This window comes from Oreochromis niloticus, linkage group LG15, assembly GCF_001858045.2.
Source record: "Oreochromis niloticus isolate F11D_XX linkage group LG15, O_niloticus_UMD_NMBU, whole genome shotgun sequence".
NCBI lineage: Eukaryota > Metazoa > Chordata > Actinopteri > Cichliformes > Cichlidae > Oreochromis > Oreochromis niloticus.
Window position 1 is genome coordinate 26,225,507 of NC_031980.2, and position 144,179 is coordinate 26,369,685.

The following is a 144,179-nucleotide window of genomic DNA, read 5'->3' on the forward strand; positions in this document are numbered from 1 at the left end:
TTGACCAGTGACTATAAGGTATCTGCCATATGGGTCAGCGATCACAGACTCTGAACAAAATGAAACATTCTTTTTAAAGAGAATCGCAACACCTCTGGCCTTACTGGTAAAAGGAGCTTGATACACTGCAGATATCCACTTTGCTCTTAATGTTCGTTGGTTGTTAATATTTATATGAGTTACATCTGCTTTAAGTGATTTAAGATGTGAGAAAACTTTACCTCTTTTAATTATATGTCCAAGACCTTTTACATTCCAAGAAACTATTTTTACATCGTTTCCCTCAATGCACGACTCCTTGTTTAACCCAAACATCATGTATCAACTCGATCAGATATCGACTTCCATCGCCATCCGCGTACAAACACACACATACATAAAAAAATACCAAAAAAAACACCCCCCCCCCCCCCAAAAAAGACCAACAAAAAAACAAAACCCCATAGGCACTCCCACTCCCCATCCACCCCCACCCCCGCATAAAGCACTTCTAAACTGAAGTACTGGCGTCCCTCTCGGCTCAAGGCCACTGGGCACACGGCCTTCAACACATTCCTCCACAGAGTATTCAATTCAATCAGAGAAAAGAAAACACTACGCTTAACTCCGTGCTCAAACAAACTGTTAAATAGGAAAAAAAAAAAATCAATATACTGGTCTCTCAGAACATTAAAGAATCTTTAACAGAAGAAGCTTAACTCATACAGCTCAATTACACACTATTCAGCTCAGAGTTTATAAACACAGACACCTCACCCGGTGTAGCAAAGACCTTCAGATGTCCATTGTATTTCACATGAAGTTTAGCTGGATACCGAAGACTGTGTTCCATTTTTTTCTCCCGCAATGTCTTCAACACCTCGCTGAACTCACGTCGTTGCTTCCTCACCTCCGGTGTGTAATCCGGAAAGATGAGCACCTTGTGGCCCTGGTATTCCAACGCTCGGTCTCTTCGCAGCCGCAGAATGAGTTCTTTATCCCAATAAAAGTGGATTCGTGCGATAAATGGTCTTGGTGCTGCGCCCGCCGCTGGTGGAGGTCTCAACGAGCGGTGTGCTCGGTCAACAATAACCAGGGATTTAAATCATTTGTAACCTTCACTAAAGCTGTTTCTGTGCTGTGATGAGCTATGAAACCTGACTGAAACTCTTCAAATAAGCCATTCCTCTGCAGATGATCTGTTAGCTGTTTGACAACTGCTGTTTCAAGAATTTTTGATATGAAAGGAAGGTTGGAGATTGGCCTATAATTAGCTAAGAGGGTTGGGTCTAGAGATGGCTTTTTAAGTAAAGGTTTAACTACTGCCAGCTTGAAGGCCTGTGGTATATAGCTGATTATTAGAGATAGGTTGATCATATTTAAGCTTGAAGCATTAATTAATGGCAGGACTTCTTTGAGCAGTTTTGTAGGAATACGGTCTAAAAGACACTTTGATGGTATGGAGGAAGTAATTATTGAGGTTAACTTAGAAAGATCAACTGGAGAAAAAGAGTCTAAATGAATATCAATGGTACTGAAAGTAGCTGTAGATAATATTACATCTGTGAGATAATTATTGGTAATTTTTTCTCTAATGATTTAAATTTTATTTGTGAAGAAGTTCATGAAGTCATTACTAGTTAACGTTAAAGGGATGGTTGGCTCAACAGTACTCTGACTTTTTGTCAGCCTGGCTACAGTGCTGAAGAGAAACCTAGGATTGTTCTTGTTTTCTTCAATCAATGTTGAATAGTAAGATGTTCTGGATTTGCGGAGGGCTTTCTTATAAAGCAACAAACTATTTCTCCAGGCTAAATGATGATCTTCTAAATTTGTGACACGCCATTTCCTCTCCAGCTTACGAGTTATCTGCTTTAGGCTACGTGTTTGAGAATTATACCACGGAGCAGTAGCGGTTTTTGATACGGGTGACACGGCCGGTTGCCCGGGGCAGCATCATGGTGGGGGCGGCATCACGAGCATCGGCAAAAAAAAAAAAAAAAAAAATTGCTCGTACTCATGCTGCCCCGACGTCATGCCAGCGCATATTGGGAATGGCATAGGCACCGATCGGTTTTCTATCGCCCATTTGCTGGGAGTAAGGGTGCCCTCCGTTTGCGAGCTGTGCCTGCTGCTTGCGGCACAGGGAGGAGAGGGCGGGGCAGCGGGGGATTCTCTGGTTGGCTGGAGCGGCATCTAATAACCAACTCGCAAAATAAAACAAAATAAAAACAAACCAACAAACACGAAAACACCAGACATTATGATACAGACTTATAATTTCCACCGATGTTTTTTCAAAATTCTATACGCGAAAAGTGAGCGTGAGAGCCCTCGGTGCGCCTGCTTGCTGCTGAAGTCAAAGTAAACTTTATTGTCATCTCCGCTATATACAGTACAGTAGACGAGAGACGACGAGGCTCCAGTTACAGCAGTGCAAGTAAACAAACAATATATATAAGAAGAGTAAGAAAATAAATATACACTTTAGGACTAGGGGTAAAGGGATCAATACCAATTTAAAATTTATAATTTACAGTTTGATGATTTAAAGTTTCACACACAACCCGTCGACAGGGCAGGGGGCCGGCTGCTTCTAAATAGAGCACATTTCATTCATAATGTTGTAAATCCAAGCCCATTATGTATTCATGATTTGAATCCTGGGTTGTGCAAAATCCCAGAAATACACCCTAGACAAAGCGAATCTGTGAACTAAGATGTAGGTCTATTAGGTTATGTTGTGGTGATCCTCGGGTTGGGGGATGGGTGTTCATACTGGAGTGCAAAATTAACAATGGAAGATGGACAAGAAAAGTTTAAAGCCATCAGGTCCTCAGTTTAGAAAAAAGAGAAAAGAAGAAGAGGAGAAACGAGCAAAAGATACAGGTAAGCAGATGTGTCATTGGATAATGGCAGGTTATGTATCCTGAAACAATCAGAATCAGAATACTTTATTAATCCCTAAGGAAATTATGTGGGTTACAGTTGCTCTAAGAAGAAATGGTAAAAATAGTAACAGTAACAGACTAAACTCCAAACAATACATTATGTTACAGATTTTAAAATTAAGTAGTCATTGTCACTTGTTGATTTGTCCTGTTCTCATTGAGGAGAGGGGGGGGGGGGGGGGGGGGGCGCAGAGAGAGTGTTCACCCAGGGCGCCAAACAGGCTAGGACTGCCACTGCCACGGAGTCAGGTACTTCTGGTTTGCGGCCTTATTTTTCACAGGAGATACAGTATCCAGAGTCGCACGTAGTGAAGATCGTTTTAAGGTTTTGAAAAAGACTGTTTGAGTTTTTCTGAACAGTGTTTGAGTTTCGGCCAAATGAGTGTTTGGTTGGAAAAATAAGTTTAGACCGCTGAGAATTTGGTTTAGAGGAAGTTTAGTGTTTCCACGGTTCAGAAATACTATAATATTGAGGACCTTCGGCGCTTCACCGCTGGAGGCCTCCGTAAACACTCCAGCAACAACAAAAGCCGCCGCTCTATGGGCTCAAAATGTGGTCATAAATATTTTGTACTTGTAAATCAGGATTTGTATGTGTAAAAAGAATTTGTGTGTGTGTAAAAAAGATTTGTATGTGTAAAAAGAATTTGTGTGTGCGTAAAAAAGATTTGTGTGTGGACTTAGCCAACAAAAAACCTGCAAGTTACAAGTACGAAATTTGATCCTATTTTTCTTCCTTTCATCTGATTGGTCAATGTCATGTCAATCACAAATGTAACAATCCAATCAAAGAACAGATGGGTTTGGCTGTCGGAGGGGCACTTTTTTGAACTGCAGGTCTTTGAAGGGTAATACAGTTTGAAGCTGGAGGATCTATAGCAGCTAGGTCCCCTAACTTTCAGCAGCTGTTGAAAGGATAAAGTTGTGGTATGTCAGTGGTTAGAAATACCATTATTACTTTAGGATTAGTTTAACACAAAGTCAGGGCTGACCCGGGACCATTGCTGTGAGTCACAGTGCGCAGCACAAAAGTCCTTTCACATCGGACGCAGGATGTGCTGCTAATGCTAACTAAAAGCCAAGGATCCAGAATTTGCTGCGCTGGCTGCTGAGCTCTGTGGGTTTTTGCAGCAGCTCTACCTGTACTAGATGCACCTGCTCCTTGTCGTTTCTATCTCTGACTTTATGTCCTCTACAAGAGTTTCTGTTTTTTTTGCTAGTTCTTCAAATGTTCAATAAAAACATGTATGCTAATTCATAACGAAGAAAGCTTTGTAATGAAGACTGTCATTTCAAAAACACTGCTCCCCCCCCCGCGGTCCGCAGCGCTTTTGAAAAGGCTGTAGACCTGTATTAAACCCGTAGACCTGTGACACAAAAATCACCAGACTGTTTTCCTTCGTGGTGATGAAGGAAAACGCTGGGTTGGCATGTAAAAGGGCATTTATTCCCTTCAAAGACCTGCAGTTCAAAAAAAGCGCCCCTCCGACAGCCAAACCCATCTGTTCTCTGATTGGATTGTTACATTTGTGATTGACATGACACTGACCAATCAGATGAAAGGAAGAAAAATAGGGTCAAAATTCGTACTTGCAACTTGCAGGGTTTTTTTTTGGCTAAGTCCACACACAAATCTTTTTTACACATACAAATCTTTTTTTACGCACACACAAATTCTTTTTATACACACAAATCTTTTTTACACACACACACAAATCTTTTTTACACATACAAATCTTTTTTACACACACACACAAATTCTTTTTACACATACAAATCCTGATTTACAAGTACAAAACTGATTTACAAGTACAAAATATTTATGACCACATTTTGAGCCCATACCGCTCGGTCCGGCTAACCAATCCTTTCGCACGCTGTCTCTAGCGTCACATCCCGTCAGCGCGCTGGGCTGGGTTAGTCCTCCATCTTGGCTAGCCTAGCGGCTAACGGAAAGGCTGCCGGAGAGGATGAGGAGACGCTGACCGGACCGAACCGGCACCGTGTCCCCGAGCCAGAAGCCACCACACGCCACCGGACAGGCTTCGCGCACGCGCACACCCGGTAGTGCCGGGCTGCTAGCAGCTAGCCGCCAGCAAAGAGGAACTGGTGCTCCGGTTCCGTTCGGGTCGATGTCGGTTACAGATAGCCGGAAAAGCCGAGACGAGCCGAGCTGGGACAGATAACCCGCCGGCCGTGCAGCCAGGACCGGGGCCGGTGATGCTGCTTGGGAACCTGCTCAGGTAAACTCAGGCTGACGTCACGCAGGTGTTCCGGAGCGGAGCGGGGGCTTCATGACCGAAACTACCGACTCTGGCTCACTGTGACCCTGGAACATGTCCGCCAGGACCCCGCTACCCACCGTGAACGAGCGGGACCCAGAGCACGTGAGTGCGCGCGCGCGTTTGTCTTTCGTTTGGAAAAGTTAGAAAACCACAAGCAAACAGATCAGTGAGTTACTTAGTTTCTAGTTCAGTTTCTGTTTAGTAAAACTGTTTGTTTGTTTACTGATAAATGTAAATAACATACTCCTGACTGCAGAAATCTGACCGCTGACCTTTGACCACTGCTAATATTACCTACATATGGTTTGCATCACGGGGTTACCTGAAGCTCAGACTTTATCAATAGGTGAACATCCTCCTGAGTGAGTAGCCCCAGTGTTTCTAATGCCAAGAGACATAATAAAAACATCCCAATAAAGCGCAGATGTAGGTGCTGGCAGCTGTGAGCAGCTGTGTCAGCGAGTGCTGTCATGTTATGTCAGTGAGCATGACGTTATGTCAGTGAGCGCTGCGATGTCATGTTAGTGAGCGTTGATGTTATATCAGTGAGTAATGTGATGTTCTTTGTTCTTCATAATTTTGACCTATGATTTTGGGATATGTCCACAATCCACTGCTACCAGGTGCTTGCTGGATAAAACGGGCGGAACATGAACAGATACTTTGAGCTGGGACCATGCTCCATGCTGACTGTGTGTTTATTTCCCAGCATGCCTCGGTGGACGACGGGCGCAGCGAGGTGCCATCCCGCTCTGTCCGTTCCGCCCGCTGTAAAAACTCGTCGGCGTCTGGCACAGACGAGTCACCGCATGTGGGAAACTACCGGCTGCTGAAAACCATCGGGAAGGGAAACTTTGCCAAAGTGAAGCTGGCTCGACATATCCCAACAGGACGGGAGGTGAGATGAGTCCAGGGGACCGCTGGGAAATATCCCAGACCCCCCACAGAGCACTGATCACCTGTGTGTGTCTGACAGGTCGCCATCAAGATCATCGATAAGACCCAGCTGAACCCCAGCAGCCTGCAGAAGGTGAGCACTGTCACCTGACAGGAAGTAACGTGCTCACAAGTGTCACAGCAGATGTTACACTGAAATGGTACAGATTATTATACTTTAGAAAGAGTCAGACTGAAGCAGAGAACGGTGTTTTTAGGTTTACCTGAGCAGGAAACATGAAAACACTCATCTGGAGCTGGTTTACTGACTCGCTACTGAAGTTCAAGGAAAAACGTGTTTTTAATGTGTGATTCTGCCATCAAATCTCAGCCTGTGCTTTGTGCAGACTACCAAACCTGTGATCACAGATCATACACGCGTCCTCAGTCTGACCTCACCTGAGCTCACCCCTCAGAATTCACCCTAAAAAAACAAAGCTAGACAAACGTCTGACAGCAGCCCGACTCTCAGTGTTCTTAATGACGCAGGGAGCTGACGTTCATCATAATTCACATCAAGATGATGACCTTTCACCTGGATGTTTTCAGGGTGGTCTGAAACAGTCAGGTGTTATAGGTGAGTTGACCTGATGTACCTTCAGTTGCAAGTGTCTGCGTGCTGCTGGGATGATTTTAATCAGGAATGGTTTTTACAGGAGCCGTGCTGAGGCAGTGATGTGATTTTTAACGTTATAATTATTGATCATTGTTCTGTAATCACACAGCTCACTTTGAAAAAAATGGTTAGAGCGCTGCGTCATCTCTCACACACAGCTGACCTCTGAAAGACAGGAACTTTGTTTCGTACCAAACTGTTCCCATCGTTCTTGATGACGTTTGTGATTTATTCCGGCGTTCCTGACGCTGTCTGTTTCCTGTCTGTGTCTCAGCTCTACAGGGAGGTCCGAATAATGAAGATCTTAAATCACCCGAATATCGGTGAGTACCTCCTCACATCATCACTACACCTGTGTGACCGACCAAAGTTGCTCAGATGCCATATTTGTAATTTTTCTGGGGTTAAACAGGTGAGGGGCGGAGCCTCATCACACTGCTGTTTCATATCACCTGGCTACTTCTATCAGGTGGTTCATGACTTTGTTTTTCTTTGCTGTGATCAGTTTGGTTTCTGTTTCTGCTCTAAGAGCCTCGGTGCCTATCTGCACTGAACTCGGGCTCAGTGCAGAGAACTCCCCTTGTACTTCCTGGAAGTACAGCCTGATGGCTTCACGCAGGGTTCAGATAATGTAAGAGAGCGAGCTGAGCTCTCTTACACTACCTGAACCCTGTCCGTGTGTGTGTGTATGTTTGCAGTGAAGCTGTTCGAGGTGATTGAGACGGAGAAGACTCTGTACCTGGTGATGGAGTACGCCAGCGGAGGTTAGTTCTTCATATATTTTAAACCAATCAGAGGCTGGGACAGGTGTGACCTTTGAACCCTGTGTTTGTGTGTGTGCAGGTGAAGTATTTGACTACCTCGTAGCTCATGGCAGGATGAAAGAGAAGGAGGCCAGAGCTAAATTTAGACAGGTAACACGTACACATGCACACACTGCCGTTACCGTGGTAACACATTGGCAGTACTATCCATCCCATAATACCCAAGTGTTTCAGGTCCGTGTGTGTCTCCACAGATTGTGTCTGCAGTCCAGTACTGCCATCAGAAGCACATCGTTCACCGAGACCTCAAGGTAACGCCCCGGGCGGTTATTCTGAAGCCCCACCTAAACTTTATATGAGAGGTCTGCAGGTGTGGAATCACCTTCACATCTGAAGTTTAACGTTTTCAGGTGTTTTCGATTTCCTCTAATGAAATTATCAAACTGTATGTAAAAATGGAAGCAGCTCCTTAAAAGCTGCATTCTCTCTGATGTCTAGCATCAGGGGGTGATTCCTCTGGTTGTGGAGAAGTGAGAAAGTGAGCGTCCTGCTCGGTGATCCGTTTCCTGTCAGGTCCTGTTAAAGACAGAGAGGAGCAGGAAGCAGGGAGGGTTCAGGGCGGGGCTAACATTGGACTCCCCTACAGTCAATTTTTGGCATCAATTTAAAAACAGCAGGAGGATGAAAATGCTCGAGGCGTCGGACAAACTGCAGTATTTTATTTTCTCTCTGGTTTTATTTTTCATTTATTAGTCTAGGAATAGGTTAGCAGTTAGCATTAGCTGCTCACCTATTTCCATGTTTTGATGTACAGGCTGCAGTCATGTACAGTGAGCCAACCACTCTGACTCTCCACGTTAGCTCCTACAACTGTATTAGTACAGAGTGTAGTTACACACACACACACACACAAAAACACACACAGGCTGACGTTGAAGCATTGAGGTGTTCCTCTGATGTTTTAGAGATCTGAATCCAGCTCCTCTCTGCGTTGTGCTCACTGTCACAGTGAACAGGTGTTTGCCTTTGCTCCAGCTATAAACAGGTTTCCATGTGTTCCTAATAAATGGTCTCTGCTACTCTGCAGGCGGAGAACCTCCTCTTGGACGCCGACATGAACATAAAGATCGCAGACTTTGGATTCAGCAACGAGTTCACCGTGGGAGGAAAACTGGACACCTTCTGTGGGTCTCCTCCATATGCTGCACCTGAGCTCTTCCAGGTACGCACAAAGGTGTCTGTGATGTGTGTGGTTTGCTGTGAAGCTGCAGAGTATAGAGTGTGTGTGTATTTGTGACGTATGCCTGTGCGTGTGTGTTTCAGGGTAAGAAGTATGACGGTCCAGAGGTGGATGTGTGGAGTCTCGGGGTGATCCTCTACACGCTGGTCAGTGGCTCTCTGCCGTTTGACGGGCAGAACCTGAAGGTTAGGAGCAGGGAGGTCTGAGAATGTCCTGCAGCATCAGGACACGACAGTGATTGGTGTGTGTGCATGTGTGTGCAGGAGCTGAGGGAGCGCGTGCTGCGAGGGAAATATCGAATCCCCTTCTACATGTCGACGGACTGCGAGAACCTGCTGAAACGCTTCCTGGTGCTGAACCCGGGCAAGAGAGGAACACTGGAGGTGAACCACTACATCAGCAATATAATCAATACATCATTTGTACATAATCAATACATCATATATGCATCATACAGTTCAATTCAGAGTGAAGGATAAACAGATGAAAACAAAAACATGAACTAAAAACCTATCGACTTGGACAAGGGTGCAGGAAGTGCACAAGGCTGACTCATTTCAGGCTTTTACGACTTTAAGTCTCTGAAGCCACTGTGGCATCTTTCATGTTTCAATTTAATTCAGTTTTATTTATACAGCGCCAAATCACAACAAAAGTCACCTCAAGGTGCTTGTAGACCCTACAATAATACATACAGAGAAAACCCAACAATCATATGACCCACTATGAGCAAGCACTTTGGCAACAGTGAGAAGGAAAACCCCCTTTTACCAGGAAGAAACCTCTGACAGAACCAGGCTCAGGGGGGAGGAAGATAGGATAAAGACATGCTGTGGAAGAGGGACAGATTAATAACAGGTATGATTCAATGCAGAGAGGTCTATTAACACATAGTGAGTGAGAAAGGTGACTGGAAAGGAAAAACTCAATGCATCATGGGAATCCTTCAGCAGCCTACACCTATTGCAGCATAACTAAGCGAGGATTCAGGTCACCTGATCCACCCCTAACTATATGGTTTAGCAAAAAGGAAAGTTGGAAGCCTAATTTTAAAAGTAGAGATAGTGTCTGTCTCCTGAATCCAAACAGGAAGCTGGTTCCACGGAAGAAGGGCCTGAAAACTAAAGACTCTGCCTCACATTCTACTTTTAAATACCCTAGGAACAACAAGTAAGCCTGCAGTGTGAGAGCAAAGTGCTCTAATGGGGTGACATGGTACTATAAGTTCATTAAGATAAGATGGGGCCTGATTCTCCAAAAGTTGATTCTGTTCATCTGGACGTAGCGTTTTGTGGGAGAAACGTTTCGTCACTCATCCAAGTGACTTCTTCAGTCTCAGCTGACTGCAGGTTTCCCCAAACCTTATAAACAGTACATTTGCATAATGACTGAAACCAGCCCACTGAAGGAACAATGGGCTGGGAGGTCAGTTCCTTAATCATAATTATGCAAATTCTCATGACCATTGATCAACAACCACTGACCAAAACCCACTGATCAAAGACCACTGATCAATGGCCATGAGTACCATTCACAGAGAGTTGGCCATTTACGTGAAAAGGGAAAGACCATCTCTGAATCGAGGAGGGGGCCTAAGGGTACATCTTCCGCCATCTTACAATGCTGTGATTGCAGCCATTCCCCAACTCTCTGTGAATGGTACTCATGGCCATTGATCAGTGGGTTTTGGTCAGTGGTTGTTGATCAATGGTTATGAGAATTTGCATAATTATGATTAAGGAACTGACCTCACAGCCCATTGTTCCTTCAGTGGGCTGGTTTCAGTCATTATGCAAATGTACTGTTTATAAGATTGGGGAAACCTGCAGTCAGCTGAGACTGAAGAAGTCACTTGGATGAGTGACAAAACGTTTCTCCCACAAAACGCTACATCCAGATGAACAGAATCAACTTTTGGAGATTTACTTTCCTGGATGATTGAGAATGCATCAAGACGATGGGGCCTGATTATTCAAGACCTATGTGAGGAGCAGGATTTTAAATTCTGGATTTAACAGGGAGCCAATGAAGGGAAGCCATTACAGGAGAAATATGCTCTCTCTTTCTAGTCCCTGTCAGTACTCTTGCTGCAGCATTTTAAATCAACTGGAGGATTTTCAAGGAGTCTTTAGGACATCCTGATAGTCTATACATCTCTGTCCTCTGTCATGTGCTGCTTAATGTTGGAGAATCTGTCTTGAGGCGCGACTCGGTGTAGATAGAATGACACCTTCCTGTGATTCGTGTGCTTGTCAGAAACCTGGTTACCTAATTATGCATTGGTGTCATGAGCTGCTGGTTACTGTGGCAGCTTGGGTCTGTTTTCATGTTTCCACTCAGTTTGAACTGAACGACGCGCACAGCTGACTGAACTTTAGCCCGTGAGCCTCCTTGAATGCTGGTGTGACCTCGTCCTCCATCACAGTTTGATCTTTAGCATCAGAAACATGGTATCTGTAAAAATATTGGCTCCTTTGTTGCCATGAAATGTTTACTCTGTAATGTTGGTCCTGTGACATCAGCACAGAGTGGGATGACATCATTACACTACAGCTCAGGTCCCTCACACAGGACAACAATTACTGGGTCGTAGTCAATATAGCCATGATAAATAATCAGTACAGCAGTGATAGTAAGTGTACTAATTATGTACTGAATATCTGTTTATAATGACTAACCCTCACTGGGTAACACGTTGCCTAAAGGTTACGTTGTTTCTTTTTTCAGCAAATCATGAAGGATCGGTGGATCAACAGCAGCTCTGATGAAGACGAGATGAAACCCTTCATTGAACCAGAGCTGAACATCAGAGACGAGCAGAGGATCGGTACACACACAGACACAGACGCACACACATAGATGCACACAGACACACACTGACTGTCAGTATTGATCTGTCAGACTTGATGGTGGGGATGGGCTACTCCAGAGATGCAATCACTGATTCGCTCTCCAAGATGAAGTACGATGACATCACGGCTACCTACCTGCTGCTGGGACGCAAGACTGTGGAGGTAAGTGGTTACAGTGTTGACAGCAGGTAAAGTTGGCAGGTGTAGCAGGTGTAACAGGTGTAGCTGTGTCTGTGTTTCAGGCGGAGGCCAGCGACTCCTCCCTGCTGAAACAGCGGCCGTCTAGCAGCAGCCAGTCTCCGGCGCACGTCGCTGCCCCACGTAGCTCCTCCTCCAAACACAGGCGATACAGCGACCAAGGTAAACGCCCACTCCTACACCGGGACCTGGCTCCAACCCATGGCACACTAACCCCTCCTTCTTCCTCTCCTCCTCAGTGTGTTCCGTATTGGCTCCTCCCACCAGGAATCAGGCCACCACGTCAGCAGAGTGTGAGGTGAAGCTGGAGGGCAGAAGTCAGAACAGGAAGTCCAGTCCTGTGGAGACAGGAAGTCCTCTGCTGGGGAGCGCCAACAACCCCAATGTGGCCGATATCCCAGAGAGGAAGAAGAGCTCAGCCACGCCCCCTGTGAGTGACATTGCAGCTTGCAGATGAGCTTATGCTGTGCTTTTCAAAGCTCATGTCCACCTACTGCGTCTCAGTTATTGGTTGATTATTGTCTATGATCTTTACACTTTTCATTGGCTGTGTGTCACAGGGCGGGTCCTCCAGCATGACGAGAAGGAACACGTACATGTGCAGCTCTGCGGAACGCCACGCTGTGGTCCATAACGGCAAAGACAGCAGGTACGGTCGCCATGTGAGTCATGCCCGCTGATCCGTGCTCTTTGTATCTAACTTTTGCCATCCTCCGCACAGCTCAGTGACCACGCCCCCCCAGCGATCAGGGGGTGGAGCTTCCACTCACAGCGTCAGCAGCGGAACAACTCCTCCCGACAGGCTTCGTTTCCCTCGGGGGACGGCAAGTCGCAGCACATTTCACGGTGGTCAGCTCCGAGAGAGACGCACTGCCACCTACAATGGCCCCCCTGCTTCCCCCACCTTGTCACATGACACTGCACCACTTGCCCAATCACGGGCCAGAGGCTCCACCAACCTCTTCTCCAAGCTCACCTCCAAATTTACACGCAGGTATGTAACAGCGAGGCATCATGGGAGGTTTACCGGGCAGCTGACAGGGGGCGCTGTAACGACCAGCACCAAAACCTCCAGTGTTTTCTTCTTCTGCTGCAACTAACTCTGCGTTTTTCCTCCCTTGCTTCCTTCTGCCTTTCCTCCTTGCTTTCCTGCTGCATCCATGTCACCTTTTTGCTCTTGCTTCCTGTGTCTTTGCTGTCAGAGGGCTCTCAGAGCTTGAGAGGAACGGCAGAGCTGAGGGCTCCAGGTGAGTCAGACAGATGATGTCATCATCTCTTTATTGTGATTGGTTTGGAGTGTTGATGATAAACACAGAGACTTTCCAATCAGAGAGCACCATGTTTGTCAGCTGATACTCCCCATCTGTCCATCTGCAGCCGTAACGTGTCGTCGGAGCAGAAAGAGGAGCCTGCGTCCCCCGCTGCTCCTCTGCTGAAGGACGCCAAGCCTCGCTCGCTGAGGTTCACGTGGAGCATGAAGACCACATCCTCTATGGAGCCACTGGACATGATGCGCGAGATCAGGAAAGTCCTTGATGCCAACAACTGCGACTACGAGCAGCCCGAGCACTTCCTGTTGCTCTGTGTCTATGGAGATGGCCATGCCGACAGCCTTGTCCAATGGGAGATGGAGGTGTGCAAGCTGCCCCGCCTCTCACTCAACGGCGTCCGCTTCAAACGGATTTCAGGAACGTCCATCGCCTTCAAGAACATCGCTTCCACGATCGCCAACGAGCTCAAACTGTAGCCGCACAGGTACGTGCGACCTTGGTTATTGATTACTGGATGCTGATGTCACAGGTTGCTCTGATGATGATGACCTCTTTCTATGCACAGGGTTTCCCGACATCCTGTCCACAGCAGGGGCAGTTGTTTGTCACTTCTCCGGATCAACAGACTGACAGCTGCAAAGCATCCTGGGAAGACATAGGAACTGTACTGCTGTTTTATTTTGAAAGAGCCTAGCCTGACCCTTGGAGCCCGGCAGAGAGGGCTGGGCGGGGCTTGTGGACAGTTCAGTGTTTGTGAATGTAGATATTTTCATTAGTTTTATATGTGTGAGCGGTCAGCTGGTTCACCTGTGTCTCATTAAACACCTTGAACGCAGCTCAACTTCCTGTGTGGTGTCTCTGTGAAGCTACAGGAGCCTAGAGGGGCCACGCCCCTGTCTCACTGTAAGTTGAGATCACATGACAGGCCCGTGTCTCGATTTAAAGGAGCCTTTGTTTCCTGCTGTTTTTCCAAAATAAAAGCTGGTGAAAACCCTGAAATTAAGTTGTACATATTAGTGCTGATCGCACTCTGGGAGCGTTTCAAACGGGTGTTGGTGCTGATGGAGGCTGGCGGGCGGGTCAGGATTCATAGTCAGTTCATGGTCAGAGTGAACATTTTTCTTTAACTGAGACGGAAAGGTTCACATCCTGGTTAGAGCAACACATGTCATGCACATCTATGTGACAGCGCAGCCACAGCTCTGACCTGCACATCCAGGTGTGTCGTGACATCTGGGTCACAGCTCACTTCCTCTAACCACAGGAAGCCCGCCTCGTGGTTTTTAGCCCACGTGATGTTCAGGGGGCATTGGGGGGGGGGGGGGGAGCCAGATGAAGTCCAGATGTGCCTGCAAACTGAGCTCAGTCGTGTTTTCAGGTCGTTTTCAAGCACCTGGAGTTCACTGTTGGTCTCCATAGAAATGTGGACATAATCTCACCTGGATAGTCTCAGCAGCAGTCAGAGATAACGGTACGTGCACGCTTTGTACGCATGACTGGGTTAAATAAAGGTCCAGCTGTTGGGTGATGCTGGGCAAGTGGGGGTGTTGTTATGCCGTACCACGGCGTACCTGTTAAATCATCTCAAAGACTGAATCTTACAGGTTAAAATCTTGGTTTGTGTTTGAAGCGCGTCTGAAACGAACTGCCATCGCTGCGTGATTAGCTGCATTAATCCTCCTGACTGGGGCAGGAACACGCATGCATTTCCTGCTTCAGCACCATTGCTTGGCTCACGGTGAGGGGGTGGAGTTCCGTGGCTCTGTGGAGGGTCAGCTGGATGTAGCTGGTGACTGTCAGAGAGGTGGGGGTGCTGCTCAGGACTTAAAGCAGATGCCAATCAGGGAGCAGATTAGGCATAAAGTGTGCGTGCAGGGTGAAAACTGCGAGCTCAGACATGCACAGCAGATCCTTGCTTCACAAACACTGGAAGGGTTACCATAACAAGAGGGTTACCCACACCCTACTTACTGGGGAAAAAATAGTGTGTATCTGACACAGGGGAGGGGATGTTATGGCGTGGGCTTTGGCGTCTCAGCAGTATGAAGTATGGCAGGTACAGAGCTGTACTCTCTCACACTGAGCTCCACAGAGCAAATGATGGCGAGCAAAGCAAACTGTAGCAGCAGCCCAAGAAATTAGATATTCATAAAGTCAGTGAGCTGATCTCAGGCCAGCAGAGCAGCTTTTCACTGATTAGATCCAAACAGGAGCAAAGAGCCTCAAACCAGCAGCAGCTGAAACACAGCATGTGGTCCATGGGTTCCTCAGGAACTCACTGACTGCAGAGGATTTTCATCCAAGTATTGAAAACTTTACATTAAAGTTTTTATATTTAAAACATGTTGTCTGTCCAGTTACTTTAGAGCCTGTAAAAGCAGAGGACTGAGTGTAAAAATGTAATTGCTGAACAGTTGGTGCAAAACTTTATTAAAGCTGAGAGTCTGAAGTTCACTCACAGACGAGGCGGCAGAGTGAAGGCCTCACCTTTACTCCAGGCAGAAAACGATTCCATCATCAAGTCCAAAAATCCTCCATCCACACAGTCACACACCTCCTGACACCATCAGGAATGCCCAGCTGATTACTGGGTGTAACAAAGTAATGACTCCAAGGGTGGTGTCAATTTGGCGTGTCTTATTTTTTCACAATGTGCAACTCTGCTGTCCATCTCTCTAGCCCCGAAGGCAAATGGTTCTTGTATCACACTTTTCTACTCCCGGAGCCCTCAAAGCACTTTATACAGCATGTGAGGGCAAAGGCAGGAAGTGAACTGACAGCACAGTAGAGACCGCCACATTCCCAACCCACGACATAATGAGCCAGCTCTCAGGTTGGATCTGTCGCTGTGTCACCATCACTGCGGACCCATACAGTTCAATTCAATTCAATTCAATTTTATTTATATAGTGCCAAATCACAACAACAGTCGCCTCAAGGCGCTTTATATTGAACAGTAGATCGTACAATAATAGATACAGAGAAAAACCCAACAATCATATGACCCCCTATGAGCAAGCACTTTGGCGACAGTGGGAAGGAAAAACTCCCTTTTAACAGGAAGAAACCTCCGGCAGAACCAGGCTCAGGGAGGGGCGGCCATCTGCTGCGACCGGTTGGGGTGAGAGAAGGAAGACAGAATAAAGACATGCTGTGGAAGAGAGACAGAGATTAATAACAGGTATGATTCAATGCAGAGAGGTCTATTAACACATAGCGAGTGAGAAAGGTGACTGGAAAGGAAAAACTCAATGCATCATGGGAATCCCCGGCAGCCTACGTCTATTGCAACGGAACTAAGGGAGGATTCAGGGTCACCTGGTCCAGCCCTAACTATATGCTTTAGTAAACAGGAACGTTTTAAGCCTAATCTTAAAAGTAGAGATAGTGTCTGTCTCCCGAATCCAAACTGGAAGCTGGTTCCACAGAAGAGGGGCCTGAAAACTGAAGGCTCTGCCTCCCATTCTACTTTTAAATACTCTAGGAACAACATGTAAGCCTGCATTGCGAGAGCGAAGTGCTCTAATAGGGTGATATGGTACTACAAGGTCATTAAGATAAGATGGGGCCTGATTATTTAAGACCGTGTATGTGAGGAGCAGGATTTTGAATTCAATTCTGGATTTAACAGGAAGCCAATGAAGGAAAGCCAATACTGGAGAAATATGCTCTCTCTTTCTAGTCCCTGTCAGTACTCTTGCTGCAGCATTTTGGATTAACTGAAGGCTTTTCAGGGAGGTTTTAGGACATCCTGATAATAATGAATTACAGTAGTCCAGCCTGGAAGTAATAAATGCATGAACTAGTTTTTCAGCATCACTCTGAGACAGGATATTTCTAATTTTAGAGATGTTGCGCAAATGGAAGAAAGCAGTCTTACATATTTGTTTAATATGTGCATTGAAGCACATGTCTTGGTCAAAAATGACTCCAAGGTTCTTCACAGTGTTACTGGAGGCCAAGGTAATGCCATCCAGAGTAACAATCTGGTTAGATACCATATTTCTAAGATTTTCAGGGCCGAGTACAATAATCTCCATTTTATCTGAATTAAGAAGCAGAAAGTTATTGGCCATCCAGGTCTTTATGTCTACAGGTGGGGCAAAGAGGCCACTTTAAAGTCTTGAAGAAATGCTGGAAATATGAACATTTTAAGGTACACATACTTACACAGAGGTCCAATAATTAGCCAGCACCTACCTGTCAGTCAAAGAGGCCATGCCCCTGATAATAGAAACAGTGGAGGTGTAAAAACATTCTCCCCCCGTGCAGCTGTTATGGGGCAAATTATTTATGTATCAGGCTGTAAACATGTTTAACATGGGAGTCTCTGAGGACTGATTCAATGCTGCCTCTGCTGAATGCTAGAGGAACAGCAGGTTTAGAACTTCATCTTCATGCTTAAGCAGAGGTTAGCTTGGCCTGAACTTGAACCAGTCTTGTATTTAATGTTGAATAAAAGCCACGGGAGGTCAGGAGATCTGAGGAGAAGCTGCCCAGGTGTACGTACTGCAGCATCGGCCACACGTTGCACAACCCGAGGTTACACTTTGGATTTCTTGTGGAACATTTGGCTGGACTCTAACCAGGATTCAGCTCTCAAGGTTAGGAGCACATTTGGAGACTAAAACCTCTCCAGTCTGTTTAAATAAGGGCACAGGAAGTCAGAGGAGGCTCACCAAGAACAAGAAGCTGCCTTCAGTCGGGGGAGAGGTCCGTTACTGCTTCCTGATCACAGATACTCCTCCTGTGGTGCACAGCAGTGTTAAACGAGGGGAATTCATGACACAGACTTTACTCATAGCTTCAGGTTAGTTTAAACAATGAATCCATCCAGAATAGTCAGAACAGACAATGTTTCTTTAATGAGCTATAAAGTGGTTTAATGTGATGCCCTGAGTCTCGTCCTTCAGCTGAAAATGCCCTCTGACTTTTTACAGAGATGGAAAAACCTGTAGAGGAGCAGCTTCTGCACATGTTGCGGGAATTGGATGAGGAGGATCTACGATACTTCCAGTGGATCCTGCAGAACGTGCCTGTAGCTAGTTTCCAGGCCAGAAAAGAGATCCGTCTGGAGAAAGCAGACATAATGGGAACAGCGGAATTGATGTTCCACACGTATGCTTCCAAAGATGCTGTGAGGGTGACGAAAATAATAATGAAGAAGATCAAGAAGAATAAAGGTCAGTAAGAGGAAGGAGAAACGTATCTGGACCATTGATGGTAATGGTAAATGGACTGATTCTTATATAGCGCTTTTCTACTCTCACGGAGTACTCAAAGTGCTCTATACAACATGCCTCATTCACACCCATTCTCACAAGCACTTTATCTACACTTAGTGCTTTCTAACAACATTCATACTCCGATGGATGCATCGGAGAGCAAGTTGGGGTTAGTATCTTGCCCAAGGATACTTGACATGCAGATTGGAGGAGCTAGGGATCGAACCACCGACCTTCCGATCAGTAGGGGACCTGCTCTACCTCCTGAGCTACAGCCACCCTTGATCAATGGCCATGAGTACCATTAACAGAGTTGGGGAATGGCTGCAATCACAGCCAGTGGACACTTTTCCAATGATGAGGATGTACACATCCTGGGAGGAACGCTGGTTTGAGCAGGGAATCAAGGAGGCCATTTACGTGAAAAGGGAAAGACTATCTCTGAATCGAGGAGGGGGCCTAAGGGTACTGAACTGAATTGAATTAGGCGATACCTGAACCCTACAGAGGTTGCACAGTTAGTCCAATTCCTCCACTGTTGTGAATCTTTCTGGCCAAAAGATTCATGAGGGCGTCCTGAGGGCCAGGCTTCCTCTAGTGGGTTCTGTGCTCACTGCCCAACACAGTAGTGCCTTATTGGGATTTGCCATAGAATACCAGATTTGGTAGATCCACCACTGGCACCCTGTGTTCCTTATGGATTAGGGCAAGTTCACCCTCAGCACATGTGACAGACTTGAAAGGGTCTGTAGAAAAAGGAGAGTATTATGCTGTCTGTAACATCGTTAAACATAACTGGTTTAGTGGTGCGGCATTGGTGGTCTGGAGAGGCATAACCATGGACAGGCGCACAGCCTCTTCGAGCTAGGCAATGCCACTCTAACTGCCATTTTGTATTAGGATGAAATTTTTGGACTCGTTGTCAAACTCTGCGGTGGTGCAGTGGGTCCTGGGTTCCTCCTCGTGCATAACAATGCTCAGGCTCATGTGGCGAGAGTATGTAGGCAGTTCCTGGTGGATGGACTGGCTCCCACGCTAGCTTGACCTTAATCAAACATAACATGTCTGGAACATTATGTTTTGGTCCATCCAGTATTGCCAGGTTGTATGTCAGACTGACCAGGTTCTCTGCCTTGGTTCAGATGTAGGAGGAGATCTCCCAGAACACCATCAGGAGAATGTGCAAACATTGTCAGGCATGCATACAAGCTTGTGGGAGCCATACAAACTACTGAGTACCATTTTGAGTTGCTGCAATGGCATTTCAGCAAAATGGGCTAGTCTGCTTAAATCAATTTTTGCAAAATTGATTTAACAATGTAGACATTGTTTTCCTGTATACCAACACCTGGAATCTACACCTACTGTCCCAAAACCTAGCATCCCCAAGCCTAGCATCGCCCTGACAGGGTGATGCTAGGTTTTGGGAAACTCCATCTGGTGTCCTCTTCCCCTCGCTCCTTCCAGCGCGAGTGCCTGGCATTTTTGACCTGTTGTTAAACTAACTAAGTAAGTAAAACTTTATTTATATAGTGCCTTTCTAGATAAAAGATCACAAAGTACTTCACACAAGGATAACAAAGCATAAAACAAAACAGACAACAGTTATCAAAATGCAATTCTAAAAAGATGTGTTTTTAGTTGTTATTTGAAAGAAGCCAGAGATCTTATGCTCAGTGGGAGAGAGTTCCACTGTCTGGGAGCCACAGTGGCAAAAGCTCTGTCTCTCTTAGTTCTCAGCTTTGTATGATGAATGACAAGTAGACCCTGGTCACATGACCTAAGACACCTGCTAGGAACATAAGGCTGTAAAAGTTCAATGATGTAAGCTGGAACTTGGCCATGAAGAGCTCTATATGTCAGTACCAGAATCTTGAAGTGAACTCAGAATTCGACGGGGAGCCAGTGCAGCTGTATTAGCAACGGTGTCACATGTGAGTACTTTGATGTTTTGGTCAGAAGTCTTGCTGCAGTGTTTTGAACAATCTGCAGACGCTCCAGGGAGTTTTTGTTTAAACATGTAAACAGTGAATTACAGTAGTCCAGTCTTGATGAAATGAAAGCATGAATGACAATCTCCAGTTCAGTGTGAGATACAATGGGGCTTAGTTTGGAAATGTTTCTTAAGTGATAAAAGCAGGACCAAACCAAAGAATGGACGTGAAGATCCAAAGCGAGAGCCAGGTCGAAGATTACCCCTAGGTTCCTGATAGATGATTCCACAAATATTGCAAGAGGACCAAGAGCATTCATTATCTTAGGTACATGTCTGTCAGGAGCACATACAAGGACTTCAGTCTTTCCTTCGTTAAGTTGGAGGAAGTTGTCAGCCATCCAAACTTTAACGGATTCTAAGCACTCATTCAAAATCTGCAGCTTAGAAACATCTTGGGGCTTGAAAGAAATGTATAACTGAATATCGTCGGCGTAGCAGTGGTAGCAAATGTCCTCAAAGGGGTTCAAAATATGCTGGAGGGGAAGTAGATATATTAAGAACAATAAAGGCCCCAGTACAGAGCCTTGTGGCACACCATAGGACAGGGACGTGAAAGATGACCTGTACTTAGAGACTGCCACAAAAAAGTAACGTTCATACAGATATGAAGAGAACCACTCTAAGGCAGATCCAGATACACTGACCCAGTATTTCAGCCTTTCAAGTAGGATGTGATGGTCAACGGTGTCAAAGGCCGATGTGTTCATCACCAGAACAGAACATTTTCCGGCATCATTTTGCATGTCACTGGAGACCCTAAGAAGGGCTGTTTCAGTAGAATGGGTTCTACGAAAGCCAGACTGAAATTTGTTAAGAATATTATGTTTCTCTAAAACTGCTGTGAGCTGCTTAGCCACAACCTTTTCTAAAATCTTAGCAGTAAGCGGTAGTTTTGAAATTGGCCTGTAACTGCTAGTAAGAGAAGGGTCTAACTTGGGTTTTATTTAAAAGGGGATGTATGGCAGCATTTTTAAAATAGGCAGGGACTTTACCAGATGTCAATGAGGTGTTAATTATAGCGAGCACACAGGGACCATTAGTCTGGAAGACATTTTTGAATAACGATGCAGGTAAAATGTCAAGTGTACAGGAGGACACTTTCATTGAGTTAACTATTTTTACCAGCTCGGGTAGTGAAGTTGGTAGAAAACGTTCTAAAATAACAGGCCAAGCTGGAGTAGGAACTGACAAAGCAGATGAGATGGGGAAAATTTTTTTCTTACATTACAAATTTTTTATAGCAAGAAAGAAAGAAAATTTTCACAGTCTTCATTTAAAGAAATAGGGGCAGCAGGTGGAGCAGGAGTAATAATATCGGTAATGGTGTCAAATAACACCTTAGGATTACCTCTGCTCTTATCAACCAGGTGAGAAAAATAGGCAGCCCTCGCATCTCACATTGCATGGTTAAAAGAAACTAACAGATCCTTTAAGTAAAGGAGATGAACATTTAAATGAGTTTTCTTCCACAATCGCTCAGCTTTACGACAAAGACGTTTTAAGCAGCGAATATTGTCATTAAGCCAGGGTGAGGACTTAGAAACAGAAGCTGGTCTCATTTTAACCGGACAGATTTCATCCAAAATGGAAAGACAATGCTTATTAAATAGATCTGTTAAGAACTCAACATCATTATGAAGGGATAGATTTAAATTAAAAGCATCCGAGAAAGTCTCCGCTGTGGAGGAATTTACTATGCGCGAAATAATCGTCCAGCGAACAGGAGACAGAGGCTCGTGAAAAGACAAGTTAAAAAGAATACAGTAATGATCAGAGATAAAAATGCCTTCAGAACAAATAAAATCAATATTTAAACCCAGAGTAAAAACAAGGTCCAGTGTGTGTCCTTTGCTATGTGTGGGGCCTGACACATGCTGGGTAAAATGAAAAGAATCCATAGTGCTGATAAAACCTCTGGCAAAGTGGTCGGAGTCATCATCAACATGTATGTTAAAATCCCCGACCAAAAGCAGTCTGGACTGCTTCATAGCGCAGGATAAAAAGTCGCTGAATTCCGATAAAAACAAGCTATTTGGGCCGGGCAGACGATACACCACAGCACAATAACAAAGATCCTTAGTTCCGACTTTGAACAGCTGTAGTTCAAACGAAAGGAAGTGTCTGACTTTCACTGAACGGCAAGAGAACCGGCACTGAAATGCCACAGCCAGACCTCCTCCACGACCAGATCCCCGAGGCTGGCTAATGAAAGAATAGCTATCCGGGCACAGTTCAGTGAGGGACGAATAGTCCAAGTCCCGCTGCCAGGTCTCAGTCAAAAATAAAAAAAATCCAGTTTTTTAGAAACTATGAAAGTGTTTAGTAAAAACGATTTATTAGTCATAGATCGGGCATTAAGAAGCACCATGTTCAGCGGGGTAGAAATATCATTATTAGCAGAGGCTCGAGTTAGAGTACGTAAATACTCAGGGTTTGAGCCTTCATGCTCATAGATTCCACTCACCGAGGGGAAGAGAAGCCAGTCAGCAGGAGAGTCTGGATAAACCCTCCTGAGGTAGCAGGGTCTTGGGGAGCCAGACCTTGAGTTTCCAAGCAGGGACGTAGAAAGCAAATTCCAATCCATAAAACTTTGCTGAGTACAGGTAATAAAACACACTTGACGTCGCTTTCCGGCCAGACTCCGCCACCAGAGAAGCCTAAGCTTCACCTGGATACTTGCTCTTCTCCCTCTCTTTCTCCATGGTCTGAGGGGACCGCTGAGGACGCCAGACGATGATCCAGCCACTAGCGGGGGATGGAAAATGCCGGAACAGGAGTACGAGACATCTTGAGCCATCATTGAAGACACATACAATGACACATACAATTGAACACACATATACAAACCTCCATCTGAAATGATAATTCCAATTATGGGACTTTCACTACACACACACAGCCAGTTGTTGTTTACAAGCAGCTGAACAACTGCTTGCATTAAAACCAGAAAGGAAGTGACGAGCTCAGAGTGCATGTTTGTGAAGTCTCCGTTAATAAGAATCTGGTATTTGGCCTCTTTTCTTTAATTACAGCTTGTGCACTGTGTCATTAATAACACTGTGTAGATATACGGAGATATCACTCATATTACCTTTCAGGCTTTCAGCATAGAAACTGGAGCATCAGGCTAAAAACACTTCTTTAATATCTAAACATAAACAGATTTTTATTATGTGCATAGCCTTAAATCACTACAACTGTCAATCCAGAGTGTCAACAAATGTTGTTGACCCTTTTTTAAACATGGGTAACACAGTTTGAATAATCAGCGCTGTTAAAGATTTACAATGAACAGGCTACAATAAACATGCTTACGATTTTAAAGGATCACAGGATGTTGTGGGGCAAAAAACACAGAGTCACAACGCTGAGCATTGACGAAATCTTTCTGCAGGGTATCTGATACACATTTACCCGCAAAGACATGGGCATGCTCAGTTTCACAAACTAACATGGCAACAGTAAACAGAGTGGCCTCCACGTTCAGACCTCCATCTTGTCCACATCAGTCTATGTTCACATAATAGAACCAAATACTTGTCATATACTTGGAGTAACAAACATCAGAGAATTAGAACTGAATAATAAACACCGGGACACCAGTGTGGGACACACATGAACAAGCCCACCCACCTGGCCTTGGAACACTTGCATCTAACCTAATTTAAAGAACTGATTTCTGCCAGCTAGCTTCATAGATAAAAATAAAAGGGGTCTCTTTTACATAACAATGAAAATGAAACTGAAGCCAGTCCATCTATCCATAAGCCCGTTTTGTGAGGGCACCAGCATACACTGAGAAGCTCATACTTCCCTTGTTCCGGTGACTTCCTTAAGCTTATCTAGTGGAACACCAGCCAGCCACCTCTCCAATGTGTCCTCACTCTGCTCCAGAGTCTCCTCTCTGTGGCCCAAAAACACCTCACCTAGGGGGGAAGTCCAGGAGGCATCCTAGTTAGATGCCCAAACCACCCCAACTGGCTCTTTTCAGTAAGGACCAGTAGTGGCTCTACTCTGAGTTCCTCCCAAAGGACCATTAAACACCCTCAGAGGAAACCAATTTCTGCCACTTGTATCCATAATCTTATTCTCATGCTCAAAAACTAGTTCATACATTTATTACTATGAGGCTGGATTATTGTAATTGTGGAGGTAAGCATTACGACACAGAGCTCTCAGTTCACACTCCTTCTTTATTTGTCTCCAACATCAACTGGACATATCGCGCCACAAAACAGAAGAACACACTTCCTCAACACTGGGTGTGAGTGGAGCCCTCTAGTGGTCCACCACACATGCCCCCCCGAACACCCAGCAGAACTAGTCCAGGACCCGGGGCCTAAGCAAACGGCCGGAACGGCTGAACCGGGGGGGTGGGGAACTGACAGAGGGCAACCCAGCCCGGAAGCGAGGCTGGCACTGGCGGTCAGAAAAAGCTGCAGACGACTTGGACTCCGGTGATTGTGGATCACTCCTGGGGGAAAAAACAGAATCCAGCAGCCCGGTGGCAGGTGGGCGGCCGCGACGAGGGGCCTGGGCCGGGACCACCTGATCCTCTTGCATAACATGTGCAGGCTTAAGTCTGTCAACAGAGACAACCTCCTGCCGACCGCCAAAGTCCAAAATGAAATGTTTGTTGCCTGGTTTAAGAACCCTGTACGGCCCGTCATATGGGGGACGCAGCGGAGTCCTATGGGCATCGTGCCTGACGAAAACGAAACGAGCAGAGTCCAACGAACTCGGAACAAAAGTGTCAGGCAGGCAGTGGTGCACGGGACCAGGAACAGGAAACGAGCCTTTCGGGGGGCGAAAAGGCAACAAAGAGGGATCAAAACATGGGGGAGGGCTCTCAGGCAAGAATTCCCCGGGGACCCGGAGGGCTGGCCGAGGACCAGTTCAGCCGGGGAAACCCCGAGGTCTTCTTTAACCGCGCTACGCAATCCCAGCAAAACCCACGGAAGACGGTCGACCCAGTCGCCACCTGTTAAGGAAGCCCGGAGCGCGGCCTTAAGAGACCGGTGAAACCTTTCGCACATCCCGTTAGCTTGCGGGTGGTATGCTGTGGTGCGGTGGACCTTGACCCCAAGCCGTCAGCCATAGCAGACCAAAGCTCAGAAACAAACTGTGGGCCCCTGTCCGAGGTAATGTCAGCAGGGGGACCGAAACGGGAAACCCACGTCGACAAAAACGCTCTGGCCACCGTCGCCGCTGTCGTGGACGCCAGTGGCACCACCTCCGGCCACCTGGTTGTGCGGTCCACCACAGTCAAAAGGTGCGTGAAACCCTGTGACTGCGGCAAGGGACCAACCAGGTCCACATGAACGTGATCGAAACGCCGACCGGGGATACGGAAAGGTTCGAGGGGTGCCTGCGTGTGCCGGTGGATTTTTGAGCGTTGGCATGGGACACAAACCGCCGCCCATTCTTTCACCGTCTTGCGAAGGCCCGGCCAAACGAACCTGGCGCTGACCAGCTTGACCGAGGCCCGGACGCCGGGATGAGAGAGGGCATGCACCGAGTCAAAAACACGACGACGCCACGAAAGGGGAACCACCGGGCGGGGGCGGCCGGTAGAAACGTCGCAAAGAAGGCGCGGACCGCCGTCCCACACCGGGGTGTCCTCCAGCACGAGGCCCGTTTTCATTGACTGAAGCGCCAGGATGTCCGGGTCAGCATGCTGCTCGGCGGCCATGGCAGCGTAGTCGACGCCGACATACACTGGAGAAACCAACACACGTGACAGACAGTCAGCGACGTGATTGGACTTACCAGCCACGTGCTGAATGTCTGTGGTAAACTCCGAAATGGCCGCCAACTGGCGCTGCTGGCGTGCGCTCCATGGGTCAGAGACCTTGGACATCGCAAACGTCAAAGGTTTGTGGTCAACGTACGCAGTAAAGTTGCGACCCTCGAGGAAAAAACGAAAATGCCGTGTCGCGAGGTGCAGGGCTAGCAACTCCCTGTCAAAAACACTGTACTTGCGTTCGGCATCCCGGAGCGTACGACTGAAAAAGGCGAGCGGTTGCCAGAGACCTGAAACCCGCTGTTCCAACACCCCACCCACTGCCACGTCGGACGCGTCGGTGGTCAACGCGATCTCCGCCGACGGGAGCGGGTGTGCCAGCAGGGCGGCGTCAGCCAGCGCAGACTTGGCTGCGGAAAACGCATGGATGCGTTCCGGCAGCCAGTCAACCGGATCTTTGGCTGTTTTACCTTTAAGGCAGCATAGAGTGGCTGCAGCAGGTGGGCAGCTCTGGGGAGAAAGCGGTTGTAAAATTTATCATCCCCAAGAACTCCTGCAACGCTTTAACCGACGTGGGGCGTGGAAAAGCTGAAACGGCCTGGACTCTGTCGGGCAACGGAACCACACCTTCAGCGGAAATGCGGTGCCCGAGGAAATCCAGAACAGGCAACCCAAACTGGCACTTGGAAGGGTTGATGATCAGGCCGTGCGCTGCCAAACGCTGGAAAACCTGGCGCAGATGGGACTCGTGCTGGCTCGCTGAGCAGCTGGCCACCAATATATCGTCCAGATAAACAAAAACGAACGGCAGCCCACGCAAAACTGAGTCCATCAGCCGCTGAAAGGTCTGGGCGGCACCTTTCAGGCCAAACGGCATGCGCAAAAACTCGAACAAGCCGAAGGGGGTAATGACAGCGGTCTTAGGGACGTCTTCGGCGCGCACGGGAACCTGGTGATACCCCGCACCAAGTCAATTTTAGAGAAAATCGACATTCCGGCGAGGTTGGCAGAAAAATCCTGAATGTGGGGGATGGGGTAACGGTCATTCTCCGTGGCATTATTTAAACGGCGGAAATCTCCGCACGGCCGCCACCGACCGTCTGATTTGGGCACCATGTGAAGCGGAGAGGCCCATGCACTGTTCGAACGCTGTACAATGCCAAGGCGCTCCATGGCTGCAAACTCTTCCCGAGCGACGGACAGTTTCGCGGGGTCGAGGCGGCGCGCGCGCGCGAACACCGGGGACCCGACCGTGGGAATATAATGCTCAACCCCATGCTTCGTTACCGCGCCAGAGAAATCAGGGACAGACAGCGATGGAAACTCTGAAAGCAAACGCTGAAAAGCATCCCCGGAGGTCACTACATTAGCCCGAATTAGGGGTTCGGCGGCCCGTGTAAAACATGGCAGCGAAGAAAACGAAAGAGCATCAATTAAACATCTGTTAGCAACATCGACAAGCAGTCCGTGAGCGCACAGAAAATCAGCACCTAAAATAGGTACAGAGCTAGCGGCAACAACAAAGTTCCACTGGAAATCCCGGCCATGAAAACAAACAGTCACCAACCTTTCCCCAAACGTTTTGATGGGAGAGCCATTAGCTGCCATGAGCTGCGGCCCACAGTTCGCTGCTAGTCCGTCGGCAGCGGTAGGGGGAAGGAGGCTCTTCTGGGAGCCGGAGTCCACGAGAAAACGTCTCCCGGAGCGCGAGTCCTCTATGAAGAGCAGCCTCTCTGTATTGCCAGCGGTCGCGGCTGCTACGGCGCGCTGGCGGGTCCATTTCCCTGGGCCGAGAAAGCGCAAGGCGGCAGGCAGCGACGCGCTCTGTCGCCAAATCGCTGATGGTAGAAACAGATGTTCTTGCCGCCGTGCCGGCGTGTAGCAATCCCTGCCGTCAGCAAGGGGGCGGATGCTCTGGGGAGGCAGGTGGTGGCGTGGAAGGCGTCGCCGGCGAGTCCGTAGCCACGGCGTGAACGTTGAAAGTGCGGCTAGCCAGGAGAATGCGATCCGCTTCTTCAGCCAGGGAGCGATAATCCTTCGCAGGCAGAAGCGGGGAGTTTGCGAGGACGGCTCTCACGGCGGCCGGTAGCTGGCGGAGGAAGAGGTGGGCGAAGAGGAATCCCCCGTCATCCGGCCCGAGCAACGACAGCATGTTCTCCATGAGCTCGAGCGCGGTACCGCCACCCAAGCCTGACAGGTTGAGGAGCTTTTCGGCTCGTTCAGCGTCGGAGAGGGCATAGCGCCGAAGAAGCAGCTCTTTAAGGGCGGCGTATTTCCCTTGGGCGGGTGGGTCCCGGAGGAGCGGCATCGCGCGGCGGGTGGCCAGCGGGTCGAGTGAGGCCACCACATGGTGATACTTCGTGTCGTCAGCCGAGATGCCGCGAAGGGCGAACTGAGCCTCCACGTGCACGAACCATGACGGGGGGTCATGGAGCCAAAAGTCCGGCAGTTTCAGCGCCACAGCGAACGTAGCTGCAACAGGAGGCGGAGGTCCGGCGGCCGCCGATGCCTCCAAAGCGGAGTCTGCGTTATCTGCGGCCCGTTGCATGCTCGAGTCAGGGGTCACCAATGTGGAGGTAAGCATTACGACACAGAGCTCTCAGTTCACACTCCTTCTTTATTTGTCTCCAACATCAACTGGACATATCGCGCCACAAAACAGAAGAACACACTTCCTCAACACTGGGTGTGAGTGGAGCCCTCTAGTGGTCCACCACATAATACATTATTATAAGGCTGTCTAAAAATTTCTGAAAAGCCTTAAATTGATCCCAAAGACAGCTGGCTTACTTGTTGTTCCTAGAATATTAAACCCATTAAAACTAATGGGAGTGTGGACGCTCGTGTCGGTTTTAGGTCAAACTAACTTTAGAGATATTTAAACTTTAGAGTAACTAAATGGACCCGCCAGCGCGCCGTTAAAGAGGAGTTGAAAAGGGTGCAGAGAGAGCTTAGGGGACTGATAAGGAATGGGAAGGACAGCTACAGGCAGAAGATGGAGAACCAGCTTCAGCAAAACAATGTTGGTGAAGTCTGGAGAGGCCTCAGAACCATCTCGGGCCACAAACATCAGAACTCTCTGCCTGGGAGGGATGTGAGGTGGGCAAATGAACTGAATCATTTCTTCAACAGATTTGATTCAGCCATGAGGCAGTCTCCAACATCGGCTGCAGACTCACCCACCCCCACTGCTGCTGTTCCACCTCTGACACCTCAGACACTTCACACCTCCTCTATTCACCCTGCTCACTCCTCCCCACCCCCAACAACAGCATCCAATACACACTCAACACAAGGCTCCAGCCTGTCTCTCTCAACCACCCAGGTTAGGAGGGAACTGAGGAGGATTAAAGCCAAGAAGGCAGCGGGTCCAGATGGCATCAGCTCGAGGGTCGTCAGGTCCTGCGCGGACCAACTGTGTGGTGTGATGGAGCACCTCTTCAACCTGAGCCTGAGGCTGGGAAGAGTCCCACAGCTCTGGAAAACCTCCTGTGTTGTTCCAGTGCCAAAGACTTCACGCCCCAAGGACCTCAACAGCTACAGGCCGGTGGCTCTGACATCCCACCTGATGAAGACCCTGGAGCGGCTGGTCCTGGCTCAGCTTCGGCGCCTTGTGAGCTCATCACTGGACCCACTTCAGTTTGCCTATCAGCCTGGCATTGGAGCGGATGATGCCATCATTCACCTCCTACATCGTTCCCTCGCTCACCTGGAGACCGCTGGGAGCACTGTGAGAATCATGTTCTTTGATTTCTCCAGTGCCTTCAACACCATTCTTCCCTCGGTTCTGAAGGACAAGCTGGAGAACTCTGGAGTGGACCATCACCTCACTACCTGGATTTTGGACTACCTCACCGACCGACCACAGTATGTGAGGACTCAGGGCTGTGTGTCGGACAGGGTCGTCTGCAGTACGGGGGCCCCACAGGGAACGGTTCTGGCTCCGTTCCTCTTCACCATCTACACTGCAGACTTCTCCCACAACTCCACCCAGTGCTTCCTGCAGAAGTTCTCTGATGACTCTGCAATAGTCGGCCTGATCACTGATGGGGACGACAAGGAGTACAGAGGACTGACTCAGGACTTTGTGGACTGGTGCCAGCTGAACTACCTCCAGATCAACGCCAGTAAAACCAAGGAGCTGGTGGTAGACTTCCGCAGGCACAAACATCCTCCACTGCAACCACTGAACATCCAAGGTATGGACATCGAGGCTGTGGACAGCTACAGGTACCTTGGTGTTCATCTGAACAACAAACTGGACTGGACTCATAACTCAGACGCCCTCTACAGGAAAGGGCAGAGCAGGCTGTACCTGCTTCGGAGACTCAGGTCGTTTGGAGTGGAGGGCCCACTCCTGAAGACCTTCTATGACTCTGTGGTGGCCTCAGCCATCTTTTATGGTGTGGTCTGCTGGGGCGGCAGCATCTCTGCTGGGGACAGGAAGAGACTGAACAGGCTGATCCGAAGGGCCAGCTCTGTTCTAGGATGCCCTCTGGACCCAGTGGAGGTGGTGAGTGACAGGAGAATGGTGGCTAAGCTGTCATCCCTGTTGGACAACATCTCCCACCCCATGCATGAGACTGTGAAGGCACTGAGCAGCTCCTTCAGTGGGAGACTGCGGCACCCACGGTGTGGGACGGAGAGATTTCGCAGGTCTTTCCTCCCCACTGCTGTCAGACTCTACAATAAAGACTTTTGCAGCTGATCAAACACACAAACCCACACATGTGCAATAAGACTGCTATACGTGCAATTCTTCTTCTGACGAAGTTGTGTTTTTGTATTTTCCTACTCAGTTGTATATAGTATTTGTATTTCTATTTTATTCTATTGTATATATTATTCTATTCTATTTTATTCTATTGTATATAGTATTTTATTTTATTTTATTGTATTTTATTGCATTCCAGTGTTTTCTAATTTCTGCTACATAACTTTGCACTTTTGCTGTAACAAAACAAATTTCCCACCTGTGGGACTAATAAAGGCCATCTTATCTTATCTTATCTTATCTTAACTCTTATAGCATTGACGAAATAGAAAAATTCCAACGGTTCCTGAAAGCATCAGCTCTGTGCTTTTTCAGTAATATTAGGATCATTACGGTAATCCCAGGCATGACGCCACATTAAAATCTTGGTAAATAACACAGAAAAAAGAACCCAAATGAAATGTCTGTTTTCCGTAGAGCTCCATTAAACACTCATGGTCTTCTCTTAACCAAACTTCATCTTTGTGGGGCTGCTGCAACCTAGGATTACCGTAATGACCCTAATGTTACAGAAAATGCTGCACCTGACAGCAGTGACGCTTTAGAGGGTTAAAAGAAAATGGGAGGCAGAGCCTTCGGGTTTGTTGTCTAAAGTGATTGTTGTGATTTGGCAATATAAAAATAAAATTGAATTCTCTCAATCACTAGCCATAGGTCGTTACCATAGGTGAGGTTACGTCATGTACGTTTATGTTTAGATCAACCAGTAAATCAACAGTTTCACTTTTATGCTTAGCTCTCTCTATACCACAATAGACTGGAGCAGCGTCTGCAATGATGCAGATACTGCAATCCATATCTTAATCTCGTGCTCCTGTCACATGAACAAAACCCCAAGATACTTAAACTCCTCCTCTTAAGGTAGCAACTTGTCCCTGACCTGGAGTGGGCGCTCCAAGTGTTAATCATTTATATTCATCAATCAACAAAATGCAATGAATGAACAAAAGAGAAATCTAAATCAAAACAATATTTGGTGTGACCACCCTTTGCCTTCTTCTAGGTAGACTTGCACACAGTTTTTGAAACATCTTGGAGAACTAACCACAGATCTTCTGTGGTTATAGTGAAGCCATGTGAATGACAACGTGTACAACCATTGGAGATGTGAGCAAGACAGACGGAACAATTGACGGAAAAAGTGTGGACTTTATAGCAGTTTTTAAATTGTGTTGATAGGCCACATAAAACCAAGAGTTATGATAAAAAATATATGCAATGTTTGTTTTTTTTCCTGAATACTGTCGTTGTTTATATTTACTGCGGGAAGAAATGGTAAAAACGGTGTTTTATAAGGAAAGCGCTCGAAGGCACTCTCCGCCTGTGAGCAAAAACAAAACCAAATTAAAGCTGCAAGCAGCGTTATGAGGGCCCTCGCACCCCATCGCGTTGATCCACGCCCAACACCTAAAACCAGCACGTCCCATCTGATGTATCATTGATGGAATTCATGCATTTAACCACCAGCTAACATTTCATCTCATTCAGTCATGATTATAGTCGTCCCACTAGGTGGCGCTCTAACCATTACTGACAAATGGCATAAGAAACATTTCCGAGCTTGAGTCTCATCACACCTGCGACCTTTGGGAAAGATTGAACATTGTGTTATTGAGTGACAGCAGATTACTGCTTTTTGGCGAGTGATTGAAACTCCACGTGCCACCATGACCACCCCGTTTCCCTGAACGTAAAAAGCTTCGCAATTTAACATCACAAAGGTCTTTACATTCCACGCACTGGAGATTGGTTCAATATGATGAAATCCGTTGGAGGAGTTCGTCAAAGTATGAGTCCTGAAAAGAGGGGAAAATGTCGCCAAAATTACACCTTAATTTTAAAATGGCTGACTTCCTGTTGGATTTGGGATATTGCTCCAAGAGACTTTTTTGTACATCTTGATATCTCCAATAAGCTTGCCAGGTTTCAAACTCATACATAAAACACAGAGCAGGGGCTGTTGTTTTGAAATTTTGTAGGGGGCGCTGTGGAGCCATTTTGCGCTGTTCAAGGAAAATGAACATATAAAAAGAAATCCCTCATCACATTAGAGCTGTGCGCCAAATTTCAAGACTTTTTAAACTTTTCAAGCCCCTCAAAAGCCACTTCATCTTTCATGGTGAACTGCGTTGCCACCAGGGTGCGCCGTTCAGTTTATAGTCACAATTTTCTCACTGAAGCATCAAGAGGGACTGATGGTGATATTCACCGCTTTTGAGGTGGCCACGATGAACCTGTGAAAATCAGTACAACAAAATGAAAGACATGACATTTCCTGGTGCCACTAGGTGGCGCTCTACGTATTCCTGACAATGGGCATATCAATCTGTTCAGGGCGGGTCTGACATCATCCCTGTAAAATCTGGTACTGATCAGATTGGATTTCATTGAGTTACACTAATTTGTTTCTACATGGCGAGACCTCAATGTTCGCCATGCTGCTGGGGTCACACCCTTCAGCGAAAACTCACAGTTTTCTCTGTAACCCAAGACCAACTCCTTAAGGCTTTCCTGGAGAAATTTGAGGCTGCAGATGTCACCCATTACAATACTGTACCCCAAAGTGTAAAACATGACATTTCCTGTTCCCACTAGGTGGCGCTGTCCCTGATGTCAAATATGGCAGTTGAAATATGTTCAGGGGTGGAGCCTTATCATATGTGTCCACTTTGGTCAAGGTCGGACAATGTATGACAGAACGAGAGGCAATAAGATTTTCATGGCGAGTCATCGAAATTCGCCGTGGCGCCACGGCCTCACAGTAACCCGAAAACTCAAAAGCTCCGCAATTTAACATGGCCCAGGTGTGTAGTTGACACTGACCAAATATGAAGCTTGTACGATGAAATTCCAATGAGGAGTTCGCAAAAGTTCGAGGCATGGAAATGGCAAAATTAGAGCCAAAATGTCACCTTCACTTCCAAATGGCGGACTTCCTGTTGGGTTTAGGACATGGCCATAATAGACTTTTTTGTGCGTCTCCGAACGTTAGATATGTGTTCCAAGTTTTATACATGTAGGTCATACCCATCTCGGGGGCTCGCGTTTCTCATTTTTCTAGGTGGCGCTACTGAACCAATTTTCCCTGGACATGTCTACAGACATTAAAATACGTAAATTTTCACCAGACCTGACGCGTGTGCAAAATTTCATGAGTTTTTGAGCATGTTTAGGCCCTCAAAAGGCCGATTCATTTGCCGAAATAATAATAATAATAATAATAATTAAAGCTGCAAGCAGCGATATGAGGGCCCTCGCACCCCCGGCGGGTCGAGCCAAGCCCAACACCTAAAACCAGCGCTTCCGATCTGATGTCACGTTGATGGAATTCATGCATTTAACCACCAGCTAAAATTTCATCTCATTCAACCATTATTATAGTCGTCCCACTAGGTGGCGCTCTAACCATTACTGACAAATGGCATAACAAACATTTCCGAGCTCGAGTCTCATCACGCCTGCGACCTTTGGGAGAGATTGGACATTGTGTTTTTGAGTGACAGCAGGTTACTGCTTTTTGGCGAGTGATTGAAACTCCACGTGCCGCCATGACCACCCCGTTTCCCTGAACGTAAAAAGCTTCGCAATTTAATATCACAAAGGTCTTTGGATTCCACACACTGGAGATCGCGTAAATCTAATGAAATCCGTTGGAGGAGTTCGTCAAAGTATGAGGCCTGAAAAGAGGGGAAAATGTCGCCAAATTTACACCTTAATTTTAAAATGGCTGACTTCCTGTTGGATTTGGGATATTGCTCCAAGAGACTTTTTTGTACATCTTGATATCTCCAATAAGCTTGCCAGGTTTCAAACTCATACATAAAACACAGAGCAGGGGCTGTTGTTTTGAAATTTTGTAGGGGGCGCTGTGGAGCCATTTTGCGCTGTTCAAGGAAAATGAACATATAAAAAGAAATCCCTCATCACATTAGAGGTGTGCGCCAAATTTCAAGACTTTTTAAACTTTTCAAGCCCCTGAAAAGCCACTTCATCTTTCATGGTGAACTGCGTTGCCACCAGGGTGCGCCATTCAGTTTATAGTCACAATTTTCTCACTGAAGCATCAAGAGGGACTGATGGTGATATTCACCGCTTTTGAGGTGGCCACGATGAACCTGTGAAAATCAGTACAACAAAATGAAAGACATGACATTTCCTGGTGCCACTAGGTGGCGCTCTACGTATTCCTGACAATGGGCATATCAATCTGTTCAGGGCGGGTCTGACATCATCCCTGTAAAATCTGGTACTGATCACATTGGATTTCATTGAGTTACACTAATTTGTTTCTTCATGGCGAGACCTCAATGTTCGCCATGCTGCTGGGGTCACACCCTTCAGCGAAAACTCACAGTTTTCTCTGTAACCCAAGACCAACTCCTTAAGGCTTTCCTGGAGAAATTTGAGGCTGCAGATGTCACCCATTACAATACTGTACCCCAAAGTGTAAAACATGACATTTCCTGTTCCCACTAGGTGGCGCTGTCCCTGATGTCAAATATGGCAGTTGAAATATGTTCAGGGGTGGAGCCTTATCATATGTGTCCACTTTGGTCAAGGTCGGACAATGTATGACAGAACGAGAGGCAATAAGATTTTCATGGCGAGTCATCGAAATTCGCCGTGGCGCCACGGCCTCACAGTAACCCGAAAACTCAAAAGCTCCGCAATTTAACATGGCCCAGGTGTGTAGTTGACACTGACCAAATATGAAGCTTGTACGATGAAATTCCAATGAGGAGTTCGCAAAAGTTCGAGGCATGGAAATGGCAAAATTAGAGCCAAAATGTCACCTTCACTTCCAAATGGCGGACTTCCTGTTGGGTTTAGGACATGGCCATAATAGACTTTTTTGTGCGTCTCCGAACGTTAGATATGTGTTCCGAGTTTTATACATGTAGGTCATACCCATCTCGGGGGCTCGCGTTTCTCATTTTTCTAGGTGGCGCTACTGAGCCAATTTTCCCTGGACATGTCTACGGACATTAAAATACGTAAATTTTCACCAGACCTGACGCGTGTGCAAAATTTCATGAGTTTTTGGGCATGTTTAGGCCCTCAAAAGGCCGATTCATTTGCCGAAATAATAATAATAATAATAATAATAATAATAATAATAAGAAGAAGAAGAAGAAGAAGAAGAAACAGAGCAGATACAATAGGGCCTTCGCACTTTTGTGCTCGGGCCCTAATAATAAGAAACAGAGCAGATACAATAGGGCCTTCGCACTTTTGTGCTCGGGCCCTAATTAAAGCTGCAAGCAGCGATATGAGGGCCCTCGCACCCCAGCACGTCGAGCCAAGCCCAACACCTAAAACCAGTGCTTCCGATCTGATGTCACATTGATGGAATTCATGCATTTAACCACCAGCTAACATTTCATCTAATTCAACCATTATTATAGTCGTCCCACTAAGTGGCGCTCTAACCATTACTGACAAATGGCATAACAAACATTTCCGAGCTCGAGTCTCATATCATGAATTGGACATTGTGTGTTTGAGTGACAGCAGATTACTGCTTTTTGGCGAGTGATTGAAACTCCACGTGCCGCCATGACCACCCCGTTTCCCTGAACGTAAAAAGCTTCGCAATTTAATATCACAAAGGTCTTTGGATTCCACACACTGGAGATCGCGTAAATCTAATGAAATCCCTTGGAGGAGTTCGTCAAAGTATGAGGCCTGAAAAGAGGGGAAAATGTCGCCAAAATTAAACATTAATTTCAAAATGGCTGACTTCCTGTTGGATTTGGGATATTGCTCCAAGAGACTTTTTTGTACATCTTGAAATCTCCTATAAGCTCACCAGGTTTCAGACTCATACATAAAACACAGAGCAGGGGCTGTTGTTTTGAAATTTTGTAGGGGGCGCTGCGGAGCCATATTGCATTATTCAATGAAAATGATCACATAACAAGATAGCAGTTGTCACATTGGAGGTGTTCGCCAAATTTCAGGACTTTTTAAACTTTCCAAGCCCCTCAAAAGCCACTTCATTGTTCATGGTGAACTGCGTTGCCACCAGGGTGCGCCGTTCCGTTTAAAGTCACAATTTTCTCACTGAAGCATCACGACAGACTGATGTTAATATTCACCGCTTTTGAGGTGGCCACGATGAACCTGTGAGAATCAGTACACTAAAATGAAACACATGACATTTCCTGTTGCCACTAGGTGGCGCTCTGCGTTTTCCTGACAATGGGCACATCAATCTGTTCAGGGCGGGTCTGACATCATGCCTGTAAAGTCTGGTTCTGATCAGACTGGATTTCATTGAGTTATACTAATTTGTTTCTTCATGGCGAGACATCAATGTTCGCCATGCTGCTGGGGTCACACCCTTTTGCGAAAAGTCACAGTTTTCACTGTAACCCAAGACCAACTGCTTAAGAATTTCCTGGAGAAATTTGAGGCTGCAGATGTCAACCATAACAATACTGTACCCCAAAGTGTAAAACATGACATTTCCTGTTCCCACTAGGTGGCGCTGTCCCTGGTGTCAAATATGGCAGTTGAAATATGTTCAGGGGTGGAGCCTTATCATATGTGTGCTCTTTGGTCCACGTCGGACCATGTATGACAGAATGAGAGGCAATGAGAATTTCATGGCGAGTCATCAAAATTCGCCATGGTGCCACGGCCTCACCGTTTCACGAAAACTTAAAAGCTCCGCAATTTAACATGGCCCAGGTGTGTAGTTGACACTGACCAAAGATGAAGCTTATACTATTAAATCCCAAGGAGGAGTTCGAAAAAGTTCGAGGCATGGAAATGGCAAAATTAGAGCCAAAATGTCACTTTCACTTCTAAATTGCGGACTTCCTGTTGGGTTTGCGTCAATGGGCTCATTGACTTTTTTGTTCGTCTTGGCATGATACACATGTGTGCCAAATTTCATACATGTAGCTCAAACGATGTGGTCGTAGGGCTGCATTTAACAACACATAGGTGGCGCTACAGAGCCATTTCCCAGTGCTCATATGTAAACCTATTAAAATACTAAATTTTTCACCAGACCTGGCATGTATGAAAAATTTCATGAGTTTTTCAGCATGTTAAAGCCCTCAAAAAGGCAATTCATTTCAATGAAAAATAATAATAATAATAATAATAATTAAAGCTGCAAGCAGCGATATGAGGGCCCTCGCACCCCTGGCGCGTCGAGCCAAGCCCAACACCTAAAACCAGCGCTTCCGATCTGATGTCACGTTGATGGAATTCATGCATTTAACCACCAGCTAAAATTTCATCTCATTCAACCATTATTATAGTCGTCCCACTAGGTGGCGCTCTAACCATTACTGACAAATGGCATAACAAACATTTCCGAGCTCGAGTCTCATCACGCCTGCGACCTTTGGGAGAGATTGGACATAGTGTTTTTGAGCGACAGCAGGTTACTGCTTTTTGGCAAGTGATTGAAACTCCACGTGCCGCCATGACCACCCCGTTTCCCTGAACGTAAAAAGCTTCGCAATTTAACATCACAAAGGTCTTTAGATTCCACACACAGGAGATCGCGTAAATCTAATGAAATCCCTTGGAGGAGTTCGTCAAAGTATGAGGCCTGAAAAGAGGGGAAAATGTCGCCAAATTTACACATTAATTTTAAAATGGCTGACTTCCTGTTGGATTTGGGATATTGCTCCAAGAGACTTTTTTGTACATCTTGATATCTCCAATAAGCTTGCCAAGTTTCAAACTCATACATAAAACACAGAGCAGGGGCTGTTGTTTTGAAATTTTGTAGGGGGCGCTGTGGAGCCATTTTGCGCTGTTCAAGGAAAATGAACATATAAAAAGAAATCCCTCATCACATTAGAGGTGTGCGCCAAATTTCAAGACTTTTTAAACTTTTCAAGCCCCTCAAAAGCCACTTCATCTTTCATGGTGAACTGCGTTGCCACCAGGGTGCGCCGTTCAGTTTATAGTCACAATTTTCTCACTGAAGCATCAAGAGGGACTGATGGTGATATTCACCGCTTTTGAGGTGGCCACGATGAACCTATGAAAATCAGTACAACAAAATGAAAGACATGACATTTCCTGGTGCCACTAGGTGGCGCTCTACGTATTCCTGACAATGGGCATATCAATCTGTTCAGGGCGGGTCTGACATCATCCCTGTAAAATCTGGTACTGATCAGATTGGATTTCATTGAGTTACACTAATTTGTTTCTTCATGGCGAGACCTCAATGTTCGCCATGCTGCTGGGGTCACACCCTTCAGCGAAAACTCACAGTTTTCTCTGTAACCCAAGACCAACTCCTTAAGGCTTTCCTGGAGTAATTTGAGGCTGCAGATGTCACCCATTACAATACTGTACCCCAAAGTGTAAAACATGACATTTCCTGTTCCCACTAGGTGGCGCTGTCCCTGGTGTCAAATATGGCAGTTGAAATATGTTCAGGGGTGGAGCCTTATCATATGTGTCCACTTTGGTCAAGGTCGGACAATGTATGACAGAACGAGAGGCAATAAGATTTTCATGGCGAGTCATCGAAATTCGCCGTGGCGCCACGGCCTCACAGTAACCCGAAAACTCAAAAGCTCCGCAATTTAACATGGCCCAGGTGTGTAGTTGACACTGACCAAATATGAAGCTTGTCCGATGAAATTCCAATGAGGAGTTCGCAAAAGTTCGAGGCATGGAAATGGCAAAATTAGAGCCAAAATGTCACCTTCACTTCCAAATGGCGGACTTCCTGTTGGGTTTAGGACATGGCCATAATAGACTTTTATGTGCGTCTCCGAACGTTAGATATGTGTTCCGAGTTTTATACATGTAGGTCATACCCATCTCGGGGGCTCGCGTTTCTCATTTTTCTAGGTGGCGCTACTGAGCCAATTTTCCCTGGACATGTCTACGGACATTAAAATACGTAAATTTTCACCAGACCTGACGCGTCTGCAAAATTTCATGAGTTTTCGAGCATGTTTAGGCCCTCAAAAGGCCGATTCATTTGCCGAAATAATAATAATAATAATAATAATAATAATAATAATAATAATAATAATAATAATAATAATAATAATAAGAAACAGAGCAGATACAATAGGGCCTTCGCACTTTTGTGCTCGGGCCCTAATAATAATAATAATAATAATAAACAGAGCAGATACAATAGGGCCTTCGCACTCTCAGTGCTCGGGCCCTAATAATAATAATAATAATAATAATAATAAACAGAGCAGATACAATAGGGCCTTCGCACTCTCGGTGCTCGGGCCCTAATAATAATAAACGGAGCAGATACAATAGGGCCTTCGCACTCTCAGTGCTCGGGCCCTAAAAACCCCCCACCCTTTCCTATTAGTGGAAAAATGTACCATGTCGACCAATCAAAAAATGATATGGCAACATGGCATTTAGATGTTTAGGAAGGGGGGAAGTTTTAGGAGTGACGGCGGCGTTTTGAGATGTGAGAGATTTGCAACGTTTAGCGTGTTTGGAGTCTAAAGTGAGTGTGTTGTCTTGTGTAGTTAGTGTGTAGTTAGTGTGTAGTGTGTAGTGTAATCAATAGTTTTGTTGTGTGTGTCAGAACAATGAGGCGACTGCTGAATGTTACAGGTGTTACAGGAGTGATATATCTCCTGTTGTCAGGCCTGCAGGTATCAGGCTTGTGATCTTCTCTTTTATCTCATAGTCGACAAAAATTATTTTTTGGAGTGGCACAAATAATTTGTGTGGCATCAAATTTGATGCAGAACACCTGATTGTTCTGTAAATAGTTTGAAATGTTTATTTAAAAAAGCACCTTGGCTGCATTTTTAGGTAAATAGCTGTAAAAAACTTTGTTGTTTGCTAAAACTCAGCTACTTTTTTTGAAGAAGTAACTATGTAATTAATTGCCCAACATTGGTCATTATATACTGTACTTTGCAGACAGAGAGTTACAGGACTCTCTCCCAGACCACAGACTCATTCTCATAATACAAGTTAGAGCTTTATATAAAAAAAGAAAAGAAAGTTGTGTTTTCAAAATTGGAGTTCAAGTTATTCTTACTTCCAATAGTGTTAACATACTACACAGGTCCTGAAAGAGATTTTTTTTTAAAATTTTCATTGTAAGTGGGCTAAAGCACTTAATTAAAAGTAGTGTAACATAAATGTAAATGCTGTAATTTGATTATCTTAATAAACCATGTAACTTGGATGGATTCAATGCTGGCGTGACCACAGTGCACACGTCTAATGTTGCTTACAGTGGTCCAAGTGACTGCTCAGGGAGTTTTTGTGTTTGCTCATACATTGGAAGACAGGTCAGAGAGGTAAGAAAAAAAACAATGGAAATACACAATACATGAGGAGAGAAGAGGAGAAAAAAGAACAGGGCTCTGTGGGGGCCATACCATCATTTCCCGTACTTCTTGTTCTTCTTTACCCTGAAGACAGTTCTTAATGACTTTGGATCTATGTTTGGGGTTGTTTTTCTAGTTTAGAAAAAGTAAATACTGAAGTTAGTTCAGAAAGATAGATATTAGAATCGAAATATATATCAAAATATATATCGAAATATATATTTGTGACAATTGAAATATGGATTTTTTTTCTTATTTCAATTCTAAAATCTCATTGTTTCAAATTGTTCATTCTTATTACTGCATAAACCAATAAACAACAGACAGTTCAATGAGGAGAGATCACTTAGAAGAATTGAACATGACTTACTGAGAGAGAAATTAATGTATTTGTCTACTAGAGTGATGACCCATCAGGAATCCCAGCAGTGATAGGATTTAGGACGGGGGGCCCCAGAGTCTAGTGCTGGTGGTGGTAGGCTGAAGACTGCGGAACTTAAATAGAGCTCTGTCTGAGTTGGAGATGGGGAGAGGTGGGTTGCACAAAAGAGAGTCTGAAGGGGAGAATGACAGAGAACAGAGATTTAGCACAGGCTGATTGGCTCAAAGAAGATAACTGGACTAGAGTAATGATGTCAGTATTGAGACTGACAGGGAGGGAAAACAGTAGTTATGTAGAGCAGTGTTTCCCAACCTTTTGGAGCCACCACACATATTTCACATTAGAAAAATCACACGGCACACCACCAAACAAAAATGTCACAAAACGCATGTTGACAATATTTCCCTGCACACCAGGTATAGCAGAATTGGCTTGGTTTGTCCTTTTACGCTTTCTTCTGACCACTACTCATGCTAGGGCCTTCATCTGGGTCGGAGCTTTCTTCAGGACCCAGATCAGATTAACTACTCTTTCTTTTCAAATATTTATCTATTGCTATTACGCGTAATGTCCTGTAAGTTCTTCTTCATCTTCTGTTTTAATGGCAGTTGGAATCCCATATAATTGGAGCAAGAAGTTGTATTGCCTTCTAGTGGAAGAGAATGTAATTTTTCTGCCTGTTACTCACACCGATCGATTAGACTACCAATCAGGTGAAACCAGATAATCTTCCACACCTGATCATTTCCATGGCACACCTATGTGCCACAGCACAGTGGTTGGGAAACTAAGATAAGATAAGATAAGATAAGATAAGATAAGATAAGATAAGATAAGATAACCTTTATTAGTCCCACACGTGGGAAATTTGTTTTGTCACAGCAGGAAGTGGACAGTGCAAAAGTTATGAAGCAAAAATTAGAATAAAATAAAATAAGAATAAATACAGTACACAACTGTACAGAATAGAATAAAATAAAATACTATATACAGTAGAATAAAATAGAATAAAATATACAATAAGATAAAAATAGAATACAAATGCTATATACAACTGAGTAAAAATACAGCGATGCCAGAAAAGATTATTGCACATTAGTGTTATTGCACATGTGTGGATGTGTGTGTTTGATCAGTTAAAGTCTTTGTTGTGGAGTCTGACAGCAGTGGGGAGGAAAGACCTGCGAAATCTCTCCGTCCCACACCGTGGGTGCCGCAGTCTCCCACTGAAGGAGCTGCTCAGTGCTGTCACAGTCTCATGCATGGGGTGGGAGATGTTGTCCAACAGGGATAACAGCTTAGCCACCATTCTTCTGTCACTCACGACCTCCACTCACCACTCTGATGTAAACTGATGTAGAGAACAGAAAAGTAGGCTGTTACACCCCGTCTAGGGGAAACCAGAGTCCAACACAAAAAACAAAAAAAAGAAAACTAACACCCCAGCTCCCTGCTTCCAAGGAAAGACCAACGGTGCCACAGATTTGCGGGTTCACAACAACTGGATATTTTATTAACCTTGAAAGCGTCAGGGTGGGCATGACCAAGACAACAAAAAAAGGCTCTAGAAATTAAACGGAACTAACTTACCTATGACGAGAAATTCAAAAGAAAATACAGGCCTCTTACCTGTCTCCCTAACCTAAATAGAAGAAAAAGGCTTCCCACCCCTAAAGCCACCAGATCACTCAGAAAAACTCAGTTTACACTATTTACAATATATACATGACAACCAAGCTCTCCCATTTTATAGCCAGCTCCATTTAGTCTTCAACCAATGGTCAGCCTCCACCTGGAGCTTACATAAGCACAAACAGCAGAGAAAACGAACAACACTACCCTCAGGTTTGACCAGTGTTGGGGAGTAATGGAATACATGTACTGCCGTTACATATTTAAAATACAAAATATGAGTAAGTGTATTCCGTTACAGTTACCGTTTAAAAAGGTGGTATTCAAAATACAGCTACTTTATTAAAATAAATGGATTACACAGCGGTCTTTTGCTGTTTCATATATTAGTCTATGCCCTCTCTATTTTTGGTAATTCCACGCCAGTGGAAACCCAAACAAAACACTGCCATACCCGTGTCATGTATGTGTCTGTGAGTGAGGGAGGGAGAAAAAAGAGAGTCGAAAGGTATGAGTTGTCACCGAGCAGAATCGGGAGATGTAAGCATGTAAATATAATAATAACCACTGCAGCCAAAAAGAGTGCCTGACGAGCCCAGTTGTAAGTAAGCTATTAAGACTGGACTGTACACTGTGTTCGTGTTTTCCTCCGAAACAATAAGTTCCCGTTGGAGCAGCCTTTCAATGCCTCTCTCTGTCTCTCGCTAGCAAAGTGGACCCAGACAGTAGAGCTAGTTTTCAGCTACAAGCCCGACACGGAACCCGACGTATTAGCCAGAGGTCCCTTTACTACGATTTGGAGCCGCAGACCTGTTTTATATACGCACGGAATAGTTTTCTATGCGAGATCGCTGCAAAAAGTGCTGCCTTACCTAATCTCCACCCTACTGTTAGATTTAAAAATCTAGTTGTTATTGGTATGGCGAGCAACCTTCAGTAATTGTAATAAATCATACAGCAATAGAACATTCATATGTAGTTGTAAAAAGCATGATAATATATTAACCCTTTAAGACCTACCATAGAACCAAATCCGCCAGAACTTACTTTATAGTTTTACATGCTATAGTGCCATTTTTGGGAGCATTTCAAGTTGCTATACATCAATACAACTGCTATAGCCCAAATTTTAATAATATGTATGCATTAAGTCCATAGTAACTACATAAATTGCAAAAAATTGCAATAAACTACAAAAATATTGAAAATCGTTTTTGTTTTGTTTTTTACATATATTTCTACTTAGAGAAATTTAAGAGGTTTATCCCTCAAAACTTTAAATACAAAATAGTTTCCAACCACAGGAAATTTATTTTGAGTGTCTTCATAGTTTTATTTTTCAGATACACCAATTTGTATATACTGCAGAAAAAATGAAAAACAATCCTATAAGGCAAATTTGCAAAGAAAACAGCATGTGCATCAAAATAAACTATTTAAAGCAGTGCAATTCTAAGCATCCTAGAAACTATAGAGAGAAGCATAAAGTCAAACATGACTTTTAAAAACACCAGTATAGGCTTATAAGGCCTACAAGTAAAAAACTACATTTTCCGCGAAAATGACTTCACTTCCGGTTTCGGGCAGGTAATGGCGGACATGCGATAGTTCGCACTGACGTCTATTTCAATGTAGGAAGTGTTATGAACAGCTGATCAGATCGGCAAAGCGTGTTTTCGGAATATTATGTTTTTGTTATTGCAAGCGCTTTTTATGCAATTTTTGCAAAGCTATATGTGGAAGCAGGGCTGGACTGGGACAAAAAATCGGCCCGGGCATTTTGACTAGAGACCGGCCCACCAGGTATTATAGGAAAAACCATAAAGCCTTTGAATGAAAACAAACGCTATTGTCACAGTGATGTACACTTTCTTGTTGGTATATATGTATCAGTCTAATAAACTTAAACCTTCACCATCCTCCCTATTCTGGTATTCTAAACAGTACCCGAAAGTAGACTGCTTGGTCGAGTTAACCTCCTGAACTATCTACAACACATGGTGAAAACCTGAAATTAAGACAGAGAAGAGGTGAGACATGATCATTACTGATTACTGATGACAGATTTAGATATATTTTCATAAACCATTCATTTGCCATATCAATAAACAGCATGGCAGGGCAAAATATTTTTTCTAACATGGCAACCTTTAAAAAGTGAAAGGAGATAGAAAGACAGATGAGAAAGAAAAACGTAATTGACTTTTTGATGGCATTTTACACACAGTACTGGTACAGTATCTAGAAAATGTGGGAAAATGCTGGAATCATATACAGTACTTAGCTACTTCTGAAGAAATTATGATGGGACCCTAAAAAAATACTATGTACAATAATGGATTTCTATACATTTTACATCAGATGAAAACGTTTGTTGTAGGATTCAGAGCGATAAACAAACAAGAGAGAAAAGCCAATCAGCTGATCACTGATCAGTTTCATGATTGAAGTAGAAACAGGAGAGGGAGGGGGAGAGAATGAAAGGAGAAGAGGCAGCTGTGCAGCAAAGACACAGAATAACTCCAGCTTTGTGTCTTTTTCATTGTAGCTGAAATACGGGACAAACTGTGTTCTTTTTCACCTCAATACCAAATGCGCAATATTTTCTCTGAATACGAGACGATTCCGTTTTTTAGGGGACGGTTGGAAACTCTAATAACTAACCTTATAAATAAGATAAAACAAGTTCAACATCAATAATATCATAGCACCCGCCCGGCAGTATAGAAACGAGTTATTGTAACTGACTGTAAAAAGTCAGCATAACGAAAATAAACTCCACCTAAACTTGGTTTATATCTGACCCAGATAGACTGCAGGTCATAACTTCTTACCTGAAGTTCAGTTCACTGCCTCGGGTCTCTGCTCCTCCTGCCTTTCCGTCATCCACCTGCCAGCGTGTTGCATCTGCTGGCCTCCACCACTTGCTAATGTTACTGAATCTGTAGAAGCTCCGCAATAGCCAATACCAAACAATTGAGTTATTTTTACACATCTCCCTTCATCTGGCCAATCCACCACCTTTCAGTGTTTATACCGTTACGGAAAAAAATGAAGAAAAAAACCCCATCGGCCCATGAAAACGAAAAATCACCATCGGCCCACACAAACTTTTGCTGTGTAATCCATACAGGCGAGGCAAAGAGACTGCTCATAATTTAATCTGTTTTATATAAAGGGTTAGGGGGTTAGGACCGTGACCTAGGACAAACTGATGGCATGAGATGTAAGTACAACTCCTCCGGTTTCATATGGGAAAAAAAATTATTGCGCTAGCTTACGTGGTTCCGGTTCTATGGGGATTTAAAAATAGTTACGCAAAACGGAGCGTGGCCGCTCCGACCGGCTTTAAAGGGTTAAGTAATCCAAAGTATTCAGAATACATTACTCTCATTGAGTAACATAACAGAATACATTACAAAATACATTTGGGAGCATGTATTCTGTAATCTGTAGTGGAATACATTTTAAAAGTAACCTTCCCAACACTGGGTGTGACGACCGAAGACAACACACAAAATCATGACCTGGGTCATAACACATGAACTTACACATAAGCTTCATATTATCTAAATATGTGTTGTTATTTTACTCAGAGGATCTTCTAAAGTGTCAGCCTAACCTGAAGAAGAAGTTCCAGTTTGTGTTTGGAGGGATCACTAAAGCAGGAAACCCAACCCTTCTTAATCAGATTTACATAGAGCTCTACATCACAGAGGGAGGGACTGTAGGGGTCAGTGATGAACATGAGGTCAGACAGACTGAAACAGTATCCAGGAAACCAGACAGACCAGAAACAACAATCAGACAAGAAGACATCTTTAAAGCCTCATCTGTTAAAGATAAACCAATAAGATCAGTGCTGACAAAGGGAGTGGCTGGCATTGGGAAAACAGTCCTAACACAGAAGTTCACTCTGGACTGGGCTGAAGACAAAGCCAACCAGGACATCCAGTTCATGTTTCCATTCACTTTCAGAGAACTGAATGTGCTGAAAGAGAAAAAGTTCAGCTTGGTGGAACTTGTTCATCACTTGTTTCCTGAAACCAAAGAAGCAGGAATCTGCAGCTTTGAAGACTTCCAGGTTGTGTTCATCTTTGATGGTCTGGATGAGTGTCGATTTACTCTGGACTTCCACAAAACTACAATTCTGACTGATGTTACAGAGTCCACCTCAGTGGATGTGCTGCTGATAAACCTCATCAGGGGGAAACTGCTTCCTTCTGCTCGCCTCTGGATAACCACACGACCTGCAGCAGCCAATCAGATCCCTCCTGAGTATGTTGGTGTGATGACAGAGCTCAATGGATTCACTGACCCACAAAAGGAGGAGTACTTCAAGAAGAGATTCAGAGATAAGAACCAGGTAACCAAGATCTTCTCCCACATCAAGACATCACAAAGCCTCCACATCATGTGCCACATTCCAGTCTTCTGCTGGATCACTGCTACAGTTCTGGAGGATGTGCTGAAAACCAGAGAGGGGGGAGAGCTGCCCAAGACCCTGACTGAGATGTACATCCACTTCCTGGTGGTTCAGGCCAAAGTGAAGAAGGTCAAGTATGATGGAGGAGCTGAGACAGATCCACATTGGAGTCCAGAGAGCAGGAAGATGATCGAGTCTCTGGGAAAACTGGCTTTTGATCAGCTGCAGAAAGGAAACCTGATCTTCTATGAATCAGACCTAACAGAGTGTGGCATCGATGTCAGAGCAGCCTCGGTGTACTCAGGAGTGTTCACACAGATCTTTAAAGAGGAGAGAGGGCTGTACCAGGACAAGGTGTTCTGCTTCATCCATCTGAGTGTTCAAGAGTTTCTAGCTGCTTTATATGTCCATCTGACCTTCATCAACTCTGGAGTCAACCTGCTAGAAAAACAGCAAACATCCTGGTGGTCTAAACTTTTGCAAAATAAACCTAAAAGGAAAAATCTCCACCAGAGTGCTGTGGATAAGGCCTTACAGAGTCCACATGCACACCTTGACTTGTTCCTTCGCTTCCTCTTGGGTCTTTCACTTCATACCAACCAGATTCTTCTACAGGGTCTACTGACACAGACAGGAAATAGCTCACTGAACAGTCAGGAAACAGTCCAGTACATCAAGAAGAAGCTCAGTGAGAATCTGTCTGCAGAAAGAAGCATTAATCTGTTCCACTGTCTGAATGAAATTAATGATTGTTCTCTATGGGAGGAGATCCAAAAGTCTTTGAGTTCAGGAAGTCTTTCACAACAAAAACTGTCTCCTGCTCAGTGGTCAGCTTTGGTCTTCATCTTACTGTCATCAGAAGATTTGGATGTGTTTGACCTAAGGAAATGCTCTGCTTCAGAGGAGGCTCTTCTGAGGCTGCTACCAGTGGTCAAAGTAACCAGGAAAGCACTGTAAGTGTTTAGAGATTCTATTTAGTCCTGGTGATTCAAATGTGCTGGTACTGACTGAAACTTAATTTATTCTTTTTTTTCTTGTCATTTTCTATTCAGTCTGAGCTCTTGTAATTTTACAGAGAGAAGCTGTAAAACTCTGTCCTCAGTTCTCAGCTCCCAGTCTTCTAGCTTGAGAGAGCTGGACCTGAGTAACAATGACCTGCAGGATCCTGGAGTGAAGCTTCTGTCCGCAGGACTCGAGAATCCACAATGCAAACTGGAAACTCTGAGGTCAGGTAACATTAAAAAGATAACAGAAAGATAATTTTCATAATTTAAAAAACTACTACCTTGGTTAGGATTTTCTTTACTAATGTCAGTTGTCAAATGACGGTTTACTAAACTTCATCACTAATTTCTGGATTTATTTCCATTATTTTTATTTTGTAATCAATCCATCCATTTTCTTCATTACCTGTTTAACTTAAGTGATTAAAATAAAGGATGGAGGGATTATCTTGTGAGGTACGAGTATTAAGCACTGCCACTTAGTGTTGTTTTCAATTTAATGCTTTAATTTAAATAATTTTTTTCTTGAGGAAGTGGTATATGTTTGGCCAAACAAATCTGCCAAGCTTAGTGTCGGGACTTAAACATATTTTTATATAACTGAGGCACCTTGTTTTTTATTTTATTTTTATTTTTTATTTAAGAAGTATTCAGAAAGGACTCTGAAGTTTTTCTCTGCTTAGTATTTATTTTGATGGAATCAACCTGTTTGATCGAAAGAAGAAGAAAAGTGAATTAAAGTATTTTCTTTTGCTTGTGTTAAAGGAGTAAACGTGAGTCTTGTGTTGTTTTGTTTGCCTCCAGTCTTTCAGGTTGTCTTATCACAAAGGACAGCTGTGCTTCTCTGGCCTCAGCTCTGAGATCTAACCCTTCCCATCTGAGAGACCTTGACCTGAGCTATAATCATCCAGGAGACTCAGGAGTGGCTCTGCTGTCAGCTAGACTAGAGGACCAACAATCGAAACTGAAAAACCTTAGGTATGGGAGGTCTTGTACAGCCACAGACAGTGTGTGATAGTCAATCTCTTTTCTTTACTCAGCCTGTCCATCATGCTGAATAAATGTGTTACATGAACAATCACACAAGTAGCAAACGTTTTTCCTTTCATGACAGTAAAAGTACTAATTGGATATGAATGTATGTGTGTAGCATGTCTTCAAGCAACTCCAAGAACAAAAATTGGCTTATTATGTATGTATAAAAGAAGACTCCAGGCTGAAGAAAACTTCTTTTGTATTTTCACTTGCTGCAACTTTTAATAGTCTTATTGATTAGGACATAATTATTTCAAAAGGTCATTCAATCGGTCATTATTTATTAGATTTATTTTTATAACATTGCCTAATGGTTTGCCAGAACCTCTTCAAGGCAGATCAAAAGTCTTTTTCCTCTGCTTCACCAAATTTCTCTTGCTACTTTGCTTCAGCTACTGCCCAATCTGCATTCCATTTGGCCTCCTTGTACCTGTTAGCTGCCTCTGAAGTCCCACAGCAGAATATGGTCCATCCCTGCCAGCTGTTCCCAGCACACGCTCACTATACGTTTAGGAGGGCGAGGTCTGTCCAGCATCCTCCCTTGCCACCTAATCCAACTCACTACCAAGGGGTGATTAATTGACAGCTTGGCACCTCTCTCTTTACCAGAACCTATGGCTCCAGATCAGATAATACGATTAGAGAATCAGTTGTTGACAGTCAGTGTTTGTCATGGATAAAGTGTAATTTGCACAGAAGTCCAATAACAGAACACCACTCGAGGTTGGATTAAATCAGGCAGGCCTTTCCCAACAGTCACGTCCTGAAGTATCAGGCATCCCTGCCCGATCTAATCCGACTGAGGGCTACTCCAGACTGGAGCAGAATTCAACCCCTTTCCAGGAGATTAATTCCAGAGCCCAAGCCATGCACTGCGGTGAGCCTGACTATATCTAGCTGGTATCTCTCAACCTCATGCAGCAGCTCAAGTTCCATTCAAGTCAGCCTTAGTAGCCAGGTACAAAACCACAGGGCCCCGCCACTGACTGTCACCCTACACACATTCCACCTGACCCCTCAAGTATATAGTCCAGACTAGAAGTAATGAATGCACAAACTAGTTTTTTAGCTTCACTCTGAGTCAAGATGGCTCTAATGTTAGAGATACTGATCAAATGTAAGACTAGCACAGTCCTAGCATGGAACCCTGAACTCCATAATTACCTTAGTGTGATTTCCTTCTGATTGTGAAAAAGAATCCCCATTTACATGAACACAATAGAGTCTATTAGACAACCATTATTGCATTGTATGTATTACAAATACATGTAATGTTGATGTGTGAAAGACACTGAGGTAATCTGACCCCCCTCCTCCTTTTAGGGTGAGGCCTGCTGGAGTCCGATGGTTGAGACCAGGTCTGAGGAAGTGTAAGCGTGTTTTTGATATGATTCATGAAAACAAAGCAGCACACATTCAACCATCTTTAAACTGTCACATCACTCATTCACATCTGTGATGTCAGGAGTCATCATCAAAGAGTCAATCAATGAACAGATGATGGATGAGTAACTGCAGCTGTATTGTGTTCGTTCTCCCTAGATATCTGTGAACCCACACCCAGCGCAAACACAATACATACAAAGATCAAGCTGTCTGACAACAACAGGAAAATGACATTGGTGAAGGAGGATCAGTCATATCCTGACCATCATGACAGATTCGAGCTTCCTCAGCTGCTCTGTAGAAATGGTCTGACTGGTCGATATTACTGGGAGGTGGAGTGGAGAGGGAAGGTTGATTTATCAGTGAGTTACCGAGGAATAAAAAAGAAAGGAAGCAGTAATGGCTGCAGGTTTGGAAGCAATGATCAGTCCTGGAGTCTGAGGTGCTCTGATGACGCCTGTTACCATGTCTGGCACAATGACAAAACAGCATCCATCTCCTCCTCCTCCTCCTCAGTCTCTCACAGAGTAGGGGTGTATGTGGACTGTCCTGGTGGCACTCTGTCCTTCTACAGAGTCTCCTCCGACACTCTGATCCACCTCCACACCTTCAGCACCACATTCACTGAGCTTCTCTACCCTGGATTTGGGTTCTGGTCACCTGGTTCTTCAGTGTCTCTGTGTGCAGTTGAGTATGAGTAGTCTCATCCATTAGAAAAGCTGTAGGACAGATAATTCAGTCTGCAGATGGGTGTCATTCACTCAGAAACACGTTTTTTCTCATGGTGTATGGAGACTGGACCTCAGCACATCCCACAAATGCTCAGTCTGATTTTTATCTAGGGAACTTGAAGTCCACATCAGTACTTTGGGCTTTTTGTCATATTCCTCAGGCTGTTCTGAAGCAGTTGTGATGTGACAGTGTCCTATTGGGAGAGGTCACTGATACTGGGGAGTAATGTTGCCCAGAGTGGGGGTCGATAATGCATATCAAATTAAAATCCATATGACTGTCAGAATATCATCAGAATATTTCATTGTAATAAGATTATCAGCCTATTTACTTCACCTGTGAGTGGGCTTAATCCTGTGGTGAGTGGGGTAGTTTGATTCTTGAACTATCGTCCTCTTTGTTTAGAAATTAAAAATGCATTAATTAAAAATCTCTGTTAAAATATAGCTACTCTCAATGCAGTCACAGAAAGGAATTTGAAAGACAAACAGTTTTGGTGTGCAGTCTACTAGGTTAGAGGAAAGGAGCAAGACCACAAGTTTATGCACTGAAAGAGAGGATATGCAGATGATTGGAGTGGCAGGGAAAGATGCTAGGGATAGTGTGAGATGGAGGCAGATGATCCACTATGTCAACCATAAAGGGAGCAGCCAAGATTAGAAGAAAAGAAAAAAACAGCTTTGGTGTGCAGGCATCCTGCTAGCACCTTTGGCACCTTTGCCTATGGGCACCATATTGTTAATATTTGATCTAATGATTAATATTTTTCTACATACATAGAGTAATTACATTGTGTTTTAAATCATTTTGTCTGCCTCTGTGTCTATGAGAACAAAGCTGAATAATTCTTCTTCCCCTCTTATATCCTCATACTAATGTTGTGCCTTTATCCTTTTCAGGATGCAAGAGGTAAACTTACTTGGGATAGAAAACTTTCAGACAGGTAATCAAATAAATAAAAATTCAACTGGGTTATGCTTGTTAAACTGAAGCATAACTTATCCATACACTTTCATTCAGACTTCATTGAACAGAGGAGCAGTTTGCTCAACACCTGTTGATCTAACTCATACTTGGTGGGTATATTGCTGCAGACCTGATAGAGGGCAGTAAAGACAGTGAAGTTATTTTGAAGACCAGTTGTCATGCTCTACATCAACAGTCCATTCAGTTTTTACTTTGGGTGGGCACTGTGGATCCTTGTTTGTGTGTTGTTTCTATAATTTCTGGTGGGGTGGGGTCTGTGCGTCAACTGCAGGGGAGGAGGGTTCAGGGTTTTGGTGTCAGGGGAAGCTGGCCCACACTATTGTTCTCCATTGGTGGGCCCAGTGGTGATGCTCCATTGGCTGCAGGAGGGAGAGGACCCCCAGGCCTTCCTGGAAGTTTTTCAGGCCATTGCAGAGGTTTGCCGGTGGCCGAGGAGAAATAGAAATGGTTGCTGCAGTTTATGCCTCATCTAGCCAGGGAAACTCAAAGGGCAGCGCTTAGCCTTCCGGTAGTGAGAAGCTGCTTTTCCGATGTCAGAGGGGGAAGCTCAGCTGCTGAACTTGCTCACCCTGGACCAGTTCATGGAGTCAGGAACAGTGTAGTCGGTTCAGCGAGTCTCGGGCTGCACCCCACTCACTGGGAGCTGCATGAGTGTCAGGGCAGGAGTGCTGGCAGTGTAGGTGAACAGGACACATCTGCCGGGAGTGTCTGCAGAAGGAGGTGGGACAGGTGTTTCATGTTGCCAGCCCTCCAACACCCTCCCTTGGTCTGAGAGGGACATACAGTGTGCTGGTAAGGTGCCAAGGGGGTATACACTAGACTATGGTGGATTCAGGGTGTACAAAGACCCTGGTCTACCAGCCCAGGGCATTGTTTGAGGCAGAGTATGTGGAGGTTGTACGTGTGCTTGGGGGCATTCATGAATATCCCATAGTGCTGCTGCAAATAAAACACAAAATGCATATAGTAAAGACTGCAGTCGGCTTGTGCCTGAGGCATCCTTTAATTCTGGGGACAGATTTAATAACCTGTTAGGGCAGTGTGTGGGGATGCATTCACGACCTTTAGCGGTGTGTAGTGTCTGTGCTGTGCTCAGTGGTGACATGTGGTCGCCTGACGCCAACTCTGGGGAGGAGGAGATGGCAGGGCATTCTCGTGAGGCCCACTGCCACCAGTGATTCACTCCATGGAAGAGTTTCCACTAGAGCACTCTCGTGATGACACCCATACTAATCCTATGACCAAGTGATAAGACCAGTTGTCATGCTACATCAACAGTCCATTCAGATTTTACCTTCTCCTGGACCAGTTAGGCACTGCTTGCCACAACAGTGCAATAGAAAAGGGCAACAAATCATTTGGAGTTACGCTCCACAGAAAAATCCATGTATAAGTGAATCTGTAAATACTGAACCACGAATAGGCGGTGGTCGACTGCACTGGTTATTTGAGATCCTCATTGGAAGATTTAATAAAGTTAATTCAAACAAAATGTGGTCGGTTTTCACTTGAGCCTTTACCTGTTAGTGTGCTTGTGTCTGCAGTGTCCCAGAGAGGTCGATTACAACTTCCAGAGACACATGTGAGTACTGAAACTAGTATTGAGTTCTGTCATCAATAAATCTAGTTAAAAAGTGTGTTTTTGTATTTAGTTTAAAGCTCTGGAAAACACATTCTCCTCACATGTTTAAGATCTAAAACCATGAGAATACAGTCACGTTAAGAACAGTCAAGGTTAGTCCGATAATCTGAATGTATGTATTTCATGTGTTCTGTTTTATAATGTTTTACGATGATTTACTTGGATGGTCACGGTTCAGCTTTGATCTTAATGAGTGAAATATATTTTCAAATAGTAGTAACTGATGCATAAAAAGCTGCAAAACCTTTGTGATGTCAGTCTTCTCACTACCGGAAGATGTCAGGTTTTTGTCTTCTGCCCTCAGTGGACTCGGGATTCGAGCTGGATCATACCACAGAAGAAACAGATCAGGAGGACGTGATGGAGGTGAGAGAACAATGACCAGATCCTGAGGTTCCTGATCATAGATTTGTAAAATACCTGCTGCAGCTTGGTGACAAAGAGGCCATCAGCAATGAAAACTCACTCACAGTAGAAGCTGGTTTTATTCCATCACTGCACAGATGTTTGTGTTACCAAGCTGCTTTTAGCTCTGCACCTGTTCCAACTCGAATGTGTAATTCCAGTCCTGTATCCTTGTGAACAGCATGCTAGAGTTCAGTTTGTTTCTTCACTCAACACTCAGTCAGGTTATTGGTCCTAAAAGTCCTGATCATGTTCCTTTCTGAATTCTAGTCTCCAACAAGCTTCCAACATGCAGTTCAAACTGAGTCTGCACGAATCTTCTACAGGTAATGACAAGAAATCCACACCTCCACCTTTTTACAGCCCATCAGATAATGTTTTCTTTAAATTAGACTAACTTCAGCACCCTGATGTGCCATTATGTTCCTGTTAGACGTTTATGCAAACAAAAAGTTTAGTTGTTGGGCTAGAGTTCACAGTTCCTACCATAAAACGATTGCATCGTATAAACGTGGTCATTCTTCTCCCCACAGAATGAACACAAACAACACCTGAGTGTGTCAGGACCTTAATCTCAGCTCTGGCTCTGGTGTTGCTGTGACTTAATGCATGTTGCTAGAGTTATTTGAATTTTCAGCTACACAGTTGCTGACAGTTTTTCTGATGTTTGGCAGCTTGTTACAAAGCATTGACAGCAGTGGTTTTCACACATTTGGAGGTCGGTTGTTCGTACATTTTGAAATGATCCTTTATGATTAAAACCACCACCATCCATGTGCTGACTGACATCTGCAAAATATGCAAATTCTATGTAAAAAAGTCATAAATATCATTATTTCATTTTTCCAGTTCCCTCTCTAGTTTTATATCTATCAAACCTAAAAGACGGCACCTTAGAAGAAACGAGAAACGAGCTTTACTGGTCACATACATAATCATAAAGAGTACAACATGCAGTGAAATGTGTTGTGTCCGAGCTGCGGACGTAGCCGCCCCATTCCAGGCCGTGGTGTTTGGCATGGGGGGCCTAGCCAGGACCCTTACTGGATACTGTGAGGGAATCAAACTTGCAACATCCACTCCAAAGGTGTGTGGTCTTAGCACTACACTATCCAGCTGCCCTTGTAGTAAAGTGTACAGTCAGTTTGATCAGTATTTTGGAAGTGTTTTGTAATTCTGCCTCCGTACACTAAATACCAATGTTCCTGGTTAAAGACCAGGAAGAGAGACAAGTCCCTGGATGGGAGGAGTTAGAAAGGTCATCCAACAAAAAAATCTATGCCAAATTAGACATGTGGATCATCCACTGTCGAATAAGGGAGCAACTGAAAGAAGAAGATTCATTTTATGTGAGTCATGCACAGTGTTACATCCCCCATGAGGATGTTGGTTTTCTTCTTTCAACTAACTCCTTATGTTTTGTCTAGGCTCCACCTCCTCTGTCCTGACTGGATGTTTCTCACAGAATCCAGCTAATTGTCAATCAGCAGAGAGCTACTTAAGGCCTGTGGAACTGTGTTTCTGGGCCCTCTGGCCATTCTGATTCCCATACCTGTGCAGGCTTGCATGCCTTTGTATGCCTTGTATGTGCATTTTTGTGTTTTCATGTTCAGACTGCCTGTAGGGGAGAGCTGCCTTTTGTTTTGAGGCAGCTCTCCCTTACAGGCAGAACGGGGCCAGATCCCGGACGAGCGTTAACCTTACACACCATCACATCCTTGAAAGGGCATCTGCCACAATGTTTTCACGTCCTCTCTTATGCTTTATTTCAATGTTGTAGTGTTGTGAAATTAAAGCCCACCTCATCAGTCGTTGATTGTTGTTATACATGCGTGAGAGGAACACGAGAGGATTGTGATCAGTGAAGACCTCCACAGGTTGTGAAGTAGATCCCACATACACATCAAAATGTTGAAGAGCCTGAAGCATGGCCAGAGTCTCCTTTTCAATTGTTGAGTACCGACTTTGATAAGCATGGAACTTCTTGCCAAAGAAGCAGACAGGATGACTCACTCCGTGTCCATCATCTTGAAGAAGAACAGTCCAGCCCCCACCTCACTGGCATCCACTTCAAGGTTGAACGGTTTAGAAAAGTCTGGAGCAACAAGAACAGGTGAACTCGACAGAAGACCTTTTGCACATTCAAAAGCATGTTTGCCACACCAGATAATACAGTTGACATTAGCCTAGCAGGAGCATTTCTCATTCCAAATGCCATGACTGTATATTGTAAAAAGTGATCAGATGTTACGAAAGCTGAGATTTCTGATGCTCTTTTTGTCACATGAACTTGCCAGTAGTGATGGGTCCAGCAACACTGACGCACCGGGGCTTGTATCAAGCTCACAGAGTGAAGCCTGTGTCGGTGCGTGCGTCGCTTTAAGAAAAAGTCACGTGATCGATACAGCTACTGTATCGCTCATTGCCAACGCGCCAAACTGTGTTTAAAAGGTACCGCATCCGCATCTGTCAACGGAACGAGTCGCCACCAAAAAAACCACAAAATTACTCTCGCAAAGATAAATAAAAATACACATCTCTCCATAACAAAATGGAGCTCGAAAGAGAAAGAAAAAGAAATGTTTCTGCTGTGTGTGATCATTTTGATCTTTTAACTGCAAATAGTTTGTCTGTCTTTGTTTCAGTGTAATCTATCAGAATAGGAAAAACAGCAATGTGACCTGCAGTGTAAATTATTTCATTTTATGCAATGTCGCATCTGTTCTGCGGAGCTTTCTTACACAAACAAAAGCACCTCCTCAGTGTTTAGGCATTACAGAGCCAAACGTGAAAATGAGTCAACAAACACACCGAGAATGAACACAAGTAGGCCTATATTGACACTGAACAGCTTTATCATCATTTTTTTTATTAATATGTGTTTTATTATTTTGAAATCAAGCATCTAGGAAGACTGTTCTGGACCAGGCAGTCCTGAATTTTATTATAAAGGACTGTCAACCCCTTAGTATTGTGGAGAGTGTCGGAGAGAAAAATTCCGAGATCAGAGGATCCTTTAACGTACTGGGGGAATAGGAAGACATCTTATCAGAACCTTTTCCACCTGGCTTTACAGTTTTTGTGTACCCCAGCTTCAGCTATGCCTGTGAGTTTTCCAAAGCTGGGGAAATGGTGTCAAAAAAACAAAAAACCCAAAACGCAATAGACTGAATGCAAAAACATTGGATAAACTTATTTTTCCGAATAGAAATTTATAATAAACTCTGAGTCAATTACATTTAAATGGGTAATATTATATTCACAATACTTTCATTTAATTTTCACTTAATGTAATTCACAGTATATTTTAAAGATTTCTACAATATTTGCAATGTAAAACATATAAAATGATTCCATGGAAAGTACAATACCTTACAGTGTACAAGTATGACTAGGTCATTGAATCAGTGTCTGTTGTGAGTCTCAAGTAAGTTGCCTGCAATGATATTTAAGGTCCAGCAGGTGTCAGTATGGCGCAAAACAGCAACACTGTGTCGACACAGTATCGATACAGTTTGGAGAATGTGCTGAAACGCTTCACGAGGCCTCATCTACCCATCACTACTTGCCAGTAACCTTTAAGAAGGTCAAGTTTATTCACATAAGCAGCAGACCCGACGCTGTCGATACAGTCCTCAGTGGGAAGGAATCAGGCACTGTTACTGCATTTACCTTGCGGAAATCTGTGCAAAAGCGAGGTGTTCCATCTGATTTTGGCATAACCAGGCACAGGGAGCGCCATATACTATAGCTTGGTATAGCCAATCCATGCTTCAGAAGGTAGTCTACTTCCTTGTTTATCATTTCTCTTTTTGCCATATTGACACGGTAAGCATGCTGCTTAATAGGCACTGCATTCCCAACATCAATGTTGTGCTCTATTACAGTAGTATGGGAAGGTATGTCACCGAAGAGTTTTGAATGAGTCTTGACAAGCCCTTCAATATCTAATCAATGATCATGTGTTAAGTGAGAAAGATATATAGACAACTGGGACAGTACCTCAGAATTAAGAATTCTGGCACTCTGGTAGCTGGCATCACAAAGTTTGAGCCCATCTTCATCTAAACTCGACCTCAGTCCTGAGGAACAGCTTAACAAGAGAGTTTCTGGAGATGAAATTTGCTTTGACGGAGATGCCGCAGACTTATCTGCGGGACCACAGAGAGGATCAGCTCTAGAATGAAAAGATTTGAGCATATTGAGATGGCACAAGCGTGTTTTACGCTTCCTGTCTGGTGTTTTTATCAGATAGTCAGTGTCATTTACTCTCTTATCCACCTGGTATGGTCCAGAGAAGCGGCCGGACAATGCAGAGCTAGCAGTTGGTAGAAGAACCAAAACCTTGTCACCTGAATTGAAAGATCGAGGAACGGCTTTCTTATCATACCAACTCTTCATCTTCCCCTGAGCAGAGGAGAGGGCTTCTGCAGCTGCCAACCTGGCCTTATGGAGGCGCTCTCTGAACTGTGAAACATAATCCAGAACATTAGTTTTCACCATATGGTCTGTTGACAAGAACCGTTCTTTCAGCAACTTCAAAGGTCCCCGAACAGAATGTCCAAACACTAGTTCATTTGGGCTAAACCCAAGGGATTCTTGCTTAGCTTCGCGAATAGCAAACACCATCAGGGGTACTCCCTCATCCCACTCTTTTCCAGTCTCCAAGCAGTATTTCTGCAACATTGCCTTGAGTGTCTGGTACCAGCGCTCTAATGCTCCTTGAGACTCAGGATGGTATGCACTTGACACAACATGCTTAATCCCAAGAGTCTGCATGACCTGCTTGAAAAGTTTAGACAGAAAGTTAGTTCCTTGGTCTGTCTGGACTACTTTCGGTAGACCAAAAGTAGTGAAGAACTTTGTCAAAACTTTAATCACCAAAGGTGCAGTTATTCTTCTGAGTGGGACAGCTTCTGGAAAACGAGTCGAAGCACACATTTCAGTCAGTAAAAACTGATTACCATTCTTTGTCTTGGGCAATGGACCAGCACAGTCCACAATGACCCGCTCAAAAGGTTCACCAAGTACTGGTATAGAATAAAGAGGAGCTATAGGAACAGTCTGGTTTGGCTTTCCTGCAATCTGACATGTTTTACAAGTGCGGCAAAACTCAACTACATCAGCCTTCAATCCTGGCCAAAAGAAATGGTTGAGTATCTTATTGTATGTTTTTGTAACTCCCAAATGTCCAGACAGGGGGTGCTCATGTGCAAGAGAGACTACATAGTGACGATATTCAAGAGGCAAACAATCTGATAAGTAGTGCTCCAGTCACAGTCATCAGAACAGCTTCCCTCTACGTCTGCTGTTAAACTTGGGTGTGCAGTCCACTTGCGCATCAAGACCCCATCTTCCAAGAAATAAAAAGCCTTCTTATTTCCTGTTTCAGAAAGAGAAGTAAAGCATTTAGTCAATGAGGGATCAGACTTCTGAGCAGCAATAAGGCTTTCACGTGTGACCGGCAAGTCCAACTGTGAAATATGGAGATCCTTCCACTTCTCAGTATCCTTTGAGCCACTTTTAAGATCAGTCAGGGGTTGCAAAACATCTGTAGCCAGAGCCTGAGCCAACAAAGAGTCTGCCAAATCAGTCTCTGCAGCTTTATGTCTTGTTTGAGCCCTGGTGAGAACACAAGCAGGAAAAACAGATGGAAAACATGTTGCTAGGTCATTGCTCTTCAAGTTTGATTTTGGGTCATCTGTTACTTCAGGAACAGGTTGCACTTTTCCACCAGCAATGTCATTTCCCAAAATGAACTGCACCCCTTTTATGGGAAGTGTGGGGCGTACTGCCACAGAGAAGATGCCATTAATCAACTTTGACTTGATGTGTACATAATGCAAAGGAGCTTCAACATACCCCATTTCAACTCCTTGAATCAGAATGCTACCATGACAAGAGGAATGGTCACCCAAGGGTAATACATCAGATAAAAGCAAAGATCAGGACCCTCCTGTATCTCTGAGTATTCGAATGGGTTTTTCATCCTCGGGCTTTCCAGTCAGTGACACAGTGCCATCTAAGAGGAAGGGTTTGAAGCAGGGATCAACTCCTTCACTTTGTTCTCCTTTCTTGGCATAAATGGTTTTAATTAAACCTACTCCTTTTGGTGACTGGTTCTTGCGCTTCAAAGCGGGACATTCAACAAGAACATGACAATAGAAACATTCCCTTTCAGTCTTTGAAGCAAAAGTCTGTCGTGGGCTTGAAGGGTCCTTTTGTGGGAGAGATTCTCTGGGGGCAACTTCACGTTTCTGCACAAAAACATTTTTTTGGGTCAACACAAATTCATCAGCTACCACAGCTGCTTCTTTCAAAGTTGAAACCTTCTGTTCATTAAGGTGTACAACCTTAATGAACAGGTTCTGGCGGGCCATTTTTAAACTCTTCCAGCAGTATTAGTTCACGTAATGAGTTGTCAGGAACTTTACTCACTGTTATCCATTTATCAAAAAGAGTAGCTTTTTCACGAGTAAACTCTACAAAAGTCTGATTTGCTGTTCTTTTATGATTACGAAAGCGTTGCCTATACGCTTCGGGAACAAGTTCATAAGCAGCAAGGATAGCAGACTTCACTACATCATATTTCAAACTTTCTTCCAAAGACAAAGCAGAACAGACTTCTTGTACTTTCCCTACCAATTTGCACTGAAGAAGCAATGGCCAAACTTCTCTTGGCCAGTGCAATGATGCAGCAACACGTTCAAACACATTGAAATATATATCAACTTCTGATTCACGGAATGGAGGCACCAACACGATGTTTTTACTCACATCAAAATAACCTGGGTTAACAGGGGAGGAGGTCGTTTCATCAACAGCAGATGAGCTTGCAGAACTAGGTTGAGTAGTAGAGCTTCTTGAAGTCTGTGCCTGTAGGGGAGAGCATTTATGTTACGTCGGCCTGGTTAATCTAGGGGGTTTGAAGGGACTAACATAAAGGTAAATAGTGAAGGAGGAGCCAAGATGGTAATTTTAAAAGGTTTATTTCATGTTTGTGTTGAAATTCTGGTTCAGACTGAGGGTTAACTTCAGGGAGAGCCAAGGCCAACGTAACAAACAAAACATCCCTGATATGAAAATAAAAGAAACTTACCTAACTCCAAAGAAAACAAAATATACAACCTATAACCATAACCTACCTAACAACACATAAACAATAGCACAGCACCGACAGAAGTTACAGAATGTGAGCAGAAATATACCATATATACACATATATAAATACAGAGACATATATAAACAAAGAGTATTACAAAAGGGATAAATAGAATAAATAGGAATAATTCCCTTGTATTCTTATTCCTATTTATTCTATTTATCCCTTTTGTAATACTCTTTATTTATATATGTCTCTGTATTTATATATACTCTTTATTTATATATTTCTCTGTATTTATATATGTGTATATATGGTATATTTCTGCTCACATTCTGTAACTTCTGTCAGTGCTGTGCTATTGGAAACCAAATTTCCCGGAGGAACCCACCCGAGGGATTAATAAAGTTTTATCTAATCTAATCTAATCTAATCTAAACAGGAGAAAACAGGGTGTCAAAACAAAAGGCAGCTCTCCCCTACAGGCAGTCTGAACATGAAAACACAAAAATGTACATACAAGTCACAAAGGCATGCAAGCCTGCACAGATATGGGAATCAGAATGGCCAGAGGGCCCAGAAACACAGCTCCACAGGCCTTAAGTAGCTCTCTGCTGATTGACAATTAGCTGGATTCTGTGAGTAGCATCCAATCAGGACAGAGGAGGTGGAGCCTAGACAAAACATAAGGAGTTAGTTGAAAGCAGAAAACCAACATCCTCCTGGGGGATGTAACAACAGTTTAAAATGTGAAGGGGGTAAAACTGACCCCTTTGCAGGTTAGTTCCAGTTTGGTTACTGTGGCGCTGCAATCCAGGGCAGAGATAAGAGACAATAGTTATTTGGGATTCTCGTGGGTAGCACTAATAAAGTTAGTTTAAACTTAATCGTTCGCTTAACTCTTTAACTGTTGGTGTTGTGCTTGTGTCTGCAGTATGCAGAAGAAAACGATGAGATCCACAGACACCTGTGAGTACTGAAACTCAGTTATCAAGAAAGTATTTAATGATTATAAATTTTTGTGTCCTAAACTCACCACAGAAATATTTATAAGAGATTTAGTTTAAAGCTCTGGAAAACACATTCTCCTCACATGTTTAAGATCTAAAACCATGAGAAGACAGTCACATTCAGAACAGTCGAGGTTAATCTGATAATCTGAATGTGTGTATTTCATGTTTTGCGATGATTTACTTGGATGGTCACGGTTCAGCTTTGATCTTAAAGAGTGAAATGTATTTTCAAGTAGAAGTAAATAATGCATTAAAAGCTGCAAAACCTTTGTGATGTCAGCTTTTTGTCTTCTGCCCTCAGTGGACTCTGGATTCGAGCTGGATCATACCACAGCAGAAACAGATCAAGAGGACGTGATAGAGGTGAGAGAACAATGACCAGGTCCTGATGTTCCTGATATAGAGTCAGGTCCATAAATATTTGGACAGAGACAACTTTTTTCTAATTTTGGTTCTGTACATCACCACAGTGAATTTTAAATGAAACCCCGCCTCCCCTGTGTTAGAGCCCATGCCATAACACTGCCTCAGACACGTGCAGCTCTGCAGATGCTTTAAGGTCTGATCTAACCTTCCTGTTCCTGAGTGTACCCACAGGTTTACACCTTGTTATAAACTCTCCATGAAGGAGTCTCTTGATTGTCAACCTTCTGATCCTCCTGCAGAGTTCCTGACTTGGTTAGATGTTGTGAAATTTTTTTTCTAACTGTGGAAATAATTCAGTCATCATGACCTTTAGCTGTCTTCTGTGGTCATTCAGGTGTTTTGGCGTTGCTTAGCTGCTCAGTGCAGTCCTTCTTTTAATAATAAATGAGATTGTAGTTTTGAGGTTCTTGCTCTCTCTGACTGGTTTATTTGGGTTTTTTCTATTATTATTTTCATGCAGTTTTCCTATAATTCACAGCGTGTACATCAGCTAAATTTGTTTCTTCACTGAACACTCAGTCAGGTTATTGGTCTAGCTACTGATGATGTTGCTTTCTGAATTCTAGTCTCCAACAAGCTTCACGCCTGCAGTTCAAACTGAGTCTGCACAAATCTGTTACAGGTAATGAAAAGAAATCCACACCTCCCCTGTTTACAGCATCTCTGGTAACATCTTCTTTTCATTAGACTAACAACCACATGACTAGTTTAACAATAAAGTAAACTCTGTTTGTAGCAGTTGTTGTATGTTTAATATAAAGCCAACCAGTTATAGAACGTACGCGTGTGATATGACGCGAGAAAACAGCTCTAATTTACAGATCCATTTTCAGATATTTTGGTTTAACAGGTTTGCAGTGGTCATTCAGATCCTCTGTGTCACATAGTTTCAGGTGTCCTAGTCCAGGTATGTTCCTGTGTACTCTGACTGGACTCGTGTTTAATATAAGTCAGGAAGCAGAGCTGCTGTACAGGATTGTCCAATGGGATGAGGACCTCCTCCAGCCAGCCAATAAAAAGGCTGCAAGCCCACTTTTCAATATTGAGAGTTCAAAGGATGCAGTCCGTCAGCTTCACCTCCCACACTGTGAACCACAGGAAGGTGAGCAAAGCACTGCTCATGAGATGACACAACTGTTAACCCATAGTCCTGATAGCGTCCCCTACTGGCTATAGAATTTGGTATTTTCCTGCTGACTGACCATTGCTGATGTTTGCCTGACAAACATTTTAATCCAGACATCCTGCAGATCTCACTAATATTTTCATTTCACATCCACTCAGCCACCACTGTTAAGCAGAATGTAGAGAAGCAGGACCTCTACTAAGAGCAGCCATCAGTTATCCCCCAACTTTCCCATTGTGCACGGTTAAAATGTCTGCCTAATTATGAACCACACTGTACAATTACAGTAACAATCAGGTGGCAGCACAGACCTTAGGATGGGAGGGATGTGAGTACAAACATCTGTGCCATCGTAAGAAACAAATTTATTTTTTCAAAATAACTGAAGAAGATTTATTCGTTTTTAATAAGAAGCTTGGGCTGCTCATTTATTTCCTGAGCAGTCGGTGCTGTTGATGAATCCGCATGTTTGATACGAACCTGATTGGGAACCTTTGAGTGGTCTTTTTAAGACCTCGGTAATAAACAACGTGCAGAAGCCAAGGAAACCCAATGACTGATTTCTAAGCAGTGTTTCATTCTTTATCTGACCTGGGACACCATATCAAGGCTTTATATCTAAAATCAGATTCATTGTCACTGTAAGGAAGTTTTGGGAGTCAAAGAGATGTCTGATGGCTTTTTGTTTTCACAGCTCTGCTTTCCGACTGTCTGTCTGTAGTCCACATCTCTGCTGGTAAAATGAATTTCTTCAAGCCTAGAAAGATCACAGACACTCACGTGATCGTGGAAGTTACTCACCTCTCTTCCTTTGGCCTCGTCTGGAACATAAAGAGGTTTTGGAACAAGGAGAAACCAGTTTCGGGTCAGGTTTTGCTGTTTCTTGAACCAATAAACTTCAGAACACAGAGACAAAACCTCAATGTGCTTCTCCTGACAAGCAACATCCCAGTGGAAGAGGTAAAGATCTATGAAAAGCTTCTCACTCAGTCCTAATGTTTGACAGAGCTGCTGAGATATATAGTAAACGGTTCTGTAATGACGATGAATAGGTAACACTGATAACACTGATCTATTTTGGATAAGCCTTCTAATTAAAATGGTCTTTTAAAGGTCAGGGTGAAATACAGAGATGCTAACTTCATCCAAGCGCCTTCCAAATGTAAACTCATCAAAGATCACAGATACACTGTTCTCTGTCCAGTTGCCTATAAAGTCCAGCCTCCAGTAAGTACTTCTGTTAATTAAACTACTCTTTGTGGTTATGAAACTCATCCTGTGGTCCTGCTTTGTAGGAAGAAGATTTTGACCTGGATTTTGGAACAAACTACCCTCCAACATTTCAGATCCGCCTTCCTGCAAACACTGAAGAAGTCACAATAACAATCCAAGGCCAAACAAACACAGATGTCTGGAAATGCGCAATTGATCTACCAGGTAAAACCTATATCTACATCACTCCGCCTGACATTCAATTAGAAATTATGAGTGATATACGAGTGTGCCTTTTTAGTATGCCTTATTTCCTTCATTCATGATTTACTCCCATTTAAAACATGCTGTGATGTTCTTTTATCAACTCTCATTCTGGCAACATTAGCACTGTCCAGGCCCAAAGGCTCCTTTAGTTTCTAAATGCCAAGAGTAAGGCACAGCTGAGGGTCCAGAACAGTCCAAATTCCAGAAATTGATCAGTGTGGCTGTTAAACTAGAGTGTCTCAGCTCACCAAATAGGGAGTCAAGAGAATGCTAGCTGCAGATGACATGCCAAGTTCTGACTGCGGTGTTTTTGCAAAAATACAATGAAGAGCACTGCTTTAACTGTAGACGTAAAGTAAATATCAGTTAGGTTGTGGAGGGAGGGTGAAGTATGCAAATATAACTGAGATTATTGTCTAAAATTGTACACTCAAGCTAGTAAAACAGAACAGGACTGGCAGCAGGTTTAAAGTGAAAAGTTAAACTTGTCATGCACTGGTGGGAATCCTGGACACAAGCACAGTAAAGTACAGCCTCCATTCTAAATAGGACACCAATAATGAGGCCATCAGCAATCAGGTGAGTAATCAGCAAGTGTGCAGCAAAAGAGCAGGAAGTCAGGTGAGCTCTGTCCCTGAAACAAACAGACCACACACACACACACACACACACACACACACACACACACACACACACACACACACACACACACACACAGAGATAGAGGAGGAAACAAGAGAAATAGGTGAGACAAAGTACATAAACAGTGTCAGTCAGTGAGTTGTCCACCCGAGTGCCTGATCAACAGCTGTCTGTCAGAAGGCACCGAAAACAAGAAAACCTAAAGCCCAGAGAACATCTACGGTTAGTTATCGATGTGTTCCTGTTCACCTGAATCATTTTACTACCAAAAATGAACGCTGTCAGGGCAAACTCTATTATATTGTCCTCTGGAGGTTTTTAGAAGACTAGCCTAAAAGTGTGCTGCACACTAAAAAAACCCAAAACCAAAAACAAACGTCAAACGTGTTTTTAATACACGAGACACAAGCTGCACAACAGGGTCAGTATGTCACCACTTAACAGCACCAGATGTTTAGCAGGTGTGTATCTGCAGGTTACTCTGTGCACAAAGCAGTATCACATACTCACAAGCTCTGTCACACCTTCACTTCAAGTTACTGAACATCGTTTTTCTGCTTCCTGCCCTCAGATACACTTCAAAGAACACACAGTCGGTCGAGGCTCCAGAGCTTCCCACCAGACAAGCATCTGTTTGCAGTTCGGAAGCAGTTTGTGGATCAAGTGTCGGATTCGACTGTGAACCAGCTGCTGGACAACCTGCTCCAACAGGGAATTATAAATAAGGAAGAAATGGATTCAGCCAGAATCAAACCCAGAGCTGACCGAGCTCGAGATGTGATCGATGTGGTGCGAAACAAAGGAGAAGAAGCCAGCTCATCCCTGATTGATGGCCTCCGTGAGTTGGATCCATACCTTTCTGAAACCCTGCACCTGAGTTGAGATAAGCTGAAACCGTTCTTTAATGAAGTTATTGTAAAGCCGTACTGTTGTCTGCGTTTGGTAAATTTAAAATGAATGCCTGATTTTCATCGTTTGTTTCTTGGTTTTGTATATTTTTGTCATCCGTCTTCCTTGTGAGCGTGCTCAGAGAGATAATAAATCAGAGCTCTAATTATTCAGTCCTCTGTCTCTGATTTATTTTTATGGTTTCTTTTTGTTGTTTTTTCCTGAACCTGAAATAAAACCACTACCATCATCAGTGTGTGACCTCAAACCATCAGGCACCTCAGAATGAGAGGCCATTGAGGCCAACGGATGAGATAGGTCGGTGACCGTCACGTAGGTGTGGACTGTGAGAAGGTGTGTGTGTGGGAATGAAGACAGGTGAGCAGCAGCTGTGATAGTTTGGGCCACAGAGACTTTATTAGAGATTTCAGGTGTTGGGTGAGTCCAACAGGTGAGACAGGAAGTAGAAAAGCCTTCACGTGTTGGAAGACTGAGGTCTAACTGAACAGCTCTAAATGTCCCACAGCATCAGGACGGTTTCTGATTGGTTATAGTGAGGGGAGGGGGTGATAGGTGAGGATGAGGGGATGGGGCTAGAGGTTACAGTGAAACAGGTCACTTCTGTTCAGGCATCATGTCATCGATGCTCTCTCCGGCCTCCAGCCGCTTCTCCATCTCCACCAGCAAGTTAACGCCATCCACCACCATCTGCACCAACTCCACCTCTGAGAAACCCAGGCGATCCGCGTTGGAGATGTCAAAGACTCCACCCACTGCTGCGGTGTCCACACCACCTTAGACACAGACAGGAAGTGATGAATGAGACAGCGAGGGACAGGTGTTCCTTCCTGTCTGCTTTGCGTGCTCCTACCTGTTCCTCGCTTCTGCAGCCGCAGCCGCTTCAAGATCTCGCCGAACTTCTCGTGCTTGCTCACGTTTGGCAGCTTGACGTGGACGCCAGCTCGCAGGCCGGTGCCCAGGTTGGATGGGCAGGTGAGGATGTAGCCCAGGTGCTCGTTCCACATGAATTCATGACCTCGCTCCTTAAACAGTTCCTCGATCTGCCAGAGAGAGAGGTGAGACAGGTTAGACAGCTTCAGGTGTGACACGATGGGGTGAGGGAAATAGGAAGTGGCGTGCTGACCTTGGTGAGGCCAGTGCAGAAGCGGGTGAACACCTCCCTCATGTTTCCTCCTTTCTGCATGCTGATGACACGCAGATGATCCTCCTCGTTCACCCAAACCAGGAATGTCTTATTGTCATTGTGCCTGCAGGTGAGTAAGGGGTTATTCCTCCATCCTTGAAAACTGCTTCTGTCACTCCAATTCTCAAAAAGCCTGGCACAGATCCCAATAATTCTGATAATCTCTGCCCTGTATCAAACCTCCCCTTTATTTCAAAAAGCCGTGAGAAAGTTGTTGCCTCCCAGCTTCACTCATACCTCAATGACCATAATCTCTACGAACAATTTCAGTCTGGTTTCCGCCCCAATCATAGTACAGAAACTGCTTTGTTAAGGATTACTAATGACCTTCTGATGGCAGCTGATTCTGGTCTTTTAACCATCCTCATCCTTCTCAATCTTAGTGCGGCATTTGACACCATTTCTCATAATATCCTCCTGAGCAGATTAGCGTCCATTGGCATTAGTCTTTTTCATTATCTACATGCTCCCTCTTGGCCATATATTCTGAAAATATAATATCAATTTTCATTGTTATGCAGATGACACCCAGCTCTACATTTCCTCCAAACCCAATTCATCCCTTCCACCTACCTCCCTCTCGAACTGTCTTATGGAGATCAGATCATGGTTCTCCTCCAATTTTCTCAAACTTAACAGTAATAAAACAGAAGTTTTACTCGTTGGTAAAGCATCTATCTTAACCAAATCTCACAGTTTCTCCATTAATATGAAAATCCCCCCATCCTTCCTTCCCCACAGGTAAAAAGTTTGGGTGTCATACTCGACAGTACTCTCATTTCAGTCTCACATTAATTACATAACCCAGTCTGCATGCTTTCACTTACGTAACTGTTATGATCCAATGTTGTCAGTGTTTGTGTTATGTGCGACTCCTCCCACCAGAGGATGGCTGTGGGTTTTTTCCCCCTTTTGTCTTAGGAGGTGGACCTGGGCGTGCCTGCTGAGTAGTTGGGTGGAGTCTCTTCCTGTCCTTGGACTGGATAATTGGTTGATCACCTCCAGTATTTAACTACCAGATGACACCCACCTGGCCCCCCGTCTCTACTAGCCTCCACCATCCAACAAAGAGCATGTGTTTTTGATTCGTTATTTTGATAGTGTGTCTGTGCCCAGTGATTTGCAAGTATAACCTTGTGTGTCTGGCGTTAGTACCTCAATTTTGTAAATAGCTGTGAATAGATTTGTCAAGTAGCAATCGTGCATTTTGTTCACCTTGTATATATTCTTCACTGCAGCAGCCTAGTAGGCGTGAGAAGCCATTTTTGTTGATTAAGTTTTCTCCTGTTTTTCATTTAGGAAGTTAGGTAAGTGAATTGTCTTTTGGTTGGTTTTTCATTTGTGTAGGAAAGCATAGGGACCATTAGGGAGTTTTGTTTGTTATTTTTGGCACTGCTCACTGCTGAAGAAAATAAATGGCTGCTTAGCACTTTAAAAAGATATTGTTGTTTGTGTACTTGCTTGGGTGGTGTGTGAGTGGGCCAATTTCTTGTTGCGTTCAATACTCGCCTAGACTAAGAACGTAACATAATATTAATAGACTTCGTCCCTTCCTTACTCCCCATGCGGTTGCCATGCTTGTCCATAGTCTTATTACTTCCCGGGTTGATTATTCCAACTCCCTTTTATTTGGTCTCCCCAACAAGTCCCTCCATAATCTTCAACTTTTTCAGAATTCTCCAGCTCAGGTCATAACTCGTACTCCCTTAAAAAACCATATTACCCCAATTCTTCAACAGCTTCACTGGTTGCCCAGGATAAATTTAAAAATCTTAGTTCTCATGTTTAAGTGTATTCATAACCTTGCCCCTCCTTATTTCTGTGAAGTGCTTCATATCACCACTGTTTCCCGCTCTCTGACATCTTCATCTGCCACTCATCTTGTCGTTCCTTCTGCTCGCCTTATCACTATGGGGCACAGAAATGGAGCTTTCAGTCACTCTGCTCCTCGGCTCTGGAACTCACTTCCTTCAGCCTTAAGAAATATAGATTCCCTTCCCTTATTTAAGTCACAACTCAAAACCTACTTGTTTAAACTGGCTTACTCGCTTTAATACAGATTTTACTTGCTGTCAAATCTTGTTTATTTATTGTTTTTTTTTTTTTTGTTTTTATTTGTTGTTTTTTGTATTTTGTTTTTTTTGTATTTTGATTTATTAGAATCTATTTTAATCTGTTTTATTGATATCTTTTTATCTTTGTAAGGTGACCTTGGGTTTTAGAAAGGCGCCCTCAAATAAAATGTATTATTATTATAATGACAGGAAGTCCAAAGGCCAACAGGAAGTTGGCCTTCATGTTTTCTACACGTCTCGCCAAAACAAAAGCTTTTCTCTTGAAAACATGATTTAATCTCATTTTCACTCAGACTCTCATCCTGGAATGATTTGGAATGTAACTCACAGAACCTGTCGACTTGGACGAGAGTGCAGGAAGTGCACAATGCTGACTCGTTTCATGGTTTTACGACTTTAAGTCTCTGAAGCCGCTTTGGCATTGTTTGTGTTTCAATTCAATTCAGTTTTATTTATACAGCACCAAATCACAACAGTCGCCTCAAGGTGCTTTATATTGTAAGGTAGACCCTACAAAAATACATACAGAGAAAAACCCAACAATCTTATGACCCCCTATGAGCAAGCACTTTGGTGACAGTGGGAAGGAAACTTTTTAACAGGAAGAAACCTCTGGCAGAGCCAGGCTGAGGGAGGGGCAGCTATCTGCTGTGACCGGTTGGGGTGAGAGAAGGACGGCAGGATAAAAGACATGCTGTGGAAGAGAGCCAGAGATTAATAATGACTAATAATTAATTGCAGAGTGTGGACTGAAGAAGACTGAAGAAGAAATACTCAGTGCATCATGGGAATCCCCCAGCGGCCTAGAACTATTGCAGCATAACTAAGGGAGGATTCAGGGTCACCTGGTCCAGCCCTAACTATATGCTTTATCAAAAAGGAACGTTTTAAGCCTAATCTTAAAAGTAGTGATAGTGTCTGTCTCTTGAATCCAATCTGGAAGCTGGTTCCACAGAAGAGGGGCCTGAAAACTGGAGGCTCTCCCTCCCATTCTACTTTTAAATACTCTAGGAACAACAAATAAGCCTGCAGTGTGAGAGCAAAGTGCTCTAATGGGGTGATATGGTACTATAAGGCCATTAAAATAAGATGGAGCCTGATTATTCAAGACCTTTGATGCGAGGAGCATGATTTTAAATCCAATTCTGGATTTAACAGGGAGCCAGTGAAGGGAAGCCAATATGGGAGAAATATGCTCTCTCTCTGTAGTCACTGTCAGTACTCTTGCTGCAGGATTCTTGATTAACTGAAGGCTTTTCAGGGAGTTTTTAGGACATCCTGATAACAATGAATTACAGTAACCCAGCATAGAAGTAATGCATGAACTAGTTTTTCAGCGTCACTCTGAGACAGGATATTTCTAATTTTAGAGATATTTCGCAAATGGAAGAAAGCAGTCCTACATATTTCTTTAATATGTGCATTGAAGGACATGTCCTGGTCAAAAATTACTCCAATGACAAGGTAATGAATCCAGAGTAAGAATCTGGTTAGATACCATATTTCTAAGATTTTCAGGGCCATATACAATAACCTCAGTTTTATCTGAATTTAGAAGTAGAAAATTAGAGGCCATCCAGGTCTTGACATTCCTGCAGTTTAACTAATTGGTGTGTGTTATCTGGCTTCATGGATAGATAAAGTTGGGTGTCATCTGCATAGCAGTGAAAATGTATGCTATGCCTTTTGATGATAAGGGAAACATGTATAATGTAAACAGAATTGGTCCTAGCACTGAACCTTGTGGAACTCCATAATTAACCATTTACATGAACAAATTGGAGCCTATTAGATAGATATGATACAAACCACTACAGCGCAGTACCTGTAATACCTACAGCATGGTAAACAGTATCGAACGCTGCACTGAGGTCTAGCAGGATAAGCACAGAGATGAGTCCACTGTCAGAGGCCATAAGAGGATCATTTGTAACCTTCACTAAAGCTGTTTCTGTGCTGAGATGAGCTCTGAAACCTGACTGAAACTCTTCAAATAAACCATTCCTCTGCAGATGATCAGTTTGCTGTTTGACAACTACTCTTTCAAGAATTTTTGATATGAAAGGAAGGTTGGAGATTGGCCTGTAATAAGCTAAGATTGCTGGGTCTAGAGATGGCTTTTTAAGTAAAGGTTTAACTACTGCCAGCTTGAAGGCCTGTGGTACATGCCATTTATTAGAGATAGCTTGATCATGAATATTGAAGCATTAATTAATGGCAGGACTTCTTTGATCAGGGGTCTAAAAGACACGTTCATGGTTTTGAGGAAGTAATTACTGAAGTTAACTCGGAAAAAAACAATTGGAGAAAAAGGCTCTAAATGAATATCAATGGTACTGAACGTAGCTGTAGATAATGTTACATCTGCTAGATGATTATGAGTAATTTTTTTCTCTAAAATACCAAATGCTAAAAATCTTTGGAAGGATGCTTCTCTGGTTGTTTTTGACCCAGTCCCTCTTGGATCCATTCTGGGTCCTGCTCTTTTTCATTCCACTTGCTTCAGAAAGCATGGCTCCCCATCTCATCCCTTTTAATTCACTATGCAGATAACACCCACCTTTTCACTTTAACACTGTAGACCAATCGTTCAAACTCCCAGCGGTCTCTTTGATAATTTCATGTTCCTTTAAGATCAGTCGGATCATATAACCAGTTGCTCTAGGTTGAAGATTTGAAAACTTTCCATGGTTTGGGAGTTCCTGCTGCTTCAAATCTGCTGTTTAAATCAGTGTTTAATACAAATGCTATGACCTGGCTTTAATACAGCTTAAATTGAGACTTGTTTATCACTTTTTCAATAAAAATAAAAAAGTAAAGACTTATGTATTTATTAGATATATTAAATTATCATGTTTTTAAGAGGCACTTGTTCAGCACTGATTGATTTGAAAATAAGCTGCAGAAACGTGAAGTTTCCGTTAGCTACTCGAACTCCAGAGTTGGTTATCTTTTACTCTGTCTCTCATTACAGTTATTTTTATACTGGTGTTTGTTCAGAAAAAGGACATATTTGAGATGCTCTAGATCAAAGTTTATTCTCTCTCTGCATTTCTTCATTCTACTGAAATCAGGTTAATTTCAATCAATTTCTGGCTTTGGAGTCATATTTTTCAAAACCAATATTTCATTATTACCCCAACCCCCCACCCCCACTTGCAGGGTTACACACTGACCAGATGCCACGGCCGTCGGGCCAATCACGGGCCATACCGGACGCCAGCAGCAGCGGGGAGACAGGCTTATCAAACAGGAAGTGGTCATCAATGAGTTGCTGCTGCTCCTCCTCTGTCATGTTCTTCAGAGCATAGTACTTCCCCTTCAGGTCTCCTTCCAAGGAGGCCAGAGCTGCAGCCACCACACAGTAGGTCAAAGGTCAGAGGTACACATAAACCCTACTTCTGGATGACAGGTGAGCAAACAGGAAGTGGTGTTAACTGAACTAGATGGAGCCGTTTCACAGAATCACTTTTAATGGGACAGGTATTGACTTTCAAAATAAAAGCAAATTAAAGGTTTAATTGTTTCACTAAAGGTGATCAGGAAGTTTCATCCCCCTTCAAATTTCATCCCCCTTTAGATATCAAATCATATGAAGTTTCCTGCCAGTATCTCTCATTAATTACATTTTATTTTTACCCACCATACCTGAACGTTACCTATAAAAAAGTCACCTTTACTCTGATGAGTGTCTTGACTTTCTACAGGAAAACAGAGTACCAGTTCCTTACACTCTGATGGAGAGATACCTGAGCAGCCTGAACTGTTTAGGAGGTCAGGAGTCAGCCTGACAGCTGAGGAAATCATACAGAGATCACATGATCCTGAGGCGGCATTTCTGTGGGTTTCAGAATGGCTCAGTTAAACGTCTCCTGGTTCCTGAGGTCTTTAAAAGCAGGTGTGGAACTGGCTCAGACAGCAGGGGGCAGCAGAGTCTCAGGTCTGCCGGTTTTAACCGGTACAGTCTGGCTCAATCGCATTTGAATATGAAAGACAGGCTTTAAATGGCGAGCTGTCGGTCTCATTAGCAGTCTCAGCAGGACGGCTCTCAGCTCAGGGTTATGTAAGAGTTTGATCTGCTGCTGCGTTCACTGACACACTCGATGTGGCATCATGGGAAGTATCTAAATAAAGACTTATCCTCTTCAGCTGCAGACCCAGCTGAATGAAGTCTGACTGACAAGAGTTTGTACCTCACCTACCTCAGCAGGACCAAGAGAAACTGCTGCATCAGATGGTCCCTGAACGCACCACCACAGTTTAAACTCAAAGTGAATTTAACAAACAATAAAAACCTGATTTAGAATCAGTTTGTTCTCATTTTACTCTGAAACTGACATTAGCATCAGTGTGATGGACGCTGCTCTGAAATGCTCAGACAGACGCTCCCTCTCTGAGTCTGACCTTTTCTTTACGTCCTTCCCAAAGCTGAACAAACAAAACAGGAAGTGTTCAGTTTCAGTCAGATGCTCGAGTCTGTAAATGCTGCATTTTAAATGAGTTAAAGGTCTGTTTCCGTTCTTTCTCAAGCTTTTTCCTCAGGTCAGTTACATAATGGCGCTAAACACTGCAATATCTCTCGATGAAGATGAAGCAGCGTTTTTTTTTTAAAAAAACCTTGATCTTGAGTTCAAGTTTGTTAAAACCAAAACCAAAAAAATCTATGTGTATATATTTTGTTCAGTGTAAGTTCAGGTTTACACATGTAGTCTCCAATCATGAAACACAGTTTTTAAGATTACTGTTAATTAAAAATATTTGTTATTTGGAGCAGATCAGATCTTTAAAAAGCACACTACAGTATGCTTCAGCATTTTTCTTTACATGAAGGTTTTATTGAGATTTTGGTTTAAGAAGGAGGGACAAACCTGAACTTTCAGGTCAGAAGGTCAGGCTCTGCTAGGAACATAACTTTGACTGAAGGACATACTTTAGCTTCAATGAGCAAAGAATGACAGGGATCTACAGTAGAAGTGCTGACAGTGAGGTATAATGCAGCAGTCTGCAGGCAGGGGGCAGAGTGATGATGCTACATGCAGCAGAAGATACAGGAAGTGACCTCGTACTTTCAATGGAGAGGTTCTCAATAGTGCGTCGCTCTCCACGGCTGCAGTGTGGCGGCAGACAGAAGCCACGGATGCTGCGTCCTGTGCGAACCCGAGAGCTGAGCACATAGTTTGGATCCAGATCATCTCCACCCTGAAACACAAAGGAGACACAAGAACAGGAGGGTCAGAGTCCACCACGGCCCACCCTTCAGAGGTCGCCACCACCCTCAGCTGACACACCAAAACCAAATCATTAAGCCTTGCAGCCAATAAAGAGTTTAAGAGTCACCTGTTGTTGGGTAGGACTTCATGTCTGGGTTAAACACATCACATGCAAGAATTCAGTACCCTAGTGAATAATCAGTTCTGTGGAAAATAGCATCACCAATGCTCAAAGATCTCAGACTCCTGTGTGCTGATGGTCCAGGTTGGTAGTTTTACCTGTGATGAGCTCGGGGAGCAGCTGCCTCCTCTGCATGCTGAAACAGACTGATTCCAGACCTGATGTTAAACCTTTCAGCAACTCACAGGTTTGAATTTAGGTTATTACTGCCTGACAGTTTAATGCCAATAAAGCTGCAGCTGAAAGAATAAAACTGTCTCCAGAGCTCTGTCCTGCTGATGGGCAGTGATGCTGAGGCTGTGACTTTCAGTCTGAATTGGATTTTAAATTCCTCAGAATTATGCAGCCCTACACCTGTCCATGTTAGTGATTATGAATCTGCTGCCAACTCCGCCCATTTCATGTGAACACACAGTTTTACGATGACAATGCTGTGATTGTTTTTTGGAGTGAATCCTTTCGTGTTTGGTTTGTCTGTTTGAAATAGCTTGAGGACAGCTCTGAGATTAGAGCGTTACATCTGAATGATATCTTCATTCAATGCATATCTTCTGTAACAGGTGTGTTCACCTGTCCTTGACATTAAGTGTATATACCATAATGATTGTATTTAAATCGGTTTGACCTGAATGTTTTTTCCGCCTGAGGCTCTGGTCATGAATTCCATAAACAATGAGATGTGTTTGAACTGGCTTCAGGTGAGTTTATAGTTTACCTGGAGGTTGTCAGGGTTCAGGTCCGTCTTGTGTTTGTCTGTTGGTTTGTATCCTCCGTGGCGGTCTTCGATCACTGGATCCATCAGGTCTTTAAACACTTCATACGTCTCCTCGTCTCCGGCCACACAGCCCACAGTCATGATAAACGGATGACCTGTAAGAGGAAAGGATGGACAGTCACTTCCCCTTGTCACAGCCGACATCTATGGCCCTTAAAATGACTTTTTTGACTTCAGAGAGAAAACCTAAACATGACGGAGTGTGCCGATGGGTTTGTTTGGTCTGTTTCACAATTTCCTTGTAGGATAGTGTATTATGGTCTTTAATGCACTAAGAGGAGCTAAATGAACTAAGGAGGATTAGAAGAGGAGGATCAGGTGGTTGGACTGAAGGTCAATACTACATCCTGCCCTTGGGTGGGAATTATAGACCAAAAATTACCTTGATCTAATGAGTCTATCCAATTAAAGAGTTTATTATTAACAGAATCTCTCAATGTGAAGGTGACAAACACGTAAAGTTACATGTCTGGTGAAGGCTTAACTGGCTTATGTAAGAGCTGGACAAGGATCGGATAGAGGCTTGGTTCCTATTCTGAAGGTTATTGGACTAGGCTGCAGTTGTCTGACTTTGAGGAAGGGTTACTTGGACAAGGAGGTGGATCAAGGGTCTGAAGGATGTTTTGGAGAAATGGAACGTGGTCCAAGTGTCTAAGGGTGGAGTTATTTCGTTGGTTATTTGGTCAGGTTTTAGGGAGGTGTTAACATATATGCCAAATCAGTCGCTTTGGCACAATTAGCTGGTCTGGAGGAGATTTGTCTTATTTTGGGAGGAGTTACCTGCACCTTGGTAAGGGGCTGTTTAAGGAGGAGGATGGGCTCAGGTGTTTTGGGAATGGGGTACCTGGTTCTTCTGAAGGTTGAATTGTGTTGGAAGAGAGGTACACAGTTTTTAGGGAGCCATTTATGTGAGACCATTTGATGAAGGAGTGTCTACCTGGCATTGATGATAGAGTTATCTGGTTTGGGACTTGTTACCTTTGTGAGTTTTGAGTTCAAGAATAGAGTTTGAGCTCTTAATGCTGACTGTGGGAGGGGTTACCTGGGTTGTCAACGCCAGTCTGGATGACATCGTCCAGGGTGAATCCGCTGGACGTCTCCTTGTCCCTCAGGTTGGCGTACATTTCGGACGTGAGCACCTTGGCCATGTGGTTGTTGTGCTGGCTGAGGTCGGGGTACTCCTGCTCCGCCGTGTACTTCAGCTTCAACTTGTTGTGGGTGTTTCCAAAAGGCATGATGACGTCCGGGCTGCTTGCCTGCCGCAAACCCATCGGTTACAGTCAAAGTGTTCAATAACACAGCATTACAGCATCAAACAGTTTATGTATTTGCACGTTAATCTATCTCAGACACAGAAACCAATCGCTTACAGCACTTTCCTAAACAAGTTATTGCTAAATTTGTACTGACAGTTGTATAACTTTGTATTCATTATTAACATTTACACTAAAGTTCATTCAGTAAAGTAAAAGGAGGCTGGTCACAAAGATGAAGAAACTCGGGCATGCATTTGATAACTTCTGGAAGATTTCTGGATGTGATTTGAATGTCTGAATATTCATGTATTCATGTACATGTTGCTGCTAGTAAAACGTTTACTCAGTGAAATAAACTTGATTGTTTTTGAGAGGAAAGTCCAATAAAAAGGCCAATTTTCTTCACAAACCTGGTCTGAGGGTGCTGGGTCAGACCCTTCCCACTGAGGCCACTTTTCGTGGGTTTTATGGTCATGTGATCACATTTATATTGATTCTTATGAAAACATCACAATTAAAATGGAAATGTGATGAAGAAAAACATGCCTTTAATTCCTGAGCAAATATAAATAATCATTACAGAAAATGTGTATGTGACACAGTTTACTGATCTATTAAAATGATTGACAAAACTGCCTGAGCTCTGGTCAGTCGCTGATGAAGCAAAGTCAAAAAGTGAAAAACTCAGATGCTGACTCAGCAAAAATCTTTGCAGACATCAGATTTTTTTTTCCGCAAACTTTTAGAAACGCCTCAAACCCTCCAATTAGGTTATAGATTATCAACAACCTGATTGGATTGATGAGCTTCTGATCTTTACTGTAACGCTCTCACAATTGCAGTAAAAGTACTCTGTTACTTTCCATTGGCTGTATTTATGCAGAGTGCAGACAGGATCCCGGCTCGGTATGATTCGGTCCAGATCATTAAGGCCGCGGTCACCTTCAGCGCCTCACTGCGAGCGCAGAACCGAATGAATCGAACCGGTTCTGACTGGTTAGAACGCTGCAGGGCTGAATGACGTCATCAGCTCCAAAAAGCCGTCAAAATGAGGCGGAGATGCGCGCACTGTTTGAAGGTTAGACTGCTTATTGTGCACAGGCAGAGCTGCAGTCTCTGCAAACTCTGCACCGGTTTGGGGGGAATTGTATAATATTTGGAGGCTGTTGTTGAAGCTGCGCGCGCACAGCAGCAGTCCTGCAGATGAATCAGCTGACTGTAAATAACACCACGGCAAAGAAGCTTTGTGCGCGCGGGCGATGCTGACTGCGCAACACCTGCACGCAGGACGGAGCGCAAGGTCGTTAGCGCGCGCGCGCACACAAAGACACACACACAGTCTGCAGCAGACCTCCCCCCCCTTGTGTGTGTGTGAGTTTGTTTGTTTCTTTGTTCTTTAACCCTTCATCTCCCTCTGACCGCGCACCCCTTCCCGCTTGTTCCCCTTGCTCTGATGCACGGCTGTATGTATGTGCTGTGCTGTGATTGGTCGGCTCGGATGCTCATACCTGTGGTTCGGTGTGCGGAATGCGGCTCTGGAGCGGGTCCGTGCTGCTGCTGCGGATTAAAGCGGCTCGCAGCCTTTTATACCCGCCCCCAGATCGTCATTGGCTCCTATTTACGGTCCATTCATTCCATTGGGCACAGACCCGCCGAGGGTCACGTGGTTCCCCCCGCACCCCCCTCTCTTTCTTTGTCCCTATCCGGCTACAGTGCCTTTGAGCCAGGCCTGTCAGAACTCAGCAGGTGTGAGGTTAGCTCACCATGTTTCATGCGTATATGTGCATCCCCCAAACACACGTTCTCCTTTTGGTCTCCTTGTTTTTCACTCAGTGATCTGTCACTAGTTAGCTAACATAAACCAATGAAAGTCTCTTAACAGAAAACAGCCAACAAACCCAGTGACGTCACGTTCTGTACTGTCACAAGATGGCGCTAAACCATTGTACATGTACAATGACAATAAAGTGCTATTCTATATTATTCTATTCTGTCATCATCATCATCATCATCATCACAACAACATCATCATCTACATCATCATCATCACAATCATCACATTGACATCATCATCACCGCCATCATCACATCATCATCATCGTCATTATTATCATCACAACATCATCATCATCACCACCACCATCATCACATCATCATCATCAAATCAACATCATCAACATCATCATCATCATCACAACATCATCATCATCGTCACCATCATCATCAATACAACATCATCATCACCATCATCAACATCATCACCACCATCAGCTTCATCACCATTGATTTAGACAGACTGTTTGGTCAGGCTAAGGAAACAGAGGTGTTCTTCATCATGAAGATAATAGTTCTCTGTGTTCTGGTTCTTTAGTTTAAGTTCTGGTTATTTGTTTAAAGTTCTGCTTGTGGTTCTTTGTTTGAAGTTCTGGTTCTTTGTGTTCTGGTTCTGGTTCTTTATTTAGGTTCTGGTTCTTTGTTTAATGTTCTGGTTCTTTGTTTGAAGTTCTGGTTCTATGTCGAAGGTTCTTCCTGGGCAGTATGGATTGAGGCTGAAGGCAGAGTCGGGTTCTCAGTGTTGTCCTGTATAAATAATGACTTGAACTTCTGCAGGGGAGGAGGCACTGCACACCATAATGCCTGTCTCCATGGTGACAGGGATGGGGTGAAAGGGTTCACACCGGTTGGTAAACTCTGTGGGGGTGCTGAGGTCTGTCAGACTTAAATCATGTGATCTCACACAGGAAGTAGAGAGAAGGCGTCATAGAAGGCAGCATACCTGAGTCCAGGACCATGAACCTGCAGAACCACAACTTTGTGTGTGTTTGTGAGTGTGTGTGGTGTTCCGTGCTGACAGCATCAGCAGGATCAGGTGGTGAGAGCTGAATACAAACCAGATCTTCTGCTCCTCCCCCACCTGTCCTCATCCATCTTCAGAGCTTGCTGCCCCTCCCCCATCCTCCATCAGCATGCTGAGAGGCTGCAGTATGCCCAACCACCATAGACCACAAGACACACACACACACACATAGACACACACATACACACACACACAGACCATTGTCATTTATTCATGACTGAACAGAAAGAGACGACAAGGGCAAATGAAGGAGGAGGAGGAGTGTGTAAGTGAGTTTGTGTGTGGTGGTTGTGGTTGTGGTGGTGGTGGGGGGGGTCTTCTTTGTGGTCAGGAAACCTCGTATCTCCCTGCTGTCTCTTTTTGCTTCGCCATCGTTCACTCAGAGGAAATCCTAGTATCTTCGTACTTACAGGGTTGCCAGCTGACAGCAGCCTTGACGCGAGCTCACCCTACTCCTCCCGGCAGCCAATCACAGCCCTCCACAGCCTCCACTTCCTGCCATTGGCTGAAGATGTTAAAAAAGAACAGGGTGCTTCATGCGCATCAACGGGTCAGTGAATACCTCACAGAGAAGGGGAACATGGCTGACTGATTTACTGTGGTGAGCTTTAAAGGGCCGGTCACCCCAGCAGCTGATCAACTATTAGCCTGATCGATAACACGTGAACATCCTCCCAGGCAGGAAACTGTTTGATCCCCACTCCTTCTTTTGGTGGTGATGACATCACCGCCTCCATTCAGCTGGTGCACAGTGTGAGGAGTTGCATGTTAAATAAAGTTTTGTGTCTGAACAAAAGGCCGCTGGCAGCTTTTAAACAACAGTGTTCATGGTCTCCTCGTTCCTTTGAGTGATGGCTCCACTAGGACTGTTACCCGGCAACCGCCATCCCACCACCATGTACGCTTTATACAGGACAAAGAGGAAAGGAAGGAATTAAGTGCAGGATGGAAGGACAGAACACGTGTTGGGGGGAAAAAAAATTGCAGCAATCGCATCCTAAGGACATCAGCTGACTGTGCCGCTCGCTCGGTGCACCGACCTGATAAGGAGTGTCAGACTGCACCGGTCACATGACCGAAACAGTTCTCCTCCCCACAGCCCTCATTCAGGAAGCTTTATAAAACTGAACATTACAGCTATTAGCTGAATTCTCCTGGTTCAGTGCAGCTAACCAAGAATGAAAACCTGACTGACTGCTAACCATAGATAGAGAGAGTGAGGGTGGACCCTATATCGATGTTTTTAACATGAAGTTGCTGCTGCAGCCAGCAGCAGGACAAGAGTAAACCCCCAACACACACTCTGTTTTTGGACTCCTTGTTTTCCACTCAGTGATCTGTCATTAGTTAAACCAATGAAAGTCTCTTAGCAGAAAACAGCCAACAAACCCAGTGACATCACGTTCTATACTGCCACAAGATGGCACTAAACATGCTCTAAAAAACATACTCGTTTGTTAGAGGAGGGCTCCAGGGTGGAAACAAGCTGAGTATACGTTTCGTGTCCTCTTTGGTACTGTAAAGGTGCTGACATGACCAAACAACATCCTGCTGGAAAAACCAATATGGCAGCCTCTGCCATTTAACGTTGCAGCCTCTCAGCTGTCAGGTTGGTAGTTTGAATCCCGCCTGCCTGAACCACAGAACACACAACAATCTACTGATGGGAACCAGCAGCTATCATCATCATGTGATCCAACGTGATGTCATGTGACATTAGGATGGGAAAATGTGACCAGTAAACATGACCGATTTGTCGTCTCTCACAGTCACAGGTGCATTATGGGTCATTGCAAGGTGACTGCAATCACCACAGCAACCAGCCAGGTCACTCTCACTCTCTCTCACACACAAGGTTTATTAATTAAGGCCCTTCCTCTGAGCTGTGATGTCACTCAGAGTTGAGGAACCTGATTGGTTGTTCAGCAGGAGCCTGTGGAGGAGAAGAGGTGGTGTTACATAATTGAAGGTGTCTGAGGTGCGGGGAGGAGAGTGAGAAGGGAAGGAAGGTTGGTGGGGGCAGGAGAGCAGAACAATCCTGCGTATAAAGGACCACGTGGCCATCACCGTGACAACCGTCTCCTGCACAGGTCACAGTGAAGGAGGGTTGTGATTGACTGTTGGTGTGAAAAGAGAGTAGTAGTTCTTTCTCCAGTAGTAAGGATAAAGTAGTACTTTAGCAGTTGTGTCACAGTAATAGGGGAAAATAGGGTGATTTGTGCCACCTCTTTGTTTCTAGGAAGCACAGACGAAATTGCACTGAGACAGCACATTTTTGAAGAGTCAACAATTTTACTCATCCTGCAAAGAAGAGAGCCTCATTGCATGAAAGTAAATCATATTTAAGTTAAAAAACTTTTTTTTTGCCTTTCAAAGTAAAATTTCTGTGATCAAGATTTTTTGATTGTTTTGTCTGAACAGTTTTAGACAAGTCTAAAAACATTTCACAGATGTTTTAGTGCTTTGGTAAACTACACCGTGAGTCTACACACCTATGTTAGCTCAAAACTGCTGCATGATGGAGTTTTTTTTTTTTCAAAATGGTGGGGTTGGGGTGATTTGTGCCAGTGGCACAACTTATGAATATTTTAAATATATTATTTTATTGTAATTGTAGAATGTATTTTTTACAGATTTTCTGTCATGGCGGTGGCAGCAGTTGTGTGGTGTTTGGGAAAAAGGACCCAAAATGAAGGAACCGGCTGAGATGTGAGTGAGCATTTATTTATAACATGTGAGACTACAAACAAAAGTGAGGATGGCCAGAATGGAAACTAAGAAACAAACTGAACTGGGAGAGCTAGCTAAAGAAACCTGAAATAATAATTCGCTGGGTGAAACACGGGATGACATTCAGGGAGAATCACAGGGATAAGATGCAGGGAAACACAGAGAAACACAGACGAACCGACCACGAGCACAGGTAAACACACACTATAAATACACACGGAGGGGAATGAGGAATGGCAAAACAGGAGGGAGGCACAGCTTATCCTAATTGAAGAAACAAGAGACACAGACCTTCAAAGTAAAACATGAAATATACGCAGACAGCGAACAGAGGAAACACACGAGTGGGGATGACTGGACACCAAAGAGAGGGAGCACAAAACTAAAATCTAATTAGGAAAACCTTAACAGAATAAACAAGAACATAGGATAATATTAATAAACACAAAAGTCAACAGACTCAGGACCATGACATTTTCACAGTGGCATTCTTAATTTCAGACCAAAATTAGAAATAGACCATCATGCCATATAGTTATAACAGGGAGGACAGACAGGGCTTTCACTCCTTTAGAGGGCATGGACAGAGTGAATGAGGTGGAGAAGGGGAAGTCCATTCGTCAGGTGGCGAGTAAGATGAACATATTCAGAATGATATTAAAATGATACACAGAGAAGAAATAGATAGATAGAAAAGAATTAAGGCTAACGAAGGATATAAAAGATCTGGACATGCCAATCAAGTCTTTGATGAACATATGGAGAAAGAATTGGCAGAACATATGAAGGCACTAGCAGCATTTATGTGTTCATTACTTTGTGCATACTCAAAAGCCAGTTCATGGTATTTGAATATGCACAAAGTGATGACATTTTGATCCAGCTGGCAGGGATATCAGAATTAAAAGCTGGTTGGTTTAAGTGTGCATTTATTAAGAGGAAGTAATAGGGAACATAATAATTATTTAATTATTTCCCCAGGAAATGCTCATTACCAGTTATCAAAATGTAGATAGCTCACAGAGAAGCACAGCTGGGTACTGATTTAAAGCGTAGAACTTCAATCTGAAAGCAATTGTGATTGTCACTGTGAAGTTTGCAGGCAAAACCAAATCCTACAACTACATTGGATTGGTTGGTGGTGCCGACACTGGTGCAAATATTTTTAAGGCCAAGTAGTAATAGGTCTGTGAATGGAAAGCCCATCTTAACTTTCAAAGAAAGGGATGATGGAATCATCTCTAGAGAAGATGTGGATAAAAAAAAAAACAACTACCCACACCACAGCAACTTGGTAGTACAGACAGAAGGGAGCAGTGGGTAGCATCTACAAGTTCATGTGGTGCTAGGCTTTGTTTAAGAAAACTGACTTTTGATGTGCTTATGTGGCACAATTGGCTTGTACAAAATGTGCCTTTGGTGTTGTAAAATAACTTTAAATAACGCTTAGTAATAAGTAATTTTGTGTTGATTTTGTCTAGCTTTTATGTAGCATTACAGTCTCTGAGATCGAAATATACTGTTTTACTTTCATAATCAGTTGCACAATTTACCCCAAGGTATTCTCTCCAAAGGCACAACTTACTGTGCATCGGGGGCACTGCACCTACTGTAGCAGTGCTGTAGTAGCTGTATCTCTGCTGCCTTCTGGTGGACAAACATGTGTATTAAAGGAGGCTGTTGTGTTAGGGTCGGTTTCTTCTTCGCTGGTGTCTCCTGCAGTCTCTCATTTAATATCTCTGACTTTCTGGCACTACCAAAGGGTCAAAGGTGGAGGCTCACCACATCGAGCTGAACACAAAGCAGCCTGCAGGGGCAGTTCTAAGATCCGACCTATAGGGGGGCTCGGCCCCAGTCATAATGCCATAGTTATTATTAATGAAATATGCTGCCTGCAAATGTAGTTCACTGTTTTCACCTTTGCGAACCTTGTTTCAATATCTACATGTCACAGTATCCCCAAAAAGCAACTTAATTAATTGGATTCAGAATCAAAAATCTCAGATTTGAATTTAAAACACCAGATTTAAGATGGACCTTGTAGTTATCAAACCCTCAGGAAAAGCTCAGTCATGTTGATCAGAACTTTCCAAAGAAAGTTAAAGAAGAATTTGCAGCAAAGCAGATCAGAGGAGAAATGTGCATGGCATGGTTTCACAACCACATCGTCATCAATGACAGCAGCATTATTATTATTTATTATTCAGTACAGACAGTAGAAAATCACCCCACCACTCCACACACCTGGACAAGAAGCAAACAGGTAAGAGAGCTGCTTTACAAACAAACCATTGCTTCACTGACTCCTGAGCAGCATGGACTGCAGTACCCCCAGAGCCCCCAGTACCAGTCTGTACATCAGTGTGGATGCAGCAGTCCTGCTCAAGCTTGATTAAAATATTACCGTTCATATCAATGAACATGTTTTTTATTGGAGCACCCACAGAGCATCCATCAAACTGTGATTTTACCTCTTCTTACTCTTTACGATCGCTCCCTTCTCCTTGTGCCATTGCTCTGACAGTCAAAAACACGCTGACTTCAACCAGAAATTAACAAAAACAGAACGTGACTATTATTATTATCAGAGCAGCTTAGGAATGCATGTCGATGCCAGAATCATCAAGCTCATCAATCAAGCTGGGGTTTCTGTGTTTGCGTAATACTGAATACTTAACTTTGACTACAAGGATTCACTATACTCTCGGTCACTGTTCTCTAAAAAAGTGTTTGGCTCAAAAAGAAGTTTGAGAGCAAACGTTTAATAACAAACATAGAAGCAGTGCTCGTTGTGAACGACGTAAGATGAGATGCCTGATGAGCCAGTATTGAGGGGCAAGGTCTTATTTATTGCTGTGGAAAAGTGAAGTCATCATAATGAATGTCATAGTGAATGTGCTTACTCCATGTATTTTCTGCCTCAAGTATTCAGAGTCACAGCATCCGTAGCCCTCATCATAGTTAAATCATTCCCACAGTTAAAAATGTCACAGTGTCTAGTCTCCTGTATATATTCCCTGCCCATGCACCTGTGTTATAGTGAAAAATGTGAACATTGGCATCCTCGAAACAGTGATCTTTGTCCTTTAAATGCAGATGGACTGCTGAGTCTTGTCCCGTGGAGGTGGCTCTTCAATGTTGTGCCATGCGCTTGTGAAGTGGCTGTTTGGTCTCTCCAATGTAGAGGTCTGGGCATTCCTTGTTACACTGTACAGCATACACTACATTATTAAATTTGTGTTTAGGAGTTTTGTCTTTTGGATGAACCAGTTTTTGTCTGAGTGTGTTGCTGGGTCTGAAATACACTGGGATGTCGTGCTTGGAGAAAACTCTCCTGAGTTTCTCTTCAAGCAACTTAAAGAAGTCCAGAAGCTTTTCTTTCCAAGCTCCTTAAACTACGATGACCTGGATGACTGGGAACCTTCACAGACATACTTTGAGCTCCCTCAGCGCATCCAGGCTAACTTGATTAGCTGCTTAACAGTTCTCGGGCGTCCCGTGTAGGAGTACGTCGCCAAACGCAGTTTTTCCGGTATCATTTTGTATCGTGCTGAGTTCAAAAGAAGTGTACTTATAGTTACACTGTGGAACAGCAATCGGGTCAGGCAAGCTGTTCCAGCGGTTCCTGGTTTTAGCGGACGTAATCCCTGCGCTGACCGGGGATTACGTCACCAACGATTCAGCCAGCCTCCACTAAAGCTCATAAACATTTTCTTTCATGTAGCTTCATGAGGGGGCGTGTCGAACGCTCCCAGTCTCTAGACCACTGGTCCCTTTATGGGATCTGTCAGTCGTTTTAGACGCCCTCTCCCACCACCCATTTGAGCCTATCGGGGCAGTGGGGTTGAAGTTTCTCTCTCTTAAAACCACTCTGCTGTTGGCTCTAACCACAGCCAAACTAGTTAGTGAATTACAGGCTCTGTCTATCCACCCCTCTTGTCTACAGCTGGCCCCGGGACTCACTAAAGCACATCTGAGGCCTAACCCAGCCTTTGCCCCTAAGGTGTTGGAAACATCATACAGGCGCTCTACAGTAGAGCTTCTGGCTTTTCACCCCCCTCCATTCTCCTCAGAGACGGAGCAGAGGCTGAACACTTTGTGCCCCATGCGGGCCTTGGGGAGTTGTGTTGACAGAACAGCTCGATTCAGGAAGTCGGTTTGTTTCCTGGGCCTCCCCTCACAAGGGCAGGCCCTTATCATGCCAGAGGCTAGCTCATTGGATTGTAGAGGCCATAGCTCTGGCTTATAGCTGTAAGGGCTCGCAGGCCCCCCCGGGACTCCAAGCTCACTTTGCTAGGGGTGTGGCCACATCCTGGGCTTTGTTCAGAGGTGTATCAGTCCAGGACATTTGTGCGGCAGGAAGCTGGGCTATGCCACACACGTTTGTCCGGTTTTATCGGCTGGATGTTGCACAGTCATCCCTGGCTCAGGCAGTACTGGATTCATATCTCCCATAGTGAAACCGAGTGAAGTTAGAAAAAGAACGTTGGGTTACTTAACGTAATCCCTGGTTCTTTGATAACAGAGTGAGGTGTTTCACCAACATTTCCCTCCTTGCTTAGACATAGAAAGAAACCTGCTTTGAATGAGTTAGAAGGGGCTGATTGCCGTGTTAGAATGAGGGGGCGGAGCCCTGAGCACTGCTCGACAGGTCTGTCATAGACAGATGTGGTGTCATTGGAGCTTCTGTCGTTGGTCAAGCTGAGGCGATTCCCATAGTGAAACACCTTACTGTGTTATCAGAGAACCAGGGATTACGTTAAGTAACCCAACATTATTTGATGATGACAACCACTGCTCTGCAGCATAATTTTTACAAGTATACCTGTCATGACAGATTAGACAATGAACTAGGAGTCTAAATATATCTACATCTAATTATATGTGAACTAAACACCCTAAATGTTTATTAATTGTTGAACTTATGCATGAAAAATTCTATAAAAATTAAAATTTTATTTTTTATTGGAAGAAAAAACGGACAAATAATGTAAAATTTCAGCAAAGAAGAGCCACCAGTAGATCCTTCATTCAAGATGGATGAAAGTTCATGGCAGTACAGGAGGTGAATTCCATCTTTATTGTCCACGGAGCTCCACAAAGATCTCATGTTCTCTGATCTCATAAAGTAAGGTTCTTCATTAAGCTATGATGAAGCTGACTCAGAGGAGAGCGCCCTCTATTTTTTAACCCTGCAAGGTTGATGTTGATCAGCCTCTGCAATCAGAATTTGTCAATTCCTGACGTATAGGAGGATAATGAAATGATCATCCTAACTGAAACACATCAGGAACTATTTGTTTTTCCAGAAAACTAATTTAGCTTTTAACACAGGGTTAGGGAGCTGGAGTAGGGGTGGGGTCATTACCGATGACTTACAGGATAATAAGCTGTGCTTCAGGATTCGATAGGAAGGTGCGGGACACTACAGATGTCAGTAGGGGGCGTGGTTTGACCGGTTAACTGAGGCAGGTGAAGCTGAAGATGTGGATAGGAGCATGCTGACCTCAGGGAGCATTCAGACAGGTTTTGAAATGATTACTTATAAAAAAGTTTTTAAAGGAATCAGAGGCAAAGGGATAAAAGGTGTCCCAGTCATCTTGTACACATCAGACTGAATTTTACAGTTAAAACGATGCCGCAGGTTCAAGGGCTTCGGCTGAGGGAGGTGACTCTGAAGCTCTGCACCAGGGTTGCCTCCTTTAGAAGAGGACACACTTCCCGTCCTTTTTTTATGAAACGACAGGAAGGTAATTACATCCCATGGTGCATAGCAACCACTGTCAAACTGTTTATCGGAACCAGGTATGTCTTTGACCTCTGTGTGTAGGAACTGATTTAAATTTGAAACCAGTCGAAATTGTTTTTTATTCATCAAGCCTTCAAATTTCTGAATATGACTAACACACAGGTTCCCAAATTAGAGTGACAGCATCTGCATATTGTGTGCCAATGTCTTCTGTTTTTTATGTGGCGTATACAAAAGGCAGGTCCTCTTCTTTGGCCTTTAGAGGTCTCCACAGCAGAACATCTGCCTCCATCACCCAGTTCCTAACCTCCTCCTCTATCACACCAGTCCTTTCCGTGACCTCTTTCAGGCCTTTTACATTCTCCTCATAAATGAGGAGAATTTTTTTCTGAATTAAAAGAATCAAACTTTTAAAACAAACAAACAGAAGGAAATAAACTCAGTGAAGGCTCAGGACTGCAGAGCTCCTCAAACATCATTCCAAGAACAGAAAGCAGAGACAGAAAAATGTCTTCTTTGGTTCATTTTTATTTCTTCAGGGCAACAATAACAACAGCAGATTTCCCCACATGGATGAAATGCACTGTAACTAATGGCTGTGACGTTACTGTCATAAACCCAATTGCATGAATCATATGAAGACCAAAGAGACACATCATCTGTGAAAACGTCTCAGAAAAGGTCAAAGTTAATTCTGATTCTCTACTGGATATAAAAATAACATTAAAACTTTGTTATTCAACAACAAAGGTCATAGATTTTTGACTTGGAATTGTAAATATATCATCGCAGCATTGTTGCTTACAGCAAACCTTCTAGTCAAATGTGTTTTCAGACATAAAGCAATGAATCAGCTGTTTGGGCAACTGTGAGCGACACCTCAGACTATTGAATACATCTAAAACTGAAAACTCACAACGTTGTGTGGGAAACACAACATCATCTGTTCCAGTTTTTATCATGGTGATGTCCTTCTGATGACCTACGAAGGCTGCGAGTGTCATGTGTTTCAGCACGTCTCACAGGTACTTGAGACTTGAATGTATAATTCTGGAAAAATGACTAACAGCAACACAAGCAGTTTACTTTCACAGGAAATTCAAAATTTTACCTTCAGAGTTAGTGCTGCTGACTTCCTCTGATTCAGCCTCATCCTTTATGACCTGACTGTGAATAAAACATAAAAAACAGCCCTAAAGGTTAAGGCGCGGCACACAATGGCCACGATTTGACTCCTGGTAGCAGCAATTTGGTATTAGTTTACTCATTTCATGTTTGACATGCATGAACCTATACATGAAACCACCATGTATCAGTAAGGGCAGTGGCAGCATCCTTTGTCACACATTTGTACAACACATTTCAGAAAAAGCTGTAACTCCAGAGTGCAGTGTTTACCGCATTGTTTAAAGCCCACATTTTTTATTAAAACGGCCAAAGAACTGATCAGGTGTCAAAACTGAGATCGCTTTGTGAAAACATCATTTTGAATAACCATACTCGTCAGTTATTTGGGAACAAAGGAGACTGGCTGCTTCAGCTTTAAAGCACAAAATCTTTTGCAGTGCTTTTGGTGTCATGAAGCTCCAGATGTTAAAGTGGACGATAGCTCGGACTGTACTCAGGTGAGTTATGTAACCATGCAGCTGGAATGTGAGCTCAGGGCGGTCATCATCTGCTGAAATATGAAAAAGCTTCCCTGCATCCATCCATCCTCTGCTTATAAGCAAGGGCATAGGGGGGGAAATGTAAACCCCACACAGAAAGGCCCGAGCTAGGTGATGGATTTGAATTCTGGGCCTTGTTGGTGTGACGCAACAGTGCTAACCATGACGCCATGGTGCTGCCTGTTTTTTTTTTTTATAAATGTTGGAGCAGTGCAGTTTTATGCCTAGAATGGTGCACTGGTTTTCTTCTGCTGCTATTATTGCTGTGCAGCATATCTATCTCCTAACATTCTTTACTAATAATAATTAGTATAAACAAATTTCTCTTACAGGTACATATGACGAGATGGCAAGTAAATGCACCAAAATTTCCTTCTCATGTGCACTGGTGGGCATTCTGAATGACAATAAAGTGGCTATTCTATTCTATTCTATTCTATTCTATTCTATTCTATTCTATTTGTACTGTTTTCAGGATTTAACTGATGGGCTGCTGATTTTTTTTCACAGTGATCAGACTTCTTTGGAGAATGGTAAAAGTTAAAAATGCAATTAAAGACCAAAAGGTACCAGTTCATGGTTTTGTAATTTACTTCAAGTATAAAAAATAACTCCTATTATCATATAAAAAACATCACAAAGAGTTCATTTATAAACCTGTAAACCCACCAAGGTAAAACCTATTCAAACTCACGTATCTGAAGGCAGAAGACCTTGTTGGTCCATAAATCTGAGAGCTCTAAGGACTCAGCAGGTAAAGTTTAGCCACTGTTCCAAACTTGTTTCAATCAAACAATCAAGTTTTTGTTCTTGTCTCTGGGATGAAGCTAAACGTGTCAGATCCACTTGATTCACTCTGCATCCTGGAGAATGAAGTGATTTCTATCCCGAGTCAAAAGCATCTTTGGAACAGCTCATCACTTCTGCTGTCCATGACTCCACAGGCCGGAGGCTAGCTGGTCACGAGGACTTGGACCTGCTGTGATGGCAGTTCCTCCTCTGCAGCAGCAGTCGGGACGTTGATGTTTGGGTCGTCGTCGACCTGGTAACACTTTCCCAGGTTCTTAATAATGTTAAAATTGGACCGGGCCGTTTCTGCCAGGCTGTTTTCCAGAAACCAACCATCTGATTCCGACTCTGGATCACCCAGCCGGAGAACGTTCTCCATGGCCGTCTGCAGATAACGGACACCTGTCAGAACCAGCAGCTGGTGATAAAAGGAAATACAGTATGTTTAATCAAGTTTAGACTTCAGTCACAGTGGAGACCACAGTGTGACCAGAAGTATTGTGACTGTGTGCCCCCACCTTGTGATCTCCCTGCCTTTAACATGGTTGCTTTTAAGACACTGAAACTGCTCAGTGATAAATCTGCAACAAGAGTGTTAGTCTGCTACGGGGTTCTTGATTGGATGGGGTCAAGCTGACACTTTTGGTCCCAACTGTTTGGAATAATCCGGTGATTAAGGGTGGTAAAACGGTGTGCACATCAGACTGGTATTACTGTATGAAGCTAGGGTCAGACCACATGCTCTCACCCACAGACTGAGCCGAATGTAAATGTGACAAATTTATGATTTATAAACATATAAACACACAGGAGGAGTCAGTTCATTTTATTAACCATGAGCAGTGTTAATCTATGACTCCAAAATAAGGGTATGAGAAATGCAGTCAGTGCAAGCTCGGGATTTACATCTGTTTTTCTCCAAAAACAATGAGATGAGGCTGAAGGAGGATCAATATGCTCATGATATCAGGGAGAACTCTACTGATAGAAGTTGCTGGGACTGTGCAAGGTCCTGAGATCTAAGTCTAAGGTGAAGCTCAGGATTTATCCAAAAGAGCTGCACGATCACTAAATGAAAGTTGTGTGGAACAGCTGACCTGTGAGGTGAACATTATTTGCTGTCAGATCCTAAGGCATCCCTGAGTTCATCAAGGTACTCTTGTTGCTCACATCGTTTTTTCTGCAGTGATGGAAACTGAATTGGAGTTCTGTACCCAGGCTGTTGTCTCACATCTACAGTTAGAAAAGTGCCATGAGGGTGTCTCTGAAAAAACGCTACAGGAATCGTTTGGTAGCTTTGCAGCTGATGCTCGAGCTGCTGTGATAGGCCAATAGAGAGGAAAAGACACACTCAACCCTAACCCTGTGGTCCATGATGCTGTACAACACATTACAGAGCTGAATCATTTTCATTTATATTTATTAACCCCTTCAACTCTGAGTCGGCTGTTGAGCTCAGTGAATGGAATAAGACATCTCCTTCCCCGTACAGAGGTTCACAGATGTTTGGGAAAAAGGGAGGTGACACGCTGCAGCAAAGCAGAAAAACTCTTTGGACTCCACTGAGTGCAACATATATTCATTCTTTCTTTAAACTCAACAGCATTTTGTGCTGTTGAATATTGACACGATTTCATATTAATTACTGAAGTTTTCGGATAGCTCACTGATGTAGCACACATTAATATAACCAACCTAAGATATTGTAGCATTCAGGCATTATTCTAACACACTGACACAGTTCATTTATTAGCTGCATTTTGACAGAAATATGTTATACAATAGTGCCTATCGAGAACAATAAAAAAAACATGAATGCACTCTTTCTGTCCTTGTTCCTCTGATTTTCTATTATGAGGCTACTACAACGATGGAAGTGTTTAATCTGTGGTGCTGCTCCACTTCCTCTCTTTCATTGTTGGACTCTGCCAGAGCAGCTATGCATGAGCCAGAGTACAAAATAATCCATCTTCATCTGATACAAGGCCCTCTGTCATCTTCCGAAACAAGCTGATTTACATTCTGTTACTTTAATAGGCCCTGGATTAGATTAGATTCTATTTGATTTGCATGTTTACCTCAATATTTGAAAATGTAGCCACATTTAGTGAACATGTGAGATTAGATCATGGCATATATCACAGAAAGTGAGTCTCCTTTAAAACCACAGAGGTCCATGATGATGGCTTTGCAGATCTTATTGAGGTTTAAAAAAATCTCTTTTTATGGAGCTGATTTGAAAACCTCTGTGCTTTCACTTCTGTTCTGTATGAACCGACGGTTCTAGTTTCAGCACAATCACCAGTACCTCAAAAAGCCAGATGAGCAGCACGGTGAGGCCGATTGACTGCATGATGCCGGTGTAGTGGTCCAGCAGGGCCTGTCGGCAGCCCCGCCTCCACAGGTTCAGCTGCCGGCTTTGCTCGTCTTGGGTTGAGCTGGTGCTGAGATGGTGCTGGATGCAGGGCCAAGGGGAGAAGGTGCTGCAGCAGCTGAAGGGAACACCGTCCATCAGGTACTTCCCCTCCACATTACTCCTCATACGACTGCAAGGGAGGAACAGGAACCGTTGCTACTGCATGCAGAGCAGTTAGTCAGTCAATCGTTTCACTAGCTGGGCCCACGTCCTCATTTTAGGTTTGGCAGTGCTTTTTAGTAGATAAAGGCAAATGGCTTAATCAAGAATTGAGCTACGGTTTGGGGAAGGCCTTGATTGAGCCTGTCGGTGGCCTGGCAGATCACCATTTACTAATGAGAAGTGAAGAGGTGAAAGAATTGGAAAAAAGGGAGGGAGGGTGGGGAATGAAAATGAGAATGAACAGCTTGTAGAACCGGGGAGTCATATATAGATAAGACCTGGAAGGGGTGTGTTTCGAGGCGTGGTCCTGCTCCTGAAATTCAGATAAATTATCTGCAATAATGGGAAATCTTCAGGATTAATCATCAAACCATTTAACAAAAGATTGTTTAAAACTTTAATACAAATCTAATGGTTTTAGAAGGATTAATCTTTATCATTTTTTTCTGGTAGAGATAAATAGATTCATTAATAATGAAAAATAATTAAATTCAATACATGTTGCAGCTGTTTCTAAGTGATGTTTGTATGCTGTTTGTGGAGTCATGATCTTCCAAGGGACCTCAGGATCAAGTGTAAAGAAACTAAAGCTGCAGAAACAGTTATCACACGTTTTTATCAGAATGATCGATAAAGTTTCTGTCATTGCTAATTAAACATAAGTTATCTGAAGTTATTTGACTGGACCCTATTGGTTAATCCTAATTAATCTATGACATCTGACCTCTGTAGCATCCAGGCTTAACTGCATTAGACCAGTGGCCTAAATCTTTCAGGGGTCAGTCTGCTTACTGTCTGTTGGAAGAGAAACACCCACATTTCCATATAGGTGTTCTATAAACAGGCCTTCAGATAGAAATAATAAAGTCAGGGGAAGCAGTGTGAACTGAGTGTGATCAACTCACACTGCTGGTAAATAAAAGACTAACTAAACAGACACACAATCAGTCGATGCAGCATCTAATGAAATTCTATTTTAAAGTTGCAGTCGGTCATTTTGAGAAGTTTTTAATACAAAAAAAAGTCTTCATAAATACACACTGCGTAATTCCATCTTCCAACAAGCTGATGCATTCTCATGAACTCTTCAACCCTCTGACTCCTCTGACTCATCAACTCTTATCAGACTCTCTTCCAGAGTAAATGGACCTAGACACCGCCGTGTTGCCCTGCCATCTTAAAGGCAGTGGCTAAGTATGACATGGCCGTCCCACCTGCATGATGCCGGTGGAACAGACCAGCCACATAGTACCACAGTTACATTTAATTTAAAGATCACAAACAAATAAATGTCTTTTTCCTCTTCCCTGATCTCCACCTCATCCCTCTTCCTCCTCACCACAAGCCTTATCTTGTTAATTGAAGCCAGGGCTCTAACACATAAAAATGTGCATGAACGCACTTATTTATTACTAAAATTGTCAACCGGCTAAACAACAACAACAACAACAGCCGGTTATAAACCAACATTAAAACAAATGTTAAGTTTGAGTGTCCCAAAAATCGAACAGTTTGATTATATTCTCATATGGCAGTTTATTTGCTAAGTCTCCGAGGCTGACAACATTAGATCAGCTTTGAAGAAAGTTTCCCAAACACCAGCTAACAGAGGGTAACAGCAGCATTTACCGACAGAAATGTTCAGCAGATATTCAACAACTCACCTCAGTTCAGTCTGCTATCTACTGACATCTAGACTAATATTTCACATATTTTGAACTCTTAATGTACTATCTGATGTAATTTCAAAGACTTTCTACAGTGAAAGGGTTTGTGGAAAGTGTTATGCTCTCCTAACATTAAAAGTCATGTGTCTGTGTACATTAAACCCTGCTCTGCTGGATAAATCGTGTCGGAACCTGAGTCCAGCACTTCAGCAAACACAAATAACTGCTACACAGCAAAATGTAAACACTGTCACTGTGAACTCTAGATTCATCCACCTGCAACACTCTATGAGGTCCTTCCAAGTTCAACATCTAAATTATTATTCTTGTTTGACAACTGGAGGTTTCATGTAACCACAAACAACCAGTCGATGGAGGTTATCTGAGCACAGTTAACAACGTACTCTGTATATGTTATGTTTTGCACTAATACTGGGGGGTTTTTCTGACAGACTCCTTTAGGCGGGGTGTAGTTTCTAACCTGGTGCACTTTGGTCTGATAGACTCTACTGAAGGACACCATACCTGCTGCCATGTGCATCATTCACAGTAATCAACAAACCCAAAAAGACTCAGCATGTCCTGCTCAACTTACTCTACCACAGCACTGCTGCTCATGTCCAGGTAGCGGCTACTGATCCACTGGATCTGGAACCAGTCTCGGTATCCTGTGTTCCCACAGCACTGGAACTGGATCTGCAGTAGGTCCACAGTTCTCTTCAGGTTGCAGCGGCCCGGAGTGTCTGTGTCTTTGTAGTATCGCATGGCATTCCTCAGGCCCATAAACAGGGATTCCTCCATTTGGCTGCGAATGCCATAGCACATGAGTGCCCCTGCTAGGATGCAAGAGGTGAAGAAGAAGGTGCATATGATGTACGGCATCATCACCAGCTTCCAGCGCAGGAACTTGTTGGTGTCGGCGCAGTCCAGGCAGATCTTGCCACCGAAAAAGTTGATGCAGCAGGCTGCTAGTCCTGTGGTGATCAGCATATGTGGCACATAGAGGATTCCCTGCTCCGACATCACTTCTTGCCATTTTTGAATCTCTACTCTGAGGAACAAGCCAAGGCCAAAGAGGATAGTTCCTGTCACTACAGAAATCCAATTAAGCAGACAGAGAACCTCAGCTAGCTTCTCTCTCTCCACCTTGGTAAATGTCACCTTCCCAACTGCCATGACCGTTCTCAGGTTTCTGAGTGACTCACGGCCAAGAAGCTGCTAACATGGCCAAAAGGTGGCCATTCTCAGTGTGCATGAACACTTTTGACCACAAGGTGCTGCATAACAATCTCCTGTCAGGCTGTCAGAGCTAAAGAGTTTATGTTCTACATAACAACATGACAGCATATTGTTTGTGCATATGCCTTTTTGTTGCAATACTGAAACTTGTTTACAAATTAATATAATTTTAAGCCACCAAATTCATCATTCTCACTTTATTTGCTCACAGCTGAAGCTTCTAAAGCCCCACCGACTGAAATATTTAAGGTTGCACTTTTCATAAATATCAATCATGTCAGTGCTTTAGATGTGTGTTTCGTAAATCAAATGTGGGCATGAATATGTAAAGACGAAGGCACAGAGCAATCAGGCTTTTTAGAAGCTGGCTGTGTGCACTCTGACTGGTTTCAAATCAGGCCTTCATTTCATCTCTTTGAAATAAGAAAAACTTCCCTTGGGACAAACAGTTCTGAGAACAAGACTAAACTATGGTGTTTGAATCTTGCTGTCATGAACCATCAGGCAGATGGTCTATGGTGGCTCAATCGTGAAGTCCACACAGGTGCGAGAGGTTCAGAGGTCAGAGGTCAGGCTTCAGTGTGGACTTTTCTTTAAATGAAAGGTGCAGGATGGAGCAGGAAGGAGGCTGCTGCCCGCTGAGTGTCATAAGCAGCTTACAGAGATATTTTAGGCACTCCTGACTGCAGACCACAACTTGACATGACCAGCATTAGAGCACTGCGGGGAAGAAAGAATGTCAGTTTATCAAAACTGGTACAAATACTAAGAACCACCATCATCAGAATCCCAGCTGTGTGATTTCCAGAGGAGTGGGAATCATATAGACACACCCATTAGTGTTGACTCAGATGAAATAACTCTGACTTAGGTCTAACTGATGCTTTTACACTGCACAAACAAAGATGGACGTAAACATCTACTAATCCAAATGTTCTTTCTTTTGTCTGCCGAGGTCCATGAATGCTTTCCAAAGCATAAGACTATACATTTCTACGATATGCACGAACTGAAGGCATTTTTTTCCTTTTCATTATTTTAGATCAGAAGAAAGTGCAAAGATGAGACGAGCTGAGGTTGCTAGCTGTCAGGCAGCACATATACACTTATCCAATCAGCCAATACTATGCCTGCAATACAACACATGACAAAATCTTTACCTTGGGTAGTGAAATCTAACACCTGCTGCTGGTCCGTTGTCGTGCTGATCTCCCACTATCCCGGAGCAAGGTGAGCTCTGGCACAAAGCAAATATTGAAGCTGAGAAGAGCAGTTTTGAAGTGCCTGTTAACTCACCATCCTGTACTTCTAATCCCCTTACAGATAATCAGCTGTAATAAGCTGACACAATCTCCAACCCTCGACTCACCAGCTAGGCCTTCAGCAGAAAGACACATCCACTCTTTAAATCATGCTGATCTGAACATATTGCAAGAGTGTATTAGGAGGCAGGGGGAGAGCAGATGATGGAGTAGAGGTGAGGAGGATGGGGTCAGTTAAGCTCCTGTGGAAAAGGTAGGAGAAGGGAGTGTATACGGTGGTGACATATTTCCTAATAAGTAAGTGGTTTAACCGTATTTGCTGATATTATTTAATTCAACATGTTTTACACATAATCACCTGTTATTTGTGAGGGATGGACACGTTTGGGGATAGTCGGCATGACGTGTTGCTTCAGGTTGTTTTCATTCAGAAAGTTTAAAGCTTTTCAGTTTCTTTGTACAAGTGGTTGTATTCCTCTAATATCCAATCTTTTTCTGTGAAACTCCACAACAGCATGGAATTAGGAAATTCAAGGACTCCGTGCTGTGCAACTTGTAGACTTTCCTAATAGAAATTTGTGACATGAACATAACTGTCAATATCAGTTTTCAATCATCCTATTTTGTTTTATTTTAACTGCAACCAAACAGAAGACAGCATTCACTGTAGCAAGCACAACAATCAGCATCCTCATGTACAGACATGTGCAGACATACGCTCCAAAGCATAATCCCCAGAGTTTCTCCTTTAGTCAGCGATCTGACTAAAGGAGAAACTGACTATGAAAACATGCAAAGCACCTAAATAAACACATGAACTCAGATTCACATCACTGCATCTCAGTTTATTGACGTATTGCAAAGCATACATGATATGAAGATTGCCTGTTACATTAACTCCAGGTAAAAGATGCTGAAGAAATACATGCACAGTGAGAAAAAATAAGTTTATTCAAGGCTGATTAAAAGGAAACAAGCTGATCAAAGCCTTTACTACAGACTAACAAACAAAGCAATTAATGATGTAAGCACACACCATCAGTACCTTCAGTGAGAATCTGTAGAATCTAGAAAAGTCACTGGTTTAAACAAGCACAATAACATGAACACAAATGATGTTTTTGGCTTAAGTCATTCTGAAAACATGGTTAACTGTAAAAAGGAGAAAAATATTAACTTTTCCCAACCCAAAAATTACAGGTACCGTTAGGTTTCTTTGAATTAATAGATTCGAACCCACTAACCCACTAAGTAAGTAAAACTTTATTTTTATAGCACTTTTCACAGACAGATGTCACTAAGTGCTTCACAACAGAGGTAACAAAAACACAATACAATCATAAATACATCATAAACGCCCCAGTCTAATTAAAGGTACTACACCACAATATCATTGTAAAAACTACACCCTCATTACTATGATTTTTAAGGTTCATTCATAAAAACTTTCTCCAACACAAACTATTGAAGAACTGAGATTTCTGCCACACTGAAATAAAAAAGGCTGGAGAGTCTAGCATGAATAATTAAGAGGCTTTTAGAAATCTTTACTGTCTATGAATCCAGCTGTTAGCTATAGAAATGCACAGCAACTGACCAGTATAACCATAAATTATATCCACCCTGGTGAATGCACCATCTGTTTTTCATATGTGTCTTGATCTATTATTATAGGTCATCTATCTGTCCATGTCATTCAGGCAGTATTTTGTGTACAGAGACCATGCTGTGGAGACACTTTATGTAGACCCACTTCTCACACAATACAACGCACGCAAATAAAAATGAAATAGAATATAAAAACAGTAAAATGTGGCAAAAAAAGTTTCACGTCAGTTTTAATAGTCAAAGGAGTTTGCAAAGAAAAGCGTCTGGACTTCTTTGAGTTGCTTGAAGACGTTTCACCTCTCATCCAAGAAGCTTCTTCAGTTCTAAGGTCAAATGGTGGGGAGTCCCAGATTTAAACCTAGTGGGAGTATCCCCCCAACCCCCCACTTCTTTGCAAACTCCTTTGACTACAATGACCTGGATGACTGAGAACCTTCACAGACATCAGTTTTAATAGATTTTAACAGAATAACCCGAGACGTCAGAATGAAAGTAGACCAGGTAGGGTTAGCATCATAGCCATCAAAGCCATCATAAAAAAATATGTGTAAAAGCAGGGAGTCATTACATTTGTATGTTATAATGTACAGTACATTTCCTATGATAAACATGTCTGTCGACTGTTTGTATTCACAGCCCCTTCCAATACTGTCATACATGTCATGCATTTATGACCATGGGGTAAAAATTACAAAAAACAAAAAAAAAAAGGATTACATTATTTTCAGGTCTTTGGTAGGACTTTCATTCATTCACCACCAAGTGTCTGGTGACCACCACTCTGTTGTGCAGAATCAGTAGGAGGGTAACTGCTACATGGTCCTTTGGCTTATAGTCTGTGGTGTGCAGAGTGAAAAGCACCATCAGCAGTAGTTTGCAGTCAGGAGCAGACTCTCTCCTACAACTCACACAGAGATGCTGTGGAGTCATATGACCAGAACCCAAACCCGAACCCAAAGGCGGGGTAGACTGGTTCGGTGAATGTGGTGTGGAAGGTGTGCAGGGGGGTCAGTTTGTCCGAGCAGACTCGGTAGAAGGACACAGTACCAGCAGGACAGTCCACATACACTGCTATTCTTTTAGGTAGAGTAGCACCATAGGGAAGATAGACTACATGTTCTCTCTTGTTGTGCCAAAAAGAATATTTCTCTTGAGTGCAGATTAGACTCCAGCACTGGTCATTCCACCCGAGCCTGCAGTCCGCACTGTTCCCTTTCCTGCTGATTCTTTTGTACGTCACTGCTATGACAACTTGCCCTTCCCTCTCCACCTCCCAGTAACAACGACCAGTCAGACCATTTTTACACAGCACCTGCCAGCAGCAGTAGTCAAACCTCTCCGGATGATTTGGATAGGGCTGTTCCTCTTTCACCACAGTCACCTTCTTGTTGTCGTCAGACAGTTTGAGGTTTCTGTGCGCTGTATTTGAATCCAGTTCAAGCCCACAGAAATCTGAAAGAAACAACAGCACAAAGTATTATTCTATCATCCAACCACAGACTCACAAAACAAATATTTTTTTGTTTTTTGGAGGCAGAAGTGACCATGTTTGAAGGTGGTTCGATACCCATCTTCTTCAGTCTGTGTGCCAAATACCCTTGGGCAAGATACTAACCCCAAGTTGACCGATCAGAATAAGAATGTGTGTGAATTTTAGATAGGACTTACATAGAAAGAGCATAGAACACGTGGGAAAGATAGGGTAGAAAAGCACTGTTTAAGAACCAGTCCATTTACACGGACACAGACATCTGCTACTTGGTGATGTGTAACATTACAATTTTAGAAATTCATTCATCAAAACTGGAGCTCATACTACTTGAACAGTGAGTTAGTAAAACTAACCACACAGCCGCCATATTATTTGTCAGATAATTGCATTAAAAATGCTGCAAAAGGCACAAACATAGCCAAAATATCCAGTTTACGGACTCCAATTAGCTGAAATGAATCCTAACAGACTATTGACCATGACTAAACTGTGAAGGAGGCCATGACCCTAATACTGCAAAGCTGGTTTTTGCAGATTAGTTCCTCTTAACATCAGATGAAAATTGAAATTTAAATATATGAATGTTTCTTACACTTCCTCAGACCAGGTTTCAGTCGCTGTTCTCCACAATGTTCCAACCTGAGGGAAGAAAAGTGGAAAAACAATTTATTTTCTCATTTATTTATTTCTACTATCGAGTTTTTAATAATAATTTATTATTTAGGGCCCGAGCACTGAGAGTGCAAAGGCCCTATTGTATCTGCTCCGTTTCTTATTATTATTCAGACAAAACAAGTGCCTTTTGAGGGCTTTAACATGATCAAAAACTCATGAAATTTTGCACACGTGTCAGGTCTGGTGAAAAATTTCGTATTTTGATGGTTTTACATATGAGCATTGGAAAATGGCTCTGGCGCGCCACCTATGTGTTGTTAAATGCAGTCCTACGAACACATAGTTTGAGCTACATGAATGAAATTTGGCTCACACGTGTATCATGCTGAGACGAACAAAAAAGTCAGTGGGGCCATTGAGGCAAACCCAACAGGAAGTCTGCCATTTTGGATTGAAGGTGACATTTTGGCTCCCATTTTGCCATTTCCAGTGCTAGTACTTTTCCGAACTCCTCCTTGGGATTTGATCGTATAAGCTTCATATTTGGTCAGTATCAACTACACACCTGGGCCATCTTAAATTGCGGAGCTTTTGAGTTTTCGGGAAATGGTGTGGTCGTGGCCCCACGGTGAATTTCGATGATTCACCATGAAAATCTTATTGCCTCTCATTGCGTCATACATGGTCCAATCTTGACCAAAGTGCACACATATGATAAGGAATTGTCCTGTTTTACACTTTGACATACTGATTTTGTGGTGGGTGACCTGTGGAGCCTCAAATGTCTCCAGGAAAGCCTTAAGGAGTTGATCTTGCCAATACATTGAAATGTGTGAGTTTTCAGGAAAGGGTGTGACCTCAGCAGCATGGCGAATATTGATGTCTCGCCATGAAGAAACAAATTAGTATAACTCAAAGAAATCCAGTCTGATCAGAACCAGACTTTACAGGCATGATGACAGACCTGCCCTGAACAGATTGATATGCCCATTGTCAGGAATACGCAGAACGCCACCTAGTGGGAACAAGAAATATCATGTCTTATACTTTAGTCCTGTCCAAATTCATGGGCTGCATCCTCCTGAGGACCCGGCCTTCGCGGTCTACGTGGGCTGGGTCCTCAGAAGGTCAGGTAGGCCGGAAGTAAACGGCTGTGGAATTGGACGGTCTAGCCTTCTGATTAGCGTCACCGCTGCCTCGCTAGAGTTTAATAAACTCGGCCGTCTGCTCCTTGCTATCTAAAATATAACAGGACACTGGCGTAAATTCTCGACCATCTCACACTTCTGTTTAATCAGTTTTCTGTTTGACGTTTATTCAGCTGTGTGAAAACCAAGGAGGAACCCACCCGGGGGATTAATAAAGTTTTATTTTATCTAATCTAATCTAATAACTTTAATCTCAGCCAAACCGATTTACTCACGAACAAATAAAACACTGAAAAAAGACAAACAATAACATTTTTAGGTTGTCTAAGTGACTTATACATTACGTTTAACCTGAGTAACGAAAGTCCGCAGTGATCTGAAAATTATGTGCCAGGAGTTGTGCCGTTCTCGGCGGCTTCAGTGACCCTCAAGCTCTCGGCTAGCTATCGAGCTGGTGGGTAACAGACGTCTCCGAAAACGTCGAAGCACTTTTGCAAATATGCGATGTCTTGATAAACCGAGCAGAAATTTGAAGTTTACACACCCACATTCTCACCTGAAAATATATTAAAAGTTTATTTTGTGACCCAGAAAGGTTAATAAGAGTAATTTTAAAAATTAGTAGCGGCCGCCATTGCCGGAAACTGGAATTTGGCTGGGCTGCGCTATGAATTCTGGGATATGGTGGGCCACGAAGGACACACCCGACCCATCCTTCAAATTCGGGGAAAAGGAGGACGCATTTGTCGGCTGCATTCGGAGGAGTCTACGAATCTGGACAGCCTTCGGGGCGCCGCTGTGACGTAATCGGTCTACAAATGCGTCCTCAGGAGGATGCAGCCCATGAATTTGGACACGACCTTTGATATACTGATTTTCACAGGTTCATCAGGTCGACCTCAAAAGCGGTGAATCTTAACATCAGTCCCTCATGATGCTTCAGTGAGAAAATTGTGAGTTTAAACTTAATGGCGCACCCTGGTGGCAAGGCGGTTCACCATGAAAGATGAAGTGGCTTTTGAGGGGCTTGGAAAGCTCAAGAACTCTTGAAATTTGGCCCACACCTCCAATGTGATGAAGGCTTTCTTGTTATGTGATCATTTTCATGGAATATTGCAAAATGGCTCCACAGCGCCCCCTACAAAATTTCAAAACATCAGCCCCTGCTCTGTGTTTCATCTATGAGTGTAAAACCTGATAAGCTTATGTAAGATATCAAGATGTACAAAAAAGTCTCTTGGAGCAATATCCCAAATCCAACAGGAAGTCAGACATTTTAAAATTAATGTGTAATTTTGGCGACATTTTCCCCTCTTTTCAGGCCTCGTACTTTGAGTGCATGGAATCTAAAGACCTTTGTGATATTAAATCTGCTGTCATTCAAAAACACAATGTCCAATCTCTCCCAAACTTTGCAGGCATGAGTCGAGAGTCAAGCTCGGAAATGTTTGACAAGTGATTTATCAGTAATGGTTAGAGCGCCACCTAGTGGGATGACTATAATCATCATTGAACGAAATGAAATTTTAGCTGGTGGTTCTACACATGAATTCCATTAATGTGACATCAGATCGGAAATGCTTGGTGTAGGTGGTGGGCGTGTTTCGACGCGCCGGGGTGCGAGGGCCCTCATAACGCTGCTTGCAGCTTTAATTTTAATGTTGCTTCTGTTGCTTATTATTATTATTATTATTATTATTATTATTATTACTGTTAGTAGTAGTAGTAGTAGTATTAAAGTTAAATAATAAAATTCATTATATTCCATACTCCTTGTTATCTTATTTTTGTTTGTACTAGTAAAGGCCAGTGTTGGGCAAGTTACTTTGAAATAGTAATTCAATTATAGTTACTAGTTACTTCTTCAAAAAAGTAACTGAGTTAGTAACTGAGTTACAATATTCAAAAGTAATTAATTACTTGGAAAAGTAACTATTGTGTTACTTAAAAAAAAAACAAAGAACGTTTAAACCTCTGGCGTCCAGGGTATAATTGGCCATTTTTTTACTACTCTTGATTTTCTCTCCACATTTTAACCTTTAAAAACTATTTGCTTTGCCTTGTTTGGTATCATTCTTTTTAGCGCAACCTCACGTGCCTGAATTTACAGTTATGTTCTCATTTTGTCATACTGTATAACCAGAATTGATCTAAAATCAGACAAAAAACATAAAATCAGAGTAGAAAAAGTTATATTTTTACTGTAACAACCATAAACATGTTTAATGAATCATATTTCATAACTTCAAATGCAAATATTAATTGTCAATTTTAAAATCCTATGCACAAGTTTTGCAAACAACAAAGTTATTTGCATCCATTTACCTTTTACCCTTTTTTAAAATAACCATTTCAAACTATTTAAAGAACAATCAGCTGTTCTTCAATAAGATGCCACACAAATTATTTGTGCCACTCCAAAAAAATCATTTCTGTCCACTATAAAGGAGAACATCACAGCCTGATACCTGCAGGTCTGACAGCAGCAGGTGTATCACCTCTGTTTCTACCTGGAGACAGCAGTCGCCTCATTGTTCTGACACACAACACAAAACTATCCACAACACTACACACTAACTACACAAGACAACACATTAACTACACACTCCAAACACGCTAAACGTCACAAATCTCACATCTCAAAACTCGGTCTCTCTCTTTTCCTGCTCTCTCTCTTTCTCTCTCTCCCTCTCTCTTTCTCTCTCTCTGTTTCTCTTTCTCTCTCCCTCTCTCTTGCTCTCCCTCTCTCTTTCTCTCTCTCTCTTTCTCTCGCCGTCACTCCTAAAACTTTTTTTTGTTTTGTTTTTTTGCTCATAAGCAGAGAGTGCTTGCTAGCGCTAACGTGGCGAAACTATTGAGGAAAAAACACCGCGTATATATTGTTTATCATGACTCTGGTTTTACGTGGCCTATCAACACAATTTAAAAACTGGCACCTTGTTGCTTTGTCTTTAAGTGGTCATGTGATTGACTTACCACGACTACTTTATTTTTCCTCAGTCAAACAGCAGCACTCATGCGATTGTTTTGCCCCCTGAGCTCCAGGTGTTGTGCTAGACAGTGATCGTGATTACCGTCCGCGGGAAGCTGTAGCGTCCAGATTACTTACAGCTACTTCCGTGCAGCTGATATAAGATGCGGTAAGCTGAACACAGCTTCAACCGTCTGTTTGTTGAAAAATAGTAACGGACCGCGTTACCTTGTTAGTAACTGTAACGCCATTGTAACGATAGGAATAGTAATTAGTTAGATTACTCGTTACTGAAAAAAGTAACGCCGTTAGTAACGCCGTTACTTGTAACGCCGTTATTCCCATCACTGGTAAAGGCTACAAATGATCTTCTTATGGCCTCTAGAAAGAGACAGCATATTTCTCTCATACTCCCTCTCTTCAATGGCTCCCTGATAAATCCAGATTTGTATTTAAAATCCTTCTCTTCACATAAAAGATCTTATTTGTTGTTCCTAGAGTATTTAAAAGTAGAATGGGAGGCAGAGCATTCGGGTTTCAGGCCCCTATTCTGTGGAACCAGCTTCCAGTTTGGATTCAGGAGATAGACACTATATATACTTTTAAGATTAGGCTTAAAACTTTCATTTTTGCTAAAGCATGACCCATGATGCACTGACATGTTTAAAAAACTATTTATATTTTTTCAAAATAAATCCTGTTTACTTATCTCCAAAGTATAGGGGCAGCATTTGGAGCAAGAGGTCATCACCAATACTGAGTGAAACCTCAGAGGTTTAATTATATGATTAATATTCAAAAGTATTTTAATTAGTAATTAGTAGGCTGTTAATTTTCTGTTCGTACCTGAGTGTTTCCAGTTGGCATTGTCTATCCTTCAGGCCCAAAGAAAGGAGAGTCACTCCTTGGTCTCCTGGATGATTGTAGCTCAGGTCCAATTCTCTCAGATGGGAAGGGTTTGAACTCAGAGCTGAGGCCAGAGCAGCACAGCCTTGTTCTGTGACTTGACAGCCTGATAGCCTGAAATTGAGTCGGTTATTTTTTTCTGAAGCTAGAAACTTCCTTACAAAACTTGGTAACAGATATTTGAAAATTACACAAATAAGAAAATGAAAAAGATAGCAGATAGTACCTTTGTATAGCACTGTACTCCACAAGTAAGTCCAGTTACATTATTAATAAATCAAATCAATCAGAGAAATTAAATAAAACTACATGAAAGTTGTCCAATTTGATGATAAAAATGATAAAGTGATATGCAATGTTCCTAAAATGAGGAAACTGTGGAGTCCTGACCTAAGAGTTTGAAGTACACAGTGATGACTCTCCAGTCCAGCAGATAAAAGTTGTACTCCTGAATCCTGCAGGTCATTGTTGCTCACATCCAGTTCTTTTAGATTTAAGGACTGTGTGCTGATAACTGTAGAAAGAGTCTCGCAGCTTCTCCACGACAAGTTACAGCCACTCAGCCTGTTTATAAACAAACCATTAGAGATATTAAAATAACAATGATTTTTAAATTAGCACAAAAAGACAGACAGAATTGATGCAAATCAACATCAACTACAGATTGACACTTTTTTCACATAAGGCCAGGTAAGTTTGGATAGTTTTTTTTTACCTTAATAAATTCAGTTAGCATTTAAAAACCTGCAGATTGTGTTTACTCAGGTTAGCTTTGTCTGATATGAAAATGTGTTTGATGATCTCAAATATGTAAGTATGTCAAATGGACAAAACTAAAACTAAAACAATAGCTCACAAAACCAAAGAGAAATCAAGACATGTATGCAACACTGTATGTTGGAATCAAGAAGAAATTTGAATAGTAATTAAATTTACCAAGACTAAGAATAAAATATGCCACAAAACATAGAGAGCATCAGCCAGCACTAACATTCCTGACCTGAGAGTTTCCAGTTGACAATGTGGACCCTCCAGTATGGTAGAAAGCATCTTCACTCCTGAATCCTCCAGGTTGTTGTTACTCAGGTCCAGCTCTCTCAGACAAGAGGACTGGGAGCCGAGCACTGGAGACAGAATTTTTACACTTTTCTCTGACAGGTTACAAGAACTCAACCTGAAAAATTAAACAACAACAGAGAGAACCATTGAAAACGTATTTTAAAATCATCATATGAATATCAATAGTAGCTAACCAATGACTTTTAATAGATATCACAGCACTTACAAAGCTTTGTTGGAGGCTTTAACCACAGGCAGCAGCTTCAGAAGAACCTCCTCTGAAGCTGAATATTTCTTCAGGTCAAAGACATCCAGATTTTCTGATGATAATAAGATGAAGACTAGAGCTGACCACTGAGATGGAATTAGATCATTCGTGTAAAGATTTCCTGAACTCAATGACTTTTGGATGTCCTCCAATAGAGAACGATCATTCATTTCATTCAAACAGTGAAACAAATTAATGCTTTTCTCAGAAGGGAGACCATCATCAAGCCTTTCCTTGATGTACTGGACTGTTTCCTGTGAGCTACTTCCTGTCTTTCTCAGTAGGCCTTGTAGGAGAATCTGATTGGTCTCCAGTGAAAGACCCAGAAGGAAACGGAGGAACAAGTCCAGGTGTCCATTTGGGCTCTGTAAGGCCTTGTCCACAGCCCTCTGATGGAGATTCGATTTACTTCTTGAAAGTCTAGAAATCCAGGATGATTGTTGGAGTTCGTCCAGCAGATTGAGTCCAGAGCTGAAAAACGTCATATGGACATACAGAGCAGCCAGAAACTCCTGAACACTCAGGTGGATAAAGGAAAACACTTTGTCCTGGCGCAACACTCTCTCCTCTTTAAATATCTCTGTAAAAAGTCCTGCATATACTGAAGCACTTGTGACATTGATGCCACAGTCTTTCAAGTCTGATTCATAAAATATCAGGTTGCCTTTCTGTAGCTGCTCAAAAGCCAGTTTTCCCAAAGACAGAATCATCTCCTTGCTTGCTTGATTCCACTGTGGATCAGCATCAGTTGCTCCCTGATGCTTGACCTTCTTTACTTTGGCTTGAGATATCAAAAGGTGGATGTACATCTCAGTCAGGGTCTTGGGCAGCTCTTCTTTCTCTTTAGTTTTCAACATATCCTCCAGAACTGTAGCAGTGATGCAGCAGAAGACTGGAATGTGGCACATGATGTTTAAGCTCTGTGATGTTTTCATATGAGAGATCATTCTGCCAATAAGCTTCTCATCTCTGAATTTCTTTCTGAAGTAGTCTAGTTTTTGAGCATCAGTGAACCCCATAACTTCCGTCACAATGTTTACATATTCAGGAGGGATCTGATTGGCTGCTGCAGGCCGTGTGGTTATCCAGAGGCGAGCAGAGGGAAGCAGATCCCCCCTGATGAGGTTTATCAGCAGCACACTGACTGAGGTGGATTCTGTAGTATCAGTCAGGATTGCAGTTTTGTGGAAGTCCAGAGGAAGTCGACACTCATCCAGACCATCAAAGATGAACACAACCTTAAACCCTTCAAAGCTGCAGATTCCTGCTTCTTTGGTTTTAGTAAAAAAATGATTCACAAGTTCCACCAAACTGAACTTTTTCTCTTCCAGTACATTCAGCTCTTTGAAAGTGAACAGAAATGTTAAGTGAATGTCCTGGTTGGCTTTGTCTTCAGCCCAGTCCAGAGTGAACTTCTGTGTTGAGACTGTTTTCCCAATGCCAGCCACTCCCTTTGTCAGCACTGTTCTGATTGGTTTGTCTTTAATGGGTGAAGCTTTGAAGATGTCTTCACATCGAATTCTTGTTTCTGGTCTGTCTGGTTTCCTGTGTGCTTTTTCAATTAGTCTGATCTCATGTTCCTTGTTGGCCTCTTGGCTGTTTTCTATTTTGAGGCAGACCTCTGTGTAGGTCTCATTTTGAAGCTTAGATTTACCTCCTTTTTTAAGTTTTTCAGCTGATTCCTGAAACTTTTTCATCAGGTTGGATTTGAGGTTTTTCTGGAACTCGGCAAAACCCTCTAAGTAAACAGTGAAATGGTGAGAGTAGATGTGAGTAAATGTCAGTTGTGAAAAAAGGGGGTACTTTATGTAATTGTGATAGTTGTCAATGGAGAATATGTAGAATGTGGTTAGAATGGCAAGGACAGTTTCTTAGCAAAAACCAGTAAGTACCCAAATTTCTGTAGCAGTTTTGTTCATCAACGCTAAAATATAACTGTCATGTCCATGAGTGTGGTAAGTACATTTCATATCAAAGCAATTAATAGGTCCTATTCTATATTATTCTTTTGACCTCCCAAACCCACTATTGCCATTTCTTGCTATCGTCTGAGATCTACCATCTGTGTATTAAGGTAAAGAACAACATCTGAAGTTATCAAGTCTATCTCTATGCCATGGCTCATAACAAACTGAAAATGTAATTAGATACATTTTCTGTCTGAATTATGGTCATCACAAAGTGCACCTGATATCAGGAATCAAAGCACATTTCTCATATGAGTGTTAATCATTCCATGACTTACCTGCTTCAGGTTCTGCATTTGGGTCAATTAAAATCTGCACAAGGTCATTCCTATCTAGCTTCCTCAAAACCTTTTTGGTGACCTCAAGCACGTTTTCACAGTATGTTTGCAGCATCTGATCCACTGTGTCTGGCCTGTCTGCCTTATCTAGTTTGCTCTTTGGGATTATTGGGAAGCGTTCCAGGACGTCAGACTTTTGCAGGTACCACTTGAACTCTTTTAACTCATTGTCTCCCAGATCTTTCAGTGCTCTCAGGAGCAGCTCCTCACGTGTTGAATTTGACATCCTGTTTCCCTGCCAAAATCAAAGAAAATCGCATGTCTGAAACAGTTCTATAATCGCTGGGGTGATTCACTGCGGATGTAATTATTCTCTTTTATATTACTACTTTGTTCAAACTAAAAGTAAGTAGCATCCAGGACTCCATAAAAATGACAAAATAAAAGTTGACTATAAATTTGTTTTTCTTGTCCCTTTTAAACCAGTTTAAAAGGGACAAGAAAAGGAAACTCTCAGGTGTCACGAGGAAGGACCAGCAGAAAGACTTCAGAAACAAATGTGTGATGCCAAACCTGTAGATATCTAAAGAAGGAGAGTGAGGGTTTAGCACAGATTCTTTCCACCATGGATCAGAAATCCTAACTTGGACTTGCTATGTTGTCAAATATTGGAAGAAACCCTCTGTCAATCCACTGGAAATTCAATCTCCCAGGAATACAGTGGAATTCCAAATCTTCTGAAGGTTTTACCCAAAAGGGAATCAGAGGAAATTCTTGGAAGTTGTAAGCCAGCAGAAAAATATTAAAAATCCAAATCTTCTTGAGTCTATGATCTAACATGGCAAAAATGAGAACAGAAAAAGCCAAAAAATATAAGGTGATTTGCAGGTTCAAAGTTTGGGCAGCGGTTGATCCCTCTGGTGATATCAGATCGTCACATTAAATCACCCGATTTCCAGCTACACCTTATCATCCTCTATCTGTCTGACTTTTCCATATATATGGTTTAAAGCAAAGTTTCAAAAGTTTCAACTTTAAATTTTCACTTCAATGCATTTTCTTCTTTTCTTCTTTTCTATGTTGTACTTAACATAGAAATGTTAATAATTCCATCACAAAAGAGATCATGTTAAAATGAATGTTCATTTGAAAATGAGCTAATGATAAAGTTGATGAATGATAAAGTTAAATTGGATAAACTGAATGAAACATAGTATAGTATATTCATATGTAAATTAATTTTAATATCAGAATGAGAATTAATAAAGTATTCTGATTCTAAATATACTTCATGTTTCATTCAGTTTATCCAAATTAACTTCATCCTTAATCAACTTTATCATTAGCTCATTTTAGAATGAACATTCATTTGAACATAATCTCTTTTCAACTCAAATACATAGGGATACTTCTCTTTATAAGTCTGTGTTTGTCAGTCACATTATAGCCAATGCAGTTTCTTTTAATAAATTGTGCATTTCATAGTCAGACATTCTTTTTAGTAGTCCAACCTAGAAGTAATAAATGCATGAACTCGTTTTTCAGTGTCACTGAGACAGGATATTTCTAATTTTAGAGATATTGCATAAATGGAAGAAAGCAGTCCTATATATTTGTTTAATATGTGCATTGAAGGACATGTCCTGGTCAAAAATTACTCCAATGACAAGGTAATGAATCCGGAGTAAGAATCTGGGTAGATACAATATTTCTAAGATTTTCAGGGCCATATACAATAACCTCAGTTTTATCTTAATTTAGAAGCAGAAAGTTAGAGGCCATCCAAGTCTTTATGTCTTTAAGACATCGATGCAGTTTAACTAATTGGTGTGAGTTATCTGGCTTCATGGATAGATAAAGTTGGGTGTCATCTGCATAGCAGTGAAAATGTATGCTATGCCTTCTGATGATACTACCTAAGTGAAGCATGTATAGTGTAAACAGAATGGATCCTAGCACTGAACCCTGTTGAACTCCATGATTAAAACCTTAGTATGTGAAGAAGACTCTCCATTTACATGGTCAAATTGGAGTCTATTAGATAGATATGATACAAACTACTGCAGCGCAGTACCTGTAATACCTACAGCATGCTCTACTTGCTCTAATAGCGGTCAACAGTATTGATTATATGGTCAACAATATTGAACGCTGCACTGAGGTCTAGCACGACAAGCACAGAGATGATTCCACTGTCAGAGGCCATAAGAAGATCATTTAAAACCTTCACTGAAGCAGTTTCTGTACTTTTGTGGGCTCTGAAACCTGACTGAAACTATTTCAAGAATTTTTGAGATGAAAGGACGGCCAGAGACTGGCCTTTAATTAGCTAAGACCGCTGGGTCTACAGGGAGTGCAGAATTATTAGGCAAGTTGTATTTTTGAGGAATAATTTTATTATTGAACAACAACCATGTTCTCAATGAACCCAAAAAACTCATTAATATCAAAGCTGAATGTTTTTGGAAGTAGTTTTTAGTTTTAGCTCTTTTAGGGGGATATCTGTGTGTGCAGGTGACTATTACTGTGCATAATTATTAGGCAACTTAACAAAAAACAAATATATACCCATTTCAATTATTTATTTTTACCAGTGAAACCAATATAACATCTCCACATTCACAAATATACATTTCTGACATTCAAAAACAAAACAAAAACAAATCAGCGACCAATATAGCCACCTTTCTTTGCAAGGACACTCAAAAGCCTGCCATCCATGGATCCTGTCAGTGTTTTGATCTGTTCACCATCAACATTGCGTGCAGCAGCAACCACAGCCTCCCAGACACTGTTCAGAGAGGTGTACTGTTTTCCCTCCTTGTAAATCTCACATTTGATGATGGACCACAGGTTCTCAATGGGGTTCAGATCAGGTGAACAAGGAGGCCATGTCATTAGTTTTTCTTCTTTTATACCCTTTCTTGCCAGCCACGCTGTGGAGTACTTGGACGCGTGTGATGGAGCATTGTCCTGCATGAAAATCATGTTTTTCTTGAAGGATGCAGACTTCTTCCTGTACCACTGCTTGAAGAAGGTGTCTTCCAGAAACTGGCAGTAGGACTGGGAGTTGAGCTTGACTCCATCCTCAACCCGAAAAGGCCCCACAAGCTCATCTTTGATGATACCAGCCCAAACCAGTACTCCACCTCCACCTTGCTGGCGTCTGAGTCGGACTGGAGCTCTCTGCCCTTTACCAATCCAGCCACGGGCCCATCCATCTGGCCCATCAAGACTCACTCTCATTTCATCAGTCCATGAAACCTTAGAAAAATCAGTCTTGAGATATTTCTTGGCCCAGTCTTGACGTTTCAGCTTGTGTGTCTTGTTCAGTGGTGGTCGTCTTTCAGCCTTTCTTACCTTGGCCATGTAAGAAAAGAGTATTGCACACCTTGTGCTTTTGGGCACTCCAGTGATGTTGCAGCTCTGAAATATGGCCAAACTGGTGGCAAGTGGCATCTTGGCAGCTGCACGCTTGACTTTTCTCAGTTCATGGGCAGTTATTTTGCGCCTTGGTTTTTCCACACGCTTCTTGCGACCCTGTTGACTATTTTGAATGAAACGCTTGATTGTTCGATGATCACGCTTCAGAAGCTTTGCAATTTTAAGACTGCTGCATCCCTCTGCAAGATATCTCACTATTTTTGACTTTTCTGAGCCTGTCAAGTCCTTCTTTTGACCCATTTTGCCAAAGGAAAGGAAGTTGCCTAATAATTATGCACACCTGATATAGGGTGTTGATGTCATTAGACCACACCCCTTCTCATTACAGAGATGCACATCACCTAATAGCGCTTAATTGGTAGTAGGCTTTCGAGCCTATACAGCTTGGAGTAAGACAACATGCATGAAGAGGATGATGTGGACAAAATACTCATTTGCCTAATAATTCTGCACTCCCTGTAGAGATGGCTTTTTAAGTAATGGTTTAGCTACCCCAGCTTGAAGGCCTGTGGCACATAGCCGATTATTAGACATAGATTGATCATATTTAAGATTGAAGCATTACTCAATGGCAGGACTTCTTTGAGCAGTCTTGTAGGAATAGGGTCTAAAAGACACATTGATGGTTTGGAGGAAGTAATTACTGAAGTTAACTCAGAAAGATCAATTGGAGAAAAAGAATATCAGTGGTACTGAAAGTAGCTGTAGATAATGTTATATCTGTGAGATGATTATGAGTAAAATTTTTTCCACTCTGACCTTTTGTCAGGCTGGCTACAGTGCTGAAGAGAAACCTAGGCTTGATCTTATTTTCTTCAATCAGTGATGAATAGTAAGATGTTCTAGCAAAAAAGCTCTCCATAAAGGAGGAGCAACAAACTATATCCTGTTAGGGGCTGGGTCTGTGACCCAGCGTTTTGAGTTTATTTTGTATTTTTTGATTCCTTTTGTTATATTGGACATATGTTAAGTTCTTGTGTGGTTATTATTAGTTAGGATTTAGTTGAGTTTAGTCTAGTTTATGTTTCTCCTATTTTTTGATGTTTGAGTCTTTTCCTATGTGTCATGTGTTCTCTCCTCGTCTATGTAGATTTCCCTTGTGTCTCTCTCCTCTGTGTCCCTCTCCCTCTCTCGCTCCCTCTCTCCGTCTCTTGTCTCAAGCTTGCGTGTCCCAGTTCATGTCTCTCCATGTTTTCTGTTTTATTTTGAAAGTCTTTCAGGAAACACTGCTAAATGTTCAATTTCTATGCCATAAGTTAAAACAAGATCTAGAGTGTGATTAAAGTGGTTGGTGGGTTCTTTGACATTTTGAGAGAAGCCAATTAAGTCTAATAACAGATTAAACGCTGTGTTGAGGATGTCATTTTTAGCATCTACATGGATGTTAAAATCACCCAAAATAATTATGTGAGCTGAGCACTAAATCAGATAAAAAAGTCTGAGAATTTTTGGGGGGTTTAATAAATTTGGCCAGATTTCTAGAAATGAGAGCTGCTCCATCCAAAGTGGGATGGATGCAGTCTCTCCTAACAAGACCAGGTTTCCTCCAGAAAGTTTCCCAATTATCTATAAAGCCCACATAGTTTTTTGGACACCACTCAGACAGACAGCAATTTAAGGAGAACACGCATGTCACTTCTGGTCCGATTGGGGAGGGGACCAGAGAAAACTACAGAGTCCCACATTGTTTTGGCAAAGTTACACACCGATTCAATATTGATTTTAGTGACCTCCGATTGAGGTAACCGGGTGTCATTACTGCCGATGTGAATTGTAATTTTACTGAATTTACATTTACCCTTAGCCAACAGTTTTAAATTTCCCTCAGTTTCCCACTGTAAGTACTGTGTTTTGCATTGTATATATATCAAAATAAACTTCTGGATCTTGATCTTAATCAAAAAGCAATAATTTCTTTCTTTTTTTTCTGCTTTTATTTGTAAAACAGTTGAAAAATCCACTTCTGCAAAAAAATATAATTTCCATTAAAGAGCTTGCTTGCACATACTGCTGGATTAACCATTAAAGAAATATAAATGATTTGGTGATTTCCTGTACTGATCATTTAGGGCAGATGTGGCACAAACCTTATACTGGGTGGTGGTCTAATAAATTTGTTAAGAAGAGTACATACAAACATGTTTTTATAGAATACATTGCATTATTAAATTATTATTGCCAGTTGAAAAAATGTCACATTTGCTTGCCTTCCTGTAAAAGTCACAGCCCACTGCTGCAATAAACAGATGTATTCAGGGATTGTGATATCCATGAGCTAAATGAGAATTACCAGCCAAAGAATCAACACTCTAGAAATATCCAAATGTTTGAACCTGTCCCTGTTTCACAGGGTTTGATGTCATGACTGTCATTATGAATGCAAATCCATCACATGACATAAATGTCAGTGTCTATTGTCATTCAGTCTAGCACCCTTAAATTCTCACCTCTGTTCTGACATACAGCATTAAGCTTACAAATGGATCCTGTTTGACTGGTTGTGATTCTGAAGAATTCAGAGCATCAACCTAACAGGTCAAACTGCACAACATCTTCACATGAAACAAAATGAAAGATGAAAAGCAAAAACAAAAGCACATTCCATTATTTAATCAGTGCCAAAACCCAAACCGTCTTACACAACAGCTTTATTTCCACACTGTTGCACCGAAGAGGGGACTGCCTGGGGCATACAAGCTCCTAGATCACATTTACCAAAGACCCAGTTTTACTTTGGCTGGTTTACAGTGATTATTATTATTGATTATCCATTATTTCTTCACTTTCTAATGTGATTAATAAGCAGGAAGAGTCTACTAAACAATCTGAATAGTTTAAAATGTAAAAACAGTTACCATTAATAGGTGGACATTAAAAAAACTCCCCCAAATCACAAAGCCGATCAACCAACCAACCATCCAACCCAAACGATTATTTTCTGTGCATTATGATTTATGTGAAACGACCAATAAACTCTGGGTAACATTCTGATTATTTAAAATATACAAAATGTTTCAGAGAAACTAAAATTAAATAAAATTAAATTTAAATAAGATTTTTTTTTAATGAAATGACATATCTCATGTGTGATGCTGATTGTCAGTACATGTGATGGAATCTTAAATCTTACAGAATTCACACAATTTTTAATCCCAGCAGTTTATTTCTTTTTCTGTATCACCTGAAAACATGAAATATGTTCTGTTTGTATAAAAGAATAAGTCCTAACCACAGTTTTATTTTCTGTGTTTCAGTAGAAATAAATTTTTGTTTCACAGGCTTCAGGTTCAAGTTTCTGTGAGAGTTACACAAAAATCTGAAGCTTTTTCTCATTGCATTTTCATCATTTAATCATATTTAATGGTTTAATAAGCTTAAGATTTACCACAAAGACCGAATTCACACACACACACGCACACACAGGAGAGCTGTCCCTACCTTTCTGCTCATTGTCACCTGTAGAGAATAAAACAGCGACTTCACTTCTCAGCGTCTGATTGTGTCTGATGTTCGTTCATCGCTGTAAACTCTTTGAAACAACAACAAAAAAAAACCAACAAAGAAAACTGTTACATAAATCACCACAGTGGAAACTGGGTGACTTATATGATGAGGCGGGGCATGTGCAGAGGGCGGAGATTGTTCCTCCTGTCAGTCTTGTCAAAGTGAGTCTTGGCTGAAACACAGAAATCATTCAGACACTTTAAATTTAGCATTTCACGCTGCCGCCTGTTAAAATCTCCCAGTTCTTTTAATCTTTGGGCTGAAGGAAGGACAATACTCGGTGTATAAATGCTCAATCAACAATACTTTATTTCCATATAATTCAACACTTAAGAGCATAAGAACCATCATGATGGGGAGACCTGCCTGCAGAGGGTCACAGCAAGTCTCAAAATGGTGACGGGTTACTCAGCCTTTTATAGCCTCTAGTAGCCCCCACCTAGTCGTAAAAGCCTAAACATTCACATTCTTTCTCTCACACGGTGCCTAAGTTATGACCTCGGCTCCCTGTCTTTCTGCTCTCTGTAAAGGTGGGGGTATGGAATGTGGTCGTCTCTTCTATTATCGGCACAAGGTCTTCTGCACACAACATTCTCTTCATGATTCAGCAGTATGAAATGTCAAGAAACAGTGTAACACATTCAACAGTGTCGAGTAATACAGGTCAATCCAATAGATCTAATGATTTTCACACTCTTTTAAGTCAGAAGTATAATGCAAACTAAAACTACATACTGATCACGCACTCTATATTAAGGGGTATAATATGATCTACAGCAGTATCATAATTCAACTACTTTGATTACATATATAAGGTAACATATGATAACAGAATAATCTCACAATTCCCCCTTTTGATCTCTTAAAAAAGAGATCACTTACAACATACACTCCAGCGTTACAAGGTCCAGTTCTTCTTGGTCCTGAGGCCCTCTGTCCCCCTTTATGAGTGGACCATATTTAGAATGACCTCTGTGTTTACGCAGGTCAAATGCAAGAAAAACTGTGATTACAACAACAAAGTACAGATGACACTCCCATTACTCCCCAGTTCTCCCACAGCTTTATTTTGGTGCTCCCGTTTTCCACCCCCATTTTGATGCCACCTTATACCTTTCAAATGTACTCAGACTAGAACCTCTGTCTCAGGAGCTTTTAACCTTTATTTTTATTGCTGCAGCTACCAGTATCTTCCAGTTGGGTGATTCTCAGCTTCTTTCTTCGACCTCCGGGGTTAGACCACCCTTTAGTCGTTGCACAGATCAGGGGATTATTCTGCCCCGATTTCAAACAAAGATCTGTGTATTTTGGGGTCACCGCCGTGTCCCCCTTTTTGCCAAGAGCCTCTCGAACCTCGTTGGTCTGGTGTTCCTAGATTTTGGCCAACCCCTTCATGGTTATTGCTGTGTTTATGGGATCCATCCTCTCGAGGAGCCCAAACGCCATGACACTTGACCCCAGTTGCTGTCTCGGCAGTCCCTACATCTTTCTCTGCTGTGAAGGGTCCTCATATCTCCGTGTCCCCTTCTGGTGTCTGTTCCTTTCTCTGCAAGAGACAGAAAACCAAAACACCTCTCTCCCTAGCCTTGATAATCTATTATATATTATGTTCAGGACTCTCTGACCCAGGGACTTATTCTAATCATAATCTATGTGTGTGTAAAAGAAATCAAAAATTAATGAACCATTTCTAAGTCTAACATACCCTAAGCTTAAGTTTTACCATACCTAAATTATTAAACACACAAATAAAGTCATAAAATGTTCATAAAACCATTGTTTGATGTTCAGACTCAACTTCCCCCTTTTTGACACACTCCCATGTGTCAATTCATCGGAGCTAGAAAATTAAAAGAGAAGGTTAGTGACACCATATCTCAGAACTCAAAATCAGCATTAGCAACCAAAGGGTTAAATCTGCAGTTCCACACTCTCATGTGAAGCTACCGTCTCCTCCTCCGGTCTCTCTTATCCTCCTGCTCCTGCAAAAACAAAACAAAACAAAGCGAAGCATCCACCCTTCTCTTGCCGGCTAGGTGAATTGTTTGTTGGCATTTACTAATCCTAAAGTTGGTGCAGTCATTGTCTCAGTATCAAGTCAGTCAAAACTTTTAGTCCGTCCATCACAGTCCAGTCACATGCATTCATTCACACCGATTCATACCAGATGTTGCTGATAATGGAGTCTCACGCGCGAACTATTCGAGCACCCATCACCAGCAAGATGACGTCATCATTTTAAAGGAAAACAATTCCTTGTTTTTTGGACTGGATTGACTCGCTGCAATCCTTTTAGACTCAGGACTTCTCACGTGATCAGTGTCCCCTATAAGTGAATTTCTCTCAAGCCAATTACAATCATGGAGAAGCACACTTTGCAGCTGTTTACAGTAATAATATTTTATAGCGCTTTAAATTTCAATCTTTCAGGCCTGGTTTAAAGAGCTGATTGTTAAATCATGAACTCACAAAATATCACCACCGGTGGATCACACCTCTCAGATTTTCTTATCTCAGTGCACTGTAACGAAAACGAAAACGAAAACAGACGTAATCAACAAAATACTAATAAAATAACACAAACTAGGGCCCGTTGCAGACATGTCCAAACATAAAATCATCTCTCTCTCAGTTAGAGAAAGAACACAAGCCAAAGCTCACTGATACAATCAAGCTAACGCTAAGCAAAACCCAAAAATCAACCTAGAAATTCACAGGAAAGTTTTGCTTCCTGCCGGGACAATATTGTGTAGGAATGAGAACCTCAGGTACCGTAACACCTTTGTTCCTCCTTGAATTAAATCTCAATCACAGAAAATGCAGTACTTCGACCTAAAACTTACACTATTAATTCATCATTTTCACTCTGTGCCACTGTTCGTCATCAGGCTGTGTGAAGCACAGCAAAGAATTCAGTCAAGTCCTTGAGCCATAAACAGACATCACGCACAGACATTGTTTTCATAACCAAACTGTTTTAGACCTTATTCCTTAAATCTACATAAATGCCCTTTGGGTGACATAAAACACATTCCAAATAATCAACGATAATCAATGGCTCCTCATAAAAATTATGTATTGGGATATTTGTGTGCAGCATTTTGTATATCAGCATAAGCATTTGTTAGCAAAGCATTCTTCATTGCATCAGCGTGTGTGTGTATGCGCATCACTCTTCGTTGCACAAGCGTGTGCATGTGTATGTGTATGTGTGTGGATCACTTCTCAGTGAATCAGCATTCCAATGTGTGTGTGTGTGTGTGTGTGTGTCATTTTTCACTCAATCAACGAGTGCACATCTGTTCATGTGTGTGTTTCTTTTCATCAGTGTATGTAGATGTGTGTGTTTGTGTGTGTTTGTGCTCATCACTTTCCTGTTCTGGTGTCTTGGGTAAACCACAGCCTGAAGTGTGCCCTGGGGTCCTGCCCTCCTCCTTTTCAGTCTGTTTGCCACCATTGCTGCTGCTGCTGCTCAAAGTTCTGTCCATCCTGGTTCTGACCCCAATTGGGGCAGTCCTTTCTCCAATGTCCATGCTCACCGTAGGTGAAACCTGCATCTTCTTCTCCTGTATTTTTGTCCATTCTGAGGTGCCTTCTGACCTCAGTTGCTCCTCCTGTCTTGGTCACGCCCTTTTTGCTGCCGTGTTGGTCCATCACTGCCCTGCACAGTGTTAATGCAGAATTGTTAAGGTCAGCATTCTTTTGTTCGGCCTTACTTTTCATTCGGGCTTGGCGGGCATCTCGTCACAGCTCTGTCAGCTGAAGCTGTCTGAGAATTTTCCCCCGTGTAGTGAAACGGGCCTTAGGTTTAACGCTCTCCGTCTCTGCTGCATGAGATCGCTTTCCTGCAGCACTGTTGACATTTTCAGGTTGTTGTTGTGGGTCCAGCTGCTGCAGCATTTGGTCAGGATCACGTAGAGGGGAGAGCAGGAGTCCAGGTCAGCCTCGGCTTCCAGGGCCGGCAAAGCAGCCTGTAATTAAACATAAAGAGAAAAACAAAAACAAAACAAAACAAAAACAAACAGAAGTGTACGACCAGGAAAATGATGTTGTGTTGGCTGTGTTACAAAGAGAGGGGAGAAACACCGGGCCAGGCCCTGTGTCAGCCTTCTCTCCCCCTTTTTTTTTTCCCCATACTATAATCAACTGATAACCCACCAAGTTGACAGGACAACATGCACATGTTCAAATTTTTAAACTCACAAAAGAGAAATTTTCTTTCCGTCAGTAATCACTTGTGTTGTTCAATCATCAGAAAACATCTCACAATTTGACTCTTAACCACTAAATTTGTTATTTCCTCACTGGTTGGTCATACCAGTCTCTTTATTTTCTTTTTCTTTGAAGCTAAATTGTTGTCCTGCAACCCAGAGGGTTTATTTGTTAGTAATGGATAAACTTCATCATTTAACAACAGAAGTATGTTAATTTTTGCTGCTTTAACCTTGCTGGAAAATCTTCACATGTTCATGAGTGTAAGCTGTTTTTTCATTGCATGTGTGTGCATTTGTAGGCAGGTTAATTTTAACTTTTTCTCAAACTGGGCGTTACCTTAAAAGGAGCCTTTCTCTCACATTTCTCTGCTCGTGTGTGTTTTTGTTTCACCTTTTGTTGTGATGCTCCGGACGCCTTCCCAACCTCCACAAGTCTGTTGGCCCCAATTTTGTGTTAAAACTTCTCTTAATTTCTCCTCTAATTCTCTCCTCGCTGCTGTCTGTTTCACAGCTGCTGATTCGTGCTGGGTGTGGTTCCCATTACTATAATTTTGCTTCGGCCGCTGTGCTTGTGGGGGCAGTTGGTCCAGGTCCGTAGCTTCCTGTATTAACACACTAAGAGATTTATTTAATTTCATTTTCATCACTGTTAAACAGATAAGCAGGCAACACGCCCACCTTGACAGCGCAAACTGCACGCCAGTCTCCCACCACATTCCTCTCTCTGCTTCTCAATAATTCTCCACTACACACCTCTTACTCTCTCTCTCTCCTTTTTTTTTATTTTTTATTTTTTATTACACCACAGAGTAATACACCTAATTATGCCCGTCTATCTCTATGTGGCTCCAAATTCCCTCTTTATTCGTAATTTCACATTATCAGGGGACAGGCACACAACAATTTTAACCACTGAAACGTCACTGAAACGAGGACTCTAACCTCTATTTTTCGACTAATATAGAACTCAACCTTAGATGTCAAAGCATTGTCTTGTTCTATTCCAGAATAAATGTGAACCCGTGACTACACAGCGGTTCCAGTGTTACTCTGTTATCGTTTGAGGGCCCTGAGTTCTCAGGTGATAAACCTGGACCTCCAGACGCCGCTGGTCCGTGCGTCGCGTCCAACACACGGTGGGGGAGCCAACCCCAGGACAAACTTAATTTCCACAGGTACACTAGGCGTCAACCTTTGATCTTAAAGCATTCTCTTCGCACTAATGTCCTCCTATTCACACATCAACCGCCACTGTCACTGTGTTCACGCTTCACACACACAGAGCGCGCCCCACACACAGAACTGCACCCAGAACGCGCCTCACACACAGAACACCCAGAGCGCGCTTCACACACAGAACTGCACCCAGAACGCGCCTCACACACAGAACACCCAGAGCGCGCTTCACACACAGAACAGCACCCAGAGCGCGCTTCACACACACAACGCCCAGAGCGCGCCTCACCAGCCGTGAGACCCACAGAGAGCGCTTTTCACCAGCGGAAATTTACACAGAAACCTCTTAAGCTCAACTGTTAGAACTCTTCCGAAGCACAACCGCACCATACACCAGGTACCCCTTTCACTGCGCTTATGGCCGCCACCACGGGGCAAAATCGCATCATAAACAGAAGTGATGCTCGTCCCCGAGGCTCAAAACCGACACCATAAACCAGCATCTACTTTACCTTTAATCGGGGTGAAGTAAATATTTTACTTATAATTTTATGGCCGCAGCCCTCGAGGCTTAACCGACACCATAAACCACCGTCTAACCTCTATTCAATGTGCTGAAACCAGCAACCCCTCACTACTGCACTTACGACCGCATCACCAGAACACGGCCGCATCATAAACCAAAACCTATACGGACGTGTTTCGCATTACGCGTTGCTGGCGCTTAACCGACACCGTAAGCCAGTATCTGCTTACCCTTAATTTTATACTAATTTTATGACCGCATCAACGAGGGCTTATAACCGACACCATAAACCAACTTCAAAACCTCTATTCAATGTACTGGACTTATGGCCGCGTCTCCAAAGATTCTAATGTATTATTGCTACAGAAGCCAGTCTTAGACAAAGTTAAATGTGGAAGGTAAAGTGGGCTGCAACTAGACTCAACGTAGTATGTAATTAGTATCTTGCTAGAAGCAGTTCAGCTGCAACTAGACTCAATGTAGTATGTAATTAGTATCTTGCTAGAAGCAGTTCATTTAACACACTGGAATTCAGCCTCAACTTATGTTGTTAGTATCTTGCGCCAAAAACCAGACACCGACAAATTTAATGTGAAAATACGTGTAACTCAGCGAACAGATTAATTTGGAAAGCCCAATATGCACATTTGGTATTTATAATACAACAGGCTGTGCTTACCTTTCTGTTTGGACCGGCCCTCTGTTCGCCTCGCCCCACGATCTCACCACAGGCCAAATCTGCCCCTCCTCAGCACACCAAAGATCCGGGTCACGGCACCAAGTTGTTAAAATCTCCCAGTTCTTTTAATCTTTGGGCTGAAGGAAGGACAATACTCGGTGTATAAATGCTCAATCAACAATACTTTATTTCCATATAATTCAACACTTAAGAGCATAAGAACCATCATGATGGGGAGACCTGCCTGCAGAGGGTCACAGCAAGTCTCAAAATGGTGACGGGTTACTCAGCCTTTTATAGCCTCTAGTAGCCCCCACCTAGTCATAAAAGCCTAAACATTCACATTCTTTCTCTCACACGGTGCCTAAGTTATGACCTCGGCTCCCTGTCTTTCTGCTCTCTGTAAAGGTGGGGGTATGGAATGTGGTCGTCTCTTCTATTATCAGCACAAGGTCTTCTGCACACAACATTCTCTTCATGATTCAGCAGTATGAAATGTCAAGAAACAGTGTAACACATTCAACAGTGTCGAGTAATACAGGTCAATCCAATAGATCTAATGATTTTCACACTCTTTTAAGTCAGAAGTATAATGCAAACTAAAACTACATACTGATCACACACTCTATATTAAGGGGTATAATATGATCTACAGCAGTATCATAATTCAACTACTTTGATTACATATATAAGGTAACATATGATAACAGAATAATCTCACACGCCCCATGTGCTGGGTTATTAAGGTGTTCAGGTCAATTAAATGACTCATTTTCATTGCTGTAATAGTTTCCTCTGTAGTATCAGACCATCAGCCTACCTGTGTTTAACATGCAGGTGAGGTTTGACAGTTCCAAAGTTTGTGTGGCTTTGGATCAGCACAGGCTGTAACCTGTTCAGGAATTATTTTCCTCCAGAGGTGTTTTTCAGTGGCATTTGTCCAGGCTTGAGTGTTCAGATGTTACACCTGATAGACTTACTCTGAGACACTGTACACACTGTGGTGTGGCTATAGTTATTTCAAAGGTTACTATCAGTGACTTCAGCCTGGAGAAGCCCCCTGACTGACTGCACAGTAACTGCAAACAGAAGGATCCAAACATGGAAGAAGAAAAATAATGCCATCAATCAAGTTCAAACTTTTTTGTCTTTGCTGTTTTCCTGATTGTTCAAACAGTTTGGTGTAGCAAACCCAGCATCCAGTTCATCTGAGAGGAAAATGGTCCTAAGACTCTGAGACTGACCATAAATACCAAGAAACACATAAAACCGGAGCATAAATGGGCTGAGGGCTGCAGGGTTCTACTCTCACTGACTAATCAAAGAGCTTTAGACTGCAAGTCACTTTAAGCTCTTTATCTGCCTCACATCCACAGCCACCCTTCAACCCAACATGCACACTTTGGATGATGTTTGGGATGCTTGCCCTCTGAATCCACGCACAGGTGAGACTCTCTCACCCTCACCTACAGACTGCTCATAAATGCCAAAAACACACATCAGTACACATGTGCATCACATACAAGCTGACTGCTGCTCAACAAATAATTTTTAATCGGTGCAAACGCACAGTCAGAAGAACAGGAGAGAAATCAAAACAAGTCAGGGAGCTGGTCACTGTAAACAGCACTTCATTAATGTGACTACATGACATCTCATGCTGGAGCTCCTGCAATCCACTGCTAATTGTTACCTGCAGAAAAACAAGACTTACTTCGCCCAGGAGACACTGAAGGACAAAACAGAGAGGAGAATGGGACAGAATGGACATGAAAGGCAACTAACTATAGATAACCCTGACAGTCGTCACACGTGTTGAGTGACTTTTCTTTTTCCAGTTAAAGCTATTAAGTGCATTTTAGATACTTAGCCTTAGATCTTACTAGCAATATTTCATTCAGACCAGCCCACCAGTTAGGGAGTGCATACAGACATTTATGCATGTATATGGTATGATCACTATAGTAATAGGTAGACCAAAATGCCTGAAATCGGCCATGTAGGCACCAAAGGAAGAAGAAAATCACTTTTCTGTGTGACGACTGGCCAGACAGAGGCTGATCTTCCAAAGGAGATTTCTGTCTCTGCTCCGTAGAGAGCATCTTTAAGCACCAAGGGGCTTTCTGAGCTTCCTGCTCGAAAATTGTTCAAGAATTTTTCTCTGCAATTACACACTCTGTATAAACAGTCTTGGTATCAAAATAAAGCTAAAACATGACAGTGTAATTTATTTTGGGATTTTATTGCATATAACCATTCTGAAAATGTGCTTCAGTAGACATTTAACTCCAGAAAACTAGTAACCAACATATGAACATTATCTGTGCAAAGATTTATGCTTCTGGAGTGAAACAGTGAAGGATTACAACACTGTTAATGAATAGCCAGCGTTTTGGCATGTGGCACATTTTTGCACTGTCAGCTTAATTTCTTTGGTATTGAACAACAGAAATGTTTTAACTTTATTTACATGCCTAAAAATGTTTGTATTTTGAATATTTTAATAAGAATACCCCTACACTTAGGTACACTAGGCATTTTTTCCTGTGCATAATCAAGTCTTGAAAATGTCCCTTTTCCCTTTAAATTCTGAACAGCAGAAACTTCAGCTGTGACACTTCCAATTTAAATAATTTCAGGCCACTTTCAAATTTACTTTTACTAGCCAAAATTCTCGAAAAGATAGTGGCTGCACAGGTTCATAGACACCTTGCTGGAAAAAACTTGTACGAACAGTTTCAGTCTGGCTTCTGCTCATTTCATTCTACAGAAACTAGTAAAACTCTCTAATGATCTTCTGCTTGCAGGTGACTCTGGACTCATCACTATCCTCATTCTTCTTGACCTTACAGAAGCTTTCGATACTATCGCCCACCACATCTTTCTTCATAGACTAATATCTATTGGCATCAGTGGTACAGCACTTGCCTGGTTTACCTCGTATCTCTCTGGCCGTTCACAGTTTGTTCAATTACTCACTCACAGATCACTATCTACTCCAGTTAACTCCGGTGTACCTCAAGGCTCTGTCCTGAGCATTGGGGCTTAAGAGGTTAAGAGTCTTGGAGTCATCCTCGACACCCTTTCCCTTAACAGCACATATAAATAATATTTTCATCATTGTAATATTAACTGCTTTTGTCCTTCACTGGCTCCAAACAGTACCACCATACTTGTCAATGCTCTTGTCACATCGTGTTTAGATTACTGTAATTCTCTTCTCTATGGTGTACCTCATGAATTTCAACATTATCTGCAATTTGTTCAAAATACAACTCATTGCTTTACATCCAGAATTAGATCTACAGAACATATAACACCAGTTCTTAAACAGCTCCACTGGCTTCCAGTTTCTGCTTATTACTTTCAAAGCACTTCATAACCTCACTCCCCATATTTATCTGATTTTATCTATACGTACCCTGTGTACCCTTGTACACAGCTTCCCTTCTGTCTGTTCCACCTGCTCGCCTGACTACCATGGGATTCAGAGCCTTTAGTTGTTGTGCCCTGAGACTTTGGATGCACTTGCACCAGATCTCCAGACTACAAACTCTCTCTCCACTTTTAAATCACGTCTTAAAACCCATCTATTCAGAATTGCATATCCTTCATCATGATTCTGTCTTATTCCATTTTTACCTTTTTTAGCTTTCATATTTGTTTTTTATTTTTTTCATTTTCCTTATGATTTTATTTTGTTGTACTAATGTAAGGTGACCTTGAGGGTTTTCAAAGGTGCCATAATGAACATCATCTCCCCGTCTCTGCTGTTTGTAAAATGTTTGAGTAAAATGAATGTTGTTGTTTCACCTTAGTTTGTTGTTTTTTCTTTTGCTGTTATATAAATAAATCCTCCATCCTCATGTCACGCCCTCAGATGCAGGTTGTCAGGTCACTGATCAGGAAATCATGTCTCTACATACATTGCATAACTTCTGTGGAACAAATCAGGTTAATCTCAATCTGCTGCTTTGATAACAGCCTTTAGTCTTTCAGTTTTCATTCTCACTCAGCCTTTTGCTCACAAAATCTCAGGAATCTTTTTACTTCTGGTGTTTAAATCTTTGGCTTCAGAAGCTGGCAGATCAGAGATTCCTCACGCACAAAGCCAGCTCCAGAAAAGCTGGGATGCTGCTTAAAGTGTTAAAAAACAAAACAAAACAAAACAAAGGATTATGCAATTTGCAAATTTCATAAACTCATGAAAAATTCATTAAATGTTTAAACTGAGTAAATAAACTAATTTTAGAAAATAATGAGGTTATTTTGAATTTCATGGCAGCATCTCAAAAAAGTCTGTAAGCAGCTCGGCATGCTATCCACACGTGAGGTTACAGCTTCATCACGCAGAGAAGAAGCCACATGTGACCACAATGGAGAAACAGTGCTGAGAACATCTGGAGCATCATGAAACCCAAAAAAGGATGAAGCAGAGCCAGAACTGCTGAGCAGCTGGAATCCTCCATCAGGCCAGAACAAGGCATCGTTCCTCTGTGAAAGTCCTCAGCTCACTGGTCACCACAGACTGATGTTAGACAAGAGGAGCCGTGGACCTGTCCTACTTTACAGCTGACTCTCTTTAAATCTCTTTCTATGTTCTACTGGGATAAAATCTGAGTTTATGAGATCCTGTTTGTATTTATATGTCACACATGAGCTTCAATTTTTGGAAGCGGTGTTGTGTATCAGGCTTCATATGTGTGTACACATGTATGTTTAATACATCTCTGTAAGTTGATGCTCTGATATTGTTGCTGAAAAAAGGGGATCAGAATCGTTTCTTTTTTCTAAAATCACCTTCAAGAGCCAACACGGTGATTAGTGACAGAGTCTCCTCCCCCTGTAGATACACGGCATCATCACAAGCATTTTCTACATGTTTGGTTTGTTTGTGTTTTCAGTGCAATTCTCAGGAATCAGAGCGTCACCTTCCTGCCTAGAACAAAGTTTCCACAGAAAAGGATCAGAGCAGTCAGACCTGCCAGACAGGAACCAGGGATGAGCTGAAGAATTCAGAGCAGGAAATGTTCCTCCTGACAGCATGGGAGCAGAGGGGTCAGTTCAGGCGGCGCTGCCAGAAGACCCACACGTGACCTCTGACCTCTGCAGTCACTGAGTCTTAACCTGCTTGTCCTCAGATAAATGTTTATTAGTGAGGGTTTGGTTGTCACACTGTAGAGGTCAGAGGTCACATTGCAGTAAGAGAGCCACGGAGGTGTGTCTGCTCCTCAGAAGCTTTAAGGCTTGTTCACCCCACGGCGTCGGATTCTCTGAAACACACCAGAGCCGCTAGGTACAGGAAGTGTGTCGCTGCCTCCTCCACTTAAAAAGAACAAAGGGTTTGGACTCAGTCAGTGTTTAGACAGATTAAGTGTAGGTCAAGGGGTGGGTACCGCATAGGCAAACATAAGATTCATAGCACAAGATTCTGACTGCTGAACCAACCGGAATCATCTGTAGGGAGATTGGAGATTAAAGGGAGAAAACCATGAATGCAGCCATGCGTGGGATCGATGCAGCCAGCATCAAGAAACTTTATGGTTTTATGGCCTGTGACCTCCTCCACATCTCCCTCTGGACACAGGACTTTCTAACCACCCAATCACAGTCAATCAAGATCCCCACAGGGATCTGTTCTGAGTGTCATTTCATCACTGCCCGATCAAGAGTGTCCTGACCTACAGGGGCAGCTCTGCAGAGAAAATACCAAACACATACTGACCTAAGCGATATCTGTACCTCAGACAATGCAGGACATTAAAAATACAAATCACCACGCTCATTTTCTTTATTACTACTCATCCCCCTATCAGGTGACCTAGGCAGGGTCTCACAATGATACCACCTGACATCTCTGCTGCTAATGACCCACAGCAGGGGTCCAGTTGCTTTTCTTTCCAAAAGCTTTGACTGCCTCGTGAACCACATGAAGCCATCCCTCCACAATTTCATTGTACATGAACAATTACAATAAAGGGCTATTCTATTCTATTCTATTCTATTCTATTCTATTCTATTCTCTCTGATAATCTGGACCCACTGCAGTTGCGGGCAGAACTAAGTGGCCTACAGAGGATGCTGTCTGCACCCTGCTTTACCTCCCTCTGACTCTTCTGGAAAACAAGAACACTGATGCCAGAATCCTGTTTATCACTTTCAGCTCAGCATTCGACATACTGTCGTAGCTGTGGAACCGCCATGTGGAGCTGGATCTCTGCCTTTTGACAAAGAGGAGGCAGAGAAAACAAAGAAAACCCCAACAATCAGGCCACCTTCTATGGACGGGTCGTAGAGACAAAGCAGGCTGTGAACAGGTTCTCATCCGGATCCCCTTAATGGTTAGATCAGTTCTACAGATTTAATGTTTATTGTTTGACTAAGTTTGTTAAAGAGACATGAACACAGCACAGGAAGGCTCAGCTTCACATCCGGACATTTGCACTTTTATTGTAATGTTACAGAACACATCCAGATGTTGAGCTTGATCACAGGAAGCCTTCAAACTGCTCAGCCAGGTGAAATAAATCATTTCCCAAAAGGCCAATTCACACCAGCCTGGACGTGGAGTTGCTATAAGCACGGAGCTTCTAATCAAACAGCAAATGTCCTAATGTAAAAAGTAAAACCAGAATCAGTGTTTCAGAGAAGATCAGCTCCAGTCTCCTGACCCAGCTCTGAGCATAAACCGATAAGGCCTGTGCTTCTGCTCAAATATCAGTATGATAAGAAAGACACATGAATGTCAGCTATATGTATTTAATTTTATGTAATATATTGGGATAGTTAGAATTAGAGCTAATTTAGTTTGGTACGTTACGGTTCATACTGTTTTGGAGCAGCTGTGACTGCATCAGTTCCTGTGGGATTATTGAAGTATGTGATTGATTAGAGGTCACACGTGCTTATCTTTACCCTCAGTACACACCTTCAGCTCTTTGTCTGGATGAGTTTAGTTTGTTAGCTCTCAGGTACCATTTGGACACGTGAGAGCTAACAAGCCAGATCACGGGGTGGGGTGTTGTGCTTTACATCATATTTAACATTTAATATTTTTACAGTTTTTATTATTGTTAAACTGTTATTGGGGTGTTTAGGCTCTGTAGTGAGGTGAATTAGAAATACACTAATGTTGATTTTGGTGTGAGATTTCGTCTCTGAGACATCTAAATGTCTGATCTGATATGGAACTTTATATCTTCATCTGTTCTCTAGCCAGCGCACTGACAGATTTAAATGTTGTGCATCCACATCACCTTGTAGCTTCTTCAGAAATGGGCATGACCAGTCAGACCAGCTTTACCTGCAGTAATAAAGTCGGTCCACAGCGTGCACGTCAGCATTAATCATGAGCGGTCTGAAGGACACAGGCCGGTTACTGTCATTAGCTTCAAATGGATTTAAACCAAAATCACTTCAGTGTTTCTAAACTGCAGAAAACTCAAACATGTCACTTTTTAAATTTGATGAGTGACACTCTGAGACTTTTTGCTGTTAATAAACAAACTGAAGTTTCAGTAACTGTGCATTAAGTAATCAGATTACATTTTACACAGTTGAGAGTAAAATAAAACGAGCAAACCAATCAAACAGCAAAGACAAGAGGAAGTAAACCTGATGATGCACAGCCAGGATATGTTAATCATGTCAGGGCAACAACATCCACCTGAGACAGGTAAACTGTTTTGGTACAAAGCAGGTGAGCAGCAACATGAAGCTGCAGCTGGAACCAAACCCACAAGCATGTTCTATTGTGTCTTTGTTTTGTTTTCATTTATTTTTATTTGGTTTTCAATTGGAAAAACTGTTAGAATTAAAGAAAACATAAATAAAGCTGGCACAGGGTTATTGACAGAATGTGACTTAATATGTTTTGCTGTGACAGAGGAGCAGAGCAATTAAAATAAGGATGAGAGGAAATCTGGTCCACAATAGTAAAATGTCCTTTAATGCATCATCTGATTTACCATATGAAGGATTATCTAGTGCTGGTCCAGAGAAGGCCCTGTGTGCTCTGATCAGCCTCCTTGTCTCCCCTGCAGTCCTTGAGTCTGTACAACATAGATTCATAAGGTAGAATCTCCACCAGGCATCTGTCCTTTCTTTCACGTTCGGGGTCAGAGCTGATTTCTGGTGTTTTAAAGTAAAAAACAAAATAGAACAATATAAACCGGAAGCTGTAACTAGAGCGCCTTGGGGTCTGTCCTCTAACAAACACACAGCAGGAGTCAGAGGGACTATTGTGCCTGACCAGTTATTCAAACAATCTTTAGCCCAGAACAGATGAACAAATCTGCAGTCCCATATGCAATGCTGAAAGGTTCCTAAATCTAATTTACATTTCCAGCACATGTTGTTCGGTCTCAGGTTTTCTGCACTTTCATTAAAATCATCATCACTTTAAAACTCCATGTGTTCAAACAGGAAGTTTCAGAGTCCTCTAAGGAGAGGTGAGACACATTTTCATTACATTTGGTTTGTTCACGGATCTGAATGTTTTATATAAATGTTGTGACAACAAACAGTGAAGCTAAAAAAGATCCCTAGTCCAGAATGAGCTGCAGGGTTCTTTTTATTATCATCGTCGTCTCAGTGAAAAGAGGCTTTAATCCATAAACTAGCGAAAAGTGTTAAGAAATACTGCCCCCATGTGGACACATGCAGTACTGACAGAGTTTTAAGCTTTGGTATCTCAAAGTGTTAACAGCAGAGTGATCCTCATCCTGCAGAGTGAGACAAAGGTTACTGATGAAATAAATGCTAAAAACATGCAGATGAGAGATGAGTTGTTCCACTGAAAGCAAGCTTCTGAGGACCAAGAGCAGCTCCTAGTGATGAAATATTCAAATCACCGTGTTTTCCAAATTCAGATTAAATCCTGGGAAAGATAAAAGTCAGAGCCGGCTAAAGAGAATATTTCAGAAGGACAAAGTTTAGTGTGACAGGAGCAAATATAATATTCACTAAAGTCCTGATGAACCCACTGGTGAGAACTGTTATGATGATTTTTAAGGTGAAAGTCAGCTCATGCAGGAAGCTGCAGGTTTCTGACAGGGAATTTATTCTGCAGTCTGTGTCTGACGATGAAGAATCTGTGGACTCTTCATCGGATTCTGGGGTTGGAGCTGCCAGCAGAGGAACAGCGATGCAAAGAGGAAGTAGAGACCAATGAAACGTTGTGGGGATGACCTGCAGCCCAGCACGCATATCCATGTGAGGGTGAACTGTGGAGCAGTGTGGGCAGGGCAAACCCACACAGATCCCACAGCAGCCCCAAAGAAAGGGGTCCTGTGGCATCCCACAGGGGGGCTCTGCGTTGCCCGGTGTCACTCTGAGTTGATGGAACATATTGTTACTTTTTAACCTTGGTTCTCTGAGTGAGAGACAGTCTCTCCGCTTTTTTACATATTCCATATGTACAATCTGCTCAATACCTCTGGAACTGCCTGGCGCAGAACCACCCCGTGGTCTCACCTAAGAAGGAAGTGACCTTAGCCTGACAGACTGGGACAAGTGGGACTTGGATTGAGTCTCCAGCAGAAATGTGTGGAACTCACTAATCCCTCAGAGTGCTGAGCAACCAATGCTAATTGTCTTGATTATTGCAACCATACCTCACAGACCCCGCAAGATAACTGCAGACTTACCTGCCTCCAGCTGGGAGTGCAGGAACTGCAGGATGGCGTCACCTGTGGCCTCATGGGGGTCTAACTGGTGGACCGCACACCAGGAGGCAAACAGTCTCCAGCGGTAGAGGTAGGCAGCCCTAGTGGATGGTGCAGAAAGTTTCCTCGGTCATGTATGTTAGCAAATCCTCTACATGTAGAGGACGATCTATTCCAGCTGTATGAGCTCTTTTCCTTAGTCACCACCATAACGAAGCGCATCAGCAACAGGCACTCTCTGTGTAATAGGTGTATTAAAAGATCATTTATATTTCACCAAAGATCCGTCCTCTAGTGTTATTTTCATTTGTCAGTATTGTTCATGTGTGTATATATACATATATACACACACTCCGGTCGTGTCCAAATTCATGGGCTGCATCCTCCTGAGGCCGCATTTGTAGACCGACTACATCACAGCGACGCGCCGAAGGCTGTCCAAATTCGTAGACTCCTCCGAATGCAGCCGACAAATGCGTCCTCCTTTTCCCCGAATTTGAAGGATGGGTCGGGTGTGTCCTTCGTGGCCCACCATATCCCAGAATTCATAGCGCGGCCCAGCCAAACTCCAGTTTCCGGCAATGGCGGCCGCTACTCAGTTTTAAAATTACTTTTATTAATCTTTCTGGGTCACAAAATAAACTTTTAACATATTTTCAGGCGAGAATGTAGCTGTGTAAACTTCAAATATCTGCTCGGTTTATCAAGGTATTGCATATTTGCAAAAGTGCTTCGACGTTTTCGGAGACGTCTGTTACCCACCAGCTTGATAGCTAACCGAGAGCTCGAGGGTCACTGAAGCCGCCGAGAACGGCACAACTCCTGGCACATCATTTTCAGATCACCGCGGACTTTCGCTACTCAGGTTAAACGTAATATATAAGTCACTTAGACAACCTAAAAAGAATATTGTTTGGCTTTTTTCAGTGTTTTATTTGTTCGTGAGTAAATCGGTTTGGCTGAGATTAAAGATATTAGATTAGATTAGATAAAATAAAACTTTATTAATCCCCCGGGTGGTTTTCACACAGCTGAATAAACATCAAACAGAAAACTGATTAAACAGAAGTGTGAGATGGTCGAGAATTTATGCCAGTGTCCTGTTATATTTTAGATAGCAAGGAGCAGACGGCTGAGTTTATTCAACTCCACCGAGACAGCGGTGACGTTAATCAGAAGGCTAGACCGTCCAATTTCACAGCCGTTTACTTCTGGCCTACCCGACCTTCTGAGGACCCGGCCCACGTAGACCGCGAAGGCCGGGTCCTCAGGAGGATGCAGCCCATGAATTTGGACACGACCTCCTTTTGGGAGCTTTTATTTTCTTTGTGTGACCTTTGATCTCCCACTGAGTCACTTGCTGTAGTTGCTATTCTCCTCAGTCGCTTGGAGGCCCTGTCGGGCTAGGATAGCTATCATCTCAAACACCATTTGGAAGACATGGAGATACCTGCAATGCTACAGTCCTAAAACACTCTGTAACAGCTAAAAGTACTACAGTAAAAGTACTTCCACTCTCTATTTGGGGTTTCACAGAGTTCCTGCATTCTTTTTTTTTCATCTAAAACTCTTCAGTGGACCTTAAATGAACATGAGGCTCATTTCCTCTGCAAGTATAAGGAGTTTAACAGAAAAACTCAGAGCACAGGAAGTCAGAAACATTGCCAGCAGCTTCCGCTCGAAGGTGGACAAGCCCACCTCAGGTGTGCGGGTATTGTGGGGAAGATTCCTAATTTATTTGCACTTCCTGTACTGATTAGCTGTCTGTTCAGTCAGCTGACTGAACTCACTTCTCACACCCCTCTCATAGCCATCTATTACCTGTTTAATCAATAACTTTATATAAAAACCAGAGTTAGCAAAAGAACATTCTGTACTTAAGTAGAAGTATAGATACTTGTTCAGTTCAATTCAATTTTATTTATATAGCTCCAAATCACAACAACAGTCGGCTCAAAGCGCTTTATATTGTAAGGTAGACCCTACAATAATACTGTAAATGACCAAGGCAGATCGGGTGACATTTACATGCTTTGCAGCATTCTTTATTAGCACACACACGGTTGCTGTCCACAATACACAGAGCTGCAGCTCTCCCGCTGCCAGCTCACCATTACCCCAACAACAACAACCCCCCAACCCATGAGTCCCCGTGTTTTAACAGCCGGGCGCAATCGCGGGTGCGTCTGCACGGCATCGCAGACCATACCCCCACACCGCCCGATTGAGGCCAGGGAGCCATCCGGGCGAACCTACTCCCCCACCGTGAGCGAGAGAGGGAATCAGCCCCGACCATCGGGTCCAAGGATCATAGTTTTGAGCCATTTTATTGACTTGCATCACACCACAACACCAACAACCCACCAACCCATGAGTCCCCGTGTTTTAACAGGCGGGTGTGATCGCGGATGCCGTGCAGGTGCGTCCGCACGGCATCACAGACCACGCCCACCACAAATACATACAGAGAAAAAACCCAACAATCATATGACCCCCTATGAGCAAGCACTTTGGCGACAGTGTAAAGGAAAAATTCCCTTTTAGCAGGAGAACCAGGCTCAGGGAGGGGCAGCTATCTGCTGTGACAGGTTTGGGTGAGTGAAGGAAGACAGGATAAAAGACAGGCTGTGGAAGACAGCCAGAGATTATAACAAGTATGATTCAGTGCAGAGAGGTCCATTAACACATGTTGAGTGAGAAAGGTGACTGAAAAAGAAATACTCAATGCATCATGGGAATGCCCCAGCAGTCTGCACCTATTGCAGGATAAGTAAGGGAGGATTCAGGGTCACCTGATCCAGCCCCTAATAAATGCATGTTTTTCAGTGTCACTCTGAGACAGGATATTTCTAGAGATGTTGTGCAAATGGAAGAAAGCAGTCTGACATATTTGTTTAATATGCGCATTGAAGGACATATCCTGGTCAAAAAATCAAAAACTCCAAGGTTCCTCACAGTGTTACTGGAAGCCAAGGTAATGCCATCCAGAGTAAAAATCTGGTTAGATACCATATTTCTAAGATTTTCAGGGCCGAATACAATAACCTCAGTTTTATCTGAATTAAGAAGCAGAAAGTTAGAGGCCATCCAGGTCTTTATGTCTTTAAGACATTCCTGCAGTTTAACTAATTGGTGTGTGTTATCTGGCTTCATGGATAAATAGAGTTGGGTGTCATCTGCATAGCAGTGAAAATGTATGATGATACTGCCAAAGGGAAGCATGTATGATGTGAACAGAATTGGTCCTAGCACTGAACCCTGTTGAACTCCATAATTAACCTCAGCATGTGAAGAAGACTCTCTATTTACATGAACAAATTGGAGTCTATTAGATAGATATGATACAAACCACTGCAGCGCAGTACCTGTAATACCTACAGCGTGCTCTAATCGCTCTAATAGAATATTATGGTCGACAGTATCGAATGCTGCACTGAGGTCTAGCAGGACAAGCAGAGATATGAGTCCACTGTCAGAGGCCATAAGAAGATCATTTAGAACCTTCACTAAAGCTGTTTCTGTACTGTGATGGGCTCTGAAACCTGACTGAAACTCTTCAAATAAGCCATTCCTCTGCAGTTGATCTATTAGCTGTTTGACAACTACCCTTTCAAGAATTTTTGATATGAAAGGAAGGCTAGAGATTGGCCTGTAATTAGCTAAGACCGCTGGGTTTAGAGATGGTTTTTTAAGTAAGGGTTTAACTACAGCCAGCTTGAAGGCCTGTGGTACATAGCCAATTGTTAGAGATAGGTTCAGGGATTTCTATAAAACGTTGTATTCACCACAAATAAACCCATCTAAAAAGGAAATTGATCAGTTTTTAGACAACATAACTCTCCCAAAATTATTAGACACTCAAGCAATGGCACTAGATTCGCCACTGACACCAGGTGAACTCCAGGAAGCCCTGATAAGTATGCCCAATAATAAGGCTCCAGGCCCAGATGGCTTTCCTGCAGAATTCTACAAAGAATTCTGGACGATTCTAGCACCAGTTTTATACAGAACGTTGTTGGAAATCAAAGAAAATGGCAGACTTCCATCAAATATGAATTCTGCAAACATTAATCTCTTACTAAAACCAGGCAAAGACCCTGTATATCCCTCAAGCTATCGTCCAATATCCCTTATAAATGTAGACCTCAAAATAATCTGCAAAGCTCTCTCAAAGAGATTAGAGAAAATAACCCCCCTCTTAATTCATCCTGACCAAACTGGTTTCATAAAAGGTAGGCACTCATCAACAAATACACGTAGATTACTTAATTTGATAGACTACTCATACAGTAAAAACCTTGAAACTACAATATTTTCTTTAGATGCAGAAAAAGCGTTTGACAGAGTTAACTGGAAATTTCTATTTGCAACTTTACACAAATTTGGTTTTGGATCTTCTTTCATCAACTGGTTAAAAATATTATATAATTCCCCAACAGCTTGTGTGAGAACAAATGACCAGACATCCTCCAGCTTCTGTCTCCTGAGGGGCACCAGGCAGGGATGCCCACTCTCCCCTTCACTGTTTGCAATTTTTATCGAACCACTAGCAGCAGCAATTAGACAGAATTCAGTAATTAAGGGCATAAAATGCAAGAATGTAGAACATAAAATCAGCCTTTATGCGGATGATGTGTTACTCTTTCTCCAAAATTCACAAACCAATATCTCTGGGGTGATTGAACTGATAAACTCTTTTGCAAGAATATCAGATTACTCAATTAACTGGTCAAAATCTACAGTCCTTCCGATTAATTGCTCCTTCCATAATTCCTCTTCTACTCCACTGCAATCGGGAAATATAAAATATTTAGGTATTAATGTATCTCCCAAGCTTGCAGATCTAACTAAATTAAACCATATCCCACTTTTAAAGAAGGTAGAAGGTGATCTGGCTAGGTGGAAATGTCTACCCATATCACTCATGGGAAGGGTTGCCGCTATAAAAATGATGGTATTACCAAAAATAAATTATTTATTCTCAATGATCCCAACTAAACCGCCGCAAGATTGGTTCAGATCTCTAGATTCATATATGTCCAAATTCCTTTGGAAAAATAAGCCCCCACGTATAAGCTTAAAAACACTACAAAAGACCAAGGATAAAGGAGGATTAGAACTACCTAACTTTCAGCACTACTTCTTAGCCAACAGGCTTCAGTTTATCTCAGGATGGCAAAAACATACCCTCTTAGATGAACCTTGGCTAGATGTAGAACAAGCACTTTGCAATAATCTAGAGATTTCAGATCTACCATTTATCAGCTCAAACATCCAACGACATGAATGCTTCAAAAGCATCAACATCAGCTCTTCTCTGACAGCGTGGTGGGAGTTTCTGAAGTTGACAGAGTCTTCATTAATCCCATGCAAACGTACACCTATCTGGAACAACCCTGACATATTACAAAACAATAATATGATAAACTTTTCAGATTGGAGTAGTAAAGGAATCAAATACTTAGAACATATACTAGAAGGAACAGAATTTATTTCATTTGACAGACTAGTTACACAATATGGGATCAACAAGAAAAGATTTTTAGAATATCAACAAATTAAATCCATAATAAAAAAGAGATTTAAACCGGGTCAAGTTGAACTACAAACGCCACCAAGTGTGGTTCAATTTCTTACTCTTAAAACCCCCAAATTACTATCCAAAATATACAGAATGCTTTCTAAAACAGATGAATCAATATCACTTCCTATTGCAAAATGGGAAGCGGATTTATCAGTTAACTTTGACCAAAACTTCTGGTCTCAGATTTGCTTAAAAACCTTTCATCTAATTAGAAATCCCAGTCTTCAATTAATTCAATACAAAATACTACATAGAGTGCACTATACAGGCCATCGGATGTTCAAGATGGGCTTTACGTCTACCAACAACTGCTCACACTGCCAAACCAATTCACCGGACAATTATATCCACGCTCTTTGGTTCTGTCCACCAGTTCAGAAGTTTTGGCGCGAGATATGTGAAGACTTATCAAAGTGTCTGAAATGTAACATTCCAACTTCCCCTTTAGTATGTTTGTTGGGCAGCTTAGATAATGTCACTCCGGAAAAGAATATAGCCCATATGGTTTTCACTGCCCTATGCATAGCCAAGAAAACAGTCCTCATGAACTGGTTAAATAAAAATAATCTTAATTCTAACCAATATAGAAATTATTTATTAGATTACATTAGTCTTGATACAGCCTCTGCCACCACATCAGATCAATTGCTCTGGGCTCCTTTGATCAGCTCCATCACCTAGTGGGGGTGGGGGGTCTTAGTTTGGTCCCACCTTCACTGTTGTGATTGGTGTGGGGGTAGGGACAGGCTTAGGGCATCAGGGGGTTCCCCGGGAGCATCTTCCTTGGGGGGCTCAACCCGGGATAACGGTCATGGCCAATTAGGGGCTCTGTTGGCTCTTAGGTGACGGTTTCCTCGTGGCTGCGTGCAGCAGGGCTAGGGGAGGGTCTGTGCTGACGGACGTGGGTTACTGACCTGGTAGCCTGGCTGCCCCTGGGTGGGTCCGGGATGGGCGTGAGGTTCTGGGGGCACTCCGTCTCTGGGCTGGGGCCCTGGCCAAGCCTCAGGGGCTTGGGTCCTGGTTGGTGTGTTGCCGGGGTTGTGGGCGGGTGGGTGTATGGGGGCCCAGTCCTGGCGCAGGGTGCCGCCTGTGCATCGAACCACCTGGGGGGCTCTTCAACTGGTGGGGGAGGTTGTCAAATCCTGCAGGAGATTTCCTCTCTTCAGGAACTCTCTCTGCAGGAGGGGGAGATACAGGAGAGGTGGAGGAAGATCTCAGCCTGGGCGTCTATTGTCTTGTGTAGTCTGGAAGATGAGTGGATGATGGGGTGGGTGCAGTTTTCTCTGTGGTGGGGTCGGGTGGACTGTCCCGGGCTCTGTGGGGCTGGGCGGCGTTGCTGCACTGGGCCCCGGTCCGGATGGGCCTGGGCCCCCTTTCCCTGGCGGGTTGCAGAGTATGGGGGTGCCTACTGGGGTCAGCGGGGGAGCTGGCCCCAGGGAGGGGTCACTTGCCCCTCCCTTCCTTCCCTCCCCATCTCCAGCTGCCTCCCTCTTCCCGCTCCACCACAATCACCCACACATGCAGGGCCTTGGGGTAGGGGTGTGTCACCAGGGTGCAGAGGAGACATCCCCCCCTCTGTCCCCTTCTGGCTGCCTCTGCCTCAATTTTATCCCACAACTTAGACATTCACATTACTCACACTCTCATTACACATACATATAGGATCTTGGGGGTGGGCACGCTACACGGATTCCAAATTACCATCAGGGTGTACACCTCACCCCTGGCGTCGTTGCCCACCTCTCAATTTTAAATACACGTAGACATTGAGGGCTAGCAGGAGGGGCTATACGCTTACCTGCTGCTCTGGCAGGTAGCTCCATGCCCTCCTGGGTTTTAAATGCACCTTAGAACACACATACATCAACACTACATAAGAGCGGGTGGAGGGAGGTTTGGAGTCTTCCTACACCCCCGTTCTCTGCGGCCTGCTGGAGCGGGGGGGCTAGGAGGAGGAGTTGGCCGTCCGACTGGGGTCTGGAATGTGGGGCCTCCCTGCTGCTGCGGAGTCGGGGCAGTCTGCTTCTCCCCACCGCAGGGAAAAGGGTAACATCACCTGGGTCTGGGCGCAGTTTCCCCCTCCAGGGGCAAGGGTACCTAGACCCGGGGCTTAGAGTACGCTTGGGGAGTGTGATTGTGTGTACAGCGTCTCTTTATGTCCGTCTCCACGTTGGGTGAGTGTTGAGTAATTGTATATGAGAGCATGAGGGTGGGAATAGATGTTTGTATCTGTGTGTGCCTGTTTGTCTGTGTCTATATGTCAGGTTGGGTATCAGACGCCACCTCTCTGGGGACATCTCAGGCCCTCCAAGGTTTGGAGGCCCATCTCCCCCCACCACTTCCCCTGCCGGTGGCAGACGCCCTCAGACATCGGTGCGTTGGTGGTTCTTTGTGTCCGGGGTGGGCGCCCAGGTACCCACCGGCTCACTCCTTGGCGGCTGCTTATCGGGGCCTGGAGCCTGGGGCTCGCTCGGGCCACTTCGGGGATGGGGTGCCCTCGGCCTCTCAGCCCGGGGCTCGGTCACTCAGGCACAGCTGGCTGCCGGCGGAGCTCACGGGCACGTCACTGCAACCCCCCCCGGCTTCTGCTCCGCGGCTGCTGAGTGACCCCTCATCTGGGACTCTCCTCAGCTCTTTCTGGATAGTGGCGCGGCTGCCCCTCTGTTGGTCTTCCTTGGTCTCTTGTGTTCTGGGGGCCTCTGGATGTCTGGAGTTTTGATCTCCTCCATACCTGCTTCATGCCCTGGAGGACGGGGCAGTGGCCCCCCACACCCTCTAGCAGATCATTACATGAAGGAACCTTTTAAAAACAAGCGCGTTCATGCTCACAGGTGCACACACGGGTGATCACACACACAAACTACACCCTTTTTGGCTCCTACCTCAAAGCACACTGTGCGCTGTCGATCTTACGTGCTGCACAATAATGTTTAATATTTAGTATTTACTGTCATATTCCCATATATCATTGTGATGTTGTTTATTACTCTCGTTTTCTTCTGCTTGCTTTCTTTTTTTCTTTCTCAACAGGTGATCCAGGTGATCGATATATGTATTTTTTGTCTGCTTATTCTGTTGGTTTTTGGTTTTTGCCCTTCTCCCCCGTCCCTCTTCTCAGCTGTTTTTCTTTCCCTCTTTCTTTCTCCCCTTTCTTTCCACCAGTCAAGTCTGTCCCGTATTCAGCAAGTGAAAATAAAATAAACAATAAAAGGTGAATCAAATGGACCATTACGGCAAGGCTGGGATGGTCCATTTGGTAAAGTAAATCCGTTGGGCATCTTTCTTCGCCTTTAGACAATAATTCTGATGGCAAAAGAACCAAACGGGACAGGTAAAAAAAAAAAAAAAAAAAAAAAAGAGATAGGTTGAACATATTTAAGATTGAAGCATTAATTAGTGGCAGGACTTCTTTGAGCAGTCTTGTAGGAATGGGGTCTAAAAGACACATTAACTCAGAAAGATTAGTTGGAGAAAAAGAGTCTAAATGAATATCAATGGTACTCAAAGTAACTGTAGATAATGTTACATCTGTGAGATGATTTTGAGTAATTTTTTCTATAATGGTTAAAATTTTATTTGTAAAGAAATTCATGAAGTCATTACTAGTTAGCGTTAAAGGGATAGTTGGCTCAACAGAGTTCTCACTTTTTGTCAGCCTGGCTACAGTGCTGCAGAGAAACGTAGGGTTGGTCTTATTTTCTTCAATCAGTGATGAATAGTAAGATGTTCTGACTTTGCGGAGGGCTTTCTTATAAAGCAGCAAACTATTTCTCCAGGCTAAATGATGATCTTCTAAATTTGTGACACGCCATTTCCTCTCCAGCTTACGAGTTATCTGCTTTAGGATACGTGTTTGAGAATTTTACCACGCAGTTTAATACTTCTGATTTGAGGCCTTATTTTTCACGGGAGCTAGAGTATCCAGTGTTATTAATAAGATAATCGACCTATGTTAGAGTAGTGTTCAGGTAGCTGCTCTGCTCTGTGTTGGTACAGGGCATGCTAACAGTGGGTGGATTATATTCTTAAACTTAGTTACAGCACTTTCAGAAAGACATCTACTTTGATGAAGTCTGCTCCCCACTGCTGTGTAATCAATTATTGTAAATGTAAATGTTATCAGGAAATGATCAGACAAGAGAGGGTTTTCAGGAAACACTGCTAAATGTTCAGTTTCTATGCCATATGTTAAAACAAGATCTAGAGTGTGATTAAAGTGGTGGGTGGGTTCTTTTACGTTTTCAGAGAAGCCAATTGAGTCTAATAACAGATTAAATGCTGTGTGGAGGCTGTCATTTTTAGCATCTACATGGATGTTAAAATCACCGACAATAATTATTTATCTGCTCAGTTTATTTATCTAAACGGAGCACTAAATCAGATAAAAAGTCT

At 43.0% G+C, this 144,179-nt stretch overlaps 5 protein-coding genes across 8 annotated transcripts; 2 read left to right on the top strand and 3 right to left on the bottom strand.

Moving 5' to 3' along the window:
• The first annotated feature begins 4,817 nt into the window (after positions 1-4,817).
• On the top strand, positions 4,818-13,933 carry LOC100697481 (MAP/microtubule affinity-regulating kinase 3). Of its 2 annotated transcripts, XM_005465212.4 has the most exons (19): positions 4,818-5,317; positions 5,925-6,113; positions 6,192-6,245; positions 7,042-7,090; positions 7,466-7,531; positions 7,611-7,681; positions 7,786-7,842; positions 8,619-8,753; positions 8,855-8,956; positions 9,035-9,154; positions 11,499-11,598; positions 11,673-11,785; positions 11,866-11,983; positions 12,061-12,251; positions 12,382-12,470; positions 12,543-12,815; positions 13,024-13,068; positions 13,199-13,576; positions 13,658-13,933. In XM_005465212.4, the coding sequence occupies exons 1-18, from the start codon at positions 5,267-5,269 to the stop codon at positions 13,566-13,568; spliced, it is 2,193 nt and encodes a 730-aa protein (XP_005465269.1). In that variant the 5' UTR covers positions 4,818-5,266; the 3' UTR covers positions 13,569-13,576; positions 13,658-13,933. The 2 variants fall into 2 exon arrangements, with proteins under 2 accessions (XP_005465269.1, XP_013122686.1); XM_013267232.3 differs by lacking the exon at positions 13,024-13,068.
• Positions 13,934-46,692: 32,759 nt separating this feature from the next.
• Positions 46,693-67,689, top strand: LOC100697750 (uncharacterized). Its single transcript, XM_019345522.2, has 17 exons — positions 46,693-48,530; positions 48,630-48,803; positions 49,386-49,559; positions 50,940-50,986; positions 51,159-51,688; positions 52,634-52,677; positions 54,266-54,303; positions 54,668-54,729; positions 55,039-55,094; positions 62,805-62,839; positions 63,185-63,246; positions 63,876-63,931; positions 64,260-64,411; positions 65,130-65,395; positions 65,549-65,662; positions 65,731-65,872; positions 67,128-67,689. Exons 1-17 carry the CDS (start codon positions 46,693-46,695, stop codon positions 67,436-67,438), a joined length of 4,101 nt encoding a protein of 1,366 aa, XP_019201067.2. The 3' UTR covers positions 67,439-67,689.
• Positions 67,690-67,839: 150 nt separating this feature from the next.
• LOC100699354 (creatine kinase B-type) lies at positions 67,840-79,809 on the bottom strand. Of its 2 annotated transcripts, none has more exons than XM_003459610.4 (8): positions 79,654-79,809; positions 77,932-78,145; positions 76,830-76,984; positions 75,790-75,922; positions 73,900-74,071; positions 68,589-68,712; positions 68,316-68,505; positions 67,840-68,238 (listed from the first exon to the last, which is right to left on the bottom strand). In XM_003459610.4, the coding sequence occupies exons 2-8, from the start codon at positions 78,122-78,124 to the stop codon at positions 68,060-68,062; spliced, it is 1,146 nt and encodes a 381-aa protein (XP_003459658.1). In that variant the 5' UTR covers positions 78,125-78,145; positions 79,654-79,809; the 3' UTR covers positions 67,840-68,059. The 2 variants fall into 2 exon arrangements, with proteins under 2 accessions (XP_003459658.1, XP_025754887.1); XM_025899102.1 differs by having other exon boundaries at positions 77,932-78,148; positions 79,654-79,769.
• Positions 79,810-89,993: 10,184 nt separating this feature from the next.
• On the bottom strand, positions 89,994-98,880 carry LOC100698014 (photoreceptor outer segment membrane glycoprotein 2). The gene is made up of 5 exons (XM_003459605.5): positions 98,791-98,880; positions 98,582-98,658; positions 96,778-98,141; positions 94,246-94,483; positions 89,994-92,355 (listed from the first exon to the last, which is right to left on the bottom strand). Exons 3-5 carry the CDS (start codon positions 97,356-97,358, stop codon positions 92,101-92,103), a joined length of 1,074 nt encoding a protein of 357 aa, XP_003459653.1. The 5' UTR covers positions 97,359-98,141; positions 98,582-98,658; positions 98,791-98,880; the 3' UTR covers positions 89,994-92,100.
• A 1,773-nt stretch (positions 98,881-100,653) lies between these two features.
• Positions 100,654-118,111, bottom strand: LOC100698282 (NACHT, LRR and PYD domains-containing protein 12-like). 2 transcript variants are annotated; one of them, XM_003459606.4, is made up of 8 exons: positions 117,878-118,105; positions 110,996-111,290; positions 108,709-110,488; positions 108,424-108,597; positions 107,814-107,987; positions 107,364-107,537; positions 102,376-102,422; positions 100,654-101,743 (listed from the first exon to the last, which is right to left on the bottom strand). In XM_003459606.4, exons 1-8 carry the CDS (start codon positions 117,887-117,889, stop codon positions 101,190-101,192), a joined length of 3,210 nt encoding a protein of 1,069 aa, XP_003459654.2. In that variant the 5' UTR covers positions 117,890-118,105; the 3' UTR covers positions 100,654-101,189. The 2 variants fall into 2 exon arrangements, with proteins under 2 accessions (XP_003459654.2, XP_019201869.1); XM_019346324.2 differs by lacking the exon at positions 110,996-111,290 and having other exon boundaries at positions 117,878-118,111.
• Between the last annotated feature and the right edge of the window lie 26,068 nt (positions 118,112-144,179).

Bases quoted from the DNA above. Each gene is read 5' to 3' on its own strand.
- LOC100697481 (XM_005465212.4), top strand. From the start codon at position 5,267: ATGTCCGCCAGGACCCCGCTACCCACCGTGAACGAGCGGGACCCAGAG. The intron at 11,786-11,865 runs GTAAGTGGTTAC...TCTGTGTTTCAG, and splicing joins TGGGACGCAAGACTGTGGAG to GCGGAGGCCAGCGACTCCTC. The intron at 12,816-13,023 runs GTATGTAACAGC...CTTTGCTGTCAG, and splicing joins ACCTCCAAATTTACACGCAG to AGGGCTCTCAGAGCTTGAGA.
- LOC100697750 (XM_019345522.2), top strand. From the start codon at position 46,693: ATGAACTTACACATAAGCTTCATATTATCTAAATATGTGTTGTTATTT. The intron at 49,560-50,939 runs GTATGGGAGGTC...TCCTCCTTTTAG, and splicing joins TCGAAACTGAAAAACCTTAG to GGTGAGGCCTGCTGGAGTCC. The intron at 65,396-65,548 runs GTAAAGATCTAT...GGTCTTTTAAAG, and splicing joins GCAACATCCCAGTGGAAGAG to GTCAGGGTGAAATACAGAGA.
- LOC100699354 (XM_003459610.4), bottom strand. From the start codon at position 78,124: ATGCCTTTTGGAAACACCCACAACAAGTTGAAGCTGAAGTACACGGCG. The intron at 75,923-76,829 runs GTAAACTATAAA...TTTGTGTTTCAG, and splicing joins TGAACCCTGACAACCTCCAG to GGTGGAGATGATCTGGATCC. The intron at 68,506-68,588 runs GTCAGCACGCCA...TCTCTCTGGCAG, and splicing joins TCTGCACTGGCCTCACCAAG to ATCGAGGAACTGTTTAAGGA.
- LOC100698014 (XM_003459605.5), bottom strand. From the start codon at position 97,358: ATGGCAGTTGGGAAGGTGACATTTACCAAGGTGGAGAGAGAGAAGCTA. The intron at 94,484-96,777 runs GTAAGTTGAGCA...CCTCCCTTGCAG, and splicing joins AGCAGCAGTGCTGTGGTAGA to TCGTATGAGGAGTAATGTGG. The intron at 92,356-94,245 runs GTACTGGTGATT...TTTTATCACCAG, and splicing joins TGCTCATCTGGCTTTTTGAG to CTGCTGGTTCTGACAGGTGT.
- LOC100698282 (XM_003459606.4), bottom strand. The intron at 110,489-110,995 runs GTAAGTCATGGA...CTGTTTACTTAG, and splicing joins AAATGCAGAACCTGAAGCAG to AGGGTTTTGCCGAGTTCCAG. The intron at 107,538-107,813 runs GTCAGGACTCCA...ACTCAATTTCAG, and splicing joins TGTGTACTTCAAACTCTTAG to GCTATCAGGCTGTCAAGTCA.